The sequence below is a fragment of the Leuresthes tenuis genome, unplaced genomic scaffold (genome assembly GCF_036924035.1).
Source record: "Leuresthes tenuis unplaced genomic scaffold, fLeuTen1.0.hap1 SCAF_13, whole genome shotgun sequence".
NCBI classification, from domain to species: Eukaryota; Metazoa; Chordata; class Actinopteri; order Atheriniformes; family Atherinopsidae; genus Leuresthes; species Leuresthes tenuis.
The window spans coordinates 5,512,960-5,632,326 of NW_027325367.1; the positions used below are offsets into that span (position 1 = coordinate 5,512,960).

Genomic DNA, 119,367 nt, shown 5'->3' on the forward strand with positions numbered 1-119,367 from the left:
AATCCAAACATAACTGGATCAAATGTATGCAATTATTCCTCTTTTAAAAAGATATGGATGGATTTACATGAAAAATGTTAAGTAATCCAACTGACAAAAAGTAACTGAACCAACCACATAATGTGCTTGACCAAATCCACAAAAGCATGAAGCAACAACACATAAACACAATAGTTCTTGTTCTCTCGTTTGCTCATGTACTTCTCTACCGACTTTACTCCCGTTATTGACTGTGCAAGCATTTCTTTTCACCTCTGCTCCCTGTTTAACATCACTCAGTTTCACTTCTCTCTCTTCATCCCTCTCCTCCCAACCTTTAAATCTCTTCAATGAGAATGAAGACAAACTGTGGAGAGATAATTGAACACTAGTATGAGTCAGAGTGAGATGAATGAAGACAGATGACAAGCACTTTTTTTCCAGGATGTCTTTTCTCCTCTCAGGCAAAGTCAAAAAGACAGTGGGTGAGATGCCTTTGGGTTTTTATTTCATCAATTTGCACAACAACAACAGCACTTAAACTTACAAACAAGAAGTTAGTCTTCTTTGTTGGGTCATTTTCAATAACTCGTGGGACATGAGACCCTGGATAACGCTGGATAAAAGCCACCAACAGTTCCTGACTAATTAGCACATTTAAAAGGAGACACTGATAACATTATGTCAGTCTGCGTGTGTTAGACAAACAACAGCAACAATTAGAGATGCAACAATCATTCAGCCGGAATTGGATGATTTTCAGCTTGACTGGCTATGGACGGTAGATTTTTTTTCTTTAACTGGACAGGTAAACCCATCATACACACAGCAAAGATAACCACACAGAATTTTACACAAGGATGTCGTCAGTGTGAAAGCTTTTCACTGACATAGAAAGACATAAACCTTGCAATCTGATCGATGTTGCTATTTAAGCCGTGGAGGCACAATATGTTTGAGATAACAAACCTTTTTTTTTAACAGCTTTAGCCTCAGTGTTTCAGTGTGTTGCAATTTAAGCAACCAACACGTGTAAATGTGCAGACCTTTGCTACTTGTTCCTTTGAACAGAAGAAATTAGAAAAAATCTTTGAAGAAATTAGCAAGTTAACTGCAGCCCAAGGAAGCCAGCTTTCTGTTTGCCATGCACAGTCTGTTTTATCTACCTACATATATGTTTAAAATCATGAACTGGTTTGAATTCTAGTTCTTATCTGTCAGTTTTTTATCCCCATGTTGTATATTAGTTTCTTTACTTTCTATTTTAATTCTCTTGTGCTTTCTGTTGAGTTTCCTTCCCTTCTTGTTTCACACTAGGTCTTCAGTTTCTGATTACCAACCTGATTCTCATTTGTCATCACCTCCCCTCGGTCTATATCCTCCAGGTTTTCCTTTGTTCAATGCCACACAATCGTATGTATGTAGGTTTTTCTTTGTTCTCCCTGTGCCATGCAGTCCTTTGTGTTATTTTCTTGTCAGTTTATGGTCAGTTAATCTCTCTTGGGTTCTGTCTTAGTTTAGCTTGTAGTTCTTGGCAGCACCTTTAGTTTAGCTTTTTCAATAAAGTCTTGATTTTCCAACCTGCCATTCCTCACCTCTCTTCCTGATAGCCCTGCATTTTTTCCTCAACCTCTGCTTTTCCTCATGATCTGTGACAGAAATATTTAGCACAGATGTGGAATAATCAACTCACTGAACACAGGTATGGTGGAAAAACCATGGCAGTGTGCGGAACAAACACAAGTAGGCTCTCAGTGATTAACATCAATGCTTTAGTGATTAAGGACAAATAAAAGCAAGTTTTTACTAGATTAAATAATGCTTCAGGACATTTAGTATAGTAAATAAGTGTTAACTGTAAATTAAGATATGGGAAAAAAGAAGAAATCCATTAAAAACATACTGAATCAATATCTGAGGCTGCATAGAAGAAGAGAAAGTCCAACAAATTATATTGTTATAATTTATAAATTTAAAAGTGTGCCTATGAGAGGATTGTAAAAATAAAGCACTTTCAATCATGAGCTATGCATCTACAAACCTCTTGTCAACTTGAAAAGACTCACACAGAAATTCAGCTGATCTCTCAAAAGACTCAACATCAAACAGCTTTATGACTGTCTGCCACAACTAACAATCCCACTGAGAACTGGGGGGAAATAGAACCTTAAAAATCTACTACCATTATGCAAGAAAAAAGGGAATTTTCCAATCAGGTATCACTCAACTGGAGCAAAAGAAAACTGCGTAATGAGGTGGCATCAAATCTCAAGCGAACCAGTAAAGTGTGGAACGAGCAAAGGAAAATAACAACACAACTGCATGTATCAGTGTGAATGGGGCCACTCATCTTTTCACTTATAGTGCTGAATTATCCAAAGACATCTAAATCCAGCCTGTAAAAACAAAGAAAACAGCTCAGCTTTGAAGTTTTTATTTTGTGTGTGTGTTTGTGTGTGTACCTGAACCCTTATTTTGTGTTTCCAGGTGGATCAGAGCTCAATAACCAGCAAAATCTTTTTAGCATGCGCCGATGAGCTTTTTAACTTTCAATGGAGATTATAAAGTGCATACAAAACATCATAGAATACCCTGAAAAAGCCACTGCAGACAACCTGCTTTCATTCCAATTTGGAATTTGCAGCATTAGGCAGTAAAATGTGTTAGTTTACTTTAATGCCTAATCATGATGTTTTCCTAATCTTAACCAAGTATTTCTAATGAGTAACAAAGCAGTGCAGCAGTAGAGGGAAGACAGTCATCTCAAGCTTGGACTCCTTTAACTCCTAAGCTTGGCAATCAGGTGTTAAACTTTCTGTCTTAGTTTTTTATAACCCTGCACCACAGAATGACATTTTCCTGTCACAGTTTTCTATGGCCACAGCCGTGTATTTTAAATCCATGGGACTTAGCGATGCTGTTAGGTCACGTGTCACAAGGCGTGTTATAAGATGTCATGAGAGCTATAAAATCTGACAATACAAAATGCAAAGGTTTGGCATGTATGGATGTGGTCTTTTCTTTGTTTCTGTTTGAAGTTCTGTGTGTGTCTCCTTTTTTAAATACATCAACCTGTCATCAGTCCTGCAGCCTCCCAGTTGTCACTTCATACGGACAATTACAAGCCACGTACTATATGTGTTTGCATACCTGTTGTTCTGTGTATGCTGCTCAGAAGAGCTGGTGATTGACGAACAAATGTAACAGCTATACTCCCTATAATCTGAGATTTGTTAATGAGATCAGGATTAAACAATATCATCCTGCAGCATAAAAGCAAGTAACAGGTTACATATGAGAAATGAATAAACAGACTATAAGGGTTTCCACAGGAAGTGAGAGGAGTGACTAATGAGGCAGACAAAGTGTGACATTATTCAACTGAACAGCCCGCAATGAATTCTAAGGATAGTCTGCAGGGTTGTGGATGCTTCTAAGTTGAAAAAACTGTAGTTCATGGTTAAGAGTTCACAATTAACGAGCAGCACAGGAAGCTTAAACGATCAGAGGAGCAACTGTAAACATAAAACCATTACCTTCCTCAACATGTATCACACAAAACTTATAAGACACACAACTTAATATCAAAACATATTTTTAAAGTGAGACTAACTTTTTCTATCAGCCAAACAATGCAAATGACACCTTTGTATCCATAAAGCCCAGAATTATGATTTATTCAACAGATGTGAAGCTCTTTTGAACGAATCTCGAGCAGAAATTAAAATAAAAGGTGCTTGCTTGTATTTGATGTCCTGATGAACATCCTAAATTCTCTGGTTTGGACACCCTCAATTTTCAAGTAAGGCTTAAAAAAGGTTACCTTGCAGTTTGGACAGCAGTAATTGAATGAAAACAATTACGGTAATTACTGTTAAAGCAAATGCTTCCTGGATAATGCAATTTATTTTATTTCAGTAGAGCTTATACCATTCTTAAACCTGAAGAGCAACTGCAAACCCAAGAAACACAAGGTGGAACAGCTACCCTTTATTCATTAGGTAAACTCATGTGTGGACAAACTACATAAAAGGGAAAGAAAGCTGAGTGCTCTGTGGTGTTAACATTATGTCTCAAGTCTCTGTGCTGCAGCATTAGCACCAAGAAGAGCTTCTGAAAGACAACAGCCTTTATGGACAAGGTTATTTTTTACATCCCATCTGACTCATCTGAAATGTAAAAGTGTGCAGTGTGTGATGCTCCGCCGCTCTATTACATTACTGCGTTACTCTTCCAATGTGTGAATGACAGGGTACATACAGGGTACATGCAGGGGGGGTGCTAACTATGATACAGAAAATGTACATCGTTCAGGTGTCACACCGTGTCCTCATGGTTGAGGTTCAAACTTCTTCATTTCCTCAAACTTAACAAACTTTATCCATCCATCTTTTCATTCTCTCATGCTTAATTAGGACTGGGTCAAGGAGTGAACTGCCTGAGCTGAGATCCCCAGACTTCCCTCTCTTCAGCCAACTCCTACTCCTCTTCCTGTGGGACACTGAGGTTTTCCCAAGCCAGATAAGACATATAATCTATTCAGAAACTCCTGAGTCTGCCCTGAGGCGTCTCTCATGGTGTGACATGTTCTAAACATTCCATGTCTGTCCACCAGGGAGGCGTCTGGAAGGGATCCTGACCTGCAAGTCAGTGTATAATGGTTGAAGAGTTTTATTCACCAGTAAAGATAAAAAAAAAAAAAATCTTTTCAATCAGGATTTTTTACTGGATTAAGTTGTGTACATCAATTGCAGCTTGATGTACAATGTAGAAAATACACAGCATGCTCTGAAAAGCAACACCCACTGGGAAATACAGGTGAGAGAAAAACAGGAGAGAAAACACTAAAAGAAAGTTGAATAAAACAGCATGTGTGCTTGAGGTAGAATAGGCATTTTCAATTATTTTCTGAAGTATGCAGACTTGAGTAGACAGAGGAACTAAGGGAGTGGATAGAGACAATCCATCAAACAGACAGTCTTCACAGTGAGAACAAAGAAGGGGGAGAATCAAAGGGATGGAAACTATCTCATACAAGGCTCAACGTGCTGCTACAAGCAGATCTTCATATTCTAAATCCATCACAAAGCAGAACACTGGGAACCCCTGACTTTGACAACAGTCTTTAAACACTGTTCTATGGATCACAGATGATTTCTCTTACTTATGCCTCAGTCTTAGACACTAGTTCTTCATTTCTGCAACATTATTACCTTCTGATGCTTTTTTTAAGCAAAACGCACCCCCTTCTGTGCTTTGGAATTTTCTTTTTTGAAGTCAAAGGGAAACATCACAAAGCATTGTTTCGTTTCGATAAACATTAATTCATATTTCCTGCTGGGTTTAAGAACTAACCAGAATCTCCTAAAGCTCAAAATTGAGCTTTTTAAATTGCGTTCGAGTCATTTACAAGAATGTTTAGCAGATGTTTTTATCCAAATTGACTTACATGTGAGAAAATAACATTTAAGCTTCAGTGCAGCAAGAGTCAAACCAGCAATTCAAAGTTCAAAATCAGTGAAAAGCAAACAAACAAAAAGACCCACTTCCCGAGCGATAAATGCTCCAAAGTCAAAGCAAACAACAGTGAACACATCTGGTGTGCCTTTGTGGTGCATTAAAACACTCCATAATCAGTGCTTTACAATTTAAACATCGACAGTGTTTACAGCATTTTATTCACGATTAAACAGATGGTCCAATGTTTAATCTGACAAGTCATGCTTCATCTTAAAAAACACAGGCTGAGAGCTCAAGTTTGGCAGAAAGGACGTGAAATCACATTTTACCTATCAAACAGCCTCATCAGGTGCAAAAAGTCTGTGTAAATATGATTAAATTTGCTACATTATATCTGTAAGAGCAAAGATATACAGAGTAGCACAGATAACTATGTACATATTAATCTATAATCCCATAAGAGAGCTAGGTGTATGAGTTCATTCAAGAGCTAAATTTGCTGTTATCTTTTTTAAGCAACATGCAGATCAGTGACCTGATTCTGAGGTCACAGTTTGGAAAGCAGCTCTATTAACCATCTGATACCAGTACCACCACTCATCAGAGCAGCTCTATGCTCTTTCATAGCATATCTTCTCAGGTCAGCTTTGCAGCAACAGCTGCAAGATGTATTACGATACTTCTTTACAACTATGAAAGCTAGTTTTCTTATTTAAAGCGTGTCAAACACTGATTATTTGTTCTGTCAGTTCTGTGAGCAGACATCATAATGTTAATTACTCGACAAGAGAGACTTGATCAATGTTGACAAATGTCCAAATGGAGATGGAAAAGAATGGAGAAGAAGACTAAATTCATTTTCAAAAAAGGAATATATTAATTCATATCAATCTTATTTCTCATAAAACAACTAATTTAGCCCCTAAAATGCCAAAAATGAGGAAGGTGGATTTGCACTCTCCACAGTTGTGGCCAATTAAACTGTCTGACAATATAACTGACATTGTACAATCTGTGTAAATTAGGTGTAAGTTTTAAACTAAATCTGGTGTCTCGTGATTGTCAACAAGTGCATATATCTGAACCATAATGTCCTCTGGCAATGAGCAGACACATTGGTTACAGCAAGCTAAACATGCTGAAAGGGACACAGCCATCAATCAACTCCTAATCTGAGAAGGCACACTGTCAATGACAAAGGAGAAATAAATAAAACAGCCAGGATAATATAACAAATATGCCTCAATAAACATGAACAACAGTGAGAGTGTGCAATGAATCTCTTCAGCTGATTTTTCAGCAGCTACAACACAAATCAAACTTAGTGGATGCTGTCCGTGTAGAAGGCAAGGAGAGACCAAGAAACTGTGACCTGAAAGACAAGTGAATGGGGAAAAAAGAGCTGGTGAGATTGTGAGGACAAAGAAAATGGAGAAATTAGCTAAACTAACCTGAGGGGACGCACAACCTTCATTGATTCTATTTAAAACATACAGCAGCTGCAGCAGTTTAGTCATTGCCGTGGTGCTGAGAACGGGCCCACCTGTCACTGATGGTCAAGGGCATGAGGATGAAAATAAACTATTGGTACGATCATCCAGCACTTATCTAGGATCTTCTGTAAAATCTGAAACAAACCTAAAGAAAACTTCTTCTACAATTTCAGTTTTATAACGTGTGTACATGTTCAGGTTTGTGGCACTGACCACGTTAACTGTGCAAAAGAAGAGATTTCTTCGAGTTGTGTCCTTTCCTTGAAGCAGCATTCAGAGGTTACAGATCTGTGAGATATAGTCTTATTCACAAAATGTCATTTGCCACCATTGCTCATGTTTGCACAGCAGCCTGTGCTGTTTTCCTCTGGAAAATTAAGAAATAACACCGAGGTTATTTGAACATCTTCGAGTTTGGCCATTTAACATTACGTTAAGGACAGGGATGGGAATTGTTAGGAATTAAGCAATTCTGGTTCCATTATCGATATCGCTTATCGATTCGGTTCCTTATCGATTTTCTTACCGATTCTCGTCCAGTTATATATAGTACAAATGGCTTTTGGTTTCAAGTATGCACCAACATTTTATCTATTTTCGCCTCTGTCGTTTTCCCTGCCTCGATGAAAAGGGTAGCAGGTAAGCGGGAGCCTGCCTCTGAGGCTGCCTCTGAGTTGGCCTCACTCTTCCAGTACTCGTCAACTAAATGTTAACGAGCATGACTGTCACGCTCAATGCGTGAGACTCGAGAGCCCTGTGACAATCAACAGGACCTGGAAGTTTTACATTACCTGGGACTGTTGAGACGGAAGACGCTGTACCACAAGCTCCCCCCCCCTTTGATGTAATCAAAGATCTGCACGTGTTGCAACTGGCCCTAGTATTGTCCTTTTTGGTGAAATAAAACCAAACTTTGGAGCTCTACTGCCTCAACGCCATATTGGAAACATTCTGAACCAAAATATGAAGCGTACAATTGACGTCATCACGCAAATGTGTCAGACATTAGAAGAACCTATAAATGGGATCGTTAGGCAGGCGGATTAAACGATTCCATGGACTGAACTACTGGGAGCCGGTTCTCAGTTCTCGGTTCTCGATTCCCATCCCTAGTTAAGAGACGCATTTTGGTCAGAGTTTAACAAATCATTATTTTTTAGGCTCCATCCCCATACACCCTCTTGAAAAAATAAAAAATTCTGCACCAATAACTTGACTGGGATGGAAAGTTATTGGTGCTAATACTGATACTCAATTTCCAGAACTTCTGAGAAAATGTGTGTTTGTGTGTCCACTGGCAACCAGAAACATTGCCTGAGAGGAATGGTCTTCCCGTCATACTTAAAAAAGAACAAGAAAGTTAGAGATTTCCAAAAAATGTTTTTATATCTGGGAGCTGGTTGGTGTGACCAGTTTCAAACTGTGGGCCACTGAGCAGCTCCGCTGGGGTGGGGATTAAATGTCCTGCATGAATGCACTCAGATATTACAAAAAAAATTGCAGAGTGACCGATTTCTCAATTAAGCTTTTCCAAATAGGACAGAATTTGACTTTCTTGTCCTGAGATCACGTCTAAACTTCAGACGACAGCTCCCTCATCGTCAAGCCGTAATCAGATTTAGCAGTGCAGATGGTTTCCAACTACATGTTCTCCTTTTGAAGTATTTATTTCACTCAAACTGTGCTGGCAAGAGATGTTGACTTTCAGAAGTACCGAAGTGTGGAATGAGTATAACAGAAAATAATGATGTCAGAAAAGAGGGCAGTTATCTTTAAGCTCCGCACTGAAAGAAAATCGATAACTCTTTCAGGGAAAAGTTTAAATGAAGATGCAGGCTAAATGTAAAATTCACAATCACTGGCTTTGACTAAAGCCAAAGTCAGCGTCATACTATAACGAATGTGGATTTATTTATTTTCCATTACTCAAAGCATTCCTCTGCTGTGCACAAAACCAAACTGCACAAAGTACTGCTCTCCAGATTGTGTTTGCATACATCAAAACATGCAAACCGTGTCCTAAAATTGTGCCGTGTACCTAAATGACCGCCTTCAATCACCAGATCCAGAAGCACAGAGCTAAAGAAATTCTAATAAAAGCTGACTCGGTCATAAAACAATAATCACATACCTTCCCAGTCGGTGCATCCAAAAGATTTAAGTGTGTGAAAATTGGAAGAGATGTACTCTTGGCTGAGCCTCCTATCTCATATTTACAAGCTTGGTTGGCAGCAGTGATAGCAGTCATTCTGAGAGTGATCCCGCTGTGCACAGTGTTTGAGGTTGTGGACCTTGAAAAGGGATTTATTTATGTGACAATGATTGTGAATTTGCCAATTGTTTGGAAAACTTCAAGGTCCAAGCAAACACTGACACAGTGTGGAGTTTTGTAACAACTGCCAATTTATGACATTCATAAGAAAATGCTTGCAGCGTTTAACTGTTTGAAAATGTTCACTTTTTCATTTTTAAGAGACTTAAAACTTCAAGTAGGTTTATCAAGTGCTTTACCTGCTTTACTTCATTCCAGTCCATTAGTTCAAAATATATAGTCACACTAAATCCAGGGCTTAAAAAAAGTCCTATATATTTTATGAAAGTGCTCTGATCAGTATTTCTGGGCTACATTCTTTGAAGAGGGATCTCCAGGAACCACATGTATAAACAATGCATAAACACAAAACCCATATGCACTGTACGCCCTTCCCTACATACAAACTGGTGTTTATAAAGACAGAATACACCCTGAAAACATACTCATCTCACACGGTCTACAGACCATGCTTATACACATTTCAAAAGCAATTCTAGCCTGATTTGCTGAAGGTAAAATAGAAAAAGAAAAATACATAATTTAACATAAATTGAGAACTATTTCAGGTCAGGATCTGAACCAGTCATCTGTTGCTTAAAAGGTTTAATGCCTCACCAACAACCATTGGTTTCCCCACTCATTTATTTGCATTGTTTTTTTCAGCATTTATTTGTTTTTAGCCATTTGAGCCTTTGTAAACTGTGAATTAGCTTTTTATTTTTCTGTGGACCAACCTGTATATTTTACAGTCTGTCTTTCAACCCAATTTTGTTCTTTATTAGTTTTTTTATATATACATTTTCATTTAATTGTCAAAGCACCAAATAACTGTTGCAAAATGTGTCATTTGAGAGACGACTGCTGTGGCAGACTTTGCAAACGCAACTTGAAAACCATCATTTAGAGTTTGGTTTGATATTCATGCAACGCTTTAGGCTTCTTTAAAGAAAAAAAAGCAACAAAGACATTGCACTCCATCTGCACATTTTTGTCTCCCTCCTGATCATCAACAATTCAACACGAGGCTGTATGACCTAATTCACAGACTATGCATTCATCCCTTGTTAATAAAGCAGGTGCTCCTGTAGCTCTTTTTGTCTCTGTAATCTGACCATCTCTTTTTTACCTCTCCGAGTCGATTGTTTCTGTTACTTTCTTCTATTTAGTGGTTTTTGTTCTGCTAATGATTACAGACCAGCAAAAACTGAGAGAAATTTCTGTCCTCTGCTTCATTGATGAGTGTCTTAATTCCACATTCCACTTCTTTGTTGTTTCGTTCATTGTCATGTATATATAGTTGTTATGCAGCATTTTGTATGTAAATGAGAAAGTAGAGGAGTATCCGCAGCCATTCATAGCTAAAAAGGGGAGAGGAAATCGGGTTTGTGCATGTGCTTACTTTAGTATGGGTGGCTTTATAAATCAGGCAAAAAGACAGTGTGTTCATATTTTTTGCCGTTGTGTGAACTCACAGATTTAGTCAAATGTCACAACTACAGATAGTTTTATCTATCTGCATCTATCTATGGGCAGCTGTAGCTCAGGAGGAAGAGCAGTCATCCATCAATCGACACTGAACCCCACGTTGCCTACCGATGCATCCATCGGTGTAAGAATGTGTGTGAATGAGTCCCATATGAGTAGAATGAGTAGAAAGCACATAGTTATAGACTAAGATGTGCTGTGGGAGTGAATGTGGCATGTAGTGCTGAAGCGCTTGGAGGGGTCAATTAGACTAGAAAAGCACTATACAAGTACAGTCCATTTATGCATCTGTTCCAAACTAGCCAAAGTCTTTGATCATGTAAGATATTTATGGAACTATTCTCAACGTATCTCAAGTGTTAAAACACAAATATGATGGGATATTGACAACTGTTTGTCAGTGAACCTGTGTAACATATTCTATCTCCAAAAGAAAAACTGGAATCATGCAGCTGCCTCAAAAATCAAAAACACCAAAGAATTTACACAATAGAGTTTTAAAAGAAAAAGTGAATGTCAACAAAACACAGAGTTACAGCAATAAATAACAATGAGGCAACATGAATGAAAATAAAAAATGCCTTGTGGCCCACCTTTCAGCTGGTGGCCTGTTTGATAAAAGTGAACACTGTGTGTGGAAGTTAGTTCTGTCACCTTTGATCATCATTATAATGCAAAGTATTGGATTACATTTCCTAGTGTTTCTGAAAACTAATAAGCTGCTGTAAAATGTGAATTTCTCCATTGTGGGACAATAAAGGAAAATCTAATCTAATCTAATGTTAACATGATGTCCATTTATTGGTCAAACATGAATGAATTCCAGAAAATGGATAATGATCCAAAATGACCAATAAACTGAGGCAGATCAATAGTAACAAGATTTTATTAGCATTATCAATCATGTATTTATACTAATCACACACATTTTAAGTAATTCAATCTGGCCTGTATCTCACCATGGAATCTCTAACTTTATTTGTTTTAACAACCAATTGATTTATCCTAATTCTAAGTAATTTACATGAGTGAAAGTTATGAATATGATCTTCTAGCATAAATTAGTGTTGATTATCCTTGTTCACGCGGTGGTTCGCTGTCGGAGCTCTGACAGGTGTCACTACTAACTCTACCAAAGCGTAGCAGGGTGTTGGTGTGTGTGCATCCAAAACTGCACAGGAACAGATGGTGTTTTTCCTTGACAAAATGGCGGCTGAGACGACAGTGATTAAGTTTGCTGATTAACTAATGAAACATGGAGGACTGAGTGATTACAGGTACAAAGAAAACAATGGTCCATTAGTCTTTTTCTTCTAAATGTATGGATATTTTCAGATCACTGTGAAGATATTGGTTGTGTTCAAGAGCTTTCTGGACAGGATAGTGTAGAAGCATTGAGGTTTCTTCTACTTTTGCATGACATAATAGCCCAAACAGAAACACTGCTGTACAGTATTAAGACATGAGTATCATTTGCAAGCACGTGTACAACTCTGAAGACAGCAATAATTCTTAAAACTGAACGTATTAGTTTTATTCACTGTAAGACTGACTCCAAATGCTCAAAAGATATTCGATGGGGTTGATTTAAACACAGATTTTTCTATACAGTTTATACAAATTGTTCACTTTTACCACCAATCTAGAAACATTTATGCACTTCTGCCTCGTCTGTGCATTTGTCCAAACTCACAAAAACAGGATTTTTCAAAACAGCCCTTTAAAAACATAGTCAGATAAAGCTCTCTCAGTGAAGTGGAAACATTGTCTCAACTATTGAATGATTTTAAAATGAGAAACCGCATATTTGACAGGCTATTCACTCAGGAATAAAAGAATAAAACTCTGAAATTTGCTGCTCTTTGCAAGTCTGACAACCCAAGTGTCTTTAAAATGTTTATTGATTCAACATACATTGCTGATATATACTTGTCTTTACGATTTCTCTGTAACTGAAGCATTTTTATCACACAGTATCGAAACAGTGCTGCTGAGCTGCTGCAGAACATTGTGTAGAAATCAATAAAAACATTATATGGATTTTTATTTTTTTTTGCTGCTATAGTAATACAAATCATGTCATGATTTCTAAAACAGCACAAGCACAACCTCTTCAAAGAAAGTTCAACAGCAGCTATAGAAGTCTCTGGGACAAGCTTCATATGAAGCTCAGACAAGTCCACTTCTTTTACCAGCCATTAAATTAAATAAACAATTACTTTTACCATCAGTACTGTCTTTACATGTGTATGTAAATATGCTGAGCATGAAATATCAATGTGACAAGAAGATGAGAAGTGTTGATGCTGATAAAAACGGGCAAATGGACCCATCATCGTCACGGCTGATACCAAAACACGCAAAACATCATTCATCATGTCTACAAGAATTTCCTTGTTTGTCTCATCTAAATTCAGCAGTTTCCAATTTATTTTCCCCCTGAAATGTGATTGTAGATGAGGAAAGTGTTTCCAAATGCAATTTAGTTTTAGTAACACAAAAACAAGTTAATGCACTAATGTTTAATCCATTTATATGACCAATTAAGCTGCAAGTGTTTGCCATATCTAAATATGTGAATTATTTCGTAAATTTTAATAAGGAAATATAAATAGATACATTTTACGACACCAAATAAAATACAGAATTACTTCTTTCCACAGCAATATTTTCAACACCTCTTAGTTTATTAAATAGCTATTGTTGCAAGTCTACAGGAGCTCTGTGTGCCAACCACGATGACGTTAAAAGCCATTTTACCCATGTGGGGGGGGACGCATTAACCTTAGCCTGATATTTAAATGTCAAGACAGTGGATGTGTGTGTACAATGAGTGTATAGACAATGTAATTCAATAGAGGCCTACCCTTTCCAGTGGCTTATTATATCAGATTATGCAGTCAGAGATGACTGATTGCTGATGCCAGTGTTTTCATCAATTAGACCCAATTACCCAACAGTGCCGGTAGCACACAACCCCCACCCATCTCACTTATTCAGCAAAGCTCAAAGCTGCGTTCCGCACAGGTGAAGACAATATTTCTTGCCTGCAAAATGAGCCTCTTTTGTGTAAAATATGTAAAGCAATTAAGTATAAAGATATATTGTATGTGTTAAGATGGATGTTCAGATGATGTCTGCATGTTTCTGCTGAAACGTGAACATGTAAAGACTCAGTTTGCCTTCTGCCGGTGGAAAACATCAACTAGATTAAAGTCATTCAGCTCTTCAAGAGATTTCTCTCCCACAACTACTGCTCCTCTTTAGGACTGTGAGAAACTCTTTTTACTTAGCGCTGTCTCATGAGGGCATTCTTCTGTGCTAAATCATTCATTCAGAGAAGATCAAGAGTCATGAGAAAATAACAGAACATTTTATAGCAGATGAACAGATTTTCATTTCATCAGCTCAGTCACCTGAGAAAATACTTCTGCGTGTCTTATTAATATCCACCAGTTATGTATACATAGAATAAATGTAATAAGGTTTCTCAGACAGAGGTGTGCAGTGACTCTCCCATCTTACCTGAAATCATTATAACTAAAACTCAAGGGTCCGACTGCACTACTGTAATGTTGGTGTCCAACTTGAAAAAACAGTGGACACATATTGGATTCGAACTCAAGTTTGGATGAAGGTTCCTTGACTTATTGTGCTGCCTATCCACTGACCTCCATATGCATGCTTGTTTGTTTTTGCTTCCTAAGTGTTTTAATCAAATATTTAGATGCCTTGAGCTGAGTTTTAAGTCATCATCGTGGACAAATTTAACATTATTAAATTATTCTCAGAAAGACCTCCAGCAGAATGTTCATAAGAAGGAAATTTAATTATCATTTAGACTTCTCACTGAATTCACTGACTTGAAATTCCCCAAGAGTTTTTGTTTTGAATGGGAGTCTTTTCAAGCCACTACTGCAGTTGGAAGCAGAGTGCCCATTCAAAAGGATCACGGATAATGCACTGGGCACAATGCAAGCTGCAGTGGTAGACTCAGTAGTCTTTACTTTTGTCTCCAGGAAACACTGCTGGACATCACTGAATACATAAGCTAAAAGAAGAGACAGTTGCATAATGTGCTATGTATCCCAAATAAGTATGAGACGTCAGTTAGAGTGCTGCTAATGGCTTTTTGTGTTTGGCAACAATATCACTCTCTTGTTGATTGGCAATAAGTTAATCTATTATCGAATGTTGGTTTATTGCATTGCTAAGTAACAAGAAACTGCAGCACAAAACTTCCACAGAAATATGTAATGGTATTAAAGACTACCCTGAGCATAAAACTACTGCTTCGCAGCCATCAACTTTGAAAAGTTTCATGAGTATTTCATGTCTGAGCCAATAAATGTTGTGTTTCTCCATCATTGAGCACTACAAACTTTATTTTACAGCCAATACATATGTTGGTCATCACAAAAACATGGGAGCTAAGATTCTTATCAAGATGCTTTATTTGCTTGTGTAACCTTCCTCTTGTATGACACTGATCAACACTGTCGAAGAATTAGGACAGACAATGTGCAGAGTTTGTAAATCAGGATGTTCCACTGAACACTGAGGCCTCAGTTTTGGTTGATTAACACTTGTTGGAGCTACAGAAATACCTTCTTGTGAAACTCGAAACATGGCTTTACGTGTATTGCGTTGAGGATGTAACACTGAGACACTGCGAGCTGAGCGAATAGTTTGAGTGCAGAGTCATGCACAAACAAAAAGTCCAAAACTAGGAGCAAAGTAACCACAGAGAAGTACCGAAAAAAGTGCGCGAAAAAAATGAACCTTCCACTTTGCTACAATAGCACAGAGCTAATATGTGTCATTAAATGCTAATATCAGATAAATCTTCTTCTCAATTACCACCCCCCAAAAGTTGCAGGAAGCAGTTTGTTACTTACAAAACTCTGACTGCTTTAAGCAATGAGAGTGTCTGTGGGACATCTGGGAAAGAGTTTGCTTGTTTATCCAAAACCAGGCTTTTAAAATAAATGCAAGCATATAACATCTTGAAAGCCAGACCAACACATACCTGGATTAAACGATGGGAAGATAAATTACTCCTGCATTTATACACCCAAGAAAACTGAACCTAGCCTAGGGACTTGCTCCAAAGTTCAGATACAGTACACAGAAGAAGAAGAGGCCAGTAACACAAGTAATAGCGTGCACAGAAAAGCATAAATGTATGTTAAAACACCTGAATTCCCAAAAAAGAATAAAACATTTAACACTCAACCATAGCTTAACCAAACTATGCACCAGATAAATATTTGAAGAGTTTTTCAAAGCTTTCTCTGGTGATAAAGTTAAAGAGTCGCATGGCCCTATATTCCTTCAGCCTTTACTAACTGAAAGTGAGACTGTTATTCAAATAGAAGCTTAAAAGAAAAATAATATAAAAGGATTACATCTTTACTGAACAGGGAATAAGTGTTATTAGGTTAGAAATCTGATATTTTTGAAAAGTTTAGATGTCAGATAAGACAAAAGCAATCTTTTAGGTTTAAGGAATCCTATATGGTTTTTCTGAAAAAGAAAATGGGAAAACATCTACCCAGTTCTGCTCTGCATCTATTAGAAACAGAATCCTGCTGAGGTATCAAGGCAGATGCCTGAAACAGTTGTAGACAGCAGCCGCTAATCAGGAGCTCTCCATGATGCCTGCATCCATGGACTCATTGGATTGATTGTGACTGTTTTCCATCCCTTCTCTGTGCTCACATTGTTTCCTGGGCGGATGGCATTTTACTGCAACAAACAGAGCCTGCAATGTCCTGGTAATATCAGACGCAAAGAGAGCATTTACTGACTGGAATCAATACACCATCTCAGGCACCATCTAAGATCATTTGACCAGCTTCTATCAGCCAAAGCAGTGAGGGAAGGACATCTGAAATAACACGGGACTCTTTGAAGAAGAAGAGTACACGAAAAATAAAATCTCAAAAACTGATGAAGCTGGATTTTACATTCGAGGTGGAGAACATGACAGAGGTGTGGCAACAGACCCTCACTCTCAACAGAAACCTGGACACCAACAATAAAATCTGGGGACCCACTGAGTGAGGTTCCGCTGTAGGAGAAAGGGATCCTGCTTCTCCTCTATACCAGCAGCAAAAATATTTCCCAAATGTTCCCCCATGTTTCACATGCCAACAGCTCTGCAAAGCCAGAATTCATTACTGAAGCCAGTGTCTTTAGAAACACAGCAGCAAGACATTATTCGTAAACAAAGTCCTGTTGGAAAGTTGTTCTCTAGTATCCATAGAATACATACAGATCTGAAAAAGAGATCTAACAGAAAAAGCAATATATAATATTAGATGACTCTTTTGCGTATTGTAAATGCAGTAGGTTTGATAGGCTGTGCAGTGGGCCCGTTAAACTGAATGCATTATCTAATGCATGTGTGGTACTAAAATCATGTTAAAGATTGAGACTTTTGGTGGAATCTCAGCATTCATTATTCAGTTTTTAACCTTTGCAGCTTTAGGTCTATATTTGCATCGCATTCTCATTACTTTGACACCAATTATAAACATCCAGCTCTAGTTAAGCATGACATTGTATTCATATTCCTCTACAAAACAGTGTATAAAGATTGCAGATGAACTCTTCTTTTCTTACTGATGGCATCATACCTACGTAAATTTGCCTCTATACATTTTAAGTCTCTGTAAAATACTGGTACACTCCACTGGCAAACAGATGGCTAAGATGTTTGTGTTTCTGCATGTTTGTGTACAACAGAAGTGTGAGCTCAGCAGGTGACTTGCCGTCTGGCGTCCGGCACCCATGGGTTTGACAAATAGGATCTGGCCCAGCGGCGCTGGTTATTAGCAACATTTGTATGGGACCTCACCTGTGTGAAGTGTGTGTGCGTGCATCACTTAACATTTGAATGTGATCTAGGGAGCTCACCTTTGCCAGACTTACAGTCAGCATTTTTCACATTCACCTCGGGTGGTGAGCAGCTAATGTTTCCTTAATACCCACGATTGCTGCACTCCTCACAGTGATAAGTAACTTCTCTTCAACCATGGCTTCATGATGACGGGAGAAAATGTTGAGTATACCTTCAGGACAGGGCTGGGGAGAGGTGGACGTGGTAGGGTTGGAATGAAAATGCAGACTATACGGAACCTTTGAGGAAGGAAGCATAAAAAGTTAAATGTAGATACCAGTTCTTCTTTGCTGATCACAAAACTTGCATACGGTTAAATGTCTTGAGTTTGCTTAATAGACCAAAAAAGTGTTTCATTCTATCAAACGTTCACTGTCTAACGTTCATAGATGGTTTGGAAAAATTAAACGGCTCGCACTTGTTTACAAATCTGTGCATTTTATCATGATTTCTGGCAGGAAGTTCAATAAACCACTGAAGTTTTTGAAGCTGCATCCAGTTTCCTAGTTTGTACGTCCTCAATTAATTTCCTCATCGTTTCTCTTTGAGTCTCAGTCTCACCCACTACAGATTTTAGCAAAAGAGGAGGGGGCAGATATGAGCAGAGAGGAAGGGAAGTATTAAAGAAAACTGTCAATAAAATATGACATGTGACACATCTGCATATTGTAACCCTGTGTGTTATCATTTTTGTCAGATGAGTATTTAGGGTGTTTATGATAATATATGTATTTACATCTAAACAAATTTTCAATGTGAGATGAAACATCTTCTTCAAACATCACAGATGCTAAACAGACTTCCACAAAGGCTACAGTAGTGCCTTTGTACTGCCAGTACTGCCTGAAGCTCCTTCAACAAACCTCCTCGCTCCGGTTTTGCTGAGACTGATTTTTAGGACAAAGGTAAGAGAACAGAGGAGGTTCTGCAAACCTGTTCTGCACAGGTGAACAACGGCCAGCTGTCAACTGTCTCAACTACTTAAAGGGAGGGGTTAACTGAACACATTACTGAACAATGAAAACTTGACCTACAACTATGATAATTCATTTTGTGAGCAGTGAAGTTCAGCTGTGCGTGCTCAGACATCCATGATACTACTCAAGAGCCTTATCACAACTCCATAGTCATTTATTTCTCATGTTTGCCTGAGTGTGGACCGAATGTTTGACAATGTGGGCCTTGTTATCTTTACATAAAAGGCAGAAATTAAATCATCAGCTGAGCCTACAGAGATGGAGCAGAATACACCCAGCATTAGGTTAATGAGCTATGAAATTAAATGTATTTCTTAGCTTACAGACCACATCTCACATCTTAAATATCAACTAGCACGGCTAATGAACTTTACTCCATCATCAATTACCTGTAGCCATTATGGCTGGAGGGTGCGAAGCAAGTGAGACAAAGAAAAAAAGAAATGCTGAGATTCAGAAATGTGCTTTTTATGTATCCCTGTTCACATACTGAAATTGTATACAGCATATATATATATACATATGTATGTGCGTGTGTGTTTGTACATTTCGAGTTAACTGAAAGGAAATTTGGGGTTATAACTTCTACTATTAGGAGGTTGAAGAGAAAGAGGGGGATCGACATTTAGCTCCCAAGTATGTATCCCTTGGTTCATGGTCAAACTTGAAACTACTGTTTTTCAAGTCCTTTTCTTTTCTTTCTGTGCTTGTTTTGACTTCCTTCACTCTGCTACTATACTTCATAAAGGTCAGGCAATCCAAGTACTTGGTTAAGGTCAGAGAAAGGGAAAACCTTAAGAACTTTGGATAAAAGAGAATAAAATGAATTGGTTAGCTTAGGAAAATATCATGGTCTTTAGGTGTAAGTCACTTTGGATAAAAGCTTCTGCCAAATGCATAAACATAAACAAGTTAGGGGTTAGGTAGTAAAACCTCATGGAAACATTTTGGAGCCAAAGAACTTGGTTAGGTTTCGAAAAAGATTATGGTCACCACTTCCTGAGGTGAATCCTGTCCAGTGGATCGTTAGGCCAAAATACACACTTTCAGTACTTTTACATGTCATGTTAAAAACTGATGCAATTAAATGCTACTGAAAACTGTAAATTAAAACTCTTAAGAAAAAGTAGCAGTCGATGCAATCAGAATAATCAGCATAAGATACATTCTTCATATCTTACAAAGTTTGACTCTCTGCAGTATTAAAAAAAGCAGTTTTCAACCAAAAGAGGGATCACAGAGAGTAAATAAAATAGCGCTTGCCCCACTCTTCTCTCTCTAAGTTTTGCCCTTGCTTTTTGTTTTCCACATTTGTCTCAGCTCCGTCTTCTCTGCTCCTCTTTTCTCTTCTTCTTTGACACTAATAAGCGGTGAAAACTGTTGTGCACCGGAGTTCTACACAGCCAGCAGTCACCTAAAGTAAAATCATACCACCTCGACTCTACTATCAGCCTCTCATGCAGTCTGTCAGCTTTAAACCTAAAATCAGCATCGAGAGCTTTTCAAACATCTGACTTGTGACAAACCATGCATCTTAGTCGATCTAAGTGAGTCCCATGTAATGCCAACAGTGAAACCTCTGCTGTGTGAAATGCCAAAATTTAAAAACATAAAAAAACAATGTAATTTCTTCCCACATGAAATAAGAAACAATTTGGTAACACAGCCTATTTACATGAGCAGGTTGATGAGATGTAAACTAAATTACTTATAAACCAAATTACATGGCAATCAAAAAGGTATCTACTGTTTAATTCATTTATTTTAAAAAATAAATAACTATAGCTACTGCCAATGTTATTCAAACTGCTGACAACGTAAGAAATTAATCAGATTCAGTGAACTGGATTATTATTGATTGAAAAGGCGATTTGATTGTGAAAGGATCAGCCCTCTTAACCATAAAGTACTTCAAAATAAGCAGTGATGCAGGTTCATTTCCATCTTTAAATTAATCAATAGTTTATGACTAGTTCAAAGACAGAAACCAAAAAAGACTAATAATAAAGCTTTTAAATTAAGAATTAAGGTAACATTCTGAACATTTTAATATCAAACATTAACTAGAACTTGTTGGATTTAATTCAATCATTGTTTAGGCAATACAAAGAATGAGAAAATTATTTTAGACTGAGCAAAACACATATATATATATATATATATATATGCACAGAAATGTGTCAGTGCTGCAGTACAGTGAGTCATAACCAAATTTAACCAAGATTCTATGTTTCTATTTTCAGATGTGTAAATTCAAATGTTTTATCAATGATCACTAACTGTACTGACAAGTAGATATTTTAAAATATATTTGCTTGTGGGATGCCGGTGTGGGTAAACAAATATGGATGCAAACAAATGTGATGTTGTCGTGTATCATCAAACCCAAATCTCCTGTATGCATGCTCACTACTTCGGATTCGATGCTTTGTTGTTGTTCAAATACACGCCACAGTGCAGATAGAAATTCTGAAATTCTGTGTTCAGAGATAAAAAAGAATATATAAAAAAGAATAAAAGCATTGTGTGCATAATGAGGTACAGTTTGCATTAACAGTAAGGTGCAGTTTACGTTAGAAAAATACTCTAAATTTTAAAATACTTTAAATTTGTAATTATCAAATGATTAAAAACGTGTAAATAAATAAGTTGTGGTTTGCGTAAAAGACTTCTACACCCACGTTGAGTTCAGTCGTCTTATGGCTTGTTGTCGTTCTAGTCTTCAGGCTGCCAGAAGCCAGCAGAATGAACAGACCGTGCTGGGGGGCGGCGTGCTGTCCCTGGTGATGTTGGCTGTTGTGAGGCAGTATTTGAGCCCAACGTCTTGGATGGAAGGAAGAGGAGTCCCTTTGATTTTCTCCACAGGTCCTTCCAGTCTGCAGCTGACAGAGATGCAGCTAGGCGTGCTGCTCTCTATCAGACTCCTGGAGAAGGTGGTGAGGATGGAAGAGGGGCGGTGGGTTCTCTTCATTCTGCAGAGGAAGTGCAGATGCTACTGTGCTCTCTCAACCAGGGATGCAGTATTTTGCTCTGTGAGAGATCATTTATCATTTTCTTTTGATGTCTTGTGTATCCCTTAGTAACAGTTACCTTGCAGTTATTAAACTTGTCTTTTTAATGATACTTTATGTTCAGTACTATTCACATATATAGTCATAAAAAATAGATAGTCTAAAAAGAAATTAGGCTTGTGGACATTATTCAGCTTCCATAAAGAATAAACTCAGACTACATTTAAAAATGTGTATCATGAAAATGTTTCAACATCAGTTACACATCTCCAATCCTCCTTCACTATGGCACAGAGTTGCTGTTTCAGCTCTGTACAATGCCAGTGTGAGGTGATACCACATTAATCTTTATATACAGTCCATGTGATAAACACTGCTGTATGACAGCGCCGAGGATTCAATGTTTGATACGGAACTCTGCTCAAACAGGTGGTTGCCAAGTGCTTTCGATACAAGGAATTCTTCAAAGATGAGTCAAAATGAACTGATAGCTCTATGAGCTGAAGTATTATGGGTATTTTTTCTGTTTCACATCAGTTTCCTTGTGTTTGGTATTGATGCTGTACAAACTGCTCCTCTGTTGAGCAGAGACAGAATTTTAAAGAACATTGTTTTGGGAAAGTAAAGTGCTTAAAAGCAGTAAAAGCTTTGACGAACATTCAGTGTTTCATTTCTTTTTACCAATTGGTTCCTTTGTCTTATAAAATGGCTCTTCTTAAGGTCTCTCAATCTATAAAATATGTGTTCCCGAACACACACACACATAAGCTCCCTGAACAGTTGACTCTCAGGCCAAATGCAATTGTTAGAGACACAGCAATAGGAACAATTGTTTGGACAGTGTGTGGAGATTTAATCCCTTCATCTGGAGCCTTTCTCCCTCTGTTGTTGACTCACACACAAATACACAACAAAGACATGCAGACACACACTCCCTCACTTTCACTTTGCTGAGCATGGAAGAACACTGTGTGCAATTCTCTGTCACCTTCTGTTATTTACAGCTTTTCTTGACAACTCCTCTTACACTGCCTGGTCTTCAGACTTCAGACATCAGCACAACACAGAATATGAAGTGTACTGGTCGATGATTGCCTCCACTGACCGAGCTACGCTAACCTCTCAGGTTAAATGTCTATCTAGTAAGGTTCATCTTGTACATTTAGTAAGTATTTTACAAATACGTCTTTTGAATGTTCACAAATGTTTGCATCAAACTGATGGCCCCACTGCTTATTAACATTTGAAAATAGAAAGTTGGTTGCACCACACTTAGATGATATGCCAAATTAAGCTCACCTGCACGATGCTATCATCCAACCCTAACTTTCACTGTAGCCTTACAGGTTCAAATAGTTTGGAGATCACTTTGGCCCGGGGACTGACAGATTCTAACAGAAAGGAAACATCATCACTGCCTGGCTCTACATCTTGTTCATTTAATTTGTATATGCAAATTTAAATTACAGCATACAAATATGGCAGATTATGTGGGTTCACCAGTGTTAATGACTCAGTGCTCAAAGCATCCAGGTAGTTACTTTCTACTTTTAGCAAGCATCCATCATTGTTAATGTAAGTCTTAGTCTGAGTGTCACAGCTTTTGGTTCTGGTTGCTTCCCATAGAAGAGTTTCTTTCTTTATGCAACTTATTTTTCACTTGCTTTTCTTGTGTTTGTTTTCCTTATTTATGTAACTGCTTCATTGTGCTCACCAGTGTCTTGTTCCTGTGTATTTATAGTCCTGTCTTTCCCCTCTGAGCAGCAACTTTGTTCTTCTTACCTGATTCCTCACCATGATCTGTCCTGCTTGTTATTTCTTGTCTTAGTGTATTAAGCTACATTATTGGTTTTCACATGCCTTATCTTTATTTTCCTGACTCCCCTACCATCATTTGTTCAATCCGTGTTAGTTTTTCATAGTTGCTTTTCTTTCGTGTCTTCATACTCAAATATAATTTTCAGAGATCTATAAGTTTTGTAGAATATTTGCAAAATTCCCACTAGATTTGCTTTTGTGTTCTCAACATTTAAACAATAATTTCTCAACCTTTCTCATTTCAGTTTAATTTGTTTTTCCATTTTCTGAAATAAAACTTCTGTAACATTGTTTTTAAAACTTACTTATTAGAATTAAATAAGCGCTTTATTCAGACTGAGTGTATTTACAGTATGAAAAAAGAAGATCTGTATGAGTTTGTGTGGGAATGGTTCAAATAAAAACATATTGTAAAGAGCTTTTGTAGAACATGGTGCTGTAGTGTATCTTAGAATATATAACTTATAGCTGCAGACCAATCACCGGTCAAAAAAGCTGCATCAAATGTAATTTTCCACTGCGCTTCACAGTCTCACCTAAAACAAACAAATGAATTAAATGTCATTTTATCTCCTGTGATGTTTCTTTGCAGCAAACTAAAATGAGCCACCCTGTTGACTAGACTAACTAAGGTTTTCTTTAAGCCTTGCCTCAAAAAAATGGTTTCAGCTACACATTCTCTGATATCTGTGGTCTTTAAGCAACAAAGATTTCTGTGCACAGACACATGGGAAAAGTTGCAACAATCTGCAGGGCTTCTTTTCTTTTCTGTACATGCCTAGAATTAGAATAATATGGATGCAATTTCTATTGTTTGCAATAGATTTACTTTAGAAAGAGGCATGAGGAAAAACTGTGAATAGTTACCACTACTTTTTGCATTATACTTGGAACCATTAGCTCAATACATCTGATGAAATAAAGTTGCAGGAATTACCATCAAGGGGATTAAGCATGAAATGGCCTGTTATGCAGATGATTTCTTGATCTACCGCAGATGGCAAACACCTTCTCTCAACATAAATAAACTCAAATACTTTCAAATTATTATAGCCCACCAAGGGAAACTGGAAATAAATATCCTTTGAAATGGCAAATGTAGAGCTTCAAATATCTGAGTATACATGTGCCAAAAGACTTTTGTTTTCCCGTTCATAAGAAAATGAAGGGACAGGGATGAAACTGAATCCCTGTCTTTGGCCTAATTTCAAGGACTGAATCCATTCAAATAAATATGTTGCTCATTCCAGACTCTATCACATGAGATTAGTCATTAACAGGAATGGGACAAAATGAAATCAAGGTACATAGCAAGGCAAAACACCAAATGTTTCACTTACAACTCTGCAGTTAACTATATAAAAGGGAGGCTGGGGTGTACTCTGCCTCAGAGATTATCATTTCACAACACAGACGAGTGCTATGATATGCTAGTGCACACATCATATACTTCTCAATACTCAATCTTAGCTGACATAAATCTATACACATATATGTATAAACAATATAGATAACTCAATTGGTTAAATTGACTCTAAGAAGAGCAGCTATAAAAGAATATGGACTACATGGAGATTAAGCAGCTCTTGAATGGTGAGTATATGACTCAGATTTTACACCTAATAAACTGGATACTCCATTTAGTACAAGACAACCAAAGGAATAACAGATTTATGCAAAATTATTAAGGAACATTGTTTAGGTTCAAAATGCTTTTAAAAAAACAGAGCACCTATCAATATTTGCAGATGCAATGTTTTGTTAAGGTGGAGGTGTAAAACTTCACAGAGGGGGGGCATATACACACTTAATGTTATACAATAAAAGAAAATGGGAAAGGGAATGAGGCATCACTATATCTGAGAAAGAATAGATAATGATATGGAAGTACCAGTGGAAATGTACAAGCTCTTTGAAATGGAGGGAGTTTGGGTGGAAAAACTGAGGTGTTTTTAACACATTTCACATATTCATTCATGTAATATGTCTGCTTGTTGGAGACAATTTGGAAACCAGAGTGCAAACAACAAACATAATTTCTGGAAAGATAACTGGAGAGGAATACAAGATGCCCTGTTTAAATCATGAAACACTCCAAGAAGTCTAGACACTCTAGATATATAGCATATATACCTCAAGAAGAGCAGAAAGGAAATATTTAAGAAACATTTAAGGATCTACTACTGGTGGCCAGGAATGTTGTGCCAGTCTCGTCTGATGTAGGATTCTAGCTGATCAACAGTCCTGGGTCTTCTTTACATATTTTCTGTTAAATAGTCCTCCAAAAGTTTTCAGTTGGTAAAAGGTATGGACTGCAGGCAGGTGAAAAAAGCTTTACTGATAATAAACAGAATTTCACATTTCAATTATTCTGACTACAGAACAGTTTTCCATTTCAACTCAGTTTGTTTTCAGTTCATGTTTCTGGATCTGTGGATGGCACAGTGAACAGACAGGGATTTCTCAAGTGTTCTTGAGCCCGTGCTATGATTTTCATGACAGAATCGTGTCTGTTTTTAATGCAATGCTGCTTGAAGGCCAAAGAGTCACAGTAATCCAATATTGATTTTTGGCTGTGTCCCTTGTGCACAGATTTTCTGAATCTTTTGATGTGCTGTAGATGATGGAATAATCAAAGTCTTTTTAGCTTTGCAGTGTGGATCATCATTGTAAAACTGCCCTGCAATTTTTAGATCATGTCTTTTGCAGATTGCGGAACCTCTGCCCGGTTTTACTTCTGAGAGACTCTGCCTCTCTAAGGTGCTCTTTTTACACACAATCATGTTTCTGACCCATTGCAAATTAATCTAATTTCTTCTGGATCTATTTGGTACTTTTCACTTTTCCAGCCTCCTGTTGCCCTGTTCTAACAATCTGAAACATGTGGCTGCCATCAAATTCAAGATTCACATTTTACACACAGTCCCAACCTTATTGGAAATGAGGCTGTGCTTGCTGTGAACTTGGTTCAGTAAGTTTTGGAGTCAGATGAGGGCAGAAGAACTCTGTATGATTCTCTGTAACTATGTGGCATTTTGTTACCATGCACAGACTAGAATAGCACAAGACTTTTCTCTTTTCCTGAGTTCATTATATGTAACAAAATTAAACTCACTGAGGCTCTTAAAGACGTGTGACATGCTCTCATATGATAGGGGACATGAGGGGAGTAGCAGGAAATGACAAACTTGCAGTCCTGTATTCAGTGCAGAGCGCTAACTGATAAAGAATAAGAGACATAAGGGCTCAAATTTCAGCATTAAAAATGGCTGGAGGGCTGACAACATATCAACACATACGCACGCAAACACAGTTAGTCCCTAAATGAAATGTCATTGTCTGCTTGTGTGTGTGTTGCTTAGAGGCTTGACAGTCAGCCATCCCATCTCTGTGTAGCAGAGGCAGCTGCAGCATTGTCTGCCATACAATGGTGATTAGAAGGGTGACAAAGACAGACGGAAAAGCGAGTGAATCTTATTGTGTGCAATACAATGGCATTTTAGAAAAATGGAGGGGAGAGAAAAAGAGATAAAATGGGAATTTTATTGTCTGCTGTACGAAAGTGTTTCATGCAATGGGCTCAAAGGAGTAGAGAAGAAAAGAGATGAGATTTTACCCGAGATTGACTGGATCTGTTGGGCTGTCATTTCAAAGCAGGACACACATGCACATATACAGCGTCTGATGTTTCCAGATTGTGTGCCTCGGTGTTGGAACCTTTAACCGTGGCTCGCTATCAAAAGATTTTTTAAAGTGACCAAAATATGCATTAAGAAGTAAATTGTCATGCACGAGAAGTTGCCTCTTATTCTTTGATCAAACTGTTTCTGATTTACATGATAATTCTGACAACTTCATGCAAATTTTTTCATAAAATTTAGCTCCCACTGAAAACAAAGTAAAGGCATCTTCACATGAATAACTATGGATAAACAGAGGGCAGCTCAGTCATTCAAGCAGATGAAGCAGAGCTTAAACGACATCCCTGGATTCAAAGTGCATGTGATTGTAGGATTTAAGCCTGGAACACATAGTTTAGATAAACTGACATTTGTACAAGCCACTGCACTTATGGGCTGAAACAAAAACAATCTGAGTCAAATTCCATTTTATGACAACTGACATTTTGTCCCAGATTTTAGAAGCACTGCTTCATCTAGCGTTAACTGATATTTTTGTCAGACAGCAAGAGTGTCAATGACAAAAGCATTCAAAGCTCCAGGAGGTTCATTAGAAGCCAAGTGTAACTGCAACAAGCTACATGAAATGACAAAATACTATGATTTATGGGCACAGTGAGATAGACTCTGACAGGCAGCACTTCATCATATTTGCAAAGTCAAAATAACAAAATGAATTCTGCACTCGAGCTCATTTTACCATCTTTAACCTGAACATGCAGCAGAAATGATAAATCACAGCACAGACATGTCAAATTATATTTATCTACAATTTTACTATGAAACCAGAACTGTGTCAGCAACATTTGATTTAAACCCTCCCTTTCAATGACAGACACATACTGGCATTTTAAACTGTAAGAATGAACATTATCTAATATTTTACATTTTAGTTGTCATTTATTCTATTTTTTTGCATAAGCAAACAATTACACACATCTTTACCATACTTCTCCTTTTTATTCTCCTCTGTCCATCTATTATCATATGCAGACATCCTTTAGTCTGCATTATTGCTATCCTTGTGATTGTGATAGCACCTATTTGTCTCAGGATTAGCTCTGTAAATTCCTCTTGTTGTCCTTACACTATTTTTCCATCCAGTGCAGCGGTGTCTTTAGTAGGTGTGGCTTTGCTGGTCATCAACCTCCATCATTAGTCACTCTGACTCTGGAAATATGTTTTTCATGTGAAATGAGTGAGGCGGCAGCTAAATGGAGCATACGTTCTATTGGAAAACAGCCTTGTCAGTTCAGGATTTAAAAACTATTGTTTGGATCTCGTCTGCTGCAAAAAAAAACAAAGGCCTGCATACAAGGGATGTGACCCAAATTACCCTGAATATATACATAGAAACTGGAAATCATTTGAGCCTGTTGCACATTGAGTTCTGTGTTCAGTCATGGTGACCAGAGCCCAAGTGGGCCCGTGAAAATCCTTAAATCAAAGGGTTATTTAAGTGACCTAAACGCCGCTTTTTGGCTGTTATGGCACAACATATTCCTGACCCTGCCCAGAGGAGAGATGCCCCTTTTTCATTTTCAGCCATGATCCCATGTCACCAGCCAGCAAAGAATTTCTATCACAGTGAAGGAAATAAGGGTCAGAGCTGAAAGATGTTTACCAGGAAAAAAGGAATCTGTTACCCAGTGGTGTTTTTGATAGCCATCATGTGAAACTTTTCATGTCGCCTCTGAGGGAAATTGGCAGAAGGTCAGGGATATTGAGCAGACAGGTTGCCAGAAGTTTGGCTTAGTGGATTCCCAGGGATCTCAGTTTGGCTTTTGTTACTAAGCCTATTTATAGCCATTCGAAGGTCCAGTGATACACATCGCTGTCCGTTTGTAAAAATCAAACCGCCTGACCTTTTTTTTCTATTCTTAGAGATAATCTTAATCTGAAATTAAGGAGGGTTTGAGTTAACAAATATGAATGGATCCCAAATCTGATTTAGATTTTTCACAACTTCTAGTTCAATGTTTTTTTTTTCTTTTGTTTGTTTGTTTTCCAAATGCATCCTGGTCCCCAGAGATAGAACACTCAACACAAGGCAGTGATATCACATTCACTTCAGCCTGAAGGTGTGTAAATGCTGTCAGGCTTCAGTAGGGGACATTCAGACTGAATAAATCACAACTAATGAACATGGATATGAGATGATGGGGCCAGATAATGAGTTGTATCAGACGATCAGCTGTAAAAATTTCCAATAACATAATACTTTGACAGGCTTAGGTTGATCCTCAAAGGCAACTTATGGGATTGGTTCTCTAAGGCTTTTCCTTCCTTGTGGAGATTGCAAGTATAAATGCAAAGACTAAAGTTTCAGTACAAATTAATCTACTTTAAAGTGTAAATTTGTCCAGGTGGGACAGTTGTCTGGAAGGAAGGCATTCTGAGCAGATACCAAAACCACCTCCCCTGGTTTCGTTTGATGTGGAGGAGAAGGGATTCTGCTCTGAGCCCTTTCCTGGTAATCAAGCTTCTTACCCAGTCCCAAAGATCCTAGATACCCTTTGGAGGAAGCTTATTTCAGCCACTTGTTTTATCTAGCTCATGATTCACTACCTACAACTCTTGATCAAAACTGAGGGAGGAATGTGGACCGACTTTCAGCTCAGCTCTCTCATCTCTCACTGGCCCAATCTGTCTGTCAATCTCCAACTCTGCTATAGCCCCACTCATGAAAGTCCATAAAATACCTAATCTCCTCCATTTGGGGCAGCAACTCTCTCCCAAATAATTTCGGGAAGTCCACCCTTTTGTGATTGAGCCCCTGATTTGGAGGTGACAGAACCACAACATTTGCCTAAAACAAAGACGCAATCCTGGGCATTTAATCATAAACAAATGACTAAAGAAAAGTTCTGGAAATATGACAACTGTGCTTTTTGATACTGATATTATGTTGGTTAAAATTATCCTCACAAAACCAACAACACGAGTCAAAGTTACAGTTGCACTAAGCCACAAGAGTCACAGTGGAAAGAGTGAGAGAACATTGCTGTAATTATATTCAAATCATTTGCTTTAATGAGGACTCGACCCCTTTGTGTATTTCAAGAAGTAATGTGTTAAGTTCTGTGTGTAGCTGATATGTATAGATGCCCATCGTCACAATTTTTCTTGGCATGTGCAAGTGTGTATGCATGTCTGTCAGGCCCGTTTCTAAAGGTTAATGAGTGGGGAGTCACTGCAGTGTAATACTGTAACACCATAGCCCCGAGCTAATTGGGACACTCTTTAACTGTCTGGCATACATGCATAATGTCTGTGTGGAAATATATCCATGTTTTTCAGGTTAGGGTCAAAAGAAATCTATGGAATCCAAGATATTATATAGCAATGGAAAAAAGAGTATTTGTGAAACTGTCAAAGTTGTTTTCTTGAGACTGCAGAGAGGTGTTGATTCAAATTTATATTATTTATTCAGTCAGCAGTGTGTTTGGATTTAAGTATATTGAATAATATTGGTTGGCACCTAAGGTCATGTCTCCTGCAGCAGATTTATCTCAGTATTTTATTGTTTGTTCTGGTAAATAAAACCAAAGGTATGAGAGCATGCTAACCCTGCCCTGTTGAAATATTTGGTTTTAGAGAAAAATATCTTTAGGTCTTTATTACATACTTTAAAGTCATGCCAATTCAATTCTTCAGTAATGTGCTGCACCAGGTGTGGACTGCATTATTGATCAATGTTGACCATAAACATCGATGCATCCTTGTATAGTAATACATCTGCTGTTTTAGTATTTTCAGTTGGTTCTGGGTTAAGGAGAGTGGGTACAACAGCTTGTGAAGACATAATGAAAAAGTCTTTAAAAAGCTGAAAAAACAACTTATCAGAAATTCAAGATCAACACAACCACTCTCCAGCTGCAAGGAATAAAGATTTATTATCCAAGACAAATTTACATCGCAGAGCTGACCAAAAAGAAGGGACGAGCAATCATTAAAATCATCAATCTAAGTGGGAAATAAAAGCAAATTCAAACTAAAATTATTCATAATTACTAGCTGCTGATTCTGACAATCAATTGACGAGCTTGTGACTTTCAGTTTTACTTAAGATGTATTTACATATATATGGTGATATAAATGTACCTTAATATGAACAGTTATTTGAGTAGAACATAATCACCAAAAGTCATCCAGTTAAAGATGTAAAATTTCAATATTAGTTTTAAGCAAGATTTGTGATCTTTTTTTCTTTCTACAACTTCGCAGTTTTTTAAACAAAAGTACGGTGTGGTATGCAAACTATTCTACAAAGGGACCTCAACTGTTCACAATAAGGTTTGTAAAATATAAAAGCTTTTTTAATGTTTAGACTCTTCCCAACTAGTCCCTCTAAGCCAGAGATGTCCACATCCGGTCCTCGAGGGTTGCTGTCCTGCAGGTTTTAGATGTGTCCCTGCTTAAAAGACACCTGATTCAGATCAATGCATCATTAGTAGGCTTGTGCATTGATCTGAATCAGGTGTGTTGAAGCAGGGAAATATCTAAAACCTGCAGGACATCTGCTCTAAGCAGCTTCTTAGGCCCCTCTGAAAATTTAAACAATTGATGTCCCCAAAGTAGGAGAAGTAATATGATGGCTAAGTGTTTTCAGGTAGTTGCCTCCTAATTTGGTCAAAAATGTGATGGTTAATAGGAAGACCAAGTCACATTTCTAAATAACTGCCAACAGGATGGCCAGTAAGGGAAATCAAGATCTTAATTTAACACAAATGACCTTCAGGAAGATTTAGCACACTCTGAACAGCACTGCTCAACACTTTAACCTGCACAAAAATGACCTTCACAAAAGAGTCAGAGGAAATGCTGTCCTGAAACCTCACCACAGAATTCTGTATCAGATGTCTTTGTCAGATGTCTGCAAATGATAGTCTTAAATAGCTTCATGCATTTTTTAAACAAGTTGTGTGCACTGATTAGGTTTAAACGCTGTTGCCTCAGTGAGTAAAGGGTGCAGAGGTTTGGTGAAAAGAACATGCCTCCTCCCGTTAGGCATAAAGATGGGTTGATCATGCTTTGGTCTTATGAGATGGTGACAGAAGGAACATTTCACTGGTGGCAAAGAAGACTAAAAGAAAATACCAGAAAACCTAAAAGAAAATGTCTCACAATCTCAAAAGATGAAGATGAAAAGATGTTGGCCTCTTATAACATGATACATGAGTACTAAAACACCTCAAAATCCACAATGTAACACTGCAAGAGGCACAATCTGGGGGTGTAACCATGAACCTCACGATCCAATTTTGTAAAAATAAATCATTAAATTCTGTAGACGAACCTAAACATAGAAGAATCCCACAGAACTATAAGTCCTTTTCACAAAGAACGGGTGAAAACTTCAGCTAGTTTAATTACTTGACAAAGTCGATGCTACCGATTACTGAGACAAATTAAAGAATTCTAGCTTAAACATCAAATAAATATGTCATCTTTAACTTTTTCATTTACACTAGAGCTTGGTAGAATATTGAGTTTTTAATTGAGACGAGATGTGAGAGAAAAGTTTTTGAAGTGATGTGGACAACTATTTTCTCCTTTAAAGCTGCTTTTATCTGTCTGCTTTCTCATTGTCATACTGCTTTGTGCCTCACCAGGGGCGGATCTAGGGGTGGAACCACAGGGGCATTGGCCCCAGCTGAAATCTGATTGGCCCCCCTGAAGTTCCCCTGTCCTGTCACTCATCTGTCCTTTGTCCGAGAGCAATGATCACATTATAGGTGTATGCAATTTCGTGGCGAAATACCAGTGGCGCTAACGAGCCAAATAGGAGTGTCCAGAGTGAATAAAGCTTACAGAAGAAGACGATTTGAACGATCTTGAACGATGTTGGACAAATACTTGGCCTCTCTATGAATATTGTGGCTCCTTGATGGGCCCCTTACCCCTAAATCCTAGATCTGCCACTGTGCCTCACTCATGAGGAATGATGAAAGACCTGACAAACTCCTATTCTGTTGGTATAAAGAGGCAATTACGTGACGTGACAATTATCAATTCTTATGAGAATCGTTAAGAAAACAGTAAACTGAACATCATCGATTTCAAAAGTAAGTAGGTCAGTAAACTAAAAAAAAATCTGAATGAAAGAAGCAGCAGGGGAAAATCAAAAACTAAATCAATACAGCACCAGGACCTGTCATAGGTGAATGAGTGAAGGGGGATGTGACAGACAGCTTTACAGTCAATGATACACTTCACTGCATTTCTACATTTGTCTTTCAGAGTATATATGCATTTGTGTGTGTGTGTTTGGATATGAAGAGAGTTGAACTGTCGGTGGTGTTGTGTGATTTACACAAGGTCTTTATGGTAAAGTACCATGAAGAACATTACACAATGACAATGAGACCAGGAAAGATTGATTATAGGTGGATGGACGGAGGATAGGTTGGTGAGAGAGCTTGAAGAGGTTAGACACACACACAGAGGAGGAAACATCAGAGCTGAAATGAGCTGTAACTAAAACTCATCCTACTCGAAAGCATATCTCATTAAATATGCATAACATTCAACACAGTGCCGTAGAGTAGCCACTCTGAGTCACCCACATTTAAAAAGGCGAGAGGTTAATTCTACGCGTTACTTCAGTTTGGCATGATGAGGATGAAACTTTAATGATCCCACAGGGAAAACTGGTTCATCGCAGCACATGAAAAGTAACACAGTACAAAACAGGCTCATTAGATTTAGTTAAAAACTACATTACAAACCATTACAAACCATTCTGCAAAGAAAAAAAAACATCTATAGTATGTCAAAAGTGTGTGTGGGAAAACATTTAAATTAATCTAATTTTCAAATATACAGTGTATTTACACATAGAAAGTTTAGGATAAAAACAGCAACTAATCTTAACATATCTTAACAAATCACATAACTAATATTGCATCTTTATTTTCAAATAATGAAATGTCAAAATGAATTGGTGCTGCTTGTTTAATGTGTTTTTCATCTCCCTTGTTTGAAGTAATCACTGGTTTGCAGACATAAAGCTTTAGATAGATGGGAAGCTTTTATTAAGTAATAATATCACATAAGTCACATTCCTATATTTCACTGTATCGATCTGAACTGTCAACTCTGCGCTGCAAAACTGTTTTTGGAAGTTTAGAAATAAACTTTTGGGTTAGAAGCTATTACTGGTAAATTAGCACATCGAGGTTCTCATGAGGCACATGGAGGCAGAACACTGCAGATGTTTGTTTGCATGCTCAGCTGTTTAACTCATCGGAGCGTCACCGCACAGCGACCTCAATGTGTCACAGTTTTTCACAGCGTCGTCTGCTTTAGGATTAAATCAGTAAAATCTGAGCTTAAAGTGAACCTGCCACAAGGTTGGATATGAGCAAGTAAATCTTTCATCTTGTTACCTCACATTCAGATACATACAGCTCTCATTTTATGATCTATTCGGATGAGCATTTTACTGCCTTTTTGGGTTAGACTAATCAAGTTTCGTGACATTCTGATAGATTTAGAGCTGAAACATTTCATTTCTTAACTAATACAACTTTATTGTTTATGTTTTATTTAGTCCTTCCTCTCCTTTCCCATGTGTCTTATAAAGATTTATGTGCTTTTAATCTGTTATTCCTCTTCATCATTCTGTTTAAATTCTTTATTACGGTTGCTAGATTGGCCAAAAACTGTCCAGAAACAAGGCGCTTCACTGAAGAGTATCCTGTATCTGTGTTTTGACCATATGAGTTTTTCCTGGCTGACACGCCTATTTAAGAGATCAGCAGCAGGTTTTTGGTCTGTTAATCTTAATAAGACACGTGGACATAAAGACAGATTCTGGTTAATTCCTTAACTCTACAGTCTCTAAAAAGAACCTATTTTTTCCCAAGCCACACTTTTCATTATCTCTAAACTAAAGTGTTATTTTCTATCTATTTTTACACCTGAAAAGCAAGATTGTCATGATCTGTGGTTTGTTTTGTGTATCCATTGTTGTTGAGTTTCTGGTCTTTTTTTATAGTTGATCATTTCTTCTTCTGGTTCTGTGTTCTTGGATTTTTTACCTTTTCCTGCTTTCTGTTCTGTATCTGATCCTGATTCTTTCATTTCCTCAGTTCCCTCCAGTTCTGGTCATTAGCCCCACTCCCTTCACCTGTGCTTATCATCCTCAGCTGCCATCACTCACCAATCAGTATTTAAGCTCCCTGGTTTTTCCTCAGTCTTTGTCAGATCTTTGCCGTTGCCACTACTGCTCCCTGGTTTTGTTTCCCAGTTTGTTCTTGTTCCTAGTCGGTTTTAGTTTTTTCATGATGTTCCGGCTTGTCCGCGTTTTCTGTTTAGCTTTAATAAATCAGTCTGAATTTCTTCTACCTTTGGGTTTCATCTGTGTCTGCGTCTGGGTCCTCCACATCATTACCTACCACACATCGAGACAAAGATAAATCAACTTTATTTGAGAACAGTCTGTGTCTCGGCAGCCAATATTTGTGAGCTCTGGCAACACTACTGTTTCTTAGAAAAGTAATAGCCTTCTCATCTAGAGAATAAAATCATACAAGGCATCAGCAATTTTATTTTTATCCACAGATTCACAATATTTCAAGCCAGACCAACCAGCTCAAAATGCATTATGTTGTTGGTGTTTAGGGGATTGCCACCACACATGAGTCATGTGGAGCGTATCAGCGTGGTTTCTTGGGTTGGACATTTTAAGTGATTTTTGAGGTCGACTAATCAAGTCAATTACTTATGACATAATCATTAAACTAACATTATTCACCAAAGCAGTTATTTGTTCCCGTTGTCAGCTGTCACACAAGCGTTTAAAGGGGAAGTTCGTTTTTTTCAAGCGTGGACCTTATTTCTTGCATGAAATTAGTTTATCTACTCACCGATAACACTTTGGTCAAAGTCGGCGTCCTTCGGAAGATCTTTAGATATATTAGTTATATCCATATAACGGGAGAGAACAGGGCATTGATAATACAGCCTCTAAATAAGTTATAATCTGTCTTTATTTCACCAATACTTTAAGACGAATGAATGAATGAACGTGTACTTTTGCTCTGTTAGCTCATAGCTACTGTGTCGTTGTTATTGGCGGCTATCAGGGGACTTATAGAGGGCTTTCTACACACTTGTCTACTGGGATGACTTCATCGATGCGCGCCGCTGCAGCACAGCTTTTCACTACAACAAAACCAGTTAAACCATTTAATGTAAGTGCGTCCCCATCGCGCTGGTAGAACTGTGGTAAATTAGCTTCATCCTACATAATGTGCATAAGACTTTGATATAAAGTTGAGTGAAATGCTGCGGTGCTTTGCTTCGTTTTGCTCCGGTCTGTTGCTTCTGCTATAGGTGTTAACTCCGGCAGAAACGGCGCCGTAAAAACATTAGTTCCACATTTCTGCGTCATGAAACATAATTCTCCTCCTGCCCCGAGCTAAAATTAGTCGACTCTTAAAAAAAGTAGTGCGCTGTTCTGACTAATCGATTTGTCATGCACATCCTTCATTCTGCAACTGAAATTTGTACGGAAAGTGAGCTAACTTTCAAAGTTTGTTCCAGATATGTTCAAATTAAATTTATTATTGACATTTTGATGGATTCTTTTTTTTTTTTTCTTGCTGTATCATGTCATGATTTTCTATTATGTTTCTAATACTATATTTATGTCTATGTTATATAAATTTTTCATTTATTCGTCCTGAATGGAAAGCACTCGGGTCAACTTTTATTGTTTTGAAAGTGCCATATATATAAAGGTAATTTGATTTAATTTTGCTGACAAATCCCACTTATATGCCTTTAGGGTTTCTTCATGACTTCTCCTGATGCAGAAATGGAGTACATATAAATATAAAGAAACAAGATTTGTGGCCAGATGTTATTGTCCACGGTCCCTACGTCCTGTGGCAGCTTGCAAGGCTCCCAGGCTTCAGTTTAGATTATATCCATTTGCTGCACTCCAAAACCCATGCAGCAGCAGCCATGTTGAGAGTTTTGCCACTCAGAAGGGCGCGTCTAGAAAGAAGAGTAACGTATATTACGCAAAAAAGGCATCCTTACTGTGCCATTGTTGCTCACCTTTGCTTGTTCATATAGACTAAACACACTGACACAGTAGAGTACGGGTGTGTGCTTCAAATATCATGTCACCATTGTGGGAGTTGCTGAATCACAACAGAGTCACTCTCTTGAGCAACATATTCTGCCCGTCCATTACACATAAACACACGTTGATTACACACTTATAGGTGCATCAGCTTTCAGTCCACCATTCTAAATCTGTATCTTAGAGACAGAGAGGTGCTTAGTGTTACAGCAATGAGCAATTTGAGATTTTCTTCTTCATAATTACAGCAACATATTCTATTCGGTCCCAAAAATAAAATCCTGAACCCTCAATGTAAAACTGACATTACTGAAATGCTCTGTCCCATTTAATTGAACAGAATACAAATGTATTTTGAAGTGTTAGTTGGACTTTGTATGGATTTGCACTAATTCCCTAAGTTTGGTATAGAAAAAGAAACAAAACTCTACTTTTGCTGTGACAAAAAGTTAAATGAAAATCTCAGTTTTGAATTTACTTGACTATAATATGTTGGTCACAGCAATTCAGGTGTCAATAAGAAAAGTAGAAAAGAGTTTTTTCTATTGATGCAGTGTCCCAGCATTTTTGAATGGGTAAATATTTGAGTATTGGCAGAAACTAATAGTCACGACAGCCCTCTGTATACTGTAAAAAATGTAGTAGAAAAAATTAAAATTAGACCTCTTTCATTACAAAAGCTCCCAGATGGATGCCAACATTCTTGGCCATTACACTGAGAGAATAAGAGCACTTTACTTGAAACGATGCACATGTGACTCTAAAAGCACACTCAGAACATGATAATTAATATGACCAGAACATTTGCTGGATTGTGTAAGTGGGGAAGCTTGTCATTGTTTTCATTCTGTTTTTGATGAGACTTCTCAGTCACTTTGTACCATTTTTTTTTCTTAAATATCTATGTTTCAGTTTCAAAACAAATACAACCAGACACAGCTGGTACAGCTTGTCAATTTAGTGGTTAAACAGGTGCTGTCCGTGATTCTTAAAGCATTTAACTAGAAGGTAAGAGATAGAGGGAAGCCCTGGGGGAGCTGCTGAGAATAGCCAGAGGCCAATTCCACACACAGAATCCAAAGAATGAGCCAACCTGAATGTACACTTTGATCCAGTAGCAATGGGGCTCAGATTTCTTTTAACACTTTGTTGTCCTAAAAAGCATCATTAACTCTTTTAGCCTGGAGCAAAAGTAAAGATAGGACCAAAATCTTAATCCAAAGCAACCGAGAGTCCTTCACACACATGCACACAAGACATGTGTGTCTCTGCTTCTGTGAAACCACAACAGCACGTCCGACAATGTTTAAGCTTTTCACATCCCACTGATCTCACTTTGCTCAGAATACATTCCCCTCCCCTGGAAATATACCAGTACACTCTCAAATAAATACATGAATTGAACGCCCGCTTGACAGACACATGTATGCACCCTTGGAAGCTTGGCTGGTCATGCATTTCCACCTCACACCCAGTCGTAGTCTGTCAGTCAAACAAAGAGAAGGATTGATTGTGTTTGTCTGATGAGAAACACAACACTGCAAAGATCTCCAGACTGAGGTACACAGCATCCTGTGACTGATGTATGACATTTTGATCATTACTTCAGCTTTGAAAATAGTCATAGGCTGCAGAAATAATTACTTTATTCTGTTAAAAGAAAGACAAGTAGAACCAAAAAAAAACAAGCAGCCAAGGATTGAATGTATGAAACTAAACGATGAACAAGCAAAACCAAGGAAAAGATAAGAGAAGATACTCACGAAATTATTCTATTTGGCTAGTTATGCAGAGCTGTAACTGACTGCTATTTTCAGTATCTATTAATTTGGCGTTCAACTTAATAAATCAATGAGTCATTCAGTGAAAATAAATCCCATCTCTGTTTATCACTAAGCTGCTAACTCGTTTAGTCTAAGCCAAACACGCAATGACCAATTAAATGTGTTGCCTCTAATTACTGTTTTTTAAGTGCTTGAGCTCACAAATAATTCATCCCACGACAAGATCTTTTCTCTTTTTCACCTGACCAGGGATCCAAAGTCCAATCATCCTCATTCAACAACAATGTCAGACTTGGAAAATAGTTACATTTTCTAATTGTTGCACTGTTTTCAGAAGTAGAACCCAGTTTTTTGATTATGGATGTGCCGATTTGGCCTGTGGGAGATAGTCAATAGTGTTTGTTTTTGTCATTTGTTTTCCTTTTAATGCCAGAAAACAATTAAATATGTGTTAAAAAACAAAACTAAACAAATCTGAAGCATTCAGCCGTCTCATCGCTTCTGATCTTTGAATGAGCACAAATTAATTTGTACAAATGTATCAACGAGCTGAATATCTGCCGATGTTAAGCCAAATATCTGTACATCCCTACTCGTAAACTGTCCTGTCAATCAACTGAATCTTTCAAAGATTTGATTTGATTATTCCAGCAGCAGAAGAAAAAAAGATGTGAAAATTCAACTCCCATCGCGATGATGTGAACACGACTTTAAGAGAGCGGCTGCTCCGTCAGCTGACTGGCACCCTCACGTAGCTTTTACAGGCTGATTTGACTTTTTTGGTGTGTTCAGGCATTCTCCACTAGCTGTCATCTCAGTCCCTGGCGACCCCATAAATGTCAGGTCATTTCAACATCACTTCTCCAACATCCACTCTGGTGCAGGAGGACATTTTCTCTGGTGATCCTGTCAACTTTATAAGGCTGTTAAAATGATCAAAGTCGCTTTTAGAAACCCTGAGAGAGAGAAAGATGGAAAGAGAAAGTGCAGACATGCAGTGACACAGACAGTGATCGGATATAAACACACAAGCAAGAGGAGAGTTGACGAGCTGAAGAGGACATAAGATGATGTGTTAATCAAGAAAGGCCCTGCGTTGTTGCTTTCCGCACACATGACTATTTGTAATAGGCCCTCAGACCGATAATGAGTTGCAGGGAAGCATGAGGTTATCTACAATCTTTAGCTATTAATGCCAAAAAGGCAAGTGGGAACTTGACAGAATAACCCAGTCAAGCTAGAGGAAAGACAACCACCTGATTCCTGCTAAAATCTTGTAATTGGCGCACAGTAGCCATGTTAAGGTTGCTCAACAAGGCAAGTGAAATGTCCGTCATTTGCTGTCAAAATGAGAGCCATGGTCCCCTGCCTGGAAGCACCAAAGATCACAGAGGGTCTGTGTGAGCCTCTTTTGGTTTCTGGGCTGGCGCTTTGTGTTTTGTGTTGCAGGTGCCCAGAAGGCATGGTTGGGCCAGTATAAAAGGACTCTCCATCCGTTTCTTAAAGGATTCACAGAGGGAAGTTAAATCTTATCTTGGTTTCCTTTTTGAAACACAACACGTAATCTACTATGTTCACATTCATTACAACTGGTTACCTGGAGTACACACGTCATGACTTTTTCCATTGAAAATTAAGATGATTGGGATAAGTTCCAACTAATTACATTTTTTCTTGTTTAAACTATTATATTGCCTTGTGCTAACAACAACGCTAAATTGTTTTTCTTTTTTTTTTTGGACATGATGCTTATGAGTCCTTATAGTATAAAATGCCATCAGATGTAAGCCTGACATTATTTGTTCTCACCATCGTTTCAAATATTTCTGATAAATAATAGTAACTGTATTATTAAGCTAAATGATAGCAGCATTTGTTAGTTTTCAATATACATATAGTTGACTGTACATTAAAAAAAAAAGTATCTTACATACAAATACATGAAGCACAAGTTATCCTAAATTTGAACAAAAATGCAGCATTTAATAGTCCACAAATAACTATGAGAACAAATAAATGAAGAACTAATTTACTTTATCAGCGGCTATCATCTCCTTGACTTCCACGATGCTAATACTGTATCATTATACTAACTGTAAAGAATCAGATAAGTTATTGTCCTTGGGCTTTATTGTTCTATTTGATTGGTTGTCATATCTCATCGATACGAATGAAATCAAATCTGAATGTGCTGCCCCATGCTCTGTGTCCCTGAAGGTGTGTTTCCCTACGAAGTCATCTATTCCTCGACTCTCATATTTGTTGGGATTTTAACTTATTACTTCAACTAGTTTAACCCCATTGGCCAACTGACTTTAATTTCCATTAGCCTAATTGGGAAAGAATAAAAAAATGGTCCATTATATTATCCATGAATAATCTAATAGTTCCCAAATTGCTTAAGAGACAAAGTATTGATGTTGTTTCTGTTATTAATGCACTAAATCATGCATTAAACATTTATGCTGCCCAAATTGTTGACAAATCTAATCATTGAAACTCTTCTATCCAGCTGCATCCAACAAGTCTCATAGAAAGTAGTGCCTCCACGGTGGGTCCTTCATTACAAATAATACAAAAGCGACACAAATTTTCTCTGTTCCTGGGTTCAAGCCCCAGCCGAACTCTCATTGTTTCCTCTTATTTGCATCCCTCAGTAATCCTTCCTTACGCCGCTGAAGTCAATAAGTAGGGCTGATGGAGAGAAAGAACAGGCCGGAGAGTGAAAATGTGTAGAAAAGTGCTGCCCATGATAGTTCAGCCAACACTGCTTTGCGTTTTGAACTTACTGGCTGGCATAGCAACCAGGATGAGAACAGAGAAAGTCGGAAACACAACAGCTTCCCCACACAGATAGCATTTACAGCAAGACAATCAAGCATGAAAAGTAAACATCAGCAAAGAGCAAGCATCGGCCTAATATGCATAAACAAAGCCCCCACAAAAATCCCTTCGGTGAATTATGAATTAATGTGAATTATAGCCCTGCAGGACTGTGGTGTCTGGTCATTAATCAGTGTGTTTTCAGTGGAGAGGGAGAAATATATCCTGTGTTAACTCAAAGAACAGGTAAGCACACGTACAAACAGCGAAGGCACTCACATATGCAAGCAAGTAAATACAATTTGGAATCCATTAAACACTTTCAATCAGCAACCTGCTCGTTGTTCTGTTTTTTTTCTCCTATGAGAGGAAAGACAAATGGAAATGTTCTTAAGAAAGATGATTGCATTAAAGGATAATTCGAGTTTTAAATAGCAAAGTTTTTGTTGGTCAAGCAAAGCAAACAGTTGGAGTTTGCTGCTGTTACTATTCAAGAAGCTTGGTTTCTGCATTTTCTTCTTTTTTTTTTTGCTAAATATGATGAAGGCTCCAAGTGTTGTTTAAGATATTCTTAAAAGTAAAACAATACATGGTCAATGCACAGAGAGCACAGAGCAGATCAAAGGCTCAGTTGTGTCACAAGACCGTCAAGTATGTTAATCCATTTCGGAGGCAACCAGATTACACAATATGTGTTTCAATCCTTTAAAAATCTGTATTTATGTCAAAATATCGTCACGGAATGTGATTAAAAGCACTTTAGTTTTTCAGCTGTGGCCCAATTTTTTTCAAATAAAAGGTTTAATCTATATATACTTAAGCAGGATCAACTAAAAACAGAAGTAATCCAATGAACATAGCTGAATTTTCTGCTTTATCTCTTGACATGTAATGATATGGTTTATCAAGACAGACGTAATAGTGTGTGAATTACAAACACAGACTCTTGAAAATGTTGAAACTCAGAGGCTTTGTGTCATTGTCAACAAAGATGGGGGTTTGCGGAGGCTTGTGTGCCTGTCAAAGCTTCTCGTGTGCTGACAGACTCGAGTGTGATCCACAGTGACAGAGGAAGCGATCAACACATCTATTTAGGGACTTGACACAAGCAGGGGTTGCAGGCACAACCACTGATTTATGAGTCCTCTTCAGTGATTTAATAAAAGGAATTTCACTTCCTCTCCTAATAGCACCATCTGAGAACATACATTTTCACTTTCTCTTCATTAAACATGAAGTAGCATTATATACATAATAGTTTTGTGTACATAATGTTTCATGTTCAGCACTCCTATTCCACCGAGCCCATCAGTGAAAATGTTAAAATGCAGCTTTTTGCAGGCCAGCAACAGGTTTCGTCTCAAATCTGCACATCTTAAGCATGTCTCATGAATAAATATCCTAATGAATAATAAGTCACTGCCACAACATTTTTCACAAAAAGCATTTGCTGCTTTAAGGAAAGGTCCTGCTCTATGAGTCCACTCGGTTCTGACGTGCACTGACAGACTTCCCTGTAGCTCCTCTATTCCAGAGAGTCAAATCTGCGGTCTTAAGTGCTCCTCCATTACTGATAATTCAGGTAAATTTCCTAAAAATAGGCCCAGTAAGCTCTGGGTGAGAGGGCCAACAATGCAACTTCTGAGAGTCCATTTTGCACAGAATACTTTGTGATTGTTAATCATTACCTGGGCAGCATGTGTTGTGAACAAGTAAAGCATGAAAAGAAAAAGTCAAATATGACGCATTCTACAAGCAAAGATTCTCTGTTAGCCACGTAACAGGCACAGTAGGTAGAGAAGAAAAGAGGGCAAAAAGTTAAAGGTAAAATGAAGTTGGAGTTGCAGCTGAGTTCAGTGTCGCACCTACCTCGAAATAAGGAATTATTCATCCCGTCAACATCATTCTTGATAAGGTTTAAGAGAGTTATCTGTACAAATCATAGACAGACATAGACAGAAGTGAATGAATGTGTGATACGCAATACCAAAACACAGACTTCTTTACACCCCTTATTCCCCGAGTCAATCTTTCCAGTTTCATCCCAAGGTAAAATTATGACAACAAACAGTGAAACTATCAAAAGATGTTGTTAACGTCCGTCTTTAATGTGTTATGGTACACAGCGCGGGGTCACAAGTAGTCGAGTGTCTAAGTCGAGCCATTCAGACTGTGTGTATGTTTTTAATAAAGTGCATCAACTCACACAAAAGGTTTTAACTGGTCATTACTCCCACACAACCTTAGTAATCACTCTGCGTCAGCTGCAAAGCAGTTTGTCTTCTTCTTTGTATGGATTTGCAGCAGTTGTCTTGCAGTCCACAACTTCCTGTCACGGCAGAGTAGACATGCTTGTCTAACAACGTAGTTTTGTAGTTTTGTGATTTTTCCTCCGAAAATTGCAGTGAACTCCTTCTTTCCGACAAATGACTGTCAGTGACAAAGGGGTGACAGTTTTGTTGAGGAACACTCTGTCCACACAGTCTGTTGTCTAATCTGTGCCACGTCTGTCGTTTGCGTCTGTATTTGAACGAGTGCTCTGAACTAACATAAACAGTGGAAAAAATAAAAAATAAATTACACAAACTGCTTCAACTGTAAGACATCCCAGCCAGCTTTAGAGGATTGATTGATTCTGGAATTAATCAGGCATTGTGACACCTACAAATGACACATGATATCAATTGGGTAAATACTCAGTCTGGTTTTAAAATCAACCCTCAGTACCCAGTTCCATAATGTGCCTGCATGGCTAAAGCCATGACAGATTAACTATGTTCCAGCATGCACAGTGCCAGCACCCTGAAACAGAATCAGCTCATGGAGCTTATATCCTGTCTGGGTGTCCATAAGCAGGCAGTGAGAAACTGAAGCAGACACTGTTTGATGGGAGCTGAAGGGTGACAGGTGTGAGATGGTGTGAAAGTCAAGTGTGGGCCAAGAACAGGAAATGACCAGCAAAGCTAGTATCTGGCCAACAAATAACAGGAAGAATGGTACAAGTGAGATGGCAAACTCGTAACCACAGTGTCTTGTTCTCAGCGTTAATTTGATTAAGTCTTCTTTTCCTCCCTCAACACTCACAAAAGGAGCCTCATTGTTAATGTCTGCCATACAAATATGTTTATGAGGTTATTATTGGGCAAGGAAACCTTAGAAAAGTAAAACAAGAAATATTTCATCTTCAGAGCTTTCAGAACTTTCTATGAAAGACAAAACAACCACACAGTGCGTGAGATTTCTGGAAAGTAAACTTTAAAGACAGTGTACCTGTAATAAAAACAACAAGACGCCAAAGATAAAGCAGCGATTCAAGCTTGCAAAAATAATTAATCTTCACTCTTTCATTTCTAATTAGCTCTTTACATTGGTAGCATTTATCCATTGTACAGTGTTTTAGATACATCTGTGTTGCTATTTCAGATACTTCCACAAAAATGCAGTTGTGCAGAGCTTCTCCCGTTTATCAATTAGCAATTATCACCGAGTCTTTACATATCCTTTTCAGCTGTTTTGACTGTGAAAATGATGTAACCGGTATGTGCAAAAAGCATTAGTGCCTTCTGCTCCATCTGACACATGGGAATGAATGGAGAAAATTAGATGGGGGGGGGGGGGGGGGGGGGGGGAGGACAGCAGGAGGAAAAGAGTGTTGAAAGGTGGACAGGAAGCAGCAGAGGTGGATAAAAGGAGGGCAGGTGGAGCTGTAGGGGATGGCGGGCTGTCAGCCCTGCCTGTACCGCTGCTGCTGCAAGAGGCTCACATCACAGTTATGCCATCTTCACCATGTCTCCTCCGATCTATCCAGACTGTCTCCGTACCTGTCTCTTCTCATCAGGGGGGAGAGAAGCCAATGAGAGGAGAGACAGAGAGGATGGAGAGGGAGAAAGACCAGTTCTGTGAAAGAAAAATAACAAAAAGCCCAGTTTGATGGCAGGGTCAGTATGCTGAAAGAAGCGTTGCATTTAGATGGGTCAAACTGGTAGTGCATTGTCTGTATATGGGAGAGAAAACAGGCTTGCCATCTCCTTGTAGGTTTAATGTTAAAAATTGAAATAGAAGATTTAGAAAATATTTTAAAAATTGAGCAAAAAAGAATTAAAAATTACTCGAGGAGTTTAACATCTTGCTCATTCACTCTGAATTTGGTCATTTCTGGGGACTGCCTTGACAAAGTGTACACAAAATCTGGGTCAGATTTTCTGACTTCCTTGAATGGAAGTGTTGTAACTATAGATTTTAAACTGTGATGTTATTTGCAATTCATCCTATTCTTAAATTCTTAAAAAGTTATTGAAAAGGCTGCCTGTTTGGTAAATCTTAAGCAGAAGTCGATGACAACATTTTCCAAGATGGCTGCAATGCTTCCATGCTGTTATTTTGGGTTAGCAAGACCAAACTCCTACCTAAATGACCACATCAAGTATAAAGAATCATCAAAGAAACTTTGTGGGGATTTTTCTGCAACATAAGTTTTGAAAATCTTTTTTTAACCCACTTATATACTGATATACTTTTACTAAGCATGTGCAAGCATTAAGCTTCACAGACAACCTAATTAAGAGTGCTGTATTAAGTCAGCAACATAAGAATACAAGGTGGTCATTAACAGATACTCATATTCCTTTGTGTTCTCTGCATGACATCCTGTTCACAGAAGCAGAAGTGGATTGAAAATGTTTGAATGAGCTGCTTTTCAGAAATGTTTCATACTAGTGACGAAGTGTTTTGTCATTCAGGTATGAGGAGCCATCTTTGTTTTTACTAATATTTATGTCCTGTAAGAGGAGAAAATAACACTATTGAGGTAGGAGGCACGAGGAATTGACAGAGCAATGAAAAAGCAGTGCTTACAAATGGATGCCGAATGTGAATGAACTGGCAGCAACATAGAAGGAGTACCAAGTCTGACAGCTTAAACAGATCTCCAAATATGAGACAGCAATTACACCGGGTCAGCTGACACACCAGCTAATCCAGTTGTTCTCAAACTGTCTGCCAGGAGCTGCCTTAACAAGCACCACTCACTGAAAAATAAAAGTTTTTCTTTCATTTCCACTTCTATTTTTAAAAAAGGCCTCTCAATCCACAAATGAATAAATAAATGAAAGCCATTTTTCTGCTCCAGGCTGAAGGAAGAAGCCATTACTAACACACATGAGGAAAGTGTTGTAATTTAAGGAGTGCATGGCATCGAAGACATCTTAACATCATGAGGCATGTATCTGGAACGGTTCCTTCCCCTGAGTTGACTGTGGGCTTTCAGTCATTCAGACAGCCCGGCTGTAAAGACACTGCTGACAGCCACAGTTTCAGGTAAAATTGCTCCTGGCACCAACAACTTCATCAGGATGTTTTGCCCTTCAAATAAACTCTAAACCAAAATGCTTCAGTTATTATCAACATCTGTCAGCTCTTCAACCCAGTGATTTATTCCAGAGACAGACAGTCAAACCCAACAAGGCCAGACCATAACTCGCCCATGTTGGCAGCGACAACTGATAAAACTGATAAAGTTTTCTCTCCATCTTAAATCCAAACTCTTATTCTCATACAGAAAATCATGCCTGCACAGATTTTGTTCGGTTGCCCACTTTGCATTTCTATGTATCGACCACTGTGTCTCTACATTGTGTCTACACTGAACTTTTACTGAAGACTTTCTCTTTCTTTAAGGCAGCAGACAAACTACATGTCAAAAGTAGTCCAAACTGCCAAACTGAGAGTTACAGGAAAGTCTCAACACAATAAAGACCATTTAGAAAAAGGAGTAAATTTACTCTGCTATAAAAATGTATATCTCACTTTACTGTGCAAAAGTCTTGATCCACCCCTCATCTCTTTATATTTGGCTTCCAAGCAAACGGTCTTAAGTTTTCCATGCAGATGAATAGTATTTGAAACTGATGTCCTTAAGAAATAAAAATCCAGCAAAGACCTGACACAGGACTTGACAGATGCATCTGGACCTTCAGCTGATCCATCTACTGTTGGCCCAAGCCTCATCAGAAATGGTCTCCATGGAAGGGTGGCTGTCAAGAAGCCATTCTTAAGGAAGGGAAACAGGGAGAAAAGGCTGAGCTATGCCAAATGACACAAGAAGTGGACTGAAAATCAGTGGCAACAGGTCTTATGGAGGGATGAATCCTCCCCAGAGCCCGGACCTCAACATTATTGAAGCAGTGTGGGATCATCTGACAGAGAACGGAACAAAAGGCAGCCGAAGAGCTTTGGGATCTCCTTCAAGGAGCCTGGAGAACTATTTCTGAAGACTCCTTAAAGAAATGACAGAAAGCTTGTCTATGAGGGTTAGAATAAAGGTGCTCATACCAAACATTGACTTGAAAGCTTGTTAGACTTGTACAAACTCTGTTTTTGCCTTATATAATGTATTTAAATTAATGTTTCTACATCTTTCTACAAATCAACACACATATTTACTGTTTTCCTAATGAAATGGTCCCTAAAAACCTTTGTACAATATTGTAGATGGCAAAACAAAAGACGTAAATGAATAAAAACACTGTGCTCACCACATGTGATGGATCAGATTTGTCCCTCCCAAACTTAAAATATAATGGCTGAGCAGCTATGCTCACTGCTGTATCTTGGGGGATTTGTGATGACCAAGACACATGTTGGTGTCCAAACAGAACAGAATTCAGTACGGAGGATTCGAGTGTCAATCCTTCATTTGCTGAATGAAAAGTTTTGGAATAAACCTTAAAATAATGAAGATTGATTGATGAGCTACACCAGCATACATACAACATAGATTTCCTCTCATCGATGTGAAACAGAGGAATTAAAAGTACAGTTATTCAGTTATAAAAGCTCAGTTATTTCCCTGGCCATCCATGGTGAGCTCTTTTTGGCAACAGGGACGTGCATGAGGTGACCCAGCACAGGCCTGATGCTGTGTCACTAATTCAACATGAAGTCTGGTTAATATTATGGCATGATGGCTGGCCGTGTAAATAAAACAGTGAGTGAGTGCTCTCAGCTGTGTCCGGGGTTTTCCACATGCAGTGGGATCGTGCTGCTGTCAGTTAACATCTCCACAACATTAGGAACTGTTGCCCACAATTCCTGTGCATGTCTGTGCAATCTGTGATGTAGAGCTCAGGAAGTCAGATGAGACAGCTGCTCCCCACCTTAGGACTCCTCAGGCTGCATGTCCTCATATCTCAATATACTGATTTAGTACATTTCAGGCGATATATAAAATCACTATCAATATGCTTTGTCATTCTGTACAAACAGGAAATTACACGGCATGTCAGTTATCATTTAAAGTGCTCTCAAACATCCTTTGTGCACTGTATTGTGGGAAAAGAGTATGTGTCAAGAACGCATTCAAAGATCAGCTGTATATAAAATCTCTTCTGTGTCCTTCAGTCGTAACTTTTCTCGTTAAAGAACGCCATACAGCACAAAAAAATCTGTTGAGAATCAGATATGAAACACAGCATGGTTTGAGTGTCCAGCATCTCTGAAACACAACCTGGCATCCCTTGAAACAATTAATTTAATTAAAGGGTGATTGCAGAAAGATGAATGGGTTGAATTGGTAAATCTCTTTGTTAATAAACAATTCAACATTTCTTCTGAAAGCTCATGTTCAATTTTATCCCAGATGTCACTAAACTATTTCTTTTGAACAACACCTTTCAAGACTGAGCCCCCTTCTTAAAGCCCATTTTCACCTTGACATGCATCAAGTAAGAGGTCAGTGTGATGGTGCTCTGTGTCACATCCAACTGCAGTTTCAGTCATGAAGTGAAGCCAGTTGCAAAGAGGATGTCTGGGTTTTTTTAATTTTTTGATTGACATATTAGCCAGTGTGCTATCTCAAACTCAAAACTAAAACTTTTCTTTCATAGGATGATTCTGTAGGGAAGGGGAGTAGCTCATTTTTCACCTTCAACTGCTCTCTTTGAGAAGTTCTCTGGCTGGTGGGGAAAGTTTTGACAGCAAAGATGTAAAAGAAAGACAACAAAACTTTCTCTCCTGTCAAAGAGAATTTGTTGTGGAGTGTAACATGCCATTTCTGGAGTTTCTGTTTCATATCCAAACTGGGATACCTCTCGCTTAGATGTTATTTAAGCAAGATGGGTATGGTTGGGAGGAGATTAAGGCTATAATAACTAGGTCAGTCACCTTCTACATCCAAAACTCCTGCTATTAATTTCAATACACATTCCAGATGGCTGATCTGCCTCATCTTTTATTTTGAAATCAGATGAAGAGATGGTGATGCTCCCCCCTCAAATGTGAGACCAACGACATCGAAACGTTTTTTTCACCATTATAAGTCAGTGAGATGTGTTCCATTCTATCCTTGTTGCTAAAACTGTAGCTTAATATGTCTTCCTGTAAGCCTCCACTTATCCCGTAACAAAGTAACTAAAGCTTTGCCTCATTAGTTACAATGCAAACGACATCACTATCGATAGCTCTTAACGAACTGCACCTCACCAGTTCGATTTCTTGTAAAGTGACTTCGGACAACGTAAATCAACACCCAGCAATTAGTATCAGGGCTCAGGGATCAGGCTGCAGGGATTGGATGTGGTGTAGATATTTATTACGCTTAATGGGGGCCATCTCGATGCTGTTTATTGGTTCATTGCTGTGCCGTGTCAAATCGTACGTAATGGTCCGCAAAGATGTCCACAGACGATGCACCGGCCGGACGGGAGCAAATTCAAGTGCTCACACCTGTGAGGGAGTGTGGTGATGACGTTTTAAGGAACAATTCCTTTGTTTCTGCAAACTTTTTCTTTTAACCCTCCTAAAATAAATGGAAACTACAGACTACAAAGTTTCTATTTATGTGTTTAACACATTTCTCAACTGCATTTCACAGCTTTCTCTTCTACATTTCTTCTCATCTCAGGCACAGACAGACAGGAGTGTGGGCACTAAAACAACATATAGGAATACAGTCTCACTGCATTTCAAGAAGCTGTCAAAAAGAATTGTATTTGGAGGTCGGAGAGTGTTGTGGTGGAATTATTCACACAATTTGTCTTTGGCAAAAAGTTTGTTTCCAAGCCAGTATCAACACAATAGTTTTCAAACTTTGTCTTGGTACCTGGTTAAATTTAGGTATCAATAACTAAATTTGTTAGGGTTTGGAAAGCATTGTCTTACATCCCGTCATAATGTCTATATCTTGTCGGACACATTCTTTTTCTAATTAATGGGTGAGGAGATATGTCCCATTGTCAACATGCACTAATGGTAAAAACACCCCAGACTGAAATACATTGTTTTAAAAGACCCACTCAGGTATTTACCATGAGACCTCTTTGGACATGAGTCAACCCTAACCTGCTGGGTGAGTCCAGCAGTTCAGTAGTGTTACCACCATCCCCTCCACCTCCACCTCCACCTCCATCTCCAGAGCTGATGGGTACCCATTGGCCACAAGTAATAACAACTGTTCATTTTCATTAATTTGCAGTGATAACCAGTTATATCTACCTGAACTTAAATGACTAATCTCAACCCATCCATGCCGAAGTGCTGTACCTCTCCCCCGGTGTTGGCCGGGAAGAGATTTCTCTGTGTAATGGTGTAATATTCATGACATGCCTCTGCCTTTTAGTAGCACTGTCTCTCTCTGTCATGTTCTATCTCATTATAGTGCCGCAGTGAAAATGACAAGATATAAGAGCTGAGACCTTTTTCATACCCATGTAGGCCTCCCTTTCTTTTTAAGTAGAAAGACACCAAAATGAGAAGACAATATGTAAGAGCTAATGGAAGTTCAGTCAACATGACCTAATTTTTTCCTTTAAAAGGATGTTTTATTACTACATAAAGCAGCTGTCATCCCAACACTTTAATAACATCAATTTGTTGTTCTGATGCTAAAAACAGGCTCTTTCTCTTTGAGCTTCTGTTTGAATTTATGTAACTAGCAGCCAAAAACATGTGGAGCAAAAAGAAAGCCAAACAAACAAAAAAAACAGTTTTTCTTTACAAACTCTCTCCTGTTTCTTGCCAATAATCATAAAAATGTCCTGGCCTCAGCAGAGAGTAGCAGAGGTTTGACAGAAAGACATTTCATAAACAGGCTGTGAGCAAAAACTCGGCCTACAGGATCAGTGCATTAGTTGGGGCACCATTAGCTGAACTGCTGTTGTTTTATGCTCTTAGTTGCAGCAGAGGTGAGTAATTTCTGTCATTGCCATTTCACCACAACCCACTTCACACTCACACACACACTTTTCCATTAAAGCGGCCTGGATCGATTGCATGTGGTGGGTCGATGCAGGCCCTCAGACACCAGACATTTCGGGACTCAGATATGTTGAAGCAGGACAGCTTGTCTGGGATCAGGGACGGTTTTAAAAGCTTCTTAAAGATGGGCCATCTCTCTGTTCTTGATATTGATAAACTGTCAATTCTTAAACAAATTTCCACGTTAACACCTACCAGAGGATATGTCTCACTGTCACGTTATTTTCTCTTTTGAAGCATGAGGTCTCTCATATTTTTATGTATTTATTACGATGAATAAATTTAATCTGGAGTCTTGATCATTGTAATGCAAAACTATCTCCATTAAGAGCTGAAACTCTAAGAAATTCTAAGAAAATGGACCTTTTATACAGTAAAATACATGCAAACCTTTCTAAATCCAGACTGAGCAAGTCAGAAAGTGAGTAACGACAAGCGTAATGACATTTCATCCCTTTGTTGTCTCTTTGTATCTATTTGTGGTGATTCTCTCCTTGCATTCATATTGTACTGTGCTTTGTCTGTCTGTGGTTGTACTCCTCACACCTGGTGTTTGTCCCTCTCTAAATGCCTCGGAGTCGATGCCAGTCATAACTGAAGACACATTTTGGGACCAACAAGTTCAGATAAAATTGCAAAGCATTTTGATCTTTCTGTGGATGTCTGGCTGCGCTGACTGTTTCTTTTGTGTTCATTTCATCTGTTTCAGTTGTCATTTTTGTGTCTTTTTGGGCAATTTGCTTATCTTTGTTAACCTTTGTTTAAGGATGCTTTGCATCTCTGTTATTTGTGGACTTTTATGTTCTCTTTTGTTCTCTTGTTTCCTCGCGGTTGTTTTTTTTATGTATTTTGGTGGTAATTCTTAATTTCCCTACAGACGTTTTTATGTGTGCTTTTCAATGACTGTAGAAATGACAACGTTTTCGTTCAAAGGCTCTGATGCAGTATCGCTCAGTTCATGCTTTGCATGTTTGCAAGAGTCCACACCTCTCTAGGGATGACAGTGTGTAGCTTAAAATTTGTTACCATTTCTGTGCCTCTTCCCTCTCTAATGCATCCTGCCACTCCTCCTCCTCTCTGATCTCTCTCTTCTCCTTTCTGCCACCTGCTTTGTGCACTCTGTTTTGCCTCTGTTTGTATCCAAAAACTGCAAAAGGAAAACAAAGGAGCTAGAATATTGAAAGAATGAGGGCAGTCTATTTGTCATGGTGGGATAGAAGTACAGTACAATGCCATGGCTGAATAAATCTTTTCACGTGGTGAGAAAAACCTCTCAGCAATGTGAAACGATGCCAAGGCCCACTAGCCTGGACTATCAGCTGAAAAACTCAACACAACACTGAACAGACAGTCTCGCTGGGCAAAGCTCTTGAGAGATCACCTTACTTTCCGCAAAAAATGTGTTCATTACTGCACACATAATTTCATCACAGTACACGCTATAGTGCTGGGGATAAAGTAAACCAGTCCTTTGGAGACTTAACTCTATCTTTTCTTTATGCAAGATAGATTCAGCAGACAGTGCTAACATTACAAATCTTATTAAAAAATTTCAAATGTAAGCACTGAAATAAGACAGACGCACCAGACAGCATATGAAAACCACAAGGTCTGTTAAGCAGGTGTTGGCAGTGTTAATCAAAATATCTTTTTCATCTTTCAGTAAACTAACTTTTCTGAGAGCTTTAAATAACTGTTCAAATTCACAATTAAAAGTTAACACTGACAGAGCTTTTGCTGATATCACATTATCATCATCTTTGAAGAGAGACTGTCACAACAAGAACACATATTCTCTTTGACTAATTTCTTTAAATCCTGCAATAAGTTTAATGAGCTGACAAACGTCCTCCAATAGATAGATATCCTGTTGACTTAATGTCAGATTTGGTGTCACATTAGGCTCAATACTATGTTTTATGATATTTAAATATTCTCACAGATACATACATACAATCTGAGTACACTCACATTTTTAGATCTAATAATTTTGACATGCACGTGTCCATATGTGCAGTGGGTTAGGGTTTTTGTATTTTGGGTGTTCATAGGGGTTGCCAAGACTTTTCATGCATTTTCAAGCATTTCAAGCCTCATGAACGCCACAGAATAAACAAACTACCATGAAGCATGACTAACAAAGCAAGCAGCTCTGAGTCACTTTTATTTCTGTTGCCTTTCTGAGTCTTCAGATGGATCCAGAGAGTCTTTTTAAAACAGATCATGTTGCTAACATTAAGGTATGCTGCCTGATGTTTCCTCCTGGCTTTTTCTGTTGTTTTTGTTTTCCAGGTTTTTGCACTGACACACAATCCAGGGTGGAAAAAGAATGTTGTGAAACTTTTTAATCTGACTTCACTCATCATTTAGAGTGAGAAATCCAAACCACTTTGTTAGGGTTATGAAAACAACCGCAGGAGTTATAGGTCATTATTATTCACTGCATGAAAAAATGGAATGGCAGCCTCCGTATTGGCTTCTGGATGAATGCAATCTAGCATAAACATGACTCATTTTTTGGGTTTTCTTTGTAATCTGTTCTTTTTTAAATCTTTCTTCAGTTAAACTCAGATAAATCATAAAAGTTACTACACTGGAGAAACCAAGACTTACCAACTTAGCTTCTCATAACGCATTAAAACCTAGACATCTGGGCTTTACCTGGGGGAACAAAAAGTCTGTTGGACAACCACATTGTAAAATATATTTTTAAAAAGGAGATACTTTTCACCATTTTATGGACCTGACATTGTTACTTGACTTAAGCAATCCAACCTGAGTCCAACTTTACCAGACATCTGCCATAGGTTTTTATTCTTAACAATTCGTGTCTCTTTCTGAATGACTAATCGGTGTCCATATACTTAATGTCATAAAAATACACTTGTTCTGTCAATTTACAGTTTTACGAAAGGTAAGCTTTAGAATTAGTTGTATTAATACTTTAGGTATTGACCCACCTCATACTGAGGGGAAAAAAGAAATATACTGACAACTTCTGCAATAGCTGCTCTGAAGATGTGACCTCCAGTTTATATAACATGGGCCCTTTGTGTAGGCCGTAAATGAAGCTGTAACAAATGCAGCTTTTACAAACATGAAACATTCATCAAGCTATAATGAATGACTCATGTACAGCTGTATTACAGCCAGTAACAGCAGCAGTCTTCGTGCTTTCCTTACACAAGAACAGTATTCGGCAGCTCCATTTGCAACAATCATTATTTCATCCATTAACTACTGTATTAGCTACCGGAGGCATTTCTAAATCAGCTTCATATAGATTTACAAACACAAGCACACACATATTCCTGAGTCCATTAAGGCCCCACATACAAATCAAGTAGGAAACACAAGCCCTCATGCTCCATCAATGAAAATGAATATATGCAAAACAAATGAGCTGCTCTGGCTTTTAAAACATCAATCACATTAGAGACCTGATTTCAGAAATGGGATACAAGAGACAGAATGTCAACAGGTAAACAGAGACAGCAGTTTGTGGTCAAACTCAAGGTCAAACATCTTCAAATACAACAGTCTTTTTTGCATGTAGTCGAATCGCAGTTCTAACAAAATACTACAGTCTCCAAATTATACATGTCATACTGCAGCATTTCAGATGCAAGCGTATATTTTTGTCATTTCAGCTCAACTTTGGAAAATCCTACTTTATGCAGGCGTTTACTATACTTTGAGCAGTGCCATGAAACTCCTGCCAGGCAGTTGTTTCACCCTTTTTGTCTGTCCTTTCATCTCTGTCTCTCACATTGTAAAAGAAGCACTCTCACTTTGAGGCAGCTCCTAGAGACCCTGTTAGGTATCTGACTACAGACAGCCAAGTCAAACGGTAAGACAGAAGAAGGATCCAAATAAACGAAGTTCAGAGAGAGTCGGCATCATAAGGAAAGACAAGTGAGCATGGAAACCAGACATGTTGAGCCTGCAGGATGAAGCGAGGCTAAAATAAGACAGAGGTGGAGGTGTGAAACGGTGAGGGAAGGAAAGCTAGGACGGGCTGTCTCACCTTTTAACCTCCTCCCTTTCACTCTATCTTCAATATATAGTTTGTTTTTATTGCTTATTGCTAAGTCGGGGTATTCTGAAAGGTTTTATTCTAAAAAAAAAAATTCAAGTTCAGTAGAATATCTGTAATTATTTCAGGGTCTGACTTAGACCTGCTTCAAAAAGCTGGCAGTTTTCATTCAAAACACGACTGAAGTGACGTCTGGTTTCAACAAACCGGCATTAACTGGTAGACAGAGACTTTTGTTGCAAAAGGTCTATTAAGTGCTTTTAATTCAGTTTAAATAGGACAATTTCCTCCTTAAACTGTTCAAATTCATTTCTGGGGGAAAGGGTCTGAAGTATTACTGCTTGTTGGATTTCTAGAACAGAAATTTTAGATGGTCTCAGTCCAGCTTTCCAGCTCTTCTGATGGGACTGGCACCAAATATCCAAGGTGCGAAGCAATTCGACTTCTAACTTTTGTGATCCTCTAACACAGGGATGTCAAACTCTGGTCCTCAAGGGACGTTGTCCTGCAGGTTTTGGATATTTCCCTGCTACAACACACCTGATTCAGATTGATGCCTCATTAGCTGGTTTGTGCAGAATGTAACAATCTTTTGAAGAGATCCATTTAATCTGAATCAGGTGCGTTGAAGCAAAGAAACATCTAAAACCCGCAGGACAGCGTCCGTCGAGGACATCCCTGCTCTAACCTTTCTCAACCACAACTTTTGTGATTTTAAGTAAAATATCAGCTATTGAAGGGAGTCCTGCCTAAAAACAATCCCAACAAAGGGAGAGTACCCAAGTATAAGCAGCAAAATGTACCACTGGTTTGGTCCCTTCCTTTTTATAACATAATAAATCATATGATAATCAATAATGAAATGGTTGTACATGAGACTAAGTACAGACTGCTGGGAAGCCAACCGAGGCTTTATCCTTGCCGATGGCCTTTACTGATCCGGCCAATGATGAGCAACAGTTGTCTTTGTGAAATTTGGGAAATTAAGTTGTGTGTCTGCACTGTGAAATAAATCTACCATAAACATTACATTACGGATGCACTTTAAATTTATTGGTGAGTAGTTTGAGCACAGCTGACTGTTCAGTCTTTGTGTTGAACAGTAAAAGCTTTATTTTATCTGATATTTCATCTCTTCAACTTGAGAGAAACCAATCTGTCTGTTAATTTTTACTGTAATTGTTATCTTTTAAAATGCCTCTCAAATGAATAACTGATATTTTTCTGTTGACAACAGTGCTGTGCCCTAAAGGAGAACAGGGTATGTGTTAGCATTTCTCTCCTTAGATTATCATCAATTTCATCGTCACTTTTTTTTACTGAATAAACCCTGAAACCAGTATTTCGCTGCAACTCTAGCTAACAGTGTAAACGTATTGTTTTATTCGTTTATATGTATTGTTTTGTTTATTTCGTCTAATAACTGGAAGGTTGGCGGTTCGATTCTCACTTTCGCCACTCAAAATATCGGTGAACTGTCAGCTGGAGGGGTGGCAGTCCACCTCCTTGCCATAGCCGCCATGCTCCCCGGGCGCTGTGAATGGCATCTGTCTCTATGAGTGTGCATGTGTGTGTTCAACAGGTGCCAACCTGGATGGGTTAAAAGTGGAAGAGAAATTTTGTGTATTTTATACAGTGTGTACATGACAATAAATCTGATCTCTAATCTTAATCTGTCTGACAAGTGTTTCAGCCTGCTGCAGTTAGCATTTTACTCACTGATGCTCATTGCCATGGTGACATTTTATTCAGTGATGCTATTTACCTCCGCAAGGCAAAGACAAAAATGAAAAGAACAAAGAAAACTAGTCATCCACTATTTCCTTTTATTTCTTGCCTTGATTCTTTTCATTTGATGACAGAAATTTACAGACAGAAAAACAAAACAAGAAAGAAAAAGATTATAGCATATAAAGTCTTCTTTAAATGAAAAGCTGTTGCCTCAATTCATAGACAGCCAGCAAATAAATTTTAACTCCCTCCATCTTGATCACAGAATAAACCAAATAAAAAATGTATAATCTATTCAAACAAAGCAGCTGTTCCATCCCTGTTTTTGGGATATGGATATAAAAAACTAACGGAGTCTAGAGAGGCAAACAGCTCAGACAGTGAGGTGTAAAAACATTTTTGCCTCTGGCGAAATAATGCTGCTATCAGAGGAACTGGCAAACACACGCAAGCATGAAACACATTCACACCTTAGCAGCAATTTGCTTTTTTTTCCATAGTGAAACCTTAATTAGAGGGTGGTTATTATTCACAGACACTTTAGGTATTGAGCTTTTGACTGTGGTATCCTGCAGAGGGACTTTGTGGCTCCCTGACGCTTTGCCTGAATTGGTCAGCCTGCTTCGACCAATCAAACACCATCTCTTTCTCTAAGCTATTCTCTGACATCTAATTTAGCTGATACCTGAAAGGCATAAAATTAAGCAAAACTTGGACAAAAATGACAGCAATGCTGTCTAAGGTGGGAATTTGCACATAACAGAGTAAGCAAAGATCATGATGAGCTTGTAACAGTGAAAGTGGCTGAGCTAGTCAGGTTAGCATCTGTTTTGGATTTTTTTCTTTTCCAAACAAACCTGTCAGCCATACTCATGCATGGGGAGGATTTCTGTGTGTGTATGTGTGTCACAGGTCATTTCACTCATCTCTATAAAACTTCAGTCCACTCACACACATCATTTAAAAAGCTGCATTTTGTGTGCAGGACCAAAGGAAAACTCCCAGCATTTACTTATCTTGTGTTACTGTATTAACCTACAAAACAGGGATCTATTTTGCATAAATACTACTTTACTTTTTCTTTAGACACTGTGATGCTGATGTTCTGCTAATTAAGAAAAGTGTGACATAGTAACTCAATGTTGAATTCATGTCATATCATGAGCCTAACCTACCAAGACAATTCCTGAGCTGGTTCAGTCAAAGCCTAAACTAGTTGTTTCAGTTTGGATTACTAAACCACCGACTCCAGCCCAGGCTACAGCTGCACCAACTCTACATTGTTCAGAGCAAAGAATCGCTTTTGTCAGGGGCTGGAGGCAGGGTAATGAAGACCAACCCAACCAATTCAAATATCTAAAAATGCAGAGCCAGTGTAGCATCTTGTCTGCTTGATTTGAGAAGAGAACAATGAAAAGGACGTAGCTTCAACAAGAAAGGGACACTGAAGACACAGTGGAAGCCTTTTCCAGGTTGTTTAAGCTTGTAAAACTTACCTGTCGAGTTTGTGAATGCTGCTTTCACCTGAATTAAAAGCTGCATTTGAAACTATGTTAAGCATCATTGTCACGTGTTCTGATATGTTTGTAGGTTAGCGCCGTTCATTAATACAGTTCAGAATTTGGCAAAGCAGGTCAGTGTTGGACAGAGCATTAAAACACCAACTGTTGTTTTACAGCGATGTTTATCATCAAGTAAGAAAAGTAAGAAAGACACCATGCGTTTTACAAAAAATATAAGTCAAATCTTGTCTCATCCAGTGAGATCCAGAACTGTAAGGGTCAGTTTTTTCCTCCAACACTTCCAGCAATGCCTCTGCTGTGGTTTTGTAGCCAACAAATTTAACTCTTAACTGGATTGTTACTTTTCAATATATGAGGACTACAAAGTCTGAAGATTTCACCCTTGTCTGCATAATTTCAGTATTTTTTTCCTGTGTTTATTGAATTAAAACAGCTCAAAGTTCCCAGGGGGTAAATGTTAGAAGCTTTAACATGATGTGAAAGTTCTTATGCCGCTTCACTTGAACAATGAAAAATGCCAGAATCATAGCATGAGCAATGTTTTCTCACAACTGTAATCATGTCAGCTGCTTTTGCCATTAGTGACTACGTCTAGGACCGACTGCTTCATTAAGATTTAATGTTAGTTTAGGAGACTGTTTAGAATACAGCAACAAAGCACCTCAGTTCTGTAAAACCATAAATATTCTACAAAAAAACATTTGAAAAATGTGACCTCACTGACAAGTTTAAGGCCTCAAATTTATGAAAAATCTTGGGGGAAAATACTCTTTGGAGAAAAACGTTATTTTACACTGCATTCATCAGCTTCTGGAGCTCCATAAATGTAAGTCAGCAAAGAAAGATATTGTAATTCCTCATGAGCAAAAACCTTGACTAAGCCTTCTTTCTTACATTCCCAAACATAAACTGAGTGCACGCCTATGTCTCTGCTTGCTGCTATTAATCACTTGAATGTTCAAATTGCTGTTAAATTGTCTGTGGTGCAAAGTAAACCTTGAAGCTGAAATAGAGATAGGAATGATGCTGCATAAGAGCTCTGTGTTCTTTATCTATTAGAAAGTGGATGTCTGTGAGTGCGTGTATGAATGTTTTATAATCTCTGAGACTCGTACACAGCGCTTCGCAGAACCCTGATTAATTATACAATATCTGACTTCTTAATGTTCACTTTGTTAAACTCGCTCTAGCTGTCTTTCCGTTCCTTTTAAGCTCTTTTGATCTCCTCCTCCTCCTTTTAGCTCTGATCCAGCGTTTCAGATGAAGGATTTGCTCCACTAAACGCTGAATAAAAGTGCACATTGTTTGTTACGCTTATATTTGTATATATTTTTTCCAGTAAAGTACAAAGTGGCGTTTTGAGTATAAAATGTAGGACATAAAGAACATCTGTTTGACATGACAATGGAGAGAAAACCAGCAAGTATTTTCCTCTCTTACTGTTAATGATTTACCAGGTGAACTCCATGTTGAAATTATTATTTGCCTCATATTTTGGTTCTGGCTTGCAAGAAGTGACCTGCACAACCTAAAATACCTACCTTGATAACTCGCAGTTACATGGCTAAACACACTTTCCAATAAACCAAATTTAATTGTGTCTTTCTTGGTTTTTGGTTTCTTTCAACATCCACATGACCGTCAACAGATTAATGATTTTTTCATCTTTATCGACCCTGAATCTGTCAACGCTTGGCTCAAGGCTGTAGCACATGAAGAAAATTCTGTTTGATGATGGATATTTGAGGTCGATAAGGATCCAATTTCCTTCTTTTAATCATCCTTTTTATTGAAATAAATTCATTTAGATTTTTGCAAAGTTATGATAAACTCTCTGTGGAAGATTTAATAGTTTAAAATACAAACTCATCGTGGCAAATTTTACAGATAAACTGCGAAATATTCAGTATCTGTCAGTTTCTTTGAGTTACTCCTCTGCTCCTTTGTGTAAAATTCCAAATGACACAATCCTGACTTTAATTTAAAGAAATATTCATACATTTCAGTTCCACCATGTAGAAATTACAACATTCTTCATGCTTAACTCCCCTCATTTCAAGGCCCTATAATATATTGGACAAAGTAATGATAGGTACATTAAAGCAGTTATATTCCGTACCTTAAATGCAATGATTGCTTGAAGTTGGCGAATGATAGACATCCCCAGGTGCTGAGATTCTCCTCTGGAGTTGCTCTGCCAAGCCTCTTCTGCAGCCACTTTCAACTCCTTTCTATACAACTCAGAAGTTATTATGCAACAACCATCAGTTACATCATCAATGAAGATAAGTGTGCCAGTACCTGCCGAAGCCATAACACCATGTTTACCAGATGAGCTGCTGTGCTTTTCATCTCCACGCTTTCTTCTTGCCATCACTCTGATACAGGTTCATCTTGGTCTCCTCTGTCCAGAACACCCTTTTTCCAGAACTCTGCAGGCTACTTTAAGTACTGCTTGGCAAACTGTAATTATGTCCATCCTGTTTTTGTGGCTAACTAGAGGTTAGCATCTGTAGCCTCTGTATTTCTGTTTGTGAAGTCTTCTGTGGACAACAGTCTCTGACAAAGACACACATGCCTCCTGGGAACTGTTTGTTATCTGTTGGACAGGCCTTTGAGGATTCTTCTGTCCTCAACAGTGGAGGGCCTCCTTGGCCAGAGCTCACCAGTGCATTCTTTCTTCTTAATGATATTCCAGACAGTTTATTTTGTAATCCTAAGGTTTGACCAGCATCTCTAGTGGTGTTATTCTCATTTTTCAGCCTCATAACAGCTTCCTTGGCTGTCATGGGCACAGCTTACCTCTTCATTTTAAATAATGCCAACTACAGACTCCAAATTATAGAAACAAGTCTAAGTATTACATTCCTGCACTAATAAAGCAATAAAACACACCTGAATAATCACAAACACCCAGGAGGCCAATTATCCCAAACATTATGCTGCCCTAAAATGAGAAGGACGATGTAAGAAAAGTGTTGTGTTAAGATGGATGAAAATTACTCCAAATTAAAGTCTGGAATATGCACTTTTATCACATATTAATTGTTTCATTTAGAATTTTACACTGAGAAGCAGAGAAGAAACTCAAAGAAAAGGGTGATTTTGTCCCAAACATTATGAAGGGCACTTAGAGTGTACCATCAGCCCAGTTTCATGGCACAACTTTCAATGTAAATATTTTAGTTGGAGTTTCATACCTGCAACACATTTGTCTTTCGCAGATGGTATGTGATCTTTCATCCTGTTACATTAGTGAAAGGGAAACTGTAACATTAAGCAGGTGTTATAAATTAATTAGGTTCTCATTTTATTATCTATCATCTGGTTAGTGTAGGTATGAATAAGGATGATTGATGGAAATAGATTAATTTCCCTTTTTTAAGTGTTGCACACTAAGGCTATCTATGCATTCATTCAATTGATCAATGTTTCAGCAATCAGGCTGTGTTCAGGGTCAGTGCTCACCCCAGATCAATGAAAAAGAATGACGTGGAAAAACAGGAGTCCCACAGCTGGTCTCAAACTTGAGTGCCGTATTGGAAGGTCATGTGACTATCCTCCACCTATCACTATGCCAACATCCATAAGAGCACTTGTTAGTAAATGTGTAAAGAGCACAGAGACATTTTTAGAGTTTTCTATTAGCATGGGGTTTTGGTACAATCGTTATGGCAACGAGGACAGCCGGCAAGATGTTTATTAAATGCTAACTGGCAAAAATTTGGTCCTACTCAGGCATTAGTTACTAAGTTCTCTGGTTTAACGGAACTGTTGAAATGACATCTTTAAAAGTCACTCACTGAAATATTTTTCTTTGAAGGTCCTGCTGGGACTGCTGTCTTTGTTCATCTGCACACATAAAAGGATTTTAATTATTACAGCAGGTGTGTTAATGAACATGTTGCGGGTTTAATGGTGAAGGAGTTGCTACCAACATCGGTAGAGTCGTCATCTTTCCGTAAGATTTAATAACAAAATCCCTAGAACTTGCGAGGCCATATGCAGTGAGCCCCACACACTTGATTTTATGTTTATTTGTAAAGTTAATGATCTATAAAGCACTGTAAAAGGGATATTGTGTCTGTCATTCATGTTATTAGCCCACCTCGAATGAGGTAGAGAAGCCAGTGCATTCAAAGGAAAATGTTGTCTCACTTGCAAAATAGTAACAAAATATTACTTAATTAGGAAATTAGGAGTCAAACATGGATTGTAATGCACACTTTCTGTCATTTATGTTTATTTTTTTGTATGTATGAAAAGGTGCACTTGGGTTACAGTCGGCGCCTTTCAATCCTTGACTTTAATGCTTCTAGAATTAACAATTTCAGATTGAAGATGTTGTTTCCTTTTAAAGTTAGAACTAAAATCTGGATTTGAATCTCAGGGGCTGATTGAAATCAGTCGAAGGTCCTCATTTGTGAAGCAAATAAGATGTGTGTTTGCAGTCAGCGTGATCTCTTACGCTTGGCTAATGTTACTCTTGTCCTTGAGCTGCACATGCGAATGACGGTTAGCTCCATTTTCCCAAACACACAGCTGAAGAGGCATTTAAAGCATCACTCTGAACCTCCTCCACCAAACACACACACCCAAGTAACCCTGATAGCGTAAGAGTGTCTGGCGTGTCGGCCAGTAATGACAAGCAACTTGAATGCATTAAAAGTTCCCACCTCATCCTTTCATGCTGCACACAGGCGTCATTTTCCCACAGGAAAGGCACAACCTTGACTTGATTTATTTACCTCTTTTTACTGGCTTCATGGTTCTTCAATGTCTCGTGTTTTTCCATTTTTCTGTATGTGTGTGTGTGGCTCAGTGTCACTTGTTCTTTGTTGGGGTGTAAGCAAACACTCCTGCTTTTAGGGGCATTTAAAAAGTCAGGCTGGTGAGAGGTGAGAGGTTTGATCTTCACTCTGGCATCCAACATGGCGCCACACAAACCCTGATGGATGGTCCTGACCTCGTACTGAAGATGATGGTAATATGTGTGTGTGTGTGTGTACTCACATAAGCGACCTTTTGCAGCAGCACGACAAGGCCATTGATCCTGGCCTATAATTGGACAGCCTCCACGCCAACACTTCCAGGGCACAGTCTGTGTCTGTCATTACTTTTACAGGAAACGTTTACTGAGCTCCACTGTGCTACAGAGATAAATCCTGATTCATATTCATTACATTTTAGCTTGCTTCAAGAACTATTTGAAAGATTCCTTGCAGCATTTCTCAGCATACACGTATCCTGGATAATTCAACAATACTTTAGCAGTAGGCTGCTAGCATCAGTTAAATAATTCAATATTTCCTATCACTTGGGTGTTGCACATGGCTTTAAACTGCAGCATGCTTGAAGGAAACTGGTTTGTAGAAGCTGAATATATGATTAAGTATTAACAGGAACTTTTAATGGCTCAATGAGACAGTGTAACATTTTAATAGGGGTTAGGATTGTTGTAGTAATTGACTGAATGGATCTAAAGGTGCACAGATTCTCTTCCTTTTTAAGAACAGCAATGATGATGTTACAAACAACAGCTTGACAATTAAAAACTTTATATTCTTACCTTAAGTGGCAAATGGCTGAATTCAATGGGATGTGTGACTATAATTAGAATGATCTTTGTACAACATTCAGACATTTAATAGGTCTATAAAGAAAATACATTTTTTTCTCTTCATGTCATGAATCAAAAGATGCTCTCGATTCTTCTATAGTTTTTTTGTTAATATTGCATTCAGAGGAAGTTTAATTAATAGTGCTAAAAACAAAAGAGCTAAACAATTCTGCATACATTTAACTGGACAAAACATATTTTTAACAAAGTTACTGACACAAAGCTCCATTAGTTATGACCTTTCTTCATTTGTCCTTAGTGAACTGCACAAAAAGTGGAATTAAATCTTTTAAATTGTACTTGTGATACAAGAGGAAAATCTCCAACAAGCATTGTATACATAGGCTGTGGGGGGTTTAAACTTAAGGACTGTTCAACAGCCTTAGCTAGTCCCACTTCAATGTGAAATAAAACTTACTTGGTACAACCTGTACAATCTCCTTATGGTTGCAGCAATCAGATAAAACCATATTAATCCTCTGTAGCAAACTGTAGATACTGGGAAAACCTACCTCCGGGCTGTTTGTGCTGTATGATAGTATGCATGTAAATATAATCCCACTGCTGACACTGACACTCTCTACTTTCTATTTCATGCCATAGCTCTCCCCTGCAGCAGATCTCCCAATTCTAAGCTGCTAAACTTTGATATCTGTGGAACTGCAGGATCAGAGAAGAAAAAGCAGAGAAAAACCTTTAAAGAAAAGATTAATTTCCATTAGGTGGTTTATAACTCAGACCATGGACACAGTGGGGCATGATTAGGGGCATTGTAACCATACTGGAACATTCGAGAATCTGATATGACAAACAGCTGCTCATCTTTCTGGTAGTAAAAAGTTATCAAATTCATTCATGCACCAACCCAAAAAAGATGCTTTCACAAACACATCTCAGCTGCCCTGATCATATCAGACACATTTCGGTGTCTGTGCAGGTGTAAACTGCTAACTGCTGTGAGTCATCGATCCGTGAATGAACACAAAATGTTTTAAAATAAGAAGTTCTGGCTCAAACAGTGTTTTCTCTTTTCAAACGGTAAATATTAGAAACCTGTTCTGAAGATATGCTGTGTTTGGGGGATGTATTTCCTGTGTAAGTGACTTCATTTTAAAGATAAAAACCTACATGGGAACATAAAGAAGTCTTTTTTCGGAAGCCATACATCCATTTCCACACCACTTTCTCATATTTATCTCTATATGTTTACTGTCAACGCTTTGGTACAAAAAGGATCTTTTACATACATCAACAGTGTTGGGTACCCCGAGTAAATGGTAAAAGGACTGTACTTGTAAAGCACTTTTCTGGTCTAGCTCACCACTCAAAGCGCTTTCACGCTACATGCCACATTCACTCATTCACTCAAACATTCAAGCAGCACATCTTAGTCCATATAGTCTACACAGTGCTTTCTTCTAAGCACTGACACACATTCGTACACCAGGCAATGTGGGGTTCAGTGTCTTGCCCCAGGATATTTCGACATGTGGTCCGGAGAGGGAGGGAGTCGAACCACCTACCTTCCTTCCAATTGTTAGGCGACTGCTCTTCCTCCTGAGCCACAGTCACCAAATAGGAAGAATTTATCTGAGTAGAATTGCATTCATTTTTTTGCCACAAAATTAATACAAGCAAATAAGCTTCCACCTTTAAGCTGACAAAAGTCCTGCCTATAAAGAAAATAAACTGCTTACAATAGAAATAAAAAAGTGAAATATGAGATGTTGCTGAACACATCCTGTATATCATTTACTTACTTCATCAATGAGAAGGTTAAAACAGTTTACCTTGTTTTATGTGGTAATTTTACGTTCAGCAACAAACAGCCTGGTTCCAGATCCATAAACCTGTGTCTAGATTCATGAATAAACTCTGTGTATGCAAACAGGCATAAATGTGCCAGATTTATAAAGCTGTGCATCTATGTTGTTCTCTTTTATAAATCTCTCTCATTTAGAAACCGTACACACATGTGCACGAACCTGATTTCTGCACTCTTATTTTTAGCCATGAATTGAAGCAGACACTCGCCTAATTTGTTATTTGGGTATCAAGACATTGTTTGCACCTTAATGGGCATGACAACAAAAGCAACAGCAAAGAAGAAGCACATTTTTACCAAATTCTCTCATTTACAGAGAGAATTAAATCTGTTTTATGTGTTGTTCTGCTACTGCTTTGATTATAAGAAAAAAATGTCATCGTCATCAGCTCCCACAGACACAGCATGAGAGCTATGGGCAGAGGACTGGCAAATTCCACTTTATCTGCAATGGATTAACACATGACCCGTACAATAGAGCTACAGCATTTCTTGGAAACGATCAGAAAAGAGACACGGGGGTACAGATGGGTCATGTTTGCTGTTTTCTTGGAAGATTGATTGAAGTCTTCCACTGCCATCTTTACACATGCCAGTGACACACAACTGTAGTTTTTCATTGCACTCCCAATCTGAATAGTATTCATGGCAAATTGAGTATATATGAAGGCTATTCTGCAATAAAAACTAAAGTCTCTCCACACGTGTGTGCACACATCATTCATGTATTTAGCCCCTGTTGTTACATAGATACCTTAAATAAACATAGGCTTAACCGCTGTAAGCAAAGGATAAACCTTGTGGTGGACAGATGGATTGCCTCATTCAACTGAGGTCCACAAAAATTCAAGTTTTGGAGGAGATCGATTACATTAGGTAGTAGTAACACTATCAAACTTGGCAATTTATTTTCCAAACAGCTGTGGGATGTAACACCACACGTCAAAAAAACAAATCTCCATGAGAGCTATGCATATATTTTTCATGTTGAAAAGGCTTACAAGGATGCCATCAAAAGCCCATAAAGATGTCAAGCATCCACAAGGCAAAATGGTGTGGGGCAGGTTTGGAAATCAAAGTCATGGACTTCTGTATGTCAGCCCCCAGGTGTTCTAGGGCAGTTTCACATCTTGAAATGTGCACAACAGAAGTCATTGTAGTTCAAAGGTAACAAACTTTTCTGGTATTGCTTTAAAGTAAGACTTTGAAGCATCCTCATGATCATACAGCATCCAACATGATCTCACATAAATCTGTGAAATGAGCACAACCTCTTTAAAATTAAATGTTGTGTTCTGCTTACATTAACTGTGGTGAAACTGAGTGCTGGTACCAGAGAAACAATGCCAGCACTGTATGCCATGTATTGTGTTGCACAATTCAGGACATATATGGATTAAAAATTAATACATTTGGGGAGGGATGGGATGGTGTTGGAGCAGAATCAATGCAAGCCTCAACCCAGACATGCCAGTTACAGTCAGACAGATTTCATTTCTGCATTGTTCAGACTTTTAGTTTCAGACATAGTTTGATTAGGTTTAAATGTTTGAAATATACAAGCCCGATGTTACACTGAATGTGGAAAACAACAATATGAATCCATTCATACTTAGAATGAAGGAATCTCCAACCATCTCACAACAGCAGATTTACTGTCACCACCACCTGGGGCAAGAATCATCACCCCAGCAACCAAACAGACTCCTCAACCAAAAAGACAACTTTTCCTGGCACTGACATATATTTCTCACACATATGTCTCTCCACCACGTAATGAGGTAGCCAGAAGCTGAGTTTACTTCACCCACCTCCAAAAGATCGGGCTGATTCTAAAATGTCGCTTCTTTGATTTGAATCAGACTTCTTTGATTCATGCCTGTTGACAATAAGTTGGATACATTAAAGTGTTTTATCACAACATTCTGCAAATACGCCACAAAAGCACTACTTAAGTAAATGTTTAATCCGATGATTAAAAGACAACAGATACAAAAAGGTATAAAAAAAAACTAGCCAAACTATTAGATCGTATGTAGCCACCATTTATCATTTTCATGATTTGATTCATGAGTTGATGAATTACTCATTCAACTTATCGCTTGATTTGTAAATATTCAGAAGGTAATATGGACCAAATCAAAATTTGGAAATATCCAAGCACAAGCAGCTCCGCTTGTACTTTGGGGCGAGTATTTAGGTAATTAGTAACATTTAAAATCTGCATTTTGTCCAGTTGGGCTTTTTTTGTTCTTTTAGAAACATTTTTGGGGGAAACATGGCCCCTAACTTTCCGGTCTTTCTCAGATTCAAAGCTTTACACTTTTATGCTTCAGTCTGTTGCAACCACAACCACCACACACATGTTGATATCCTATATTAGATTACAATATTTATTTTTCGCTGATGAGATGTTATAGTCATTACACTCTAATGTAATAAGCAATGTAATTGTATATATATGATAAGTATTTTTTCACCTTACACGTTCACAGTTACTACATTAATGAATTTTCTTTCACACTTCCATAAAGCAACACGTAACAGAAAAATAAATGTCTTGATAACAAAGTGATCACACTGTGTGATAGCACACAATGCTGCTAGAAAACACATCTACACCCTCCTCATTTGACAGCTTTCTAACTGCATTTAATACCAGGTTTGATCCAGCCTTTGAAGCTTTTTCTCCAGTTGGCTTATGGAAACTAATCTATGGCAAGCCCCATTTTTTAAAAAGTAATTTAAAAAACTGGGGCATGTCATGGAAAAATCCTGACACAACTATGTTAAAGAGGCACTGTCAGATAAAATGTAGCAGTATAAATAGTGATATTATTGCCAATCATATTGATATAACATGAACATTGTGAGAAGAATCCCCTTGGGAAAAATTAAAGTACAATGCGTGTAAGTGAGTGACAAGAGTGGAGATGTATGCCGCTCTGAGCATTCAGAGCCCATCTGAGATACGTTCTCACACCCACAAAGAAGTAGGAGGTAATAAGAATGGAGATTAGAGTTTCGATTAAACTGTTTTCTCATTTTGCAGCCCTCCAAAAGCTTTGACACACAGCGTCTTCGTGGCAGCAGTGACCAATTTGCCTTCAGCATTTACAAACAGAAACTACTTTGAACGCTCACTTCGGAGAGTGTCTGAGTTTCCAATCAGCAGCCATAGCACTCAAAGGGGAATGTGTCATCACTTATGCCGGGGTGTTACACAGAATTGCACTAGTGTGTGTGTGCTAGCTCATGCATATGCATATGGAACAAATACACAGCAACGTGAGATAAACAAAACAACAAGGAAGCTGTCAGCAGATGGCAGAAAGGGTCACAGGAGACGGCGTTGATGGTGTGCCCACGTGCCTCATGCACACACCTCCTCACGTGCACACACAAAGCAGGTTACAACTTGAAAGTTGGTGGGAAAACAAACTTGTCAGCACATCGCAGACACATGAGGCTGTGTGAGATTCACAGGTTTGCTTTAAAAACTAAGACAGTCTCACCATCACCGCGTACCAGTGGATTTGGAAAGCTGCTGGATCGCTTTCCAATGTTGGAAAACAAGTGGAGAAGTGTGGAAAGCCTGTGGCAAAATTATCTTATGTTTCGTTTACTGCAGAAAAAAAGTGGAGCAAATCTGTGAACCAACAGAATGTCACGCAGTATGTACATCAATCAAAGATCAGCAGTTCCTGGTGAGTTTGGTGCAAAACAGTTTACAATCGTAAAGATAAAAAGCAATAAGGCTGTCAGGCTTAAGCACATTAAACAAATATTAGATCACGAGAGAGAAGAAAAGCCCGTTTTTATGATGCCATGAAAAGCAAGGAAACTCATTTTAGTTGGTCATTTATTACATCACTCTACTGAGCCTGTAGACTTCTTCTTATCAAGAAGCTGCTTATTCCCTGTTGCATTGTTAGCAGACTCTTTCATTACAGAAAAGATCATTTGTAAACTCTTTCTTTCATTTCAATTTATTAAATATCATTTCATCACAATATTGCTCCATCAGGAACGCTATTTCACTCTCAGCTAGTTGACAAAGTTCGTCTTTATAATAAACACATGAGAAGAAATGTGTTTGTACACTTGTACACAACATAGTAATGTCACAATAAAGAGGCAGGAATTTTAAGAATGTAAATTTTTCCACTGCCTGTTTCTTTTGTTCAGAGAAGGGTTCAGGTGACATCAAGTTAACTTGTAACCAGTCGTGTTTCAGCATTTAAACTTGACCTACTGCTTAGTTAACGTGATGGTAGATACTGTAAAGTTGATCTTCGGTTATATACTGTGTTTCAAAAGCAGTAATACACTTCATTTTAAAAAGTACTAGTGTAAATGTACATGTAGGTCATTGCTCACCTGCAGCTCGAGGATTGATAGAAAATATGTTACTAATTCAAAAATATGCAAAAAGACAACTGAATGAATATGACTACATCAAACTCTAAGAAATAAAACAACAATCTGATCCTCATTAGACTTAATTATTTTAATTTGTCCGTAATTACCAACAAATATCAGAAGTCCCCCCCCTCCCTTTCTGAAATCGTCTCTGTTCTGTGGCCAACAAAAACAGAGTGTACTGCGAAGGGAGGAAAAACATATTTAAGCTGCAGAACTTCAGTCCGAGAATTAGCCACCAACGCACAATATCCAGAGGAAATTTTGACATGGTGTCAAACAGCAGCAGTGCAGTTTCTGTTTGATGTGTCTGAGTGTGCCAAAGTCAGCAGAAACAACATATGGCCCCATTAAAAATAACACAAGTCAATTACCAGAACAGGCTCTGCCAACACAGCAGCACGAACAGGAATACTTAACTTTTATGAGTCAGCCAAAAGAACAAAAGTGGAAAAGATTCTACAATAAATCCAGATGCAAATAAAAGAAGACTGACCCCAATGCACAGCAAACTATTCTCATTTTTTCCACTAAACATGATGTTCATACTTCAGTTTGATTTAGAAAAAAAAGAAGATGGTGATCAATACGTTTTGAGGTGTTTTGTGGATCGGCATTAAGAGCAATCAGGCAACAACAATCCGGGTGAAGTGGTCTGATATTTTACAGTGTAAATATATCCATCTATCCATCATGTATATACATATAGATACACACAGATACACAGCATGTATAACAAAAAGACAAGACAGACTGAAAATGGTCTGTTAGAGTTCTGCTGTCAGGAATTAAAGGGCGTCAGACCATTCTCACCTCACCAAGCCCAAGGCCACTTCTGCTCTATATTTATGACAGTATGTGTGTGTGTGGCTGTGTGTGTGGCTGTGTGTGTGCGTATGTGTGCACATCCTGCCTCAGGCTCAAACTCTCAGCATGTAAGACTGAACTAACAGGCATCAAGGCGACACACACATTATCATCAAAACGTCCTATTTCGGTCTGATCCCAACCTTGAAATGCCCTGATGTCAACCTGCTGTCATGCTGCAAGAACGACACCAGGCGTCATGCTGTGGCTGTGAGACAGAAACATGTGGGGCAAAAAATGATCAAATAAGCAGGTGAGGAACGAAAGAAAAGACAGAGAAAGATTTCAAAGAGTGAACAAAAACATTTGAGGTCGAGAGGGGAAATGAGATGTGCAAAGTTTATCTGGAAAAAGGAAGAGGAAAGGAAAGTCGAGAAAGAATAAAGTAGATGTAAGAGATATCAGAAAGGTCATACAGATGGAGGAAAAGGAAATGAAACAAGAAGAGGAGTGAAAGATTCAGGAAAGTAATTAGGAAAAATAAGCATATTATTTCAATTAAGACAAGAAAAGAAGGTGTTAGGAGACGGGAAAAGAGGAAAGGCTAAATTGAAAAATAGGAGAAGAGATGATGAATTAGTTGAAAATAGGAGGAGAAACCTAAAGGAGGGAAGAGAAGACACAAGCAGAGGAAAGAAGGAGATTATAAATAAGGAGGGATAGTGATGAAAGGAGAGAAATAATCATGGATAAATAAATGAAAGATGGGAAGAAAAGATCAGCAGCTTCAAGGTGATGTAGAGGGAGAATTGAAAGCGGAAGGGCAACAAACAGAAAGAAATAAAGAGGAGACAGCACAGAAGGAAATAAGATGAAGGGGAGCGTCAGACTGCTGGGTTTCTGAGAGTGTAAGTATGTGATAAGCAGCAGCTATCCAGCTGGATCTGCCTGAGGAGAGACACTGATAAGAGTTAATCTGTTCTGATCATATTTACACCCAAACACACACTTTAAAGTGATCTTTTAACCTTATTCCCATGTGTTAGTCATGCAGGGTCGGCCTCTTCGTTTTCAACATCCCAAATGTTAAGAGTTGCAGCTTTTTTTTTGTTTGTAATAGGTTTGTTAATAAGTTTGAATTGTGGTCTGCAGTTCAGACAAAACTGTTAATGTGAGGAGCCCAAAAAGTCACCTTGAGTTCTTGAAAACTATCAACGCTGTAATTTGACGGAATAAATAAACGATCGTTTAATGAGGAAAATAACTGACAGATTAATCAGTGACAGACATGATCATTAGTCATCGCCCTCTGTGTCTATTAAGTCCAGATTGTTTCACCATTGCTACCAATGTCATTATCATATCCAACTTGAGTGAATAAAAGGGATAATCCACCCAGGAGCGGCCTTTCAAATGATATTGGTTAAACCTGCTGACGTTTACTTTTTGTGGCAGCAAATTCAAACTGTGAACAAAACACTGATATGTGACAATTATATAACAATATGTAACAATGTTATTCATTTGTCCACCAATAATCACAATCTTTCAGCTCTGTTTAAAAGCAAACCAGAATATTTTCCCGACCATAATCAAGCTGTAAACGAGCCATCCAAAAAATACAACATTTAATGGGAGTTTACGCTAGTTCAACTTTGAATATGACCCCTCAGAACACTCCTGCAGGCATCAGGGGATAAATCAACTCCTAATGAAGGTTTTTGTTATTATCTTGAATTATGACTCATGATTATCTACAATATACTTTATTATATGCTGACAGCAAATGTCGTGTTTTCGTATGAGCATGCAACAAGATCCTGGTGAGGAGGCCAGAGGGAATAAAACAGGGGCCACAATACAGCAAATTCCCCCTTTCATTCACTTTTTTCAGTTTTACTCCCTTTTCACACGACTACGACTTGATTAGGGTTAAGATTAAGCAATAAAAATACTTAAAAAGATTGTGGTTTCGGCTAATGGTTTAACACAAACATCAAGTTAAAACATGCCTTTTTTTTGCAGGCTTCTTTTCAAACATTTATACAGGTTGTAATGCAAACATTAAACTTTCTAACCTCATAATTTAAACCTTTAGATTACTTTCCCTTTTCCCTTTATTATGTTCTCATACAGCACGGGAAAAAAAGAGAAATAGGAATCAACTATCGTTACAAGTCGACAAAGACATGTGTTGGATGGCAAACTGTGCTTTCAAACATGGGATCTCAGTTCAAGTCCATGATGCCAAAGTTTTTATTTCCTAATTTGCAATTTTCTCACAGCTTCACTCATTGTTTACATAGGCCACAGTGCCCTGGTTAGGTTTAGGCACTAAAACTACTTGGATCAGGTTCGGAAAAGATTTTAGTTTTGGCTAAAATACATTTCTTTTCAACAGAATACCATTTAATTGGTTGCCTCGGTGATGCCTCAACAACATTTTTCACAGGCACTTGTTCACACAGCTGCTAGATGTATATTTTTGTTACATGAATACAGCCCATTCTTCCTGCTTGAATAAATTCACCAGAAGGATGATAAAGACAGGTTTGATGATTCATTTTAAGATTTGCATATACACAGGAAGGTGTTTGGAGCTGCTCTTTAATGGTGAGTAACAGTTAGAGCCAGCATCAATATACGTTGGTTACTTTTTCTATTGATTAAACTTTGGATTGTTCATCCCTGAAGACTCATTTTCTTTTTATTGTAGCATGATGTATAATATTGTTAAATCACACGCAGTCGTAATAATTGTATGTTTGAAAGAGAGAGAAGACTTAAGTGAGACTCCTGGTGAATTGTTGTGCATCGATTCACCTCCATGCACCTGCAGGAGGAGGGGGCTGCTGGCTGTGATTCCCTCCATCTCCAAACCATGACACTGCAGAAGTCCAAAGGCCAAGAATAGCTGCAGGGTTTCAAGTGCAATATCGCATTTTCATAATGAGAGCCAATGAGCTGTAAATCCCTGCTGACACAGTTATGGAGCGAGAAGAGCTTATGGCAGCGATACTGAAACTATTAAACAGTCGCCTACCTCTGGCACTCTGTATGTGTGTGAATGATTGTAAATGTGCATATTTACATACATGTGTGCATGTTTCTCAGCAGTAACAAGGAGCACGTTGTAGGCTATGTGACGCTTCGATGTTAAACTCCCATCCTGATGCTTTTTCTTGGTTTACAACAAGCCTTTTTTTAAAGTCAGGAAATGCTGGATTGCCATTGCATACAACAAGTTTGTGTGTGTGTGTGTGTGTGTGTGTGTATGTGTGTGCAAAAGAGCATGTGTGTGTAGCACAAAGTACCAGGTATGTTTGGTATATACTGTCATTTCTTTACTATTTCTATCTACTGTTAGTGGTCAAGTAAAAGCTCATGTCTCACAGTTACACCGCAGCAGAAAGAATGTTCTCCTTTCTTCACAACTCGACTTATTTTGTCATCCTATAAAACATTAAAAGCTGCAGTAGATGATGCATTGTCAAAGCTAAAGACAGCACATGCTGAAAAAAACCTCCCAAAAGCCACATCACTGAAACGTGTGCACATGCTCGACTCCAGTCAGCTGGAAGAGCAATGAGAACACCAGACACCGCAGTAAATACAGTCATTGACTCACACTCCATGAAGCTACACAGCTGAGGAAGCTTTAAAATAATGACTGCAACAAATTCCCGACAAAAGAAACCAAATCATTACCTGTTGAGCAACTATTGCATGGGCGCAGTAGGGAAGGTAAACCCAGATGCTCAACCAATGACAGACTGTACTTTTTACATACCTGAGATGAATAAACAAGATGTTTTTGGGGGGGGGGGGTAGTAGAGACAACATCAACACATCTTACAAAAAGTGAATTTAAAGAGGATCCAATACTGTGCCTTTAATTGAAAAATGTTAACAAAATTTTAATAAAAGAAAACACATGCAGGAGATGGATAAAGAGTAGATGGCATCATATCTAAAATAAAATAACATACAACTTCTTTTCAGCTGAAGTAATTACAATATTTGCTTCAAACTTTGAATTTTACACATCATTTTTGTGAATGTGAGGCTATGTGTTCCAGGATGAACGATCGCTGCGGACAAGAAATACAATGTTTGATCTCCCTTTGCTTAGGACAACAACACTTATATAATCAGGAGAACACCTGCAGTGCAGACAAACAGACAAACAACAACCACCTATATAATTCCAGTAAGTATAAGGTTATACTGTAATAATCTAAATATGACTGACATACTAAAAACATCAAGGATAGGAACAATGTGCCTCTCAAAGTTATGAATGGTTACGTTTCTAGGGTGCCACGTCTGACGTCAAACAGCCTTTAAATGGCTTAGTCCTTTGTTCAGTGAAATTTTAAGCACACTTCTGAGTATCCACCCTGATCTCAAAGCTCCCACAATTCTGCGTGAGATGGACAGAGGTTGGCACAATGCGTACACTTTTCTTTATCTTTCAAAGTTGTCAGCATCATAATGTGTCAAGGAATTGCAAAGTTCAGGCAGTTTAAATAACTTTGAGGTTATCCAACAGATACAAGCTATTGACAAACCTGACAACTTAGTTGTTGTGTGTCAGCTGTAACCCATTTGTTAGGACTGTTCCATTGTGTGTTTTCCCAAATGCAAAGAAGGACTCCTTGCAAGCCTAATCTGAGACTTGGAAGGTCCCAACATACAACTAAGATCAAGATTTTATTGTTATGTACAGGGAAAAACACAAAATTTCTCCTCTGCTTTTAGCCCATCCAGGTTGGCACCTGTTGAACACACACAGGGTCACACACTCATGCAGACAGATGCCATACACTGGAGGGGTGAGCAGCCAATGATGCCTTGCTCAAGGGCACCTCGGCCGTGGCAAGGAGGTGGACTGCCACCCCTCCAGCTGTCAGCTGTACTCACCAATGTTTGAGTGGCGCAAGTGGGAATCAAACCGCCAACCTTCCGGTTATTGGACGACCCAATCTAAGCCACAGCCACCCCCTAACTGAGGCATCCTTGACTTTGAGATGCATCTAATAATGGTACTAATACTACAATATGTTGGAATTAGTTTCTATTACATCAGTTTATACCATTTTTACCATTAAATCCTAAGCAGGATTCCTTGTTCTTTAGCCCTATGTGTTTTGAAAGGTTCAATTGAAGAAATAAACAAAAGTACACTTAAATATGCTTGTCTGGGTTAAACGTCAAATGTTTTAGAATTTATTTCATTATTCATTTGCGGCTGTTTCATTCCTAACAGAATGCTGTCTGTAAAGCCTCCTTGCTCCTTGACGTGTCATAAGAGAAATTGTTCATGCTCTTCTTCATTTTCAGGAAGAAAATGACACTAAAAATAGCCATGGCGGTAAATTTGAGAAAAATAATGATTTTTATATGATCCCTGAAATGAATTCTGATGTCATCCTTTACAGAGGTCAGTCCAGAAGTTTTGCCTCTTCCCTAGAGGACTTTTTTTCTCAAAGCTTCACTCATTGTTTACATAGGAGTATCTCAACTCTTGGTGGCTGCACTAACAATTTAAAGAGTTTAATCAGTGTCTGTCAGGCTGATGATAGCTAATAGTACAAACTGGGGTAGAAACTAGTGTATGAGGTAATGAAAATGAAATCCACACTTTGACCTCTCTGTTCAATATCTTACACACACACACATTTCTTAACAGATATTTTATTAACTTGTAGATTCTTTTCTTTTTACCTTAAATTGGTTTGCCTTGCCTAGATTGGGTCTTGGTTCTTGGTCCTGGGGGGAGTGGAAATTAAATCAAACTCATGGCCATTAACACCCTAACTGGAGTTGTCTGAGTTGTTCACCACATTTAACCACAACACATGAAACACAACTCGCAGTAATCAAGTCAGACAGTCTGTCAGTTCCTCGGCTTTGATCAACTCCCCACAGATCAAAAGAAAACAATGTGCTTTCCATTTTCTGCATGCTTGGCTTGAATAAAAAAACAGTCCCGGTCCCTAATAACGCTATTAATTACATGTCAAAATGTGCACCTCCCAGCTAGTACAACCATGACTTTGACATCTAGTAGGAGTTAGTTCCCTTTTGTCCAAGCTGTCAATGTCGAGTCTCTTTATTGCAACTTTCCAATCCCTCTAAAGTCGTTTGAGAGGCTGAGAATAGGTCGTGTATATTTGTACGACACGCTGATGCTCAGAGAAGCACGGTGAGTCCAGGAAAGTTTCAACATATTTAATAAGAAACACAAAAAGTTACTGGTGGCTTTCCGGTTACACGAGCACATAGGATGGAGAACGTGTTTGCGTATGTATCAACTGTTTGCGTATGATTCAAAGCAATCAAACTACACAAAAAGCAGTCAACAAAAATTACAGCTACCTAACTCGCCTCTCACCTGCCCTAGTGCAGGTGATTCAGCACCTATTATAACCTACGGCTGTCATCTATGGTGCCCATGTGACCCAAAACCCCACATCTCACCGTGGCAACCAGACCAAACAAATCAAACCCCGAATAATGATGAGCAAAACAATATATGGCTCCTACACTCTTCTCTTAGCTGCCATCTTGTCCAACACTTAGTCAATAAGTTTTGCCTTTGCTTTATGAACCCAAAGTAGTAATACTCTTGTCGTACCTGTTTTTGACAGTAACCCTAACCAAACTTTTACCATTTCTTCTAGCATCTGTTGGAAATCTTTTGGTGAACACATCTGGAGCCCTTCCATAACTAAACCTGGTTTTGCCCTCCTTTTTGCTCTTAACAGCCTCAATTCATCATATCATTGTTTCAATGGGAAGTCTGATTGACGTTGACGTGATTGTATCACAACACATGTCGGTTTGTTAGCTGCACAGTCATACTGCCTATCTGTCTAACAACATCCCAAAGGACTTCTACTGGATTCAGAAGTCTTACGTCAATGAAAAAAGACTTTTGCTTTGTGACATGCTATAAGATCACGTGGGAGATAGCCACGACAAGGCGGTGAACTGTCTCCATGGGAACATTCTTGTTTCCGCAGGTTGAGTTTCCAAAACTTTGATTGATTAGTACTAAGGTGCCCAAAATGTGTCAAGACAATATTCCAGACACTTTATAGCATCACCAGCAGCAGCCTGGACTGATGACATGAGGCAGGTTGGCTCCGAGCTTACTCAACTCAAATTCTGACCCATCATCTGCAGCCTCAGCTGGACTCCACATTCATCAGACCAGACAGCATTTTTAAGTCTGTAATGTGATATTTTGTTTATGTAACCTGAGCGACCTGTCTGCCATCAAGAATCACTCTTATGTTTGATGTGAACATTAAATGAAGCGTCTGACCTTCGCCATTTGCACTGTACTTAACATGAGTGGCTCCTAATTGCATGACTAAGCAACTCGACAAAGACTCCTTAGATATCTTCAACAAAAACAACTGGATTAAAAAGATGGAAGAATCATACATTCAATATATGTCAGCAACTGCCTAACTACAGTACTTGTCTAATATATGAGATAATCAAATGTAATGTTATTAATACCCATGTCTCAGTTTTCTTTGTTGTGATAAAATTAAAAAGATGCACCCCTGCAGTTCCTGTAAGTTCATGTAAGAAAGAAAACTGATATATTACTACTTATTAGACCACTTGTTTCAGCTCAGACAATGCAGCAAATGAAAAGTCAGACAGGAGCAACACTTCCTAGTTTCTCTTTGATAAACCTCCCTTTTATCTTGAGTTATGTAGGTGTAATATAATGAATTTCTACAGCAATCCATCCAGCCATGCAGCGTGTTCACTATTCTTCTTTCCCTTTAATTCTGTTCACCCTCTCTCGGTGAGGATGGATGGCAAACATCCTGACGAGCTCCTGCACACCTTTATTTTGACCGAACTGTTCATCAGCAACCACCAAACTAATGCACAGGGAGACAGATATGATGGAAGGAAGGCAGCAAATGGCAGCAAAAAAATACGAATTGGAGAAAAAGAAGGGGAAAAAAAACGCAGTCAAATTGCACTCCAGTCTTATTGTACACATCTAAGTGATGTGTGGCTGAGTGAAAGGGACACGAACACTTCTTGTGAAATACTTCAGAAAATTACATCCTTTCTTAAGACAGACAGAATCTCAGTTTTATCTCAGACAAAGAGGTTGCTCTTCCACTGTGTGTTGTTGCTGTCAAACTGATGAAATGAGAAGTGGTATATTTAAAAAAAAGTAAAGCTAAGTTACAAGAGATGTAAGGACGTATTGTTCGTAATTTACAATCTGTTGACTTTGATTAAGTAATAGATTATATTGTATCTTATCATACTGATAAATTTGTACAATAAAGCCTGTGCAGAACAAGGTGATATGAACACATTAACCGCAGTTAACATGAAAATGACTATTTCTAGTGGCAATGTTTGCTTTTTTTCTAAGCAATACAGATAGTCTGTGGAGCAATGTTCCAGGAGGGGATACTGAAAGCTGGTATAGACATATCCTGAGTGCAGTCTATTGTTTTTACTTAGTTATCAAAAGCTTTCTCATTTAGTGGATCATTGAGGGCTCACATGAATAATCAGCCTTCTGACAAATTAACATCAGGTCATTCCTGAGAAGTCTCCAACTTCGATCTTACTGCATTTTTTGCATTAAGTAGATTTATTTCTACTGAAAACTCAACGAAAAAGGTTTTTAAAAAATCCCAATTTTGGTTCAATGGTTCATTGCTTCAGTTGCAAATTGTCATTTTATACATCATCTTAATTCACTTTGTCCTTCTCCACCATTATATTACATATCATACGTGAACTGAACACATGAGATGAATTAAAGCAAGCCTTCCACTCAAAGAATTGACATTTGTAAGCAGATGTAAAAAGGTTTGGCGGGTTAAATGTTAGCTACCATTTTAAATGCGAAACACTGAATCTATCCGTCAATTTATTCTGTGCCATTGTCAGAGCTGTGACAAAAAGTTAATTTGATCAATCTGACAAATGTTTGAACACAGTGAGCCAATTTAAGATCCTCACAGTGATCACTTGGCCTTTGCTACATTAACTTCGTTTTCCCGTTAAGAGCGACACAGAGCCAGCTAAAATAAATGCCAAGGCCCCGTCGCACAAAATGCCAATCTATGTTTAGGTTTCACACGGTAGGGAGACCCATTAACCTCTATTCATCTGCTGATTGGTCACAGTGGTGAAGTCAAAGCTGATCGATAGAGCTTCTTTTACCCTCCAACCAGCCTTGGCAAAAACCTTCAGAGCATTGATGAGTTCAGCTGCTGTCTACCAAATCAGCACACTTTTAAAGGCCCCTTAGAAGCTTGTAAAGATCCTGTTTGAAAAAAAAAAAAATTTCAATGCATTCCTTATTTTTCTATTTGTTCACCAGAGGTGATCATTACATATGCAAGCCAGGCGGAACGTGGGAGGAGAAGAACTTATAAAAGAAACAACCCAAGAGATGTCAGTGTACAATGGCAAACTGTGCCAGTAAAACAACCAATCTTTCTCTTTACATAAAAGTGTATCATTTTTGGTTTAGTATAACTTCTAACGCTGCTGCATTCAGGTGTTATAGATGCAGGGCAGGACTCACAATCATGCTTTTTCCAAAGAAGATCACACAACGCTGATTAAGCCTATCAGTGTCAGCTTAATCCCACCGGACGCTCCCTGAACCCATTCTCACTTAGACATCATATTCTTTGTCAGTAATGCTGGCGTCACAAATCAAAGCAGAAGACAGCCTTCAGGGTCAGTTTTCAATGCTCTAAGTGAAACAGTGTGTATCCGACATGCAGGATTTGATAAAGAGGATCATTTTAAATCTGACCACAGCTAAATATAGCTTACATTTTTCCAACAGCTTGTTTGGTTTAATTTCAGCAAGCAAATATCAAGTCTAAAACCTAGCCAAACAGCCGGTGAAACCAAAAATTAAACACTGAATAAATTCAATTTAGCTCAATTCGTTTTATATTTACAAAGCACCAATTAACAGTTTGCATTTGCATACAATTTATATACAAGCCATTTCAATCATCCGTCCTGTGTATACACAGGCGGCAGACAACTGAAAACAAAGAAGTGAAAAGTGTGGTTTGTGGATATTGTGACTTTTTTGCACTTCTCCCCCTACCACTCAATAAGGTCTTTGTTTGTCTAATGGTGCGTCGGTATACCAAAGCCAAACATCTACTCAAAGACACCAGCGGCTTTGACAAAACATCATTATCTGATGCCCTGGAAAAGAGTTAGCCTTTTTTGTTGAGGACCAGAGTTGTCAATCTGGTGTCTGAGAAGGTGTTCACAAGCTGGGCACCTAAAGTCATTCTTCTTATGTCAGCCAGCGACGAATTTTTAGCCTGAGGTGTCATAGTGAGAAACTGCAGCATCAGAGGCAGAATATGCTGTAGCAAAAAGGAGTGAGGAGGAACCCATGATGGAAAAAGCATTCAAGAAAAGTTTCAGAAAACCAACTGGGATTACCACGAGTGTAGACCAGACACGTGTCAATGTAATTACTCTCTCTGCCAGTAGGGGAAGCTACGGTCTCCATCCAGCTATCTAAACTCAATCACATATGCCTCTGCACCTTCTCGACTGTGATGTTCCTGCTACAGTTTTTATTTGTGGTTTCACAGTGATACAATGAGCTACCAAGGGCTGTCAGAGCAGGGCTGTCCCTCTCTGCCTTCGAGCTTTGAATAAAAGTGTGTGCTAAATGATTAAATGTAAAAGTTTAGCACTGCAGACTAATATTTAATTTATGCATTTGGAGCCCCATAAGGACACAATGAACAACAAAATACGCCACAGATGCATCAGGATGTGATACCATTGTGATTGCTTTTTTCAAAAGTATAATGTCATCCCACTTTTTTGCTACTTTTTCAGCCTCAGCTGATGTGCATTATCAAAAACAGGCTGGTTTAGTCTCCTTTGTGTCTTAGAAGTCCAGAATTTGTCTCCACTCATCTCTGAAAAGAGCAGTCTCTTATTAGTGCTCGGGGTACTCTTCATCATAATTTGCATTAAAGATAATCTGAGAAAGAACAGCTGTAAAACTTTTTCCACTGTTTGGTTCAGCTCAGAGAGCGAGACCGCAAGAGCAGAAGAAAGAGAGACAGAGGTGCAGTGGAGTGAGGATGAAGACAGATAGGAAGCTAAGGGACAGAATAGAAGGGGATGCAAGAGGGAAGAGAAGATGAGGAGAATAATTAGGCAGATGAATTTGAGAACAGGAAGACGGAAAGTGAGCAAAAAGGGGGCAAAGACATTTGATGGGCTTTCAAAGAACATCTTACAAGGCAAGAAAAAAAATAACTTCACTTATTCTACTACACATTGAAAGCTAAGGCCACCAACATGACCACAAGTGACATTCAAATTAATACAGAGAGACGTTTTTCTCCCATCATACATATTAGATTGTGCAGCTGCCAAACATTCACAGATGTGACAGCAGCTGTGCGTGTTTTTATGCACACTGAGACGCATCAAATTAAACACACTGAACAGAGAGAGCACATTATAACTAATTCATTTAGTGTCTCTGCTCGCTTTTCATGAAACAATTTGTGATGGAAACACAGTTGTTGCATAATGACAGAGCCTCATGTGATCACTGGGTGTAAAATATCTATCCAACACCATTTTTCATCGTTGGATGTGTGCATCATACTGCTAAGAGCAGCACAAACAAGCAGCGGTGATAAACTTCAGCAGGTCAAGATACACAAATGTTCCACTTTCCTACATCACTAATGCTGCATTAAAGCAGCCAGTTCATTACATCCTCCACAGACCTCCATTAGCTCTTTGGGCTATTATACACCAAGCAAACTGTGGGGGATTACAACAAAAGTCTGTCTCTCTTGTCTCGTCTTATCAGCGTTTAAGGCACCTTCTCCTATTTTAGACACCATCAGGTCTGGTAGTGACAGAAATCACCCTGATTGGCTGCTCAGCTAAGCGAACGAATCCTATACATTGATGTGACAATAATCATACTTGATTAAACGTTATTTTCATAACATGAAGCTTTAATTCTTAAAAACTGATATAAGAAATATTTATATATATGATATACTGTATAAGAAATAGAATTGCACTAAATCTACATGGTGTGTTAGTTGGAATCAAACAGCAGTTGTTTTGCATAATGCTGACACAGTAAAACCTGAAAACTTGAGCAAAAACTATGTCAGATAATAAAAACAAGCTTCAACAGAATAATGTACTACAAACAGTCAGTCAGTGGGTCTACATGATGAGATTAACTCGATTATAGCTATAGTTGGGTTATGCTCCTAATCTGAGCAAGGGTAATTATCCTTGGATATATGGCGATATATGTCATACCCCAGTACGATAGGAGACAGTGGATCGAATCGAGCGTTCTGCGCATGCTCGAGTTTTTTCCCGCGATCGTCACCCGGAAGTTGAAGGAGACGATATTACTGTTGTTGTCGCCGGCGTCAGAAAGAAACAAATAACGCGATGGAGAATGCGCATCGCGTCTGTGCCATAACCAGCTCATCACAAATGTAGAGGGACGTAGCTTCATCTTGCTCTTTGTTCGCCATCTTTTGTTGTTGTTGTTGGTGGTGAAGACGTCAACCGGAAGTGACTCTATTGGCGATAACTGAAATGGGCACAGCGCCATGCTTTGTGCCAGTGATTCGATTCATTCACCGCCATATATCCAAGGATAATTCCCCTTGCTCAGATAAGGAGCATAACCCAACTATAGTTATAATCGAGTTAATCTCATCATTTAGACCCACTGAGTGTCTCTGTATGTTGCTGATGATGCAAGAGGTTGGTGTTTCTAAGTTTTTTGTTTTTTCTGAATAAGAGATTCAAAGTCATTCACTTTGCACAGTTCAACGACGATGTGATTCACAGTGCAAAACAGGTTAAAAGAAATAATGCATACATCTGCTAACAAGTCTTCAAATCAAAATGGCACTGTGTCAGTACTTCGCTGATTAATTAACACCATTTAACAGCAGCATCTTTCTCAGTATTTACTCCATCAGTAGGTAAAACAAACAATAAAAACAAACTAAATGAACAGCTCACTCTGCTATTTTCCTTTTAAATAAATAATAAAAAACACTCAAGTCTTTGCACTATTGAAATTAGGATGTAAAACATACCAGCTTTCCTCATCTAATTTCTTGTGACATTTTACTACCATCTGTTTCTGCAATTCAACATAGAGAAAATGTTACAAAATAGAAGGATCAGGCTAAAATAACTGTTAGATCATTTATAGACCAAAGACGAAAGGAAGTCGATCAGCAGAGAAGTAAGCTCCAGACCTTATGGAGCTGCTGAACAGACAGACAGCAGGACACCTCTCATCCCTTCTGACCACCCTCCACTACATCTTTGCTCCTCCATTTTTGTTCATGAAAGTTATCATGAAAGACTCCACAGCTATTTGAATTAAACATTTTTCTGCCTCTTCGTAAGTTAAGCCTTCAGCCTCTGTTGTCAAACTGTCTTTGGGGAGTCACTTTGGTACAGCGAGGCTCTAATTGGTTCAGGCGGCTGTTATCTATGTACAGTAAAACAGCTTGAGTTCAAGCCGGCGCCGCTCAGAGGGAGGTGAGATCTCTATCTATCCCCTTCATTCACAGCTTAATTCAATTGGAGGGCAATTATCGACCGCCCCGAGGCTCCAAGATCCCTGTCGGTTTCTGTTCTCATCAGGGAGCTTCGCTGTGTAAGATCCCCCCCCCCCCCCCCCCCCCCTCAACTTCACTGGGTGATGTCTGTATCGATGTGCTGTGTGTAAAACACCAGAGCAGGCAGCAGCAGACAAGCAGGAGGGATCTCTCAGTCACCTCGCGATTCAAAAGATTGTGAGGCTGTGTTTGTTTTGCAAGTAGAAGAAGTCCAGCGTGTGGCTTTTATCCTTGAGGAGACAGAATTATGACTCATCTTTACTCACTGCTTGTCTATATGATGCATGGCACTTTCAACCCAACCGCTACTCTGATGGCTATACCTATTGATAATGCAAATATCTATGAGCCTACTGTTGAATAACTGTAAAAACATCAGTATTTCATACAAGGGTTAGGATTGGGGTATCCATAGTACGTAGAAAATCAAATTTACTGTGGCTGATCTGCATTTACATTTTAGCAAATTGTCACCATTAAACAAAACAGAATAAGCTCCTAGCAGTGTTTGTCTGTAATGTACCAAGTGATGCACAAAAGAAAACTCAAAAAGGCGCAATAGTCACTTGTCAAAAGCCACTGAGTATAGAACTAGAGCAGCAGAATATTAGTTTAAAACAAACTCAAAGTGAAACCTGCGTTGGAGTTTTCCAACCAGCCCACAAATCCAGTCGATTCTCTTTGATGAAGGAATTTTATTGCACTAACATGCATGAACCGGCTGCTGCAACACCAAACAGTACCACGTGTATTACAGCACACACAGGTAGGTACCTTCTCTGGTAAAGACCTCATTGAATTACTATATATAGTGGTTTACAAGACTATGGAAGACTGTCAAGTACCAAAGCAGTGAACTGTTCGAAACCACAAATTTATGCAGATTATCTATCAACCCTCGGAGTTCTTCAACACGGGACATCAAAAAACACAGCAAAGCAACATTTTGTCCTCTTTTTGTTGCTGTGCTTTATGCTCTTTTGTGTTTTGTGACACGTTTTGTTCTCTCTCCTGTTATTTGTTGTGTTTTGAAAAAGTTATGTTTTCTGATTTGTGGTCTTTCATCAGGAAAGTTTGTAGATTTCTGAGATATTATCATGTGTTGTGCTTTGTTGTAGTGTTTTCTGAGATGTTGAGTTTTCTGTGTATTGTGATGTGGTTTCCTGCTTGCATTAATGCTGTTCAAAATTAATTGGCGGCTTCAATTTTTAAAGTTAAGTAAGCCGATCGTTTGGAACGATAGGAAACATATAAATGAGCTGGTGAGAGCTAAACATTTGGAATTTAATAATCAGGCGAGTACCAGTAAGACTGAGACGGAGAAAGAATTAATGCACTGTTTAATTAGTGAAGCAGCCTCTTAAGCACTTTTCTGTTCATTAAAAGGACTACATCATTCATCAGCCTGTGTGATTCATTCAGCAAGTAGCTCCCATTGGATTTGATTATTCTAATACCTACGTATAACACATAACGTGTTGTTTTTGATTTTCTTCCCTGTAAAAGCTTCGTATAAAACACAAGTTTAAACAACAACATCTATTATTAAGACCATTTTGATGCACTCCAACATCCTGTTAATATACAGACAGTTTGAAGTTAAAGGCATTTTCTGTGTGCTTGCTTTTGCTTTTTTATATCCAGATTTATTAAAAGCAGCAACCTTAACAGAAAACTGCTCAGATACAAATGAAAAGCTTTCCGGGGAAAAGGTGGTCACATAGACTGTTATTATTCTTATATTCATCTTGCATAGTAAATACAGAAATTTGTCTCGATTGTGGAAATGTCTGTTCACAGCATGTGAGCTGCAGCTAATAAAGTGTCGACGATAGTCTGTAAGAAATTTAAATGTGTGCCTCTGATTATTTTCAGAAACAGACTGCAGTCGATTAGCAGTTGGACACGGAGATTTTTCTTCTGCCGTGTCGGCTTTGTAATGCAGCACATTACATTTTAAATGAAACAGCATCTGCAGGTTTTTAACAGCCGACTGTATATACAAATAAAGGCCCAACATTAGAAAATAAATCATTGCCTTAGTCTGTACAAAGCAGGACTTATAAAATGCATGTAAAAATGTTGGTCCAACTGAAATCAAGCCTCAAAACTGGGCAGATAATGCAGTTGGGGGTCATATTACTCCTGCATATATACACTCAAGTAGATCCAACGTTCCATCTTTTGTATAAATGCTAAAGTATCAGTGTATATTAATACAGTTGAATTCCCAAAAAAGCTGCTCTCATTCACAAATTATTCCTATTTCTTTTTTCAGATGGCATCAGAAATTGGGATTGAAAATCAGCCCATTAAGACTTTGTATCAACTCCTGGTCACTTAAAGCATTTCCAGACTGTCGCTCTGCTCTAATCTGACAGAATCACCATTCAAGTAACTTAAAGACCACGTCTGTGCCATGAATTCAGCTCTACCTACATGTGCAATGATCACCCACAGAGAAAGACAGAGGTGGCAGAATGTGTTAAATGTTTTCTCACACAGTCCAGGCGTGATGGTGTTAGACGTACGTCAGTCAATAACTAAATGTTTCTCTTGAGTACGTATACTGAGACAAGGATGATGGCCCAGTTAAATAGCCACTCCATGCTGTAACTGTTTTCCTACACAGGAGCTGTTAAATGCAAAAGAAATGTTATTTTTCCTCAGAAGTTTATGGAAACAAATGCATGCACTATAAAGGAGAATTTTGAACTCATACAAAGCAGTTTCAATTACTCCTGCAAGTGTCCACACAAGGAGCTTGTCATAAAATTTAATACAGTAGAAACAGTCGATATTCTGCTGTGATCAACGCATACCAAGCAGCCACAGCCTGGCAACATGATTAACAGCTCAATAAATGCAATACAGAATCCAAGGACTCCAAACTCTCCAGATCCAGAAATCCAGATAAAACAAAACTGAATCATAGAGGCGCGATCCTGCCGCCAAAAGGATCTTCTAATCAAATAACTTTTCTTTGTAAGTTATCATGGTTGGATGAGCATAAATCGACAGTATTCATCTCAGTTCACAGTGGCCTAATTCTGTGTTGCAAACTACAAGCTTGACTTATTTCTACTAACTATTTGAAGACTATTACATATGTACAAATTCAGCCCATTTTTTTGTGAGATTTCCAGATGGAATAAAAATGTATCTTTGGCAGAAATAAAACCTCAAGATCTTTCTCTTATTAGTTTGTTTCCTTACCAACTTCTTGTCACTCATGTGATGTGATAGCATCACATCAGTGCAGTGCTGATATTGGCAAAAGTTTAGCCTTGATTGCTACAAAGTGCCTGTGCATGCACATTGCAGCAGTAAGTGCAGCTTTAACATTTACATCTCTGCATACAATAGCTCTCAACACAAAGTCCTGGAAGCTTCTTGTTGGCAGAACACAGTTAGTACATTTTCATATTCATGACATTTTACATAAAAGGTTAAATGCTTTAAGACTATGTCAAAGTGGAGATCACATTTGCCTACGATTGAATGCCTTTGTGTAAATACGCATATCAATATCATTTCAGTTTCAACACCTGAGCAAACAGCTGGAAACTATCCTGCCAAGTTGTCAGAGAACTTTTTACCGATATGTTCGGTGTCTCAGCTTTAGTTGATGTGTGATAAGAGTTCTTATCAACATCTTGCGACATGATGGTAAAATAACCTTTTACTTCAGAATGAAATTTCTGTTGCAATTTAGTAGTAAAGGGAATGTGCTTTCTTGGATACTGGGCTGCAGAAACTCCATTTTCAAGTGATGCATCAACAGGCCTGAACAGCAACCCTGCTGCTCGTTTCTGCTTTATGCTTCTGCTCTTCAATAAATCAAACATGACAGTCTTTCATCAGCATTCAACTAAAACGCATTTTGTTTCCCTGTTTGTATGTTTGGGTCCACTGGGAGATGAAACCACTGCTCAATTTAGATTTGCTAGAATGGAGCCGAAACACTGAAAACTGCACAACAGGCTCAATGTTTGCACTGTTGAAGTGTACTGTAAAATTTTTGGCAACTCTTTGCAGGTTTCTGGATCCACTGTGGTTTGTATTCAGGCTTAAGCAGTTTTAAAGTATGCAACTAATAGATGTCCAGTAAAAAAAAAGCAAGAGAAGTTGAGCATCTCTCACTCTGCACACACAACACAACACTTTTGCTTCTTTCAACTCGCTTTTGTCACGACCAACTGCTGAGCTGACTAAACTTTCTGTCTTTTAACAGTCAATGGCTTGCCACTCTCCTGCTGCCAAATCTCCACGCACACAAACACTTCACACAAAACGGCACAAATAACTGCACTTTGGGGTTGCATTTTCTCTCAAGAGGCAGAATAACAGTGAAGTTTAAATCCCCTGACAATTGGGAAATCTCTACATGAAAGCATCTAACCTGTCTTACTCAAAGCAGAGTAGCTTCATACACAGCGCCACAGTCCCTGACCTTCTGAAGAAGGAGGTTTTTCAGCCAGTAAACCAAATTTGTAGAGATTGACAGCGTTAACAAGCACACACCTGTGCATAAACACATCAAGCACTTGAGGAGATGTAAGGACTCACAAACACGCTGCATTTTAAACAGCAAGTAAGTGCCAGTAATGAGAGAAGTGCCTAAGTGCTAATGTCTGTCTAAAATGCTGCTCTGTTTGCAGACACAAGATGAGCTGAATTAACATATCAAATATCAAAAATGAAAAGTTGAGAGCTCCTTAAAGCAGGACACTAAGTGAGAATGGCAAACATTGAGACTAAACAGTCACCTTGATTCAGATTCAAGAGCCCAGATGTGTGTTACAAATTAAAACCAGAGGCAGCAAGAAGGGAGAAAAAGAGATCGAAATAAAGCGTTTCTTACTTTGTGTAGTCTTCATTGTCTCTGTCACAGCGAGAGTCCTTGTGTTTCTCCCAGTCTTTTCCATGTTTACATGTGGTCAGCAGAATAACATCTTCCCCATTGTGGATGTGATACAGAGCATTCCTTGTCTCTGAACCAATGCCAGTTAGGTACCGCTTTCCTTTAAAAACTAGCAGGTACTTCCTGGAAGGTGGCGCATCGTTTAATGTCAAATAACCTGTGCCCCCTCCCTTAAGCGGGTGATCCTTGGAGAACAGAGGGATGGAAATATCAAAGTTAGGTCGGAAGTTGACCACATCTGCACTGGCCTTAGCCAGCATGGCCTGGCCCACCTCAAATCCCAGATCCTCTGTGTAGTCTGGCCAGGTTCCAGAGTAAAGGTTGAATATGAGGTGGTTTCTGCCATCATTCCACATTGGCAGGCTGTGAATGCGGGATCTGACATTCTGGACGTACTGAGCTGAGAGCTGGTCCCTGTCTAACGTGTCCACAGTCAGAATGAACAGACAGGCCCGCGAAGGGTCCTTGGTATGGAAGCGGGACTCCTCAATTGAGGACAGGATCTTCTGGTAGGTCTCTGATATTTCGTCCCCTCTCTGTGGAGGGTAGACGTAAACCCTGAAGCCCGACTGGCACCGAGCAAAGTCGAAGCAGGTTTCCATGCGGCAGCGCTTGTACTTGTAGATGTTGTCACGAATTGCCCGGCGTTCACGCGGGGATGTGTGCTGGTGATGGAGCTGAGGGCTGTCCTCCTGTATGAAAACAGACACACACGGTTAAAATCAAAACTTTCACCTATTAAAAACATGCTTTACAAGGCTGTGGCTTTACAAGATTTCTAATGAATACATTTGTGTTATAAAGCCCATGAACTATCTTATTTATTTTTTAACAACCAGATGAACAAAAAGGACTGAATTCATTAGGGAGCTAAGTGTATCATGTGTGCTGTAAAAAGGGTTTGGAGCAGTGTGAGCTGCAGATCAGCCATGTAGTATTTACCCATTTAAAACTTCTGTAGACATGAGAAACACATTGTGTGGTTTGAACAATGCAACAATCTGACAACACCGTAAATCATGACATGTGAACTTTGCTCTAATAAAGCCAAGAAGCTAAAAAAACAATGTGTTTTTTAGCATTAAAGTGCGTAAACTGTACTTCTTCTCTAAAGAAAAACAGGATATTTCCAAAGTTTACGTACCTCTCATTTATTGTTTGCTGTTGTTAATACTGCGCAGTGCCTCAACATGTCAAACCTCAAAACTAAGGATTACTCAGAGGGCGCCGGCTTGCTAATTAATAATTTTGTAACCACCTGGTCTCTAACATTGGGCCATTTCTGTAAGAATACATTTGAAGTGTAATGAAAGTGTCCCTTTTCAGACTGTCTTTGAATAGTATTCAGACAAGAGATATGTCTAATAATGATTAATAATTGACTAATAATTATTAGTCTTTTTTACACCCCCCCTCATCTTTTATTTTTCTTTCCAATTCTTCAGATGTGCACCTACTTTTTCATGTTTAACAAGGAGAATCCACTGCATGCCCTTGCTTTTAAAGGTCTATTTTTCACAATCTTAACACTTTATTACTCTGATCACTGCTCTGAATGCCCCTTTCACACAGACATCCCTGTTTCCTTTTTCTCTAGTTTGACTATAAACTCAATCCAGTCTACCTCCTGCTCTCCTCCCTCCAGATATGGCTCAAGCAGCTCAGTCAACTCCGGCCAGTGTCTGGGTGGCCTGGATGGGTGTCTCTGTGGCAGAGGCTGGGGCTGGTACACGGCCTGCTTCTGATGATACTGGTATTCCTGTTGGTGGTACTGGTGATACTGAGGAAACTGTGGATACTGGTACGGCTGCTGCTGAAACTCCCCAATTTGCAGACCCCACAGGTAGATGAGGAAGAGAAGACCGGCCCCCACAGACACAAGCAGGTACCGCTTCTTGGCCTGCATGTGTGCTGTGGGGGGTGGAAAAGGAGGAGGTGGTGGGTCTCTGGAGGGGGGGGGGGGGGGGGGGTAGAGGATGAAGATATCAAAATAAGAGTAGAAGGAGAAGTTATGAGATGCAGACGGATATGGAGGAGGAGAGAAATGGTACAGATCTGGAAGGTGGGTAGTAGAGTGGGGGCTCAAAGTAAAAGAGGGGAAAGTAAGGAAGAAAAAGGAGACAACGAGGGACAAGAAAATGATGAGGAGAGGGTTCACAGGGAGGCACGCACAGGTCGGCTCTCTATCCACAGGTCGACATTTTGGGATTTAGGGTCACTGAAAGAAAAAAACAAAGAAAGAGAAATATTTAAAGCCATCATTTACTAATAAAACATTTCTGATAAATTGATTTATAATAAAAGTCCATGTGCACAGTGGTAGCAAACACTTGATCAGTTCTAAGTTTAACGTTTATGATACAATGATGAGCATCCATATTGAGCAGTGTTCTGATAGTGAAAGGAAAAGTGAAGAAACCCACAGTTCCATCAAAGCTGACTATTTGCCGACCCCCGTGTACCATTATTGAACTTTAATTTTAATATATTGCCAAAGTCTGAAAGGATTACTGTGAGCTGCATGAACACACAAGCACAGAACTTTCCTTCAACCTTGTAATTATTTCCTCTGCTGTACGCTTTCCTAGATATCAATCTTAATCTGGCTCACTTTCACTATGCCAATCATTTTTTTGTCTCGAATATTGTGTAGCATTTTGTGTTAAAAAAACTTTTTCTAGTTTACATCATCTTTCATAATACCCTTTCTGAAGGCAGTTTCGATTGGGATACCTTTTGAAAACTCAACACTGACACTTGAAGATGGAGTAGTTAAATTGAATTGCTTCAGTTGAAAGAAAGCAAAAAAAACCTCACCTGTTCACAGGAAACACCTGTGGTTCCAGGAAGGGATCGAGGTGTCCGCTGCGCGCCCCTCCAGCCTGAGCAGGGCTCCGTACTTTGCAAACACATTTTCCATTAACTCAAACACTCTGAATCTCAGTTCCATTCACAAATCTCGTTAGCCTATTAACGCCACGTGTAGGAGTAAATCAAAGAGCTCAGAGCGCGTAGGGAGACCAAAAAACGTGCGTTGTTGTCATCATCCGCCGCGTCCCAGACACAAACTTTCCCCAAAAAAGACCTGGTGAGTGATTCTCATGTGCACGCGATTCCCACCAGAACATAAAGCTCTCTGAGAGTACGGCTGATACCCACTTTGGGAATTTAGATTCGCACTCGTCTGCCAGATGAGCCGTGATCACATCGACAGCATCCATCCAGAATTAACTGTGTGCAACAAGACACGTTCATCTTCAGTCAGCATCTGCCACCCCCCTTCTCAGGCAATACCAGCAAAGGGAAGATGCAAACTTTGGAATTTAAATCCACGCTCCTGTGCTCTGCCGCTCACTGTAAGAAATAAGCAGATATCATTATGCCAGGTAAGTTTAGAAAGATGCCGCAAACCTGATCTGAACAGACGCGCGACAGTAAAATCCTGTTAGAAGCGACTTCACGGTCGTTTCTAACAGGCAGCAGGCAGCAGCGTCTCTCGGTGGGGTTGAAGTAATGGATCAGATGAATATTCTGAGTGTTAGTGTTCTTCTGGTCATATCTTTCCAAACATTGGCTTCTAGCAGTCCTGCTGTCCTTACGTCTCCATCCTTAAATCCTCAGTTGGATCCCGGCTGCGCCACCGTGCAGCATCCAGCAGCATCAGCAGCAGCGCTGATAAGCCAGACAGACAGCAGCAGGCTGGGGGGATCGGAGCATGCATGGGGCGTCTGTTGGCTCCGATAAGGTACGGGAACTCCATTCAGCATCTCCCAGTCTGAAATGTGGCTCTGTTTCTATTTATTTAATGGGAAATATGTGTTTGTTTCTATATTAAATTAATACAAGAAATGTCCAAAGAGACAAATAAATTCACAGATCAGTTCCGGAGCTTTCAGAACAAATAAAATAACAGTTTCACCCTTGTTGTCATTTTGCCAACCAAACTCTTTTTTTCAGAAAGTTGGGATTGTGCGTGCTTGTGAATTTTCGGCAAACGAGGCCTTAAATAAGTTGTAACATCTAATTCAATGAGATCGTTTATCATTTAGGATGCGCCTCTTGTGCGTGTCACAGTTTTAAATGAATTAGACTCGATTTTCTTCTCATCAGATTTAAGGATGTGCTTTCATAAAGCGCTGCGTGCTGCGAACATTAACTAAAGCTGCGAGCAAAGTGACATTTTCAATTACAGGCGGCAGGTCGGTGATCTACATGTCATTTGTCACATTTGCAATACAAATCCACTTTTCCTGAGCCCAGGATCCACTTAAGGTTGAGATTAAACTTTGGATAATGATGTTGAAGGGATTTGTCATGGCTTGGAGTTTTGTGAACTCAGCCTGTTAACTTTTAAATCTTAATTAATCGAATCAGTCGACGCCTCCCATTTTCCAGGTCTTTCCATCTGTCATGCGCCTCTTTCACGTTTCTGTTTGTTTGTTGAGAACCAATTAGATCAAATGGAATTAAAAGGGTTGGAATAGTTGGAGAGAAAGTTTACACTTGTTGTAAAGTCGGTCACAGACACATGGTGTATCAAACAGCGCCATCTTGTGGCACTTTTTGCAGCCCACGCTTCAGCTCAAGTGTCTGAAGTTTACAAAAAGCTTTCAGACAACTTTGTGTTTTGTGTCTACGATTTATTTCTGCCAAGAATTGGACGTTTGAAAGGATGAGAAACTGTAGCATTCAAAGCATATAAACTCAGTCTCAGGAGCAGACAAGAATGAGCCCACACTGTAGGTTATCTGTGTTGAGCAAGTTTGCAAAAATAAAAACATGCACTGTGGCGGTTTTGGAATATAAATGGTCTCAGATTAAAGGAGCGACCTGTCAGTCACTGAGGAAGCTTTTCACGTTGCAGCAGGCTCCTTCGGGCAGAAAGAGGAGCCTGTCTGGCAAATAATTTAAAGTGAAATCAGCAAACTGCACACTGCACATTAATATTAATCCAGCCAGCCTCCGATGCTTTATAACTAACTGATGACAGAGACTTTTATGCACGAGTCACGGCAGAAGAGTTTTGGTATGCAGTGCTTCAGAGAGAGAGAGCATCTCAGCATTTTATGGATAGTCTGCACTTTGAAAATTTGCACCGTAAATCTGGACTAATAAACAAGCATAATCAACCTAACATCCATGTTTTCAGAGTGTGGGCGAAAACCAGAGCAAGAATATTGCGCCTTTGGGTCTGTTAGTCAGCTTTTACATTTTAGGTCCGGGTCTTTTCGCTCAACTCAGCATCTTCTTTTTCAACCAAATCTGGACCTTCCACATGATCTGGGAGCGAAACCCTGGATATCAGGAAAATATATCTTGAGAAATAGGAAATTAATAAAGGTTTCGATTTATTTGAGCATTTGAAAAAACAAAAGAAAGTGTCCCATCAAATCTAACCCCTAACCCAGAAGCCTAGTACAGTACATCTTATATTTATATTCATGTATTCTTATCCAAAACACTAGCAGATGTAAAACCACCAAACTCTCAGAAGAGCTGATTTTTGCTCTAATTTACTGGTGCTGTGATAACTCTGAAGGATTCACTTGTGTCCGCGGCTTCATGGTCCATTAGGGGATGAGAAATCTGAAAGAGCCCTGTTGGTGTTGACAGAGCGGTACAGAGAGTCAGTTTTGATCTGTTTCCAGTCTCAGTCCATCGCTTCACTTCCTCCACTTCTTCATCTTCACTATTAATCCTGGATAGTGCGGCTGTAGCAAAGTCTCTCACCTCTTCTGTGCCAACGTTTAGGAGAGGAATGCGATTCTGCTTTACTTGTATTTAGATTATGCGATTACATCCACACTGTACTCAATGTCCTGTCTGCCATGCAGTTAATTTAGGCCCAGACATTCTTCACCGTTAACTGCATGGAGCCTGACACGTGAAACCAATAAAACAACAGGAAAACACTAATAACGCTAGCAGCAGCAGTTAAAAGTATGCTGCAATAACTAAAAGTGATTTATAAGAGTGTATCATCCTTTTATCTTAAATCAATTAATCTATGGCAGCTAAGCAGTTAAAACATGGTGTTCAGAGTGATCCACCTTCAACAGTGGTTCAATATGACTCGTTCCTCAGTGGCTCTGTGAGACTTTTACACCTTCGTCTGATGTTATTCTGTGTCCAGCTGATTAATAGCAGAAAAATGCCCTAGAAATCATGAAACTCATACTTGAATCTTACCAGGAGCTTGATAGAAGTGGGCCTCAACAGCTAATATTATACAGTAACTTGACTAGGACATGTAATTGAGCTTCAATAAGAAGGGATCAGTTGAAAGGACAGATAAGCTCTCTGGGGAGCTGACATGAACAAAAGAATGGGAGAAGATAAGACCCCCAGAGTCTAGATGCTGGTGATGTATGTGCAGCGGTAAGCGGTGGCATAGAATTCTGAAGAGGATCCTCGGGTATCAGATAGAGGTGGAGATGGGCTGATGCCAAGGAGCCTGGAGGGAGGCTGACTTTTGCACAGCCTGCAGTGGTCAGAAGACAGTTTTAAAAGCCAGGGATCAAAGAAGCAGACAAGAAGACCATTGGACCATAGTGATGGCAGAATTAAGAATGAGCTGATTTTGACAATGTGCGAAGAAGGATCAAAAGCCCAAACACCAAAGGACGAAGGCTGACGTGAAGGAACAGATCTGTCTCACTGATCTTAGGCATAAGCTTCATTATTGTGCTTGTCCCAGAAAACAAGACCTGGAGAGGAACTGATATATCGACCAAAGTGTGTTGGGCTTTTTCTTCTTGATCTATCAGTTTAACTATTGAACTCTGGCAACTTTATAGCACAGCTTCACATTTTTTCTTCCTCTTTTTTTTAACAGATTTCTTGTGTTACTTACAGGTGAAAGCCTGGAGCTGTGGAGTCTGCATCCAATTAAAATGGTCCAATTAAATGTATACACGCAGGAGTAATTTCACTCTCAACCTCATTATCTGAGTGTTAATCCAATACTGAGAAAATCTGATTTAGAAAGATTTCAGTTGGACAAATATGATTCCAAATGTCTCATTCAACATCTTTTTATACTGTCATGTACAGAATGATACCTTATGCTGATTGCTGTTGAAAACAGTTTTCACTGCTACTATTTCACCGTTTTTTTGTGATTATTCCTTTTTATTCTGCATTGCAACACTTTCTGATTTCTCTTCCATTTATGTGATTTTTAGCATGTCTTTAACCTTGTTCTTTTGGGGTTTTTCACACAGTAGAAGGCGTGTCATCTTATCTTAACTTGGATGTGCAGCGCACCAATGACAGTCTTGAAATTATGGACTGAAACTGTTGGGTTTCGTATGTGACAGACCCAAGAAGCAGAAGAAATAAATGGGACTGATTTGCATATTCACACATCCCAATGACTCAAAACTGTAAGATAAATCTAGGCCAATTTGAGGTATTAAATGTTTATTTTAATGCAAAATAAAAAGCAAAAAAACATCTGAATGTGGAATATAAATGAGAAGATTAGTTTTAGGAGGTTAATCAATGCTTGCAGAAAGACTACAGAATATATTCATGCAGCTGCTCCTCCTGCAGTTGTAATGTAGTCCTGCTGCGTTCAGACTCTTTAGTCCAGAATTTGAGACTGTGATGCTACTTTCAAACAGTCATTTAAAACAATCGTGCAAAGTGACTCTCAACTACTGATTACTCTAAATGACAATTGAAACCAAACTAAAGGACAGCTAGAGCAAAACAGCACTTCATTTCAGCAGTGAGCTTTTCAACAAACAGCAGCAAAACTGTCACATCAAGGGAACAATGATGCCTGCATGATCCGTGTATGACGGCCAACGGATTTTCCTTTTGATAAATAGTTTTTAAAAAACAGCCATTTCCCGATGACCAATAATAAAAGGAGAAACGGGAAACGACTGTTTTTTTATTTTCAAAATTAAAGGATGCTTCAAGATGAAAACACAGTATCGGAATTTTTTTTGATTTTCAATATTTATTTGTAAACTGTGAATTTTTTGGTTGTGACCCGGAAGCTGTCCGCAAAACACAAGAGAAGAAATTTTGCCTTACCTGTCGCGCGAATTTAATTTGAATGAAACATTGATGCAAAAACAATGGCGTTGCACGAGTTTGCTGATTTTATCAGGGGAAAATGGATTCATGGAATGACGTGTGGGGATATTTCCGCCGCTTTACGTAGTCAGTTTGGAGCGCCACGGCGGGGTTTTTCTCAGAGAAATGTAAGGAGGTGCTGCTGAGCAGGGACTGACAGACAGAAAATTCTGCATACATTGTCCACTGACATAACGCTACCATTCAGCGTAACTCGTTTGCCATCCATTCCTCAACACGATTGAGGAACTTTCATGATGTGCTGCGTGGGCGCGTAATGCGTGGGGACAGGAAACGCTTCCGGGTCACATCCAAACTGTAAATAAATATTGAAAATAAAAATGTTCTCGTCTTTTTCCGATACATCTTGAAACATGCTGTCGCAAAACAAATAACAGCTCGTTTTTGTTTGTTTTCCGTTTTTCATTTTGAAAATAAAAAACGAGTATTTTCCTGTTTTTCGTTTCTCCTTTTTTGTTGTTCACCGGGAAAGGGCTTGTTTCCGGATTTTGTTTTTGGCCGTAATACACGGACCCGGCATGAACAAACGCCAAACTGGAGCAATTAGAGACTTCATCCAAAAATACCAAAAACTATTTTGAATTTATCCGACTTGTATTCACAAACAGCCTAAAGATGATGATTAACAGGTTAGACATGTTTGTTGTAAATGAAAAATGGACTTGAGTTAAGAGCTTACAGTAAGGTTTGAAGGTAGCAGAAACGTGTATGATTGATTAAAAATGTTTAAAAATGTATAAATAAAAAAAGTCCCTCACCCTGTGACTATAGGTCATGATATGAGTCACAAGAATTAGAGTCCCATCTGGCAGAAAGAGAACTTGGTTTAGATCAATGTCAATATGAGTTTCATCCATCATTCATAACCTCCTCTTCTGGATTTTGTGGCTGTATAACAGCATCACATCACTTCCTCCTTTGGTCCCCTCATCTATTAGAGAAGCCTGTAACAAGCAGCTGACTGTTCTGGCTGTTTTTATGGGAGATCGGTCGCTGTCAGAAAGGCTGTGAAGGCAGGTTGTCTAAGTTTCATGGAGAATAAAATAGTTCACATGCAATGTCAGATGTGTGACTGGCAGTAACCACACTAGTTCCTTAAGCAAAACAATGGTATTTAATTTTCTTTGAGGGTGAAGTTTTCAAGCTTTTTCACAGAAGACACTGCTCCTGAACTTCCAGAAAAACATGGAATTAAAGGCTTTTGAAAAATAGAAATGAATCTATAAGCACCCAAATTAAAAGCATGAATTGAAGGAACACCTTCAGTCTCAGCTCAGAGGACTTATTGCTTTAATTTCAACCAGCTGCACATAACAATTTCCCCACTTTTTTCTAACTGCTCAGCCTTGGATCTGTTGGGTTCAGTGTTACAGTAACTTGTGAGTTGAAATATTCGCTTTTCCTCATTCATCTGCGGTGCAAATTGATTTTTCATGTCACTGCAGCTCACTGACAATGTGACAATGTTTGTAAATCTGTGTGTGTTCAGTGATGATGCATGTAGGAGAACCAACAAACGTATTAGGGTCAGTCGATGGAAAGGAGATCCCTCAGGACTCGTCCCTGACCTCCTCACTCTTTACTTTGTCTTCTTCAGCCCAGGACCCCCCACCTTCAGCCCAAACTGTGAAATGTCAGAGGATGCTTGTAATGTCAGAAGAGCTCACCAGGCAATGGTGGGCTGTTGTTATGGAGACCGCATCACATCGCAGAGTGAGGTGAGAGCCAGACCAGCCACTAAAGCTATCCCAAAGTGCTTTTGTTCACTTTCCATTTTGCAGTTTTACACTCTAACATGTAAAGTAAGCATACAAATATATGAGACATTAACCACAATACAGAGGTCTACAGTGAAAAGAGCATCAGCATTGAAAGTAGAGTTTCACTGGATGGGATGGGAGTTGAACTCGACTCAGCTCGACAGTCGTAGCTACAGCACCAAACACTGTTTTCATCTGTTAAACAGAAATAATACTTTTTGTGGGTATTCCACAAATACTTTGAAACTAAATTCTTTTCTGCAGTTGTTTTTGTGTCCAGTGCCATGATGAAAATGGACACCTCTTGCTTTGAGACAGTTAAAATCCCATTTTTTATTTACGTAACCTATTCTAGCAACATATTCTGAAATGTTCAATGTTTTCTTTCATTAAGAAATCAATACAGGGGTCAGAATTGTACAACTGGCACATTCCTGGAGATTCTTCACCAACACAGATCTTGAGCTATAATCCTGATCAACTTGAGTTAGTATTGTTATCGTAAGGCTCGATCTGGTCCATCTAAAAAGGTCCAAGCGCTTATCTAACATTTAAGTTCTTACCTTAATCTTTAAAATCGGTTAATCCCATTTGACTATTGGAACAAGATTACTAGTATTAAACTGAAATGACTTCCCCCCAGGCAAATTTATTTCTCTGCTGCTATATTATATCATTTAATTTATTTGACAGTGTGTCATGGTTTGTGTCTCCATAACGCGGAGATGTTTCTAAGTTGCACAACCGATCAGAGTATGTCTGTTTTAATGGACAGTTGGTTGGATTTTGTCATGCCAAAAAGAAGAATATATTTTCCCTTTAATGAAGAGCCATTAAACTGACAAGAGGCTGTCTGTCAGACTACACAATATTGCAAAAAGTAAAATATGTAGACCCTTCCACAAAGAGGTTCCCGGCTGCAGAGTCCTGATCTCATTCCCATTGAACACCTTCAGGATTATCTGGAAGGCAGACTGTGTTGGAACAGTGTTGTATGTCAGTAATGCTTTTGTGGTTGAACTGGAGCAGATCCCCACAGTCAGGTTCCAAAAACTGGTTGAAGGCCTGAAAACAGATTAGAGAGGGCAGCTGAAGCCAGCCCAGTAGCTCTTGAAATAAATCCCACAGCAGATGACAGCACACCTCACAGAAAGCCTAGCAGCTCTGAGGGAAGCACTACATTTTACACAGGAGGCACAAACTAGAGAAACTCAAATAAGAGAAAGGCTCTGAGAGGACAAGTTATGGGAGGAGTCATGATGACATCATCTTAAATCGGGATGGTTATCCAACATCCACTGAGGTGTCTATTGATGGTGGAACCGGGGTGTTGAGATGTGAACCATGACGACTGATGAGCTCAATGGAAGGACCCATGGATGTGAGAGGGTGGGGGAGGGTTGTATCAGTCTCATGCTGAAATGACAGCATGCAGTGGATGCTTGTTTAACACATCAGAGTCCCTGCCACCACATTAGACATTAGACATAGAGGGCAGACATCCAGACTTTGGCTAAAAAGCTCCCTAAGAGAGGGGTGATCCCAGGCACTAAATTGGTCTGCTTGCCTTGAAAAGTCAACTCTACCAGCAGTTTGAAGGGTTCAGAGTTAAGTTTCAGAATATCAGCTTTGTAGTAAATCATCATCTGCCACTGGAGTTTATTGGTTACTGCTGACTCATATGACAACAGCGTGCTTAAAATATGAAATGTACAGTACAAGAGGGTTACCAAGGCAAACAGAGCCTGGAAGACCTGAAGTGACCGAAGAGCTAACGGCTTTATATGTAGATAGAGCTCTAGATGTTAGATATAGAATCAGATATCATTTTATTATCTACATTTACATCAGTTCAATATAAAGCTTTGCAATACAATGTGACTTACCTGGAAACAACTGGTTCTGTCAAAAGATTACAAAATGCACCTACAGAAACACCACTGAATTGCTCCCCATTCCAAAAATGTTCAAAACTGTAATCCAACGAGTGTATCCCAAACACGCTCCACGTTTCCAGAAGAAGCTAGTTTATTCATCATTTAGTGCAATTTTTTTTTTTGTTGTGGCCCAAAGTAATACAGCCCGACTCCCGAATGTGTTACAGCTACTCATAAAAGGCTCATAAATTGTAAAAGGATGAGGCTTTCTGATGCCTATGTTATACATTACATGAAACGGTCACGTGATAGAACCAAGACTGAGCCTCATCTGACCCAATATTGTCCAAGGCATTTTTCCCATTTTTCAACTTTGCTTTGTCACTTGTAAGCTACAGTTTACATCTCACAGTTTCTGTTTCTTTATTGTAACGCTACCATATTCTTGACATGTGGGAAAAACGTAGATTGTTACATATCTGCTTCTTAAGATTCAGACTGTAGTCAGTCTGAAGTCTCCTACCAGCTGGACGCGATCAGAAAAAATCCTGAATGGGATCCAGAAAGAATCTTAGTTATTATTCAGTACAAGTACACACATGTCCCCCTTTTAAGTTCAGGACACTCTTTAAGGTGTTTTATGGAGTCATCACAACTATTTTCTATCCTTCAGAGAGGATTTCCATAAGTAATGTTAACATACTGTATGGTATCAAACCCACCTGTTTGTTGCTTCTGCCTTTATGTGTCTGAGTGAAGGCAGTGAGATCCTATTTGTACCAACTTGAAGGTGACTGGTTAAGCATTAGTTAAACATTCACTCAGATAAATGCAATCTCTCACAGCTTCCCCGTGTAATGTATTCAACATTAATAGCTTCGGATGAAAGCTGTAAATTCAAGTTTAAATAAAACAGCCATCTAGAGGTTTTGGCATTTCAATTATCCACAACAGCCTGTGCTCTACGCTCTGTCATACTGTCAACTTTAATGTTTTAATATTCTGTTTTAAAAGCAGGCTCACAAACACGCACAAAACCACCAACCCAATACATACATATACGCTTAAACAAATTTTGATTCATTGTCAGACAAGCTATCCCTCAGTGACTAAGCAGCTCGAAACATGTATGTGAAACCAAATGAGTGACGTTCTCATACATTTTCAAGTGAGTCTGAAAAGAAGGATAATTTAGACAGTAATCCATATGAAGAGCAAGCAGCCTTTCAGGAAAACATGCATCATAACACCAATGTTGACTGTAATGTGTGATTAGTATAAATCAACATGATGCTCACACTTCTTACATTACACGCTGCCAGACGGGTTTCAGTTCTGATATGTTAAGGCACAAAATAAACCTGCTCTGTGTGCGTGCATGTATTCTTATTATCATTTTTATTATCATTACATTTCAGTGATCCGACAGCTTCCTTGGGGTTTTGACCATCTAGTTAGTTTAGAAATGATAAGACTGACCATTTTATTCTTGCCTTGTAAAAAAGTTAAAAAATCCTGTTCAAACTGTGGTAGAACAGCTGTGAGTGTACTTTAGCATCAAAATGTATGAAAAAGAATCGAAAGTATGCAATGTGTAGAATGGCTGATATCAGATTAATGCCTATCAATGTATAATCATTTTTTTATGTCAAATAGTTCGTACCACCTATTGTTACTTAACGACTTTGAGAGATAAAATATTAACCTATAAAGATCCCGATTTACTGCATTTATTGAGTTTGTTTATATAATTGTACAGCGTTTTTCCCAGAACTCTTCAGAAGTTTAAGGTACATCAGAAGGGACGACAAATTATACTTATTGTACATAACCATTATAATTGTTATGATTCCTATCACTTTATCTGCTTCCAGTAATAGAAACTCGCTCCTTTTCTGCTGAAAGCCATGACACAATCATTAAAAAGCCTAATTCTAGTGTCAGTAAGAAAAATAAAATATGCATCTATTTTTGTGAAAGAATGCATCGGGTGTGATGAGAATCATGCTGGAAGTGCTGTTTAAAGTAAAATAGATCATTGTGCCGAGCTTGCCTGCAGAGCCAGAGGAGGTAAGCAGAAGAAATAAGCAGAAACATAATATATCTCCATCTTCCTACCCCCTCAGCTATAAATTTGTCTTAGAAACAAATGAGAATCTGACAGAGAAACTCTTAGTTAAGTGAAACTCACCAGTGTTTTTTTTTTTAGTTTTCCCTGAAAGTGCATGTGAAAAAAAGGGTCATGTTAAGAGGACTGTGCATGTATAACATAGTGACTTTTATTGTCTCTCACTCTGGATCCAACTCTGGTTCAGATGTGAATATTTTAACAAGCGTTTTTTAACATGAGAAAAGGCTTTAAAAAGACAATAAAACAATGAAAACACGAAAGCCTCTTCAAGGAGACTCTCAAAATAAAATTCTGAACCTGTAAGTAATAATGAAATGGATCTTTTTGTGTTTTTTTATTTCTTTCTTTAAGGTGGAAACAAGGATCACAAAGTTTGGATTAGAGCAACCGCTGAGAGTGCATGGATGAGTCAGAAAAAAGCTCCAAATCTGAGTCAATACAAAACTTCCTGTCAGCAGAAGGTACGAAATAATGCAGGAAATGATTCTTTAATTTGTATTGAGAGGTGCTTTGTCCTCATATGTACTTCAAAAGTTCAAAAGATAAGGTGTTTACTGGTTGACCTGTATGAAGAGGTTCATGATTTTTATTTTTTCCCTCAGCTCTTTTTATGGTTATACCCATGAGACTTAAAGGCAGCAGGAGTCCATCCTCCATACTTTCATCACCCTCCCTCCTATTTTCACTCCATTGCTTCCAATACAGAGCAGATAAATCAAGTGCCATGGGTCCTTTGATGTGAGGGGAAATAGATGGGCTATTTGGTGGCAAAACTCATTTTCCCAGTTCCAGGTAATAAAGTACACTGTGTTGGTTTTTTTCTCTTCCATTTGTGGCTGCAGCAGGTTTGTCTCCACCTCCACCTTCCTTCATGTGTCACTCGTTTGTCTTGACAAATGGTTGCGTTTGGTAGCATACGGTCGTAAGACTGGACTGGTGAACACAAACACACGAAACAAGTCTGGTCCTGCCTGTCAGGGATAGCTGGTGACCAGGTGTGTTCTGCTAACAAACCCACCAGGAGCATTGGCTCTACCCATTTACTTTATCTTTGTTTACTCCAAATGAGAGGGTTCAGTTCCCAAAACTCTGAGCCAAAAATATCAACCTTTAACTCTTTAAACTGACCAAATCAAAAGAGATTAACGGAATAAAGCTTTAGTTAGATATCAGTGTAATTCATCAGTGTCTGCAATGCATACAAAAAAATGTTGACTATGTAGAAAAATGCTTGAATGGCGTAAATTCATTGAGATTAGGTTTGTTAATGATTGATTGTTTGTTGTAAATAAAGCATTTGAACTTGTTAAATTAACATAGAAAACATGTGTAGTGAGGTGTTATGACTGCACCTGGGGAGCTCAGTTAGGCTCCTCCCCCTGCTCAGGTGCAGCATATAAGGCCTCACCTGACCCAGTCTCATCAGCTCTCTCTTGCTGGTCTCTGAGGGTGGCTGCCCGGTTGGTTTGGGTTTCTTTTGTTTTTGCCTTAATTGCACCTTTTTGATATTCTGATTTACTTTGGCCAGCTTTTCCTGTCATGTTTTTCTGTGTATGTGGTTTTGAGATATTGTTTATCCTCCAGTTGGGTTGTTGGTTTAGTTTGTTCTGTTGAATTTTGTTAAACCCTTATTCTCTTGCGTTCTAGGAAGTTTCTTTTGTTTCATTGTGGACTGGGTGTCTCCAGGTGGGAGGCTACCTCACATTTGCATGCAAGTAGGCACTGGGGCACTTTCTGTTGCATGTTGTGTGTTTGCTGTGTAGTGTCACACCCAGGTTAGTGAGGAGGGGAACTTTCCCAGTAATCTGCCTCCCACTGAGGCCCCAGCCCATTGATTTTAGTCTTCTCTTATGATTATTAAAATTTTGTGTTGTAGTGGTAATTTTAGTTAATTTGTGTGAATAAAATGACCTTTTTTAATATTTTATGTCTGCGTTTTTTTTATCCCTCATTTCATCTAGGTTTAGTTTTGATTACTTGTAGTATTATTTCAATTAACACATTTTCTCATTTAAACCTACTGTGTCCTTGTTCCACCACTCTTTGTCTCACAGTATTCAGATATTTTGTTGTGTCTAATTCATTTGCTTGGGTTGCATCAACATAACATAACATATTTTCTAGGGATATTAAATTTAGTCTCAATTAAATTGGGTGGACTGAGTTAATTTTTGTTTTTGAATAAACCAGCATAAAATGTACGGGGTTTACTCATATCACTCTTATTGTTTCAATTAGATTTGTTTGTTATTCTTTTATTAGGACTAACTAACTAAATCTAAATTTAGTTTCAGTGAAAATAATGTTGACCCAACCCATATATTTATTAAGATGACATGACATAATTATTAAATGCTGAAAAGAACAACATCATTTTGTGGCACTTTGTTCTTTATGTTCAATAAACATTTAGTTTTTTCAAGTATAGGAGCCACATAATTGTTATTGAAGTGTTATTGTGCTCTTCTTGCCTTCACCACCTTTTTTGTAATCCATAAATATCTGTTCTCACCCGGAGGGATGGTTTGACTGAAATTGCGGACAGTTTGATGGTTGCGCCTCATTGATCACTGCTGAGATGAAAAGTCCACAAAAGGAAAAAAACTTCAGGCTGTTGGACGTTTGTCTTTACGCTGTGCTAAGAAGATCCATGGAAGAAATCCAGTTTGATTGCAGTAGGAAACAAGGCATCGCTGTGAGGAGTGGGATCTTAGTGGAATAGAATTAAAGATTTTCAGAGTAAAAACTGAAGAGAACGATAAACACAGAAAGAAGAAAACTGAAAGGATCTGACTGATACACATTTGGAAATACCTTTACTTTTGTTATTAGTTGGGTATAAAGCCAAAGCCTGGCCTTGATTGGCTTAGCTTAGCATAAAGGCTCGAAACAAGGGGAAATGCTAGAATGCTTTGTCCAAATATTTACATACAAGAATGCACCCAGCTGAACAGATTTGCTTAGGTCCTGGGTTTGATGATGTGCCCTCAGACAGGCTTTGCTTTTACCATACTGAGAGCGCTGTAAGGGAGACACGTAAGTGCTCAAAGAACCGGAGTTCACTCATCCCAGAGAAAAGAGTACCGTTTTCAATCTGTACATTTGATGCACGATGTAAGGAGAAACTGCCATCCACCAGGTTTATTTAGTAGATTTTCAATAAGGAATAACAACTCATCAACAAATATGATGTGCACTTGACAGAAGAAACCTAAACCTCAATGGGTATGAAATGGATATCACTACTACTATCACTTAGATCACAAAAAGCACAGCTGTTTGGGTTTGTGTTTGCAGTATATGCTACCTTCCAGTAGTTCTGCAGTTCAGAAACTTTGGCTAAGTTACCAAATAGGAAATGCGACATCTGGTTGTGTTACCCTTGTTTTCCTTTTCTTTTATTAACTTCTTTGTGTGGTCAGGCTCTGAGTAGCTCAACTGGTTGAGTGTGTGTTCGATGTACAGAGCCTGTTATAGTAGGTTGTAGTTTCATGCCCTGTGGCCTTTTGCTGCATCTCATCTCCCTCACAGATTTCCCCATTCCCATCAACTGCAGCATTGCCTTCAGTAACTATTATTGTTTCCTGAAGCCATGTGACATCATATAAAGTCAAGCATGTAACATGGATCGATAGATATACACAGTTAGTAGTATTGTATTGCTATACGAGACAGTTGGTGTGAGATCTGAATGCAGGAAACAGAGCTGAGGCTCCTTCTGTCTGTCCAGGCAGAATGAACTATTGATTTGTTTTGCCGCATTTTTGTCTTACTGAATTCTGTGTATAGCCTCCACTTGGAACTTGCTGTTGTATTTTTTCCACAAAACAACAGATGATCAGCAGCCAGTGCTCCAAACATATATGCATGTAGGTTCTTATTATCAGTTTGCACCGTATTGTTATCTATACATTGAAACTCCAGACAAAGAGCTGAGCTAAGCGTTCTGAAAACTTTCTGCATGAAAAACACCACAAAGAAATATATGTTTTAAAGCAGATATTTGTCAGGTGCCATGTTTCACATTTTGCAGCTCCACAGTTGGTTACCTACAAGCTGCGGTGGACCAAGAGTCATTTTATAAGCAATCACAAAAATCAGAAAGTTGAATAAAAACAATGTGCTACTTGCTGCTCTCAAGTGACAGTTTCACTCCTGAGATTGTATCCAACAGCGGGAACAAAACACAATATTAACTTGTCAACTAACTGTCAGCCATCTGTTACATTGGCTCAGTGTTTCTATTTATTGGATGAATGCAGACAGGAAAAATACCCAGAAGGTATGTAGTTTGCATGATAGCTGCCATGTCACAAGAAATTTCTTTCCTATTTCATTGTTTTTATAAATTAATGTCATCTAAGTTTTGTGTCTTTCGTACATGTTTGTGCAGCTGTGGTTTTCAAAGAGAAGACCAGTTATTAAGCTAATGGCTGATGAATTTAGATTCTGAATTAAAGCTACATGTTTGTAGCCCAGAATGTCCGTGAAGTGAAGTAAGCAGCAGTGCCATGGCCCTCTAAACTTAGAATGAACTCTCTTATTCCACCCTTCTTGTGGCCTGACACAAACTCAATTTTTCTTTCACAAAATATTGATCCTTCTTTCTCTGCTTCAGCTTTTAATAAATCACAAGAAACTGACAAAGAGATTTCTGGAAGACAATGTATGAGTGAAGGAAGGAGGCTCAAGACTCAAGCTTGACAGTTTAAAGCCATGATTGTCGTCATCATCGCCGCACTGTTGGCCTCATGAGATGATGCAATGAAGAAAAAAATCTGTCCTGCATGAAGGCTAAATCTGATCTAATATAAGTTATCATACTAGCGTTATACTAGCAAAGAAAACAAAGGCAATTTTTTTGCTCTTTGGCTCCCCCTAAAGTTGTGGGATGCAACTTCACTGTCATAAAAACAATCATCCATTCAAGTCCTGCACATGCACAGCCATACACATGAAATTTTGACATGTTGCCACAAAGATGCTATTAAAAACATAGAAAATCCCAAGCAACTGTAAGGCTAAACGGTGTGGTGCAGGGCTGTAAAGTTGTGAACTGCGGTATATCAGTGCCTCAGCACTCTTGGGCAGTTTTAAGTTTTTGAGTAGTACCATCTAGTTGAACAAACTGGACATTGCAACCAACAGTGTTTTGCTGCTGCCTACCTAAAACAGGTCTCTGCAAATGAGATCCTGGGTCTCAATGAGATTTTACCTGTATAAATAAAGGTTAATAAAATAAATTTAAAAAAACAGAAGACCATACATGGAAGCCTAAAATGCAATTCAAAAGTCACAGAATTTGATTTGTGCTGTCAGGGCTGTTGCAGTTACATGGTGGTACAATCTGACAGGGTTGTTGATACATTTACTCAATCCATAATGGCTGACTATTTCAGATTGTAAAAAAATGATTTGTTCAAACTTGAAATCTTTGAATTTGCAGAAAAGTGAATGAAAGAATTTCAATTGAATTTAACTTGAAATACAAACAAAAATCAAATGCATCTGTACTTATAGTTGCATTCCTTTAAAAGTCAGAAATTAAAAAAATATTTGAGTAAGATCCATCTTGTGTAATTTGTAGTCAACACTGTGTGAAAGCTGTAATTTAACATCTCTACAATTGTTGGGTGTTTTACCCGCAATTCCATCCAAAACGCTCTTGATCTTCTGAGCTCCGCCATTGAATAACCTGACTTTACATTTGTGTGTTTCACCCCAGACTTTTCATTTAGGCTCTGTGGTCAGGGTCAGCAGTGTTGTTCATCATCCCTTCAGTCTGGCTCTGAGGTGGATTTACGTTTGTGCTGAGTAAGCGCTGCCCCAGCCACGCCCTGCCAAATCAAATGCCACAGCATCTCCTGAAGTATTAATCATACTCAGACACACAAACACACAGTAAGGCCCAAGAGGAGAGGAAAGGTCACTTGAGCACTGCAACTCTCCCTCACATTCCTCCTTTCACATGTTAAGTTTTTGTAAGTATGTTTATTTGTACTTAAACATGCTTATTTTCTTAGCATTACAGGGCCTGTTAATACAAGCAGTTACGCCTAAAACTACTTCCATGCCAAATTGTAATGTATAGTGCATTATTATTTGATTCGGTATACAAGGAGTATGAATCATTTTGGACAAGGTTTACAAATAAATACATTTTTGAAACATGTTCAGTTATATTCATGCACAGTATTAACCATCTTGACATACCTCCAGAACACCTCCAGATGTGTAAAATAAATAGATGGATTGATATAAATACATGCACTCACACAGGAGTGACACAGAAAATGCAGAAATAAATAAATCATAATGAAGTTGCATTTTTCTTGTTTTTATTTAAAAAAAACACCAAATATAAAATGTCTGGTTGAAATGTACGTCTAATGACAGACAGACAGATTAATAGACATATATAATAAATCCTGTGGGGGGGTGGAGCAGCTTTCAATAACACTCAATCTTGATTTTAAACATTTTTCTCAGTGCAAATGTCATAGTTTCAATAATGGTATCAAAGCAACTTGAGTGGACGAAGAAGATATTTTAATCTTAAAACTATCTAACTCTTCTGCCATGCTCGCCTAAAGGAGGAAAACACAAAACGTTTGGGATGTTACTACATGACCCAACAGGCTTTTAAGCTCTGTTTTTAGTGGCACATTTCTGCCAATGTGTCAAAAACACTTAAATGAGGCAGCTAAACCCTTTAAAATGTGACTCTGTAAAAGTCTGAATGGATTATCATCATACTGATATACGACTGATGCTGTGGATCTGATGCAGTTTGATTACTTTTTACTGCATAGTTAATCAACACAACATTTGCTGTCTTCGCCTCTTATAGTATATGACTCTTGATTTAAAGTTTGCATTAATATGTTTATATTATTATGACCTTTAGCTTTAGCAGTAGATCATTCACAGTGGTCTGTCCCTGAGGTATTTTCAGCCAGACAAAAACAGAGTTATAGTGGAAACACTGGATATTTATGAGGCATGGGGCTGCAGCTGGAAAGTAGCTACATGACAAACAAATGATTTATGATTGCAGTATGGCAGTCTTTGCCAAACAGAAAGATTTTTTTAAGGCAGCAGCTCAGATTATGTTGCCAGAGCAGCACTTTTTAATTCAACTGACTTTACAGTAGCAAAAGAAATATTTAGGAAAACACAACATTTCACATGGTACAAATGGTATTGATTCCTATAGTACACACTGAAAAGAGGCAAACATCTGTATATGTTAAAAACATATCTGAATGTTTTAAGACCACTTGAATAAAGGTGTTCAAAAACGTCACAAGTGTACTGTAATTACTTAAAACAGGCTCAGTCACAAACAAATTGGCAGGCATTTGAAATACAGGATCTTCATAACAATGACTTCATTTTTAAATCAATTTCAGCCGGCGTGTGCATGAGAGATAAAAGCAACCAGCAGGAGAAAGTATTAGCACTTAGTTTCAACTTTTCTAAAAGTTTAATGTTCAGTCCTCTCCAACTTTGAGTTCAATATCAGACAATGTTTGTTGTTAAAATGAATCCCCTGTAATTTTGAGGGGGGAAAAAAGCTCAGTCCTACTGAGAGTAAAATGGATACAACATTTGTTATGCTTCTTTGCTGATGCATCAAATTAAGTAGAAGTGGAGCAGAGAATTATTACAGCTTGTGTAAAAGCATCAATGATTTCTGACTCACTGTTGATGTTATATTACAGTAAACAGGTAAAGAATAACTGATAAATCTCTCATACACAGAGTTTGAGCTCGTTTGGTTTGGCTTCACAGCTGTGGAGCCATTACTGACAGAATGTATGTGATGTATGTCAGATCATTTACAGTCTTATTTTGAACAGGCCTTGGTTTGATTGTATTAGATACATTTTAAATGCCAACACGCTGTCTTTCCCCATAAACATGCTACCAAACAGGAGCTATATATTAGCGGCCGATTTTCTGACTTGTTAAGATAGATATTCTAAGCATTCGTGGTAAACGAGAACAACAAATGTGACAATAACAGATGCTAAGAAAGGATAACAGCCGGTAGCTGCACAAAGGCATAGTACTGATTTGACCTAAAGGCTAAAGCTAGAATGCTAACATGCTAACAATTGCAGTGTTTATCAGATAGGGTACCAAGCTCACAAAGAACATGACTGTATAAAATAGATGGGTGTAGCCGCTGTGACATCAAAATCTGGTTTGCTTATGTTTTGAAGCCTCAAATTCAGTGATTTCATAGTCAACATCTAGGTTTATGAAACTAGAAGCTACAAGTTAGCAGTTAATCTGACCAAGAATTGTGAGAACTAAACCTCTACCCAATGAGTGTGTGTACCGGTCATATTCAAACCCTAATTCATACACTGCTTTCTCATCTAAACTGGGACAATAATTCACCAAACAGACATCATGTACCATTAAGTAAATTAGAATACCAATTAATTATACCAATTAAGATCATAAACTAATTTGGAAAATGTTAATTGAGATCACAAACAAAGTGAGAAGCAGTCATTTCCCAGAATTGTACAGACAGGTATCTGTTCAACATCATCACAGAGGTGCAAATAAGGGGCAGAATGTGGTGCTCGTCCCAGATTGTTTGGAAGAGCCAAGCAATTAACTGTACCAAGCAGCAAATACGGTCGATGGAAATCATTCAATATTGTGAGGGGATCACAGCCAAGTGCTGAAGATTGTGGACACAGGCCAGTAAAATGGGGAACTGGGGTCCTGCGAGGCCCAAAGGTATTAAAGTTTCTGCAGAGCTCATCTTAAAATGCAAAACTCTGAATCCATGACAAATAGCGACTGTGACAACACAGACAACATAATTACCGGTATATGCATTCAAGGGTTCATATGCATGCAAATGTCCTTTTGTAAAAACTCCGGGCTTCTCAATGAAAAATGTAAACAGGGTCATTCAATTACTCATGGAAATGTGTAACCATTCCATGTCAAAAATGGTGTCGGGATTTGTTGTCATTTATCTGCATATTAAATAACTTAATTGAATCAATGTGGTCCAAGCCAACACTGAAATCAGTTCCAGCCACTGGCCCTGACAGCCGTCTGTCAAATAAGGAGGGAAATAACTCCTTAATGTAGGCTCATCCATCTATATTAAAATTACAGACCAGTAAATAACGTATTATGACTGACTAATTTCACTGTTGAGTCGAAAATGGATGTTTTGTTGGAACTGAGTAACACCTAAACGCTTTTTTTTTCTCCTCCTGCATTTGTGCACATCTAGTAACTTTCGTAAGCAAGAAACTAATTAATGCAACATCACCACCTTAAGGTTTATAAAGTGGAAGCTTGGGGATCATTCAAGTCACTGAGGTTTATCCTCCAGAGTCCATTCAAGTATGGACAAAATTTAATGACAATTCATCCAATAATTAGCTTTGGGCAGAAGCAGGTGTTCCCATCCCAACAATGCTGTTACTGGCACTAAAGAAGCTATCATAGGTTCTGTAGTGTTATTTGTCGTTCTCAGTAACAACTGTGAGGGAAACTGACAGCATCAACTATCATCTATACACATACTGGGGCTGTTTTCCTTACTCAATATATCAAAACTTGAGTTTAGATATTTCATACTGCTGCGGTTCGATGTAATACAGTGAGGGGAAAAAGACAAAGACTAATGGACAGCAGGGATCAGAAAAAGACAATCAGACAAAAACTAATCTCATCCATCTGCACAGGTCAGATTTCACACAGGAAATGGGTTTTCTTTCTCTCCTCATCGATCCCTCTTTCTATTCACCTTCTCTTGTTATTTCCATCACTCCCACCTTTCACTCTCCTTCACACAGATGAATGGATGGATGGGAAATAAAAAAGTCAGCCGGGTTTATTTCTCTTTGAAGATTTTTGCTGTCCTATGAAGAAAGACAATCTGGGGAAGAGACATGAGAGCAAATAAAATGTAAGTTAGCTACCAGTTAGCTGAACAGTTGGATCCATGCATTACTCATTACTAGAGCCGGGACTAGATCAAAAAAATTAATCTAATTAATTAGAGGCTTTGTAATGAATTTAAATTAATAAAAAATGTTCTCATGGATTTTAGTATACTATTGAATAATGACTGAATACATAAGCTTAAGCAACAAAACATTGTTTATTTTTTTTCAAGGTGGTACTTAACCAACCGTGCTCTTATCGATGCTTCCATCCAAAAAGAGACAGAAAGCAGAGGGGGGGGGGGTGACATGCAGTAAAAGGCCGCCCAATGCGGGATTCAAACCGGGGCCAACAGCAGCGAGGACTGTAGCTTCTATACACGAACAACCCACAACTACGCTACCAACCACCCCATCCATCTGTTTTTTAAAACAAAACTTCCCATCCACGGGGCCAACCAAAGCGGTCTCATCAGCTTCTTCGTTCATGTTTGACTATTGTTCACTGTGGTTTGTTGTTGTCTGAAGTCATGAACGTTAGTTGGTGCTCCAGTATAATCGGTATGCCTGAAACTCATCCAGTGAGAAACGTTCCGCGGTGCAAAAATAAGTGCGACTAAAATGCGTTAATTTTGTGTAATTAATTAATCTTAATTAACACATTAAACTCCCGGCCCCACTTATTACATATAAACAACACCGGAGAAGATTACTAACACTATGAGCACAGTCCAAACAATGGCTGTTTTATTAATGTCTGGCTCAGCTCGAACCTGGAGATGAAGTCACTTGGTATTCTCACCAGAGCAGATGTCATCGAGTTCATTGATTTCTTCCTGAACTTTGAGGAGCAGGAGGTCCTGCAATATTTCCTGCTGCTGCTCCTCATCTTCCACTCCAAGAAGCCCCAGGTGATGCTCCTTCAGTCTCAGCAGAGCACGGCCTGCAAAAATCACAACGTGGAAATTAGGAGCATTAGAACGTTCAAACTAAAATGAAAACGCTTTGCAGCTTAATTCATACATCAACACAAACTTGTTTATCTCCCCGGTCATCTAAAAATATATTCTGATAATTCCAACGCATCCTACAAAACATTTAATCAAATTTAACTGATTCAAACCATGACTTTTACCTGATATGTCATGTTTGATAATGCCTTCATGGAGTGTGGCCACGTGTTGTGGGAGACATTCCTGAACCCATTCCAACACCTCTTCCACTGACCACGTCGACACTCGCTCTGACAAGCCCATCGCTCTGAAACCACACCAGCAACAGCCTGAAAGAAAAAAACTAAAATTACAATTACTGTTTGCTTTAAAAGAAAAACGCTAATCACATATATCAACTGTAGATAAAATGCTGCCTTCAAGGGCTCCCTGTAACCTCCAGCAAATGAAGCAGAAAATATTCATTTGTGCATTAATGTATTTGTGACACACATTAGGACATATTAGTTCAGAAGCTATGTGCAGCATGAGGAAAATAACCATTTAAGTCATAATCCCTCATTCCACTAGAGCAGGGATGTCCACATTCGGGTCCTCGAGGGCCGCTGTCCTGCAGGTTTTAGATGTTTCCCTGCTTCAACAATCGGATATGGACATCCCTGCTCCAGTAGAATGAGGAATTGTGACTTGTCCACTAGAAGTGAAGTAAAAGTGTATGTTTGGTACTGCTAATTCTGCTTTTTACACTACAATTAAGTTGGTATTCCATCTTGAAGAGAAGGGAACTAGCCCTCAAAGTTTACCAGAACACAAGGTGCAATCTTCCAATGGTTGTCTGTAACTGACAAACTGGAAATCTTTTTACTAATTCTAATGATTATGGTGCGATTTTGTGATGCTTTACTATTAGATTGTTCCCCCCCCAAAAAAAGATATATAAAAAAAAAATTGTTGTGCGCATAAACTATCTCATTTTAGACAACATTACTGCATTATTCAAAGTGCCTGTCATGATTAGAGCTCAACAAACCTCAAATTTGATCTCAGCCTTTCAGGTGCCATCACTGTGAATGTGAAGACGCCCATCAGCAGCAGGTCATTTAGGTTTGGCCTCAGGCACATTATCTGACAACATTTCTGTCTGTGGCAGACTTTCAAAAGGGAGGAAATGTAATTTTGTCTTGATATTTGACACTTTGGATCAAATCTATCTCACATGTGGTGTCACAACCTACTTCTTCCATTAAAGCCCATTTCCCAGAGAGAAATTTGACTACCTCTACCAAATGTAACTGCAGGAAAAACAAATGTTCTGGCGTTTTTCTTTAAAAAAGTTCACTCAGCTTCTTTTGGCTTTTCTCCCAGTCGTATCCTCTTGGGCTGCACTACTGTAGGACAAAAACTGCTCAACTGTTGATGTGACCTTTTCAGCAGGCCAGTCTAGTTATGAGGTTGTAAATATAGAAATGCAATTTCCTGAGTTAATTAAGGGGTGTGTGCGATTGGCTGAGGCAGTAACGAGGTCCCAGTGGAGTAATTGACATACAGAAAGTGACCAGTGCAGAGAGACAGATTCAAGTTCCTTTCAGAGTCAGGGGGAGCTGAGGGTAAAGAAAATTTTACAGTGGTCTATCATGTTGGTTTTATGCCTGAGGACACTGTCTCAAACCATACAGCCCCAGCGGGTCTGTTTTTATTGAGGCATAAAGCCACTATATATACAGCTTGTCTCATTTGCTCTGAGCCATTTCATTTAGGCTCACGCTGTCCAGTTGCGACTGAACCAGGACTTGTAAACAAATGTAATATGCAGTAACAAGCAGAGTGGAAAATTGGCTTTTTGAACTGCCAGTGTGAAAGATTATTACACTCCAAAACACCCTTCTTTATTAAACTTATTAGCTTATGTTTAATCCTCAGTCCAAACTCATGTGTTTAAAATATTAAAATTAAAACAGCTGAACTGAATTCATCCTACTGAAATAGTGCTTTAGTCCACCAGCAGCACCTCAGGCCCTCTCAGGCGGGTGTTACTGCCTCCTGCTGGTCGGAAGGCGTCAGGATGCATTTCCTTTCACAAGTCAATTGCAAGAAATGGAATGAAAATATTTTAAATACAGAAAAGGCCTGATGACAGTATATATGTCCTGTACTGCAGCTCAACTGCATCCTTGTCAACAGACATATATCAGATATACAGCCTCAAGAATAAATGGGATTACTCTCATGTAACAGAATGAACAAACCAAACCCCAACATTCAGAGTCACTTTCAACCCAAGATGTAATCCTACCACCTTGTGGTATGTTTGCTGAAATACACCATCCTTTGAGATTTAAAAAAGTCAAAGAAAATGAAAAAATGTGCTGTGGTTTATGTCTGCCTTTGCTTAACATGAAGCGACACGTCCTTCGGGCTCCTGTATGTCTAAGTTAGACCATAACTCCAACAACTACAGCTTTGCTTTGTGTTTTCTTTTTTATTTAACATGTGACGAAACATTAAAGCAACATAAAACTGTTTCTCTGTAGGAAATGTCTTAAAAGATATGTATAACTATAACCGTAGAATTAAAGCAGCTTATGTCAAAAGTCTTTGCTATGTCTTTTTAAAGGGGTTGCACCTGCTTAGGAAAATCAGAGAATAGTTAAAGTATCGGAACTGAAGGCGTACTGTTTTGTGTAGAGCAAAGAAGGGCGACGCGTTGAGTAGGTTTCGAGTAACCCACCGATGAACAACAGTTTTTAACATCCCAGACAGGGTGTCGATATTAAAACACCAGGGGGTGAACAAAATGTGTCCTTTATAATTCACCGAGCAGTTGTCTTTACCTCAAGCCTGGACTCGGTCCGTATGACAGCGATATGGCGACCCTCGTACCTGTACAGTCTTACGTCAGGTATCTTCCACTACCAGGCTCCGCCCCTTTCCTCCACTCCTTCGTGATGCCTTCATGAGCATTAAGAAACATCTGTAATACCGTTATGAATTGGAAAACACATTGTTAGGGTATAGTGAATATAATTGTTGCTCATGAAGATTAAACTATTTTTCTGGTGTGCAGAGGCTTCATTCACTAGTCTCTTAGCCTGTGAAAGAAACTGTTCTTGAGATATAGTTGGATGCTTCTGTATTAGCTTTTGCGTTCTGGTTCACAGACATTTCAACATCACTGAAGCTGAGTTTCCAGTTGTTCTCTCATCTGCAGGAGTTGTGATGACCTTAGCTCAGGAGGTCAGTCAGCCATGGTGAATGTGCTTTTGATGAAGGCAAAGACGAGTTATCTGGGATGTTCATTCACGAGAATCTGAAACTCCACATCTGCTCTACCATTTCTTCCACCTATGTAGACAGTGCATCTTCGTTATCTTTCTCCTAAAATAAACTAGCAGCTTCTTGGTTTTGTTGACATGGAATAGCAGGTTATCTATTGTTTGTAATCCAGCCAATAATGATGGTGTTTTCAGTAAACATTACAACAGAGTTTTCTTCATGTCTGGGTCTGCATGAGTGAACATGAGGGGGGTACACAACTCTGTATGGTTCCACCGTGGAACTCCTAAACGGAGCGGATGTGACTGCCAGTCAGCGGAAACCAATAAACATCACTCTGATATAAATTCTTCATGTCTAATAACAAACCTGCAGAGTGTGAAAAACTTTTAATCTGCGATTGTAAATGGAATTTGATGCCGAAGAAAGCACTGGAAACTACACTATTATTTTTTTTAATTGTTTTGTTTGTTCACACGCCAAAAATACCACAAATTACCACAGAATTAACCATGTACCATGATGTGAAATACACAGCTAAATTACTGCGTGGTATATTAGCCGTAGAACATGGTGAACTTGGGTATGATTCAGCTTACTGTCTGAATCCATTAATTTTAGGAGGGTGTGTAAAGGTATCAGCCCCTGTCAGATGATAATAGAGACTGATTTAGC

General features: G+C 38.7%; 2 protein-coding genes across 3 annotated transcripts; both read right to left on the minus strand.

Moving 5' to 3' along the window:
* Positions 1-21,334: 21,334 nt before the first annotated feature.
* On the minus strand, positions 21,335-92,566 carry LOC140267586 (exostosin-1-like). Its single transcript, XM_072362899.1, has 6 exons — positions 92,285-92,566; positions 90,601-91,352; positions 90,190-90,260; positions 53,105-53,225; positions 51,164-51,238; positions 21,335-21,584 (listed from the first exon to the last, which is right to left on the minus strand). The coding sequence occupies exons 1-6, from the start codon at positions 92,564-92,566 to the stop codon at positions 21,335-21,337; spliced, it is 1,551 nt and encodes a 516-aa protein (XP_072219000.1).
* A 19,909-nt stretch (positions 92,567-112,475) lies between these two features.
* On the minus strand, positions 112,476-118,321 carry LOC140266871 (sterile alpha motif domain-containing protein 12-like). Of its 2 annotated transcripts, none has more exons than XM_072361993.1 (4): positions 118,251-118,321; positions 115,602-115,748; positions 115,269-115,409; positions 112,476-114,459 (listed from the first exon to the last, which is right to left on the minus strand). In XM_072361993.1, exons 2-4 carry the CDS (start codon positions 115,720-115,722, stop codon positions 114,443-114,445), a joined length of 279 nt encoding a protein of 92 aa, XP_072218094.1. In that variant the 5' UTR covers positions 115,723-115,748; positions 118,251-118,321; the 3' UTR covers positions 112,476-114,442. The 2 variants fall into 2 exon arrangements, with proteins under 2 accessions (XP_072218094.1, XP_072218095.1); XM_072361994.1 differs by lacking the exon at positions 118,251-118,321 and adding an exon at positions 117,398-117,491.
* Positions 118,322-119,367: the final 1,046 nt, after the last annotated feature.

What these genes read in the sequence shown, in the direction of transcription:
- LOC140267586 (XM_072362899.1), bottom strand. Translation starts at nt 92,566, where the DNA reads ATGCAGGCCAAGAAGCGGTACCTGCTTGTGTCTGTGGGGGCCGGTCTT. An exon ending in GACAATGAAGACTACACAAA is followed by an intron (nt 90,261 to 90,600) that starts GTAAGAAACGCT and finishes GTTTATGCACAG; the next exon opens with GTGTGTGCTTGTTAACGCTG. An exon ending in CTGCTGGACTCACCCAGCAG is followed by an intron (nt 21,585 to 51,163) that starts GTTAGGGTTGAC and finishes CTTCCTCTGCAG; the next exon opens with AATGAAGAGAACCCACCGCC.
- LOC140266871 (XM_072361993.1), bottom strand. Translation starts at nt 115,722, where the DNA reads ATGGGCTTGTCAGAGCGAGTGTCGACGTGGTCAGTGGAAGAGGTGTTG. An exon ending in TATCAAACATGACATATCAG is followed by an intron (nt 115,410 to 115,601) that starts GTAAAAGTCATG and finishes TGATTTTTGCAG; the next exon opens with GCCGTGCTCTGCTGAGACTG.